General features: G+C 41.9%; 8 protein-coding genes, 1 long non-coding RNA gene and 1 other non-coding gene across 16 annotated transcripts; 3 read left to right on the plus strand and 7 right to left on the minus strand.

The window, feature by feature from the left end:
* Positions 1-16,826: 16,826 nt before the first annotated feature.
* nocta (nocturnin a) lies at positions 16,827-22,109 on the plus strand. 2 transcript variants are annotated; one of them, XM_057043025.1, is made up of 3 exons: positions 16,827-17,446; positions 20,427-20,696; positions 20,806-22,109. In XM_057043025.1, the coding sequence occupies exons 1-3, from the start codon at positions 17,230-17,232 to the stop codon at positions 21,666-21,668; spliced, it is 1,350 nt and encodes a 449-aa protein (XP_056899005.1). In that variant the 5' UTR covers positions 16,827-17,229; the 3' UTR covers positions 21,669-22,109. The 2 variants fall into 2 exon arrangements, with proteins under 2 accessions (XP_056899005.1, XP_056899006.1); XM_057043026.1 differs by lacking the exon at positions 16,827-17,446 and adding an exon at positions 17,472-18,925.
* A 660-nt stretch (positions 22,110-22,769) lies between these two features.
* elf2a (E74-like factor 2a (ets domain transcription factor)) lies at positions 22,770-29,280 on the minus strand. Its single transcript, XM_057043024.1, is given in 10 exon segments — positions 22,770-23,909; positions 24,724-24,827; positions 24,830-24,971; positions 25,415-25,607; positions 25,847-25,930; positions 26,108-26,224; positions 26,450-26,557; positions 27,464-27,731; positions 27,859-27,942; positions 29,030-29,280. Coding segments are annotated over 9 exon segments (1,629 nt in total). The 5' UTR covers positions 27,934-27,942; positions 29,030-29,280; the 3' UTR covers positions 22,770-23,371.
* Positions 29,281-30,825: 1,545 nt separating this feature from the next.
* mgarpa (mitochondria localized glutamic acid rich protein a) lies at positions 30,826-42,954 on the minus strand. 5 transcript variants are annotated; one of them, XR_008952189.1, is made up of 9 exons: positions 42,767-42,954; positions 41,007-41,107; positions 40,787-40,892; positions 39,381-39,403; positions 36,519-36,789; positions 33,369-35,002; positions 33,232-33,276; positions 32,282-32,328; positions 30,826-32,120 (listed from the first exon to the last, which is right to left on the minus strand). XR_008952189.1 is itself a non-coding variant. In XM_057043916.1 (8 exons), exons 1-7 carry the CDS (start codon positions 42,840-42,842, stop codon positions 32,293-32,295), a joined length of 2,244 nt encoding a protein of 747 aa, XP_056899896.1. In that variant the 5' UTR covers positions 42,843-42,954; the 3' UTR covers positions 30,826-32,125; positions 32,282-32,292. The 5 variants fall into 5 exon arrangements, 3 of the variants coding, with proteins under 3 accessions (XP_056899896.1, XP_056899895.1, XP_056899894.1); XR_008952188.1 differs by having other exon boundaries at positions 30,826-32,125; XM_057043916.1 differs by lacking the exon at positions 33,232-33,276 and having other exon boundaries at positions 30,826-32,125; positions 36,519-36,791; positions 39,386-39,403.
* Positions 42,955-43,721: 767 nt separating this feature from the next.
* On the minus strand, positions 43,722-44,811 carry ndufc1 (NADH:ubiquinone oxidoreductase subunit C1). Its single transcript, XM_057043973.1, has 4 exons — positions 44,684-44,811; positions 44,236-44,339; positions 44,000-44,071; positions 43,722-43,810 (listed from the first exon to the last, which is right to left on the minus strand). The coding sequence occupies exons 1-3, from the start codon at positions 44,727-44,729 to the stop codon at positions 44,012-44,014; spliced, it is 210 nt and encodes a 69-aa protein (XP_056899953.1). The 5' UTR covers positions 44,730-44,811; the 3' UTR covers positions 43,722-43,810; positions 44,000-44,011.
* A 329-nt stretch (positions 44,812-45,140) lies between these two features.
* naa15a (N-alpha-acetyltransferase 15, NatA auxiliary subunit a) lies at positions 45,141-55,719 on the plus strand. The gene is made up of 20 exons (XM_057043913.1): positions 45,141-45,365; positions 46,174-46,258; positions 46,690-46,794; positions 47,026-47,183; positions 47,403-47,537; positions 48,372-48,525; positions 49,069-49,188; positions 49,351-49,446; positions 49,957-50,063; positions 50,138-50,210; positions 50,284-50,453; positions 50,561-50,713; positions 51,003-51,131; positions 52,828-53,041; positions 53,572-53,765; positions 53,843-53,951; positions 54,025-54,123; positions 54,230-54,373; positions 54,904-55,001; positions 55,072-55,719. Exons 1-20 carry the CDS (start codon positions 45,312-45,314, stop codon positions 55,279-55,281), a joined length of 2,607 nt encoding a protein of 868 aa, XP_056899893.1. The 5' UTR covers positions 45,141-45,311; the 3' UTR covers positions 55,282-55,719.
* Positions 55,720-56,031: 312 nt separating this feature from the next.
* Positions 56,032-60,471, minus strand: ugl (ureidoglycolate lyase). Its single transcript, XM_057043940.1, has 15 exons — positions 60,416-60,471; positions 59,669-59,812; positions 59,382-59,600; positions 59,153-59,243; positions 58,982-59,058; positions 58,780-58,890; positions 58,638-58,697; positions 58,329-58,485; positions 58,042-58,240; positions 57,813-57,891; positions 57,643-57,735; positions 57,492-57,564; positions 57,341-57,408; positions 56,932-57,056; positions 56,032-56,362 (listed from the first exon to the last, which is right to left on the minus strand). The coding sequence occupies exons 2-15, from the start codon at positions 59,783-59,785 to the stop codon at positions 56,197-56,199; spliced, it is 1,635 nt and encodes a 544-aa protein (XP_056899920.1). The 5' UTR covers positions 59,786-59,812; positions 60,416-60,471; the 3' UTR covers positions 56,032-56,196.
* Positions 60,472-61,068: 597 nt separating this feature from the next.
* LOC130531783 (tectonic-1-like) lies at positions 61,069-65,802 on the plus strand. The gene is made up of 14 exons (XM_057043924.1): positions 61,069-61,388; positions 61,577-61,694; positions 61,849-61,982; positions 62,470-62,621; positions 62,932-63,034; positions 63,350-63,462; positions 63,546-63,566; positions 63,844-63,978; positions 64,122-64,247; positions 64,417-64,502; positions 64,611-64,748; positions 64,817-64,970; positions 65,335-65,466; positions 65,546-65,802. The coding sequence occupies exons 1-14, from the start codon at positions 61,103-61,105 to the stop codon at positions 65,690-65,692; spliced, it is 1,845 nt and encodes a 614-aa protein (XP_056899904.1). The 5' UTR covers positions 61,069-61,102; the 3' UTR covers positions 65,693-65,802.
* On the minus strand, positions 65,129-70,014 carry hvcn1 (hydrogen voltage-gated channel 1). Of its 2 annotated transcripts, none has more exons than XM_057043969.1 (6): positions 69,319-70,014; positions 67,918-68,139; positions 67,426-67,530; positions 67,115-67,346; positions 66,276-66,388; positions 65,129-66,031 (listed from the first exon to the last, which is right to left on the minus strand). In XM_057043969.1, exons 2-6 carry the CDS (start codon positions 68,089-68,091, stop codon positions 65,975-65,977), a joined length of 681 nt encoding a protein of 226 aa, XP_056899949.1. In that variant the 5' UTR covers positions 68,092-68,139; positions 69,319-70,014; the 3' UTR covers positions 65,129-65,974. The 2 variants fall into 2 exon arrangements, with proteins under 2 accessions (XP_056899949.1, XP_056899948.1); XM_057043968.1 differs by lacking the exon at positions 69,319-70,014 and adding an exon at positions 68,726-69,286.
* A 778-nt stretch (positions 70,015-70,792) lies between these two features.
* LOC130531807 (uncharacterized) lies at positions 70,793-72,838 on the minus strand. The gene is made up of 5 exons (XR_008952193.1): positions 72,553-72,838; positions 72,255-72,338; positions 71,762-71,795; positions 71,534-71,588; positions 70,793-71,295 (listed from the first exon to the last, which is right to left on the minus strand). It is a non-coding gene; the product is annotated as an uncharacterized LOC130531807 (long non-coding RNA).
* Positions 71,970-72,168, minus strand: LOC130531935 (small nucleolar RNA SNORA74). Its single transcript, XR_008952236.1, has one exon. It is a non-coding gene; the product is annotated as a small nucleolar RNA SNORA74 (small nucleolar RNA).
* Positions 72,839-113,195: the final 40,357 nt, after the last annotated feature.

Below are 113,195 nucleotides of genomic sequence, written 5' to 3' on the forward strand. Positions count from 1 at the left end.
AATGGACAACGAAGAAAAAAGAAGGGTTCTGGGGATGAAGCTGTTGGTGTTGCATGAATTCCTTTTGTCATTTTGTTTCTAAAACTATAAACTGGGATTTTTCCAATATGTTTATATATCATTTTCCCCAATTGCTAAAACACAGTTTTGCAAACTAGAGAGAGCAATTCACAAAATCACACACCCCAACTGTAAAATACCTCACATATGCTGCAAAATGAAGCATTTTTGCACCAAATGGCTCACTTCATTCAAATTACCAGCTTTTGTCAGCGCACATAAGTTCTGCTGTCTTTAGGAGGCTTTGCCATAAGTTGTAGAAAATGCTCCATCTTGTTCAAATGGACAGAAACATTTGCAGACGTGCTGTTTTGAAACATTATTCTTTTTCATTAAAAACGAGTCAGTGCAACATATGCATAGTAGATCGGTTTGTAGTTTGGAATGAACAGAAAGCAGTTCAGTGAAAAAGAAAACTGCAGGGGAAAATGTACAGAACATTATATAGAGAGAGAAATAGCAAGAAAATGATAAGGCAGCATCTTGCAGCACAGCTGGGTCTGGCAATGACGACTCGTCCATATCAAATGAAGAAATCCAATTATTCATATAGCAAATGTTACAAATTTGTCTCTAAATGCAGAAGATGTCTTTCCTTTTTACAGACATCAAGTGACTTCCACTGTTAGAGAAAAACAAGGTGCTCCCCAGTGACCTTTATGCTCTCTTCCTGATTGAAGTAGCAGCAATTAACCAATGAGGCACATGTGTTGACTCATGTGGGATCATTTTGAATGGCAGTGTTTTGAAACGGCAAACATGTGACTTTCTGTCAGATTGTTAAGCCGGGAACCGGGCTCAAAAAGTGCCATTTTGAGTGTGTTTAGAGCTTTGGAGACTTGAGGAGAGGCTTTTCTTACTGTGCAATTTTAAATATCTGTTAGCAATTGTGAATAAAATAGATTAACTGTAACTGGAGCATTTGGATTTGTTCACGTCTTTAGTGTTCGCGAGCAAACAGTTACAAAGATTTCTTCACTGTATTCTTCATTGTGTTGGGGTTGCTGTCTTGTTATTGTGGTTTGTGTGTGTGTGTGTGTGTGTGTGAGAGAGAGAGAGAGAGAGAGAGAGAGAGAGAGAGAGAGAGAAGAGGTGCTTCTTAGCGACGCTGATGTGTCTTTGTCCGCCTGCTGTTGGTTTGTTACATTTATCATATCACGTCACACACTTTTCATCCAACTCATTAAGGAACTCCAGCATATCAAGCGGCAGCAGTAACGTCCACGCAAACAGCTGCCGCCTCCAAAAAGTCCCAGCAGATCTCTATGCAGAAAATAATTGAAGGCTCTCTGAAGGCGGCCTGGACACCAGAGACGTGTCTGACGCGTGCATGTTTCAGTGATGATAGCAGACGCTTCGATCACTTCCTTTTACTGGCGTTCCACAAATGCTAAGACACATTTCTTGAAACCTTCCACTCTTTCCTCAAAACACTAAGAATCATTTTTAAAAATTCACGAACCCTGACTCGAAATTAAAACAATTCTATATGTTTTGTGTATTTTAAAATACTCAACACATATTTAATCAACACGTACACTAATTCTTTACAAGCATTGTTCATTCTACACAAACGAACCATCAGAACAATTCACAACGCTGTCTTTCGAGAACACCAATCCATTATTTATGAGATCAAAAGTACTTAAGCTTCATGACATTGTTCCACTTCAAACAATGTTTATGTATAAAGCACGGAACAACCTAGGACCACACAACATTCAGAAAAGGTTTCAGGAAAGAGAGGGAGGGTAAATTTAAGGGGAAAATCAAACTTTGAAACCCCAAAAATCCGCACAACTAAGAAACGGTTCTCGATTTTTGTTGCTGCTGCAAAACTCTGGAAGTCTCTCACTACAGAGCTTAAACAATGGCCTGTATCACTTCAAACACAAGTATAAAGAGTTTATCTTCACTAAATATAGTGAGTGAGAGTCTTCACTTGGATCTCTTTTGCTGCAGTTGTCGTTGCTATTGGTTCAATTGCTCTTATTGTCATTCATCAAGGGGTTGGACCCTATAAGGATTTACTTCTCCCTATTCCTTTTGAACATATATATTGCCTTCAAAAATGCATGTGGAACACTTTGTCTGTTCTTAATTATTATCTATCTCACAGTTTTTTAATTGTCTTTATTTGCATTTTCATGTTCAAAATAAAATTCCATCAAACAATTAATCAAACCACAGTAACACAGCTTATGTAGCAGGACTTACCACCAAGAAGGACAAGAACTAAATGTGAATACAGCTGTAAAATCAAAGTAAAGTGATTCATTCGGCCTCAGCATCACTTCTCTGTGTCAGGCCTTTCATCGGTATCTCAGGCAATCATCTCCCTCACCAGGCAACAGGGGGCACCTTCTCCCTGGGGTGCCTCGGCCAGATGCCACGTGTACGCTTGTTACCACAGGCCAGTTCCAGAGCCTGAAAGAGGCTTTTCCCTCATTTAGGATTGTCATTTCGGTTGAGGAAAGGGGAGAATGGGAGTAGGCAAACATTCAAAGATTCCTGGGTGAACCACTGCACTGAACCTTCTCCTCTTCATCAGAATCAACCCTGCTTCATCCACAAAAATGCATTCATGGGCTCTTTCCAAAGAATCCAATTTAAAATGCTCTATATATAAAAATAGCTACAGAAAGACAGACTTTTGCTGTGGAGTGGATGCATCCCTGCATGCATTAGAGGTTCGTAGTGTAGTGTTTCACTATAAACAATCAGCACTAAATGTATCCAAGAGAATGTCCACATACATACTGAAATCAGTCATTGGCCCTTTCTGAATTGCACTAACAAGGTACTCTGTGTACTTGCTTCATGCACACCCTGTTATGTTGGAGGACACAGTCAATGGCAGAAAGGCTCAACCCGTCCATTCCTTCAAAATGGAGATTGACTTCAACAATTGTTTGCTGTATTTTCATGCAGTCTAATGGCATCATTGAGAGCATCTTGCTGTTGGAAGAATAGAGGAGTCCTTCCACCCTTGTATGGCAACTCTACAAAAACAGGAATGTGCAGTTAGAAAAATCTGACATGTCTAAAATGTTCAATGATCAAAGAGAAAACAATTACCTGCTCTCTTCTGTGAATCCTCTTATTATGATGGCCACATCTCTGCTAAGAATGGGTTGTAATCTTTGTCCTGCTTCCCTCATTGTCATTCTGCAAGCAACATTGTCTATCACAGTTGCGCGGATTTGATCTGAAATTACTGTTCTTGTTCTTGCTCTTCCTCACCCTCCTCCTTGTACCCAACCTCTTTCTTGCCCTCTTCTCTCAGGTTGTTTCCACCCATTTTTGATATCAACTTTCAGCTCAGCTGCTGCCTTTGCGCTCTGAACTGGCCCGTGTTGGTTTCATCACATCATTAGCAACAAGTTTGAGCAGTTTTGAGTGGTTGTGTGTTAGCTATGACCTGTGCTCTAATGGTGTTTACCTTCTGCCAGCTGTGGCGACCATTATGCATCATGAGTGTGTGTGTAAATGAGAGCGGCAAATTGTGACTAACTGAAAATGGATTATGGTTTCAGCAAAAGAGTGAGTGATTTAATGTGTTCAGGGGACCGAGCATTTGGTTCAGAGAGTGGAGAGTCAGAAAAACTGTGGCGCTCTACACTGTCTACTCCTTCCTACAGTGCAGCTTTGTTCATTTTGGCGCTGCTGCTGCCACACACCTCGATCTATTGCTGAGACCATGTCTTGCCCCTCCCCTAGTTCCAGTTCCACCTGTTTTCTGTTTTCTGTAGCATTTTGGTGACCTGACAGAGTCAGTGCAGTTGTGGTGGAGCTGTGGTTCATCTCCGTCCACTAGGTCACCATGTGGCGTGTTTGCTGTCAAGGTGCATGTCCTCTCCTCCTGGAGTTCATGCAGGTGCAATCCCTTCTGGCTGTTGTGCCTCCATATGTTCTAAATGGACAGAAGCTGTGGAGCAATTTCTCCTCCCGGCCTGCTGTGATGCTGCCTCGGCTTTGGTTCAATGAATGGTTCAGGCTCATTGGAAGTTCTTAAAATAAAAATAAGCAAGCTTTTAAATGCATGACCTAATCTCCAGTATTTCTAGTGTCCATTATAGCCTCAGCCCCATTACTGAGGGCCTTCTATGCATTTTAGAAAATTCAAAATCCTTTAACTTAAGCTTAACTAAGCAGTGGGACTGCTTTGCCTACAACTGAGGTGCAAACTATAAAGCCACAGGTAACCAAAGTCTCTGACATTGTTAGAGCTGAGAAGGTGAAGCTGCTTGACTCAACACCCACTGACAACACACTCCAGGCCTGATTTTAAACATCCACTGTTCTTATTGTTCTCCTTCTTCAACCTGGTTTGCAGCCCAGAGATGGACAGGCTGCCAGCTGCGTCTCTGCAGGACTGAGCCAGAACTCGCTGTCATACATGACAATAGACGACACTTCAAGAAAATCTTTGGTCTTTGTGAAAATCTTTAGTCTTTGTGATGATCTCCTCACCCAGCACAGAAGGAATACAACTCTTTTCACCCGTTCATCTTTCACATTCCCATCTAGCCTTTTATCTTATTTAACAGCTCACTGCCGACAGACATCACCTACAATATCTCACACCAGTCACAATCAACTTGGGTCACAATTGGAGATTAAAGTCATCATTGCTCCGAGATCAAGACTTTATTACATAAATTTTCCTAGAACAGAATTAACAGAAACAATACAATCAAAATTAAAACACAAAATCATAATACTAATAATAAAAAATCATAATTCCAGGATATAATGAAAATAGATTAATACAATGTTCTGTTTTCATCTGCTGATCTGGGTCCAGAGCAGCTAAGACAATCATCTCACCAGACACGTTCTCCAGGACAATAAGGCCTTCAAGGACCCGTTAGGACATTTGTCAAACCATCATGTCCTGGTTCTACCTCTTGGTCACCTCCTCACTGGGGATGCTCATAACACGTCCACATAAGAGGCGCCTTAATCAAATGTCTGAACCCCCTCAACTATCTAGAATACGGACACAATCTCTAGGTGCAGCCAAATGGTGGAAGGTGTTTGGTGACCCCATGCCTTTTCCAAATGACAAGGTAGGCCCATCAAACAGTGAGCTTCAGCCTTCACAGGAGTGTTTTGCAGACAAATGTGAAGCAGCTTGGATGAAGATCAAGACGTCTGAGACCGTGGTTTTAGTCGGCAAAGGGTGGATCGCTGATTTCACTGCAGAAAAGAGGTTCTTCACAAGCAGAGAGTAGAAAAAGGTTTGCAATGTGATTACAATTTAGACAACAGACTAGAAATTGTGTGTGCGCGCGCGTGTGTGTGTGTGGTGTGTGTGTGTGTGTGTGTGTGTGGGCTTTGTTCACAAAGCCTTTATCCTCACCAGACAGGCCTCTGTGCTCAAGGACAGCCAAATGAATTCCACCTGGGAGGCAGCGACTAAAAAGCCGGGGCAGCATAGGCAGAGAGGGATGAATTAACTCAGGGTTGAAAGCAAACCAGCACACAAAGATCACAACTTTAAGAAAAGTACTCACCGATGAACAGGAACGCTTACAAATATTGGACATAGACAGATGGTAAGTGGAAAGAAGGTGATAGATGTGTGTTAAGTGTAGTTTAAAATGCTTCATTGAAATTTCTGTCCATGGAATTGAAATATTAATAATGGAGCTGGTGCACAGTTGACAATGTTGTGACAGTGGCGTTAAGGCTTTTACAACACTACCTTCCAATTGAAATAAGATTTCTTAAAGATGTGTTTGATTAAAAGATGTCACATTACTCACCAAGACAAGATGAAAAGGAAAACTTTGAGTGATTAAATAATGTTGCTACAGTTCAACTTTTAAGTTATAAATGTGTGTATTATTTTTGTAAATATATGTTTTAGAAAAACCTATGGACACAAGTTATGCCCAGTATTGCAACGGGGCTGTAGGAAAAAAGAAATGTTTGCATTTTCTGTTGCTTTGATCGTCCTTATTATTGGTGAGTGGAGATGGTGAGTGGGCAGATACATCGCTCTCAATCGCTTTATCGAATGCTCAAAAGAAGCCAGTCACTGTGTGGAAACCTATAAAATAATGCCAGGGAGATGAACAAGACGATGAGTAGGTGGAAGAACAGCAACCATGGGTAAAACGCTTTTCTGGCAATGCTTAGAGCTTCTTGTATAAAAGAGAATAAAGATCTTTGGACTGAAGCATCCTGGGTAGTGGTGGAGAATACAATAACTGCTGAAAACTGTTCAACAGAAACAAACAAGAATGAAGTGGGCAAAGAAGTGGTGTATGCTGAATTTTATCGTGTGTGTGTGTGCGTGTGTGCGCGTGTGTGTGTGTGTGTGTGTGTGTGTGTGTGTGTGTGTGTATAAAGTTTGGTGGACAAAGGTAAGAGACACAGGCTGTGTGGGCTGCAGACATCAGAGCACCAGGGGGGCCTTTAACTCCACCCACAGCTGCCTGTTTTCCTCAACGCCACCAGCTGCTAAATTGGTGTTTATTCAGTAAACAACATCCAGTTTTGATCTAAAGGAACAAATAGAACATTTACTTTAGGATGACACTTCTTAAATGTTGTGCTCTGAGTCCATTTTCCATTTTTAGGTTTTTTTATATAAACAGTTTTGCATCTCTAGATTTGAAAACAAAACAGGGATCTTGTGAACAACAGTTTTATTTAGCTACAATGGACGTGCAGGTTTGACCCAGAATCAGTAAGAAAGCAGGGATGAGACTCTCTCTCTCACTCAATTTGTTTGAAATTTGTTTTGCAAATACTCGAAGGTATTCCAAGATCAAATGAGCGCATAAAATAAGAAAATCCTGATTATAAATGTACTGAGGCACCATTATGCATTTTAAAGTGTACAGTGAGATAAATAATAAAAAAATCAGACATAAAAACTGCTGGCCTTGAAGACGTCAGACAGTTTGGGGGTACTAAGGGTTCTTAAATCTGGTTGCTCTAGTATTTTTTGAGGGGGGAGAAAGTTTAGTAAGCAGTTCGCTGGTGCAGAGGGATCCTTAAAATCTGTGGGCCCCTTTTCTGCAGCCTGGCCCTGTAGACTTCTGAGGAACATCTCACCCAGTGATTTTTGATGCGGCGTGCACCACCTTATTTAGCTGCTTCTCCTCCTCTGCAGTCACATTTCCAAACGCTGGGATGCTCTGCACAGCTGTTTCTTTAGGTCATGCAGATGTTGTCACCCAGAGCTACAGGCTGTACTTCTGTGTTCATAATATTCAAGGGTCCACGTGTTTAGTGCAAAAGTCCACAATTACTTCCTTGGTTTTACCAACATTGACTTCCAGAATGGATCCTCTGCACCAGTCTACCAGAGATGGGATTTTTCAGACCCTTGGTTATTGCCAGTGAATCCTCGACTTTATGGAACTTAAACCAATGTTTTATATCCAATAATAAACGTTCTGGCTGGGATCCTGAGCAGAGCACACCGACGGTCCTTTACTCAAGACCAGTGTGAGTTCTACAAGCCAGAAATAGCTCTTATAGCACCAAAAAAGCCTTGTGTCATGATGACATGGTGGCATGGTTTTAGCCCCGGAAGATCTGCGCTGAGGGTGCTGCAGCACTCCCTACTGGCAGGAGATGGTGCTGTTTGTTACATGTCCACATGAGCTTTTTAACCACTGAATAGATTCAAATCAGGTCAAATAAACAGCACATTATGAGTTAATGAAATAAAATCGACATTCAGTCCTGATTCCCATTCATCAAAATCCTTCTGCTTTCTTCCTTCTGCTGCTAAAGGCCTCATTTACAAGCACAGTTTCTGTAGCACGCAGCACACGTCTCACATAAACTTGGATTTTCTATTTTCAGATAGTGTCAGTGTGCGACTGAAGTCCCAGCCCATTGCTTTCCATCCCATTTAGGGTGATCACTTCATTAACAAAATGAAGCGTGGGGCACTAATGAGGCTGTGTTAACGAGGGGGATCAAATTGCCATCATGAGCTCAGTGTTTAATTAGGAAGGCATTGAGAGGAGCTGAAGGAAAAATAAAGAGGGAGAGAACAGTTCAGCAGTTTCACGTAAAACTTGACTTTTCTCAATTAATGCACGTTACCTGAAGAAAATCAAATTAGCATCAAATCCTGAATACTTGGGAATAAAGATGTTTGATCCAGGTAATTGTTATATTTTTGTTTTTATGTGGACGTTAAATTTGATTGATCATGTCAACATTAGAAATTATGGTATGGTTTACAGATTCTACTTTATCTCTGAGGTCGTGGGAGGTTTTTCTGGGGGAAGGTTTTACATGATGACCTTGCACAATGCAAATGTACTGTCTCCTCTCCTTCTCCTCTCCTCTCCTCTCCTCTCCTCTCCTCTCCTCTCCTCTCCTCTCCTCTCCTCTCTCTCCTCTCCTCTCTCTCCTCTCCTCTCCTCTCCTCTCCTCTCCTTCTCCTTCCCACATGAGCCTGGTCCTGCTCAAGGTTTCTTCCTGTTAAAGGGGAGTTTTTCCTTGCCACTGTTGCTTGTCTGGGGTTAGGCCCTGGGTTTCTTGAAAGCGCCTTGAAACAATTTTGATTGTATAAGACCCTATATAAATAAAGATTGAGATTAAAGATTAAAGAATGTTTACACTGTAAAAAGTGTCATCCACTGTAATGCAAGTAATGCTGGCCAATGAAGAGGGTTCCTTGTTCAAAAGCTTTTCTAAAAGATATTTTTAGGGCAATTACTGACTTGGAAGTAAACATCTGTTTGAAGATTTGTTTGTGATCTTAATTATTATTTTGCTTTTTAATATTTTTCACTTTGATTTGTGATGTCATAACTGTAACATAGTACTTCAGTGTAATACTAATTAATGTCTATTCGATACACAATTTTCAAGCAGATCCTATAAACTCCTGCAGAATGATAGAGTTACAAATTGGGGCTGTTTTGGGGCTGTTTTGTAAATACATATTTTGCAGGGACAAAAAAAATGCCCTCATGTAACCGATTGGTAAGAAAAGCTAAGATCAGGATGGTTTTTGCTGTATCCTCACAAATTGCGTCGCGTCGTCATTGATGCCAGCATTTGAATTCAGTTCAGCCTTATTTATATGGCATCTGTTAGGATTCTGTTCAGCTCTGGACACCTGGAAACCCAAAGTCTTATCTTTTTCTTTTTTTATTTATTTATTTATTTATTTATTTATTTATTTATTTATTTATTTATTTATTTATTTATTTATTTAGATCATGTCTTCCAAGGGTTTTCTCCCAACTAAATGTTATTCTTACTAGACAACCATATAATATCACTCCGGTTCCTCCGGGATAACCAATTCTAAATGTATGCATATGTGTCATAATTAATAGTGATTAATAGTGATTCCAGTGATGGCGATCTCCATAAATAATGAACTCTTGGGAGTAAAACTTGTTTCTTTCTGCTCTTGTATCATCCATCTTTCTTTCTTTGTTTTTCTAGCTGATTGGCTTGATAAATAGCATCCCTTGCAGCGTCTGTGGAGTGGGCTGAGATGAACATACAGAGTTCTCATCTTCTGAACACCCAAATTTTAAAGTTCATATTTCATTAAGTCCTCATTAACAGCCCCCGTATTCGTCCTTGTAAACTGCTATAATCAGTAAACCATTACCAGTGCCTAAAAATAACCAAGTTGACGTGCACATCTGCTGAGCCGGCTGGCAAAATTTTAATAAAGGTTGTGTAACTGCTGCAATAATCTGATTTAATGGGCCTCAACCACAGTCGTGTGCTGCCCCACAGCACAGTTTGCAACAAAACAAGACGCAAACCTAATAAAAGCAGAATATTTGTTACTTTTACATATGTAATTCAGAATGTGGCGTTGGCGAACAGTACATTACGTTTGAAACAATATCCATAAAGGCTCCTTTGGGAATAACCAGTCGGTGAGCCACATTTCCAGAGAAGTAACATGAGGTCGTTTTAGTGGAAACTTTTAAAGATAAAAAAAAAGCACATTAGAAGTTCTACTTTTGCCTCTAACTCCTTCAAAGGGTTTTCCAACCAGCACAGCAGCTTGTCCACCAAAGTCTAATCCATAAGTCTATAAGTTAACAAGAAAAGTAATGCAATACTAAATGTTTTTTTTTACCCGGCTCCACACCTCTCCCAAGATGAAGCTATTTTTTATTCCATCTAAGCCTGGGAGAAAATCATCCACTCACCCATCCATGTCCGTCTGGATTACTTCCTGAGCCCTGGTAACATCCAGTCCTCACTGACCTTAGCTGACCTCACCAGGTGGCAACAGCTTTGACAGCTAACGTGCACAATCAATATGTGATGTCATGATCCACCAAAAATAAACCAATATGGTGAGAAGGTCTCTGACTCACCGATCACATGATCTTACATAGCAACCAAAGAAATCTTCGGGTTTATGTTTTTAAATGTTTTCCATCCAAACCCTGGTGAATTTTAAAAACAAGTATAAACAGTTGATTTTAACTTAATGCAGGGATAGTTGCTGTTGCTCTAACTGTTTTGACTGTCTTTGTAGACGTCTTTAGCCAGAACATCACTGCGCCATTTCTATCAATATGATTATTAAAAATGTAGAAATATTGCACATGTACATGTGGCAGCATATGCAGATAGATGATCCCTCATTTGTGGCTCTCCTACACTTTTCTTCTTTTACGCTAAAAAGGTGTTTTAAGCTGACCCGGTCCAAGGGTCTAAGGGTCCAAGGGTTCAAGGGTCTAAGGGTCCAAGGGTCTAAGGGTCCAAGGGTTTAAGGGTCTAAGTGTATAAGGGTCCAAGGGTTCAAGGGTCTAAGTGTTCAAGGGTTCAAGGGTCCAAGGGTCTAAGGGTCCAACAGTCCAAGGGTTCAAGGGTCTAAGGGTCCAAGGGTCCAAGGGTTTAAGGGTCTAAGCGTATAAGGGTCTAAGGGTCCAAGGGTCCAAGGGTTCAAGGGTTCAAGGGTCTAAGGGTCCAACAGTCCAACAGTCCAAGGGTTCAAGGGTCCAAGGGTCCAAGGACGGAGGGAGTCACAAGTGTGCAGAGTGTAGTACTATGAACATGGGGCAGTTATCAAGGTGTGGATTTATCATCATCATCATCATCCCATTATAAACAGCACAAGACACAACCATACCTGTCAGCCTTAGATGCCTCAGTTACAACAATATGTGACTGTCATGGGGACAGAAATGTTCCAGAGAATAATCAGCAATAAGGACTAATAAGTTCCTGGAATACCGAGTCGCTGAACCTTCCACTGGAACTCTTTCCTTCTGTTCTGAATAATTCCACCAAATGAAACCCCTGAAAATAAGTGCTAGTTTTGATACACATTAGCAGTGTCCGACAGACCCGGGTGCTCGCTGCCTCGGAATGACCCCCCTGAGATGACTGAGGAGTACGAAATATTCCTACTTGAGTAATCACCGGTGTCTCAACTACTGTATGGAACTCCAGGAAATCAATTTCACACGTCTCCATCCCAAAAGTGCATCTCAAGGACGTACGAGTGTTCTCTGAAGGTTTCAGAAGAAGAACACGCCACTGGAGGCTCACTGATATAACGCAGAGCCGTAATGTTCAGTGACAGAAATGTTCTCATATTGTTTCTCAGAATTCCTATTAATGTAAAAAGAGAGCTTTGAGTGTATGTTGGGGGATTGGAAGGGGGGGGTCAGGCTTAAAGTGTGGGCTCCTCTCTAAGATCTTCTCTCGTCTCGTTGAAAAAGTGATTATCAACTTCCATTTTCACAAAGGACTCTCATTAAATTCCTGAAAGGGTCTCTTCCTCAATATATCTGACAGGTTGACTGTTTGATAGCTCTGCGTGGGGAAATAGAGAAAGGATGCCCCATGCAGAGATGACCGGGGGCCGTCTTTTTCCTGCAGCAATGGAAAAGCAATATATTTGTTATTTTGTTATCTTGACTTTACCTTCACCTGTGTACTTGCTTTATGACTGTGTGTGCGCTATGAATGTGTGTTCTTGCACTTTGTATTTGCTACATACTGAGTACCTAAGTACACATTCTACAAGCAAAGCGAGGACATTTTTGAAAAGTAAGGGCATTTTTCTTTGTCCTCACGAAGGACGGTTTGAGGATTAAAACAAGGTTTAAAGGTTGAGGTTAGTGTCAAAGGGTAGGTTGTGATGGTTAGTGGTAATACAGTACATTCTGTCTATGAAAGTCCTCACAAAGACGTACAAGGGTGTGTGTGTGTGTGTGTGAGAGAGAGAGAGAGAGAGAGAGAGAGAGAGATCAAACAAACATGCTTTTGACTGTGCTTGTATAATAAAATAAAATTATCAGCCTGCTTTTGAAGGCCAAACAGTACTTGAAACGTGATTCACAGGGGTAATTGAAGTGTTAAATATCATCTTAACCCTGGATGATTGCTTCCACCTTCCTCGGCATAACACACCTCGGTACCCTGACACCTACTGACAGCACGCCGCCCTCCCTGGCAAAAAACCCACGCCGGAAACTTGAGTCGAATCTTCAAAGTCAATCCATTCCGTGCGGCGATGTGCCCAGGTTTCATCCCATGGACGCCGGCAGAACGCGTGGAAGGAGATGCAGGAAATGAACAAAAAGCAGCAAAAGACAAAGAGCAATGAAAAACAAAGAGGTTTGAAGAATGGTGAGGCAAAGGAGTGGACTATTCCAGCGTGAGAGAGGATCCATGGAGGGTTGAAAGGTCACCACACCCTAAAAGGACATCACCTTGAGAGTGTGAAGGCATCATTGAATCTCCCACTGGATGTGTCACACACTCAAAGCTTCAGTGTCAGAACACAACAACCAAAGGATCCAAATCAGTATTAAACATCATGTCTAATTGAATTTGTTGACTGACTGAAGAGGTTTGCACACCGCACCTAAATAAATGACTGACTGCCATCATTTCAAAAGATCACTCAATATTTAATCTCAAAACACAACAAGGAAAGTTAATCATTGAAAAAGTGGTTGTCATTTTATCTCCGACATGTCTGCTTTCCTGTATTTTGCCGTCAGCCTTCAATATGCAATAGTTGCCAGAATTACATTTTAAGCATCTGTTCCAAGAAAGAGACGTTTATAAATATTGACTTGAGAAAAAAGAAAGGATGCGATTAACCTGCTGACAGAAGCCTGGCAGCTTTTCCACAAAACCCCACCTCAGGTCGGATGCAGACCGGCTGTAACCGACACACAACAGGTAATGCGTCGCTGCTCGGATCCATTTCTGAGGAGAACTCTCGTCACCCCCCACCCCCACCCCTGCCTGAAGCCTTTTCACTTCAACTCCATTTCGGGCTCGGCAGTGAAAGGTTAGGCGCAGACCTTCGCGCACCGGAGAAGATGGGGAGAGGCTCTATTTGAGTCGCTCTGCAGGTCAACCGCGTCATGGAGCTTCAGGCAGAGTGGGAGACGCAGGCAAGCCGCCACCTCCAGCTCTACTTTCTGCTGCTGTCTTTCACCCTCCCTGTGGCCTCTGCTTTTCCCCCCTCTCCCTCTATTTCACTTTCCATCCGCTCCCTTCAGCAGCACCTTCAGCCCATCAACACCTCCTCTTCAGAGAGAAACAGAATCGATATCGCTCAGGTCTAAACGGTGGAGGAGGCATTGATTGCTGTGCCCTGCTGACTGCCCTTTCCCTGTCTGTTTGGTAAGCTGGAGGGCAGGAAGTTTTAGTCCTTTTTTCATGTTAGGGCAGTGCTTATCTATTTTTTAACCTTAAGAAATCTACCAAACCAACCGTGCACATTTGAGAACTTGCAATGAACAAATTTAGATCATAAAGGCAAAAAGGTAAATACCAGTTTCCAGCCAGTTGTGCTCCAGATTAGAGGAAAACTTTAGAATGAAGAAGAAATTCATTTGGAGAAATTACTCAGCTGATTTTATTGCTGTTGGGGTTTTTTTTGGGTGGGTGGGGGGGGTTGCATGTTTGACTGTCCTTGATTTCTTACATGGCAACATTATGCTGTTACTTGAGACATAATTGTTCTGTTCAGTAGTTTCTGTATCTCCTTTAATGATAATTCCATTAAAACATACTCAAACATCCATCAAGCCTGTCTGCAGCCTCTCTGATCCCCTTAACATTAGTGTCTTTGTGTTATCAGTATCTGAGGGGGCCGCTGCTGCACCACTGTGCATGTTAATCATGTTGAACTTTTCCTCTTTTAATGATTTTTTTTTTTTTTTTTTTGTGACAAGACCCTAGATTATGACTGTCCCTCAAGATTATCCTTTCATCTAGAGGACACGCTGTCTGTTCCAGATTTGCTCCAGCAAATACAAAGTACCTTTTCATAGGTCATCTGGGTATGGTGTAATACTTTTATTATAGTCCTAATTAATGAACTATGGAATTGACATTTGCTGCTCCATCTCCTACAACATGTGGGAAATTGATTTGTGAAGATGAACTAAGGGGTAGAAAAGACTGTCAAAATATGATTGTGGAAAGATAAAGAAGAGATATCAGGACAGCAGCAGTGAGATAGAGGAATGTCAGCCCAGTTTGGTGGAGCTTTAGTGCCATCTTTTGTTCAGATTTATTCAGACAGCCTGTAGCTCTGTGATGAGCTACACGCTACATTGCAATTATTAATCTAAAAGAAAATAAAACACTTTACTTTGCGATTATATACAAATTAGATTAGAACTTTTCTAATCTATTTCTAAAACTTCAACTAGCCCCAAACTGATTAATGAGACTGCTAAAATAAGCCATATTAGGGAGGAAAAAAGCTTGGTCTGAACGAGAACTGACAACTATTATTGGAGCTGAAACCACGTTTGAGCAGACACACATTCATTATTTTACATTCCATTTTGCTGTTTCAGCAGAGTCGTTTCACAGATGAGGTGAAAATACATTAAATGTCGATGCAGTTCACCTGAATTTACTGTCATATCAGTGTTAGCAGCAGCTTCTAATCATCACCAGTGCAGCTTTCAGTAAAAACTCAGTATGATTATAGGTTTTATGATTGTAAGCCTTCTCTCAGCAGTCCAGTGGCCAGTACCCAGTACCCAGTGGCCAGGGTATTATGCCAGCAGGGGAGGAAGTTGAGGAAGAGGAAGTGGTTGATACCGAGAAAACATACCAGTGGCTGACAAAGACAGCACAGAGGCACTACTCATGGCCGCACAAGAACAGGCCCTGAGCACCAGAGCAACAGAGACCAGGGTCTACCATACCAGTGGGGCATGAAGGCAACAGTGGTCCCAGTAGTGATCAGGACACTAGGGGCAGTAGCACCCAACCTGAGTAGATGGCTCCAACAGATACCAGGAACCACATCAGAGATCTCTGTCCAGAAGAGTGCAGTCCTAGGAACAGCTAAGATCCTGCGCAGAACCCTCAGACTCCCAGGCCTCTGGTAGAGGACCCGAGTCTGAAGGAAGGAGGCACAGGGGGGCGAGGAAGAGATTTTTTTTTCATTGCAATATAGAAAATGTAATTTATAAATGCAAGCTAAAAAATAAATAAAAATAAAAGTAGAAAACATTTTCTCAATATCAAAAAAATATTTGACTTGACAAAACGTGGGAGGGCAATTTAATTATTTTTTTTAATTACATTTTAAAGTACAGTACAGTTTCTAAAAAAATAATTCCTGGTCACCTTTCAGTGCTATTTCCTGAATTCCTTAATTATCACAAGTTCCTTTTCATTCTTTCTTTATTTCCCCGACAAATATGTTCATGGTTTATTTAGTATTGAGGGAAATGGCAACAGTCAGTAAGCTGACTAATGCGTTTTGATAGTATGTCCACTAGATGGTGGTAGAGATATTACAAACTATAAAGCTGGTTAACGGTCCTGAAAGCAACATGTGCCGTGTTCGCCATGCATTACGCGCGCGCGCACGCACACACGCACTCATCATCATCATCACTCTTCATTTTATATTTGCTGTACTCAGACAAGCATTTTGCTAAGTTCATGAACGTGATGAAGTGAATTCATGTTTGATGCAAGAGAAGGATTTGCATCTTCAAATCTGTCAGATCTGATAATTTTGGCTAAATATCAGGCAGTAAAATAGGTGAAGGGTCATTATACCTACGGAATCCTTTAAATATCAGACAGAATTGTCTTTCGGTTTTTTATTTGTTTTCATTGCTTCGCTTGTCAAATTTGCGTGTTCAGAATGTCATTGGAAAATATTTTGTGCAAAGAACAAATTGTGAAAGAAGGGCTGTTTGTGTTGTTAAAATGATGAATAATTTACAGAATGCAAACCGTGAACCCTGACTGTGTAGCTGACAGTTGCATAATGACTTTTTGGCATACGAATGACTGCGGACAACAGAATAACTATGATAGATAAGACACAAATAATTCACAAAAATATGATTTAATGTGTATGATGGTATTTCGCAGTGCTATAAATCTATTCATTGATTGATTTTGTGAATAAATTGTCCTTTACCAGGACCATGACGTGTCTGTCCACCATGAATCACCCCTTGTGTGATTAAACAAGTTGAATGTTTTAATAATACTGGTTTGAAGCTGACCATTTTATTATTTTTAGTTATTTTGGCAATACTAACCAATAGATAATGATCGATAATGTATGTGTATGGCATTTTGTGACCCTTCCGAAAAAGTGGGCGACGTGACGTGGATTGTTTCTTTATTACTCAGGTTCCGAGAACATCCGGGGAGGGAATTGGGGGGTTTTGCGTAACATCTACGTTAAAAGTGCACTGTTATCTGATTGGCTGGTAAATGAAAAGTTACGCCCTCTTCTCGCCCCTATGCCAATAAAAGATGCGGTTTAAACGATTGGTGACGAGGGGGGAGATTCCGATGGTGGTATATTTAAAAAGTTGAAACTTTCCGACTGTTTAAAGCCAACATTGTAATTGATGTCGAGAGCATATAGTTTTTTCTCTTGATCCTTTGGTTTTCTGTAGCATATTTTTATGGTTTCGATGAAACACTACGACTTGTTTATGACAGCCCCCCCCCCCCAACCGCGGGAGTGGTATTCGCCTCTGAAGAATGATGTAATTTTGCCGGTTGCTTGCCGAAATTTAATGAACTTTCTGTCTTCGCTGAATATAAAGTGATCAAAGGATCCCCGTCTTTGATCCCTTGAGAATCAAGGAACGTTTTCGTGGTCGTGTTCACACGAGTGTCCGGATTGACAGACGGGAATATACGACTGATCACTTCTAAAAGACGAAGACGAGGATGAAGACAGCGCGTCGGTGCTCCACATTGCTCAGCCAGCTGAATACGTCTTCGAGGGGGGCACCGACAGCCTGGAAGCCGCTGCCAGTGGCAGAAGAGGCCCCAGCACCCGAAGGAAGACGACTCTGTCACAGCGGTGTTGTTGGAGCTAAAGGGGTCAAAGGGACCAGTCCACAGCCAAAGTGTTCCAGTTCCACCCATCGTGGCGGCCCGCCAGGTACCGTAACCTCCGTACCCGAACACCAGTCGCGGTTATGAGCTGTCACCTTTAGAGTTCTCTTGCTTTATAACTGTTATGTCCTCTAAAAGAATACATTTACGATCGAAACTTGAGTGAGTTAATAAGTGGAGTCATGTGTAAAGATATGCTATATTATTAACACCATATTTACATGCATACATTATGACGCTTTCTTCTGTCAAACATGACAATATAGGGCCCTAAACAAATCTGCCTTCTTCCGGTTGACACATTTTCCAACCACTGTCTAATTCTGATCGATTGCACAACTGCTGGTCATTTTATCTCTTTTCTGATTGTATTTTTGCAGCTTGTTGGTATGTTGCGTGCATGGTGTGCATAGGCGCTTGACATTACTTCTGCTAAGTAATCATGTCTATTTATTCCCTGCTAAAACTGGGGGATGTTCTTCTTCCACTTAGTCAGCAAACCATGACACGGCACACATTATCTCACATCAAGGATTAACTGTACTTACTCCAATCTACTGTTGATCGCATCAGTTTAATGTTCTTTGTGGTTGCTTAAAGTGGAATAAATAATGATTGTATGTATTTGTCAAAGGGATATCCCAAAACAATAGTTTCCTCCAGGCAAAATGGTCCATTTGATTAAAGTCTGCCTTCTGCTTGTTCCACAAGTTGAATGTTTGCATCTGTTTAGCATCAGTGATGCCAAAAGACGAGTAAATCATTTCTGAAGATATAAATTTCCCCGCTGAAGACTGAGTGTTAAGAAGTGAGTCTGATGATTTGTAACATTAGGAACGGTTTGGTGGTTGATCTTTAACTTAAAGGAGTTGGTAAACAGTTGCGTAATCATCACTAACTAACATGTCACTTATCTGGGAAGCCAGTTGGTCTGTGGTAGCCCCAGCAGAAGGGCCTGGAATTCAATCTGTGTCCAAGGAAAACCAGTCCGGCCATTATTGAACTGTAATTTTACTTTGTCCTGGTTCATCAATACTCTCGCTTTACCCCGGAGATAAACAGAAAAAGTACGACAATAGTAGGGCTACTGCATCACCTTATCCTCCCATAGAAAAGTAATTCTGTCATATTATCGGAATAATTAGCCAATCAGCAGCCAATAGAGCTGCAGCATGTGACTGAATGTTAGTAATATGAATATACAGCACTGCTTCTGTGGTTCTATTTGCACTGTAACTTGCAGAAGAGCCAAAAAGTCCCTGAGATTTATAAAGGAATGCAAGAGAAATGCATCTCTGGGCAGATTGGGACTCCATGCACGCATAGTCAATGGGAATTCTTTGTCCTTTCTGACAGTTCATTGTCAATTGTGGTGCCAGGTTAGTGAGCTCAGTGTGTGAAAGAGCATTCCTAAATGGTCAGAAAGTTGCATTTCTCATCATTTCTGCCTCAGCAGAAATCTCTCTGCTGCTATTCCATTCATTCGTGTTGAAGGACAACGGTGGAAGTGGACATTCGGAAAACAGTATGTGTGTCACTTTTTTCCCAATATAGTGCCAATATTCAGTGGTCTTCGTGGAGCCGCTAGAGGAAGTACGGCGTAGTTGGGAGGCAGCGTCGTTTGGTTTGGTTTATTACAACAAAAGAAAAAGTATTGAATTAAATTGAAATACTGGTAGTTAAACATTTGTAGCTTTTTTATACATTGTATATTTTCAGGATTATGGATTCATTATAAAAAGAGAATTAGTACGTGGTGTATACTATATTTTCTCCTTTTTTTTCTATCCTGGGCTGTTTCATTGTCTTAGTCGTCCAAAAACCTAATAGCTAAATAATGAGTTTTTATCTCTCAACCATTTTATTGTGTGTGTGTGTAGGTGTGTGTGTGTGTTTGTATAGCTGTGTAGCTGTGTATCTGCTTTTATGTAATTACCCCGCCATCGCCAGCTGCTGGTCTTATCAAACTACTTACTTAATTCTTAGGAAACATGATTGCGTGTACAGGTGAAACACACCCAGCGCACGCATGCAGGCTGCAGCCCTGCACCCTCAGACATCTACTCCTCATTCTTTGCTTCTTTGTTTTTGTCCTTATAGGGTTTTTGCCTGTGTAAGAATCTTTGGTCTCCGTGACTACAACAGCATTAAAGGGAGCTTATTGGGTGTGTAGTGTCCTTGTCCCACCCTCTTGTCCACTTGTGTTATTGTCCTCGCGTCTGAGGCAGGCTAGCTCCTTCTCCTGTCGTTCTGTTGCCCGGGGGGGGGGGGGGTGATGAGAGGTACTGGAGGATTAGTCACAGCACGAAGAGAAACTGGTTCAGTTGTACAGAAAGCGTTGGAGCAGACATGGAGGCTGTCGATAAGATGCAAATACTGCAGACCGACCTGGACCTTAAGACTGTTCCACGCGGGGATTTCCCAGAAAATGAGTTGATTTTCCATTGAACCACATAGTGCTGTTATACTGTCTGCATGTTCCTTTTTCGGTTTCTCTGTTCCCTAGAAATAATTTTAGAAATAATTTTAAACAGAGACTGTATGTTTTCACTGTGGTTTATTGCTGGATGACTTGTAGCCTGATCTTCTATTCTTGTGCTTTCAAACCACTGTGCAATGCTGATTTAGCTGATCAGCAATGTGTACCGCAGCAAATGTGCATGTGAGGAGCCACGGTGTCATAAACATGCTCGGATGCTAAATTCATGTTAAATTCTCACAATGTTGTTCTACAACATAACATAGCGTGATGGTTACATTTTTTTCCCTTTGCAGGGTGGGTTGAGGTGCAATACAGCTGCCTCCGGATGAGAGGCAGGGAAGCACCTGTACAATATAATCTGTGTGTAGAAAAATCATAGAATCTGCTCGACTTGACTGTGTGTTCAGGCCTCTGACAGCGTCTGTGTCGATGGCGGTTAGGGAAAATGGCAACGTGATATTTCCTTGCTCTTTGTCCATTTTAATGCAAGAAACTCAAGTTCCTCAGTGTGTTTATTCCAAACTTTCTTTTTTCTCCTCCTTAGTTTGTGCAATGGGTGGCACCAGCAGCACCAGCAGGTTGTTTGGAACACTGGCCCAGTCCCTCAACAGTGCCCCCTTGGGTCAAATCGACCTGGACCTGGAGCAGAACCTGACGGAGACAGACCCAGACCAGCTCCTCAGAGAATGCGAGGAGGCCTTACAGAGACGACCGGCTCGACCACACAGGGATCTGGTCTTTCCCAACGGCGCGGCACCTTGCCATAAGCACGACCCGTCTATCCGGATCATGCAGTGGAACATACTGGCACAAGGTAGCGATCAGTGTTTATACCCATCATTTTTTTGAGGACACTGGTGGCACGATTCATTGAGCTTTGGATGAGGACAACCAAAAACTTAATTATCTGAATTCCTTTGCAGCTCTTGGTGAGGGGAAGGATGGATTTATCCGATGTCCACTGGATGCTCTGAACTGGGAGGAGAGGAAGTATCTGATTCTGGAGGAGATCCTCACCTACCGCCCTGACATTCTGTGTCTACAGGAAGTGGACCACTACTATGACACATTCCAGCCAATCATGGCAAGCCTGGGTTACCACGGCACCTTCCTGGCCAAACCATGGTCTCCCTGTCTGGATGTTGAGCGGAACAACGGCCCCGATGGCTGCGCGTTGTTTTTCCGCCGCTCACGCTTTTCCCTCCAGGCCACAGCTCATCTGCGACTGTCAGCCATGATGCTGCCGACCAACCAGGTGGCTATTGTGCAGACGCTGTCCTGCCAAGCGACAGGGCAGCAGCTGTGCGTCGCCGTCACCCACCTGAAGGCCCGTAGTGGCTGGGAGAGGCTGCGGAGTGCACAGGGCGCCGATTTCCTGCAGAAGCTACAGAGCATAACATCCCAAGATGGCAGCCATTGTAAAGCTTCGCCTGGCAGTATCCCACTAATCGTATGTGGGGACTTCAATGCGGAGCCCACAGAGGACGTTTACAGGCGCTTTAGCTCCTCCCCCCTGGGCCTGAACTCGGCATACAAGCTACTGAGCTCTGACAGACAGACAGAGCCAGCCTATACCACATGGAAGATCCGCCCCTCTGGAGAGACCTGCAGCACCCTGGACTACATATGGTACACCAGCGACACTCTGAGTGTGGAGGGTTTATTAGACATTCCCACAGAGGAGCAGGTCGGCCCAGACCGCCTCCCTTCATACCACTACCCCTCTGATCACATATCGCTGCTTTGTGATATAAGTTTTAGAGAAGAGCCCCATAGGCTGATGTAGGACTGCTAGTTGGAAGCCTTTGTCTACAGGGTCTCTTGTTTTGAAACAAATACCCAAAACTAGAATACTGTATATGAGGTGGTGCAGTTAGCAGAGATGGAGCTGATGCATCACAAACCTGATTGGAGAACAAATAATAGATAATAAACATTATTTTTAACTCTGCCGGACAACAGCTTTGCGTGCTTGGTAAGATGTTTGACCCAATGTTGGCAGCTAAAGAAGAAAGTTGTTTATGTTTTCGGTTCGCATGTGAACTTTTATCAGTTAATGCCATTAAATTATTCTTTGTACTCGTATCATTTGGTGATACTCTTGTAACAATGTAGCTAAGGACGAATCCTGCTGAGTCAGTCACTAATCACCATTCGTGGTTGATATGACTACATTGTAAAGGTGGACAGTTATTATATGAAATAAAAATGAATTACTTTTAATCTTCTTTGAATTCCTGACTAATATTTATTTTACGCAGTTGCACATCATCACAGTGAACATCATCAGGCCAAAAACATGCAACAGTCAGCTGCCAGTTTTAAAAAATTTGACTGTGCAAGTATGTCTGCCATTAAAGTATCCTAATGAAAACTACATACTGTAGATTGGTTGGGCTCTCATGTTGTCATAGTTACCACGCGGTTGCAAATACTGTTTCCAGACAATAAAACCAAAAGTTGCAATTAAGATTAGGAGCCGTTACATGTGGGTAAATGTGGTGCGCTTTGTTCGTCCTCCTAAACCTGCAACGTGCAGTTTAGTGACGACACTGAAATGTTCCAACTGCAGGAGGGAAGCTGAATGATGAGTCATTATGTAATCATCATCATCATCATCATCGTGTCATATTTTGAGTCACCAGCCCACAGGAGACTTAAGCACCTCAGCGCTGCTCATCTAAATTACACCGAGATCCAGAACTATTTGGAATATTAGTCTGTTTACCTGGTTTCCTCTCGGTATAAATGTATTTTCATATGGTGTTAAACAAAAATAGCATTTAAATGATTTGAAATATTTATGTTGCCAATAAGACTGTCTAAATATCAGCACATCTGCACTTCTTGAATGTAGAAAAATAAAATAACTTCACACTGATACTGATCATATTTTGGGGTTTTTTATATAATACAGATTTCATTAAAATCTACTTCAATACACTGATAGTACAAGGGAAAAGTATATTATACTTCAGCTGTGGAACACACTATTAGTCATCCTTGACGCAGACGTCCTTTCACTCCCTTTAACAGTAAAAAAAGAAAAGTGTTGAAAATCTATCAGTGCTGTGGAGAAAACAGAAGTCTGTGACACCTTTAGACTGTAACAGACAAGGAGACAGATGAAAAAACCTCCATCTGTACTGAGACATATCAGCCAAGTATCAAAAATTATTTTTTTACATTTTCTGTTTACAACAAAGTATTGTCAGACTTTTTATATTACATTTTATTACAAAATGGGTTTTATGTCACAATCTAAGGCTGCCCATGTCTTCTGAGCTCTGTGTTTGTGTGTGTATGTGTGTGTCTGCGGGGTTGTGTGTGCATGGTTAACAGTCCCTTTAATCCTTTGAGGGTTTCCAACAACAGGCATCTGAGCCAATCACACAGCAGTTCTGTGTTGGGGAGGGATAGTTCTGCACTTCCTCAGCAGTGTCCACAGTCACTTCCTGTACCTGCCCCACAATCGCCCTCACACGGCCCTCAGGACGACGAGGGTTTTGCTGGTGCTGTAGTTGGACTGGAAAGGGGCGGGGCCACAGGCCGTGCCTCGGGCTGTGCGTTTTCAGGCTGGATGCTGGAGGGTTTGGGTTGCTGGGAGGGGGTTTTGGGAGCGGCGGCCTGGGGCTGGCTAACCTGGACAGAAAGCTGGGGCAGATGTTGAGCTACTGCTGCGGGTTTGGCCAGGATGAGTTGTGGTGTGGGGCGGCCACCAGTTAGCTGGACTGTGGGAGTGCTGGTAGCAGGTTTTGTCTGGATGAGCTGTGTAATGTGGCCTGATGAGTTGGCCTGCATGAGCGTGGCGAGCTGACTGGCTGGGATGGTGATGATGGTGATCTTCTCTCCAGCTTTTGAACTGGTCGGCAACATGGTAGGGAGAGCCTGGATGACCAGTTTGGGAGGAGCACTGGCAGACGCATTGGCTACCGTTACTGGGACTCCTGTGGTGAGGATGGAGGAGGAGTTTAACGTCACCTGACCGAGCGAGTTGGTCATCACCACTGGCATTGCCTGGACTGGCCTGGGAGGTAAAAAGAAAACAGTTCCAGTTTAAAGTGCAACTAATGTAAGCGACTTGTGTCTATCAAAATGGACTTCTTCAAACGGTGAGAAAGGACATTTAAAGAAAAGTGACACTCCTGTTGTCAGCATAAGAATTAGAGACGAGCATAAGGACTACCACCGGGAACAGAGCAGGGGGAGATGGAAATCTGCAGTCTACTAAAGACTCCATCAACGTTCTCCCAGCTATTTCCCTAAAACTATAATTAATTTTTTTTTAAAATGAGAATACACTTGCCAAAAAAATTCACCTCTACGCCTGAAATCGGCCTGGTTCCTTTTGTGCAATTTTAGATGCTCTTTCAGAAATATACTATTTTCCTGGATCCAAGGAACGTTAACATGTTTCTGGTACTCAAACAAAGAGTGCTCAAGGTTTTATTTAACATCAGAGTAGAAAACAGAATCTTGAGTCCATCCAAAATGCAGAAATACTGATTTGCTTGAACTCATGACAACAGCTGCCAAAGGTCAACAGAGCACCACTTCAAGGTCACACCTTTACCTATAAAAAGCTTAGACAAATGCCCAAAAATAAAAGAGCCAGTAACGGTATAAATAAATAAACTGTTGTTTAATTGTCAAACCAATGATGCTATTGCAATTATTTGATGTCCATTTCATGACACTCAGATTTGAAAGATCTGAACAGTCTCCTTTTTCAAGGGTCAAACGTTTGCCCTTTGTCTTCTGCGACCCCTCCAATAACTTTGCTTCCTTTCCTCCCTGCTGTAATGAGACTGTAGCGTCAGGGCTAATGCATGAGTACAGACCTGTTGGCCGCGTTGCTGGGGATGACAGTGACGAAGGTCGGCTGGGACTGGCTGACGGTGGGGGAGTTGGTGCCCAGGCCCTGCTGCTGCACCAGGTGCTGCGCGCAGACACAACGCTCTCACTGTCCTCCACCTCCTGTCCATCCTCTTCATCCTCAATAACGCGGATGTTCTTGGGCATCTCTTTGAATTGGTACGCCAGCCGCTGACCCTCGACCTTGGCAAGGATGCCACGCTGGTAGTAATATCTACACCCATGTGACAGGAGACAACCGTGTGAGACTGTGCCTCCTGAGCATCTGAAGGATCCCCTCCCCTCCAAGTCTATGCATAATAAGAAACATTATGTGACTAACTGAACTGCTGATGAATTGAATTTCTTTTTCGTTTTTGCTTGTCTGGGGTCAGGCCCTGGGATTCTGGAAAGTGCCTTGAAACAATTTTGATTGTATAAGACGCTATATAAATAAAGATTGATTTGGTTAGATTTGATTAGCATTAGCTCACATGACAAGGTCACAGTCACTGGTTATATAGAATAAACCTTTGCTGCATATTTCTGCAAACATTATATCGTGTTCTTCCACTGTGGTGCATGTCCAGTAGAGGTGGGAGGGGCGAATACTTCCACGTAGGATAGTCATAAAGGTCATTCATAAATGACTCGTTTTGTGATGTTGTGGAAACTCACCTGAGGGCTCTGCCCATAGTCTCATAGTTCATGTCAGGCTTGTTCTTGTGTTTCCCCCACAGTCTGGACACAGCTTTGGAGTCAACCAGCTTGAAAATGCCCTTGTCCCTCTGCATCCACTTGATGTACCTGGGACAGGTGTTTTTGTCCTGCAGCAGCTCCAGCAGAAACTCCCACAGGTAGGTGGTGTTGCCTGCAAAACAAAGGCAGGAAGTCCGTCAACGTTTGGCTTTGAGTGCTCTGACTTTTTAAATGTGCTGTCGTTTCTCAGCAGCAACATATCCGTATATTCCTGTTATTAGAGCTGATTCGCATTAGCGCCACCCAAAATCCCAGCACAGATTTAAATGAACCCATGATTTGCACTATCATCATATTTTTCTTTTTATATCTATTTTGTTTGCATTGCAGCTGGTATGAACTGGGCCAGACCTTTGCCTTCTCTCTGTCGCTTCTTAATACCCAGGTCCAACGATCCATTGGAAGCAGGCTGGTGCATCTTGGGCTTACGACCACCTGCAAAAATATTAGATTTATTTACACGAGAGGCACAGGTAGGTTAAGAGTTTGACCACTTCATATTTTCAGGGGCTGAGATCTGCTCCAACCAGTCTGTGAAAACGACACCCGATCATTCCCCATCGCTCTACATCAAAGCGTTTAGTGTTACAGAAGTACCACAGTGACATTAACCTCCTCTCCTCTTCTTGCCAGCAGGCTCACACTCAGACGGGATGGGAAAGCTCTCTTCTTCCACTGGTGTGCATTCTGTAGACACCTCCACCACCGTCTCCATCATCACATCCTCTGCTGAGGTACGAAAAAGGCAAATGTTTGGGTTTGGTTTCATAATCGACAATATCTTGGCCAGATAGATCACTGACACGTGGACCAAAGCCATTAAATATAGATATAGATATCTAGATAGATAGATAATGAAATACAGCTATTCCAAGTACATTAGACAGTCTATCTGGTTCAGTTTTAAAAGGAGCCATTACACATATTCCCTCTTCAGGGTACAGAAGAGCCCACCTGTGCTACGTTCATTGTGCATCGCTCCAGGAGACTCCATGTGGAGAAGTGCCTCTGCTGCTTCAAATGTTTTGTCAAAACACACCATGTCATGCTGAGACATTTCTGCTGAGAAGAGAGAAGCAAGAAATCAGCACTCCACGAAGCTGAAGACGATGAACAGCCTAAACATTGTATACGACAACAAAGGTTGACCGTGGGAGAAAAGACTAAAGTCGCATGAAAGCTACGCTACAACCTGAACTCATTTCAAATGTTAACTTCCTTGTTTGGGCTTCACAGATGCCGTCTGTTCCTCCCTTCCTGTTTCCTGTACTTGCTCACACAGCAAGGCGCCATTGCTACCAGCAGAGGGCGCTGCAGCGCGTGTGCGCGATGACAAACGGGCTCTTTTCTTGAATAGACTGCTACATCTAACAACTGGCACGGAAAACATAAATCCATTTAAAAAGAACAAATAACACCGCTAATGTACCAAATGTAAGTCAAAGCGGCAACAGCTGCAACACTGGGGTCAAATCCGTTTTCACATTCTATCACTTCAAAAGCAAAAAGAAAGTGAAACATACATAGATTGTCATTGTAAATGTTGAATAAAGCAAACATTTTAGTTTAGAAGAGAGAAATATATCTGACTGTGACAGGCTGTATCATTGTATCATCCATACTTTTGGAATTTCAGCTGTTCCACTACATTAAATCCTCCTTCTGCCTCCCTGACTGACTTGTCTGTCAGTCAGGGAGGCAGAAGGAGCGTTATTACATTATATTATCAATATTACTACTTTGAAGGAGGAAGACACATATTATACTTCACCAAACTGTCATAGTGTATCAGTTATTGCATCAGAATAAATGCTACTTAACTGATCCCTGTCTTTTAATACATGGAGCTGCATCTTTGTGCCTGAATTATTTTCTTTTTACAAAATGTGGAAAGCAAAAACCAGGATGGTTTTCCAGGTGAATACAATCACAAGCTCAGGGTGCAAAATTCAAAAGACTGCTTCTTACCAGTCTCTACCACTTCGGTCACCACCTCCTGCTCTTCAGCTACATCCTGCATCAGATACGTCTCGTCGTCATAGACCAGCACCTGTGCAGAGTAGCACTCCTCCACCTGGGCACTGGGCACCTCTTCCACAATCACTGCTGGACATCCTTCATCTTGAAGCACCACGGCCTCCTCTTCTTCAACGTCATCCCCCACAATCACTGCCTCGATTTCCTGCTGAACAACTTCTTCCTCCTGTTCCTCCTCCTCAGCAGGCTGATGCTCACACTGGACACGTTTGATAAAGAGGTACCAATCACAGCACTGATCTGAATGATTAGCATTATTGCTATAGCAGTAATGATAAGTCTCCTACACTTGAAATAAATGTCAAGTTGAAAAATGTTGTGCTTACCTGCTGGGACTCCTCAACAACGGTGACATACTCCACAAGGTTCCCTCCACCATCTGACACTACCACAGAGGTCATCACTCATTCCTTTCAAAAGAAAACGCAGCCAGTCAGTGTAGAAACTGATGCAAAAGAGGAAAGAAATGATCAAGCACTGAATTTCTTCAAGTTTGTTGTGTTTGTGTGGAGGAAAAAGGTCATGTGAAATCCCCTTAAGCACCACTCTCCTTATGACTTTATCCCAGTCTAACGCTGAGCTTATTTCTGCAGATAAAGAACACCATACTACAATAAGGGTAGTTAAATACTGGGCATTAACCTTGGGCTTTACAGCTGTGCATTCACTAAAGGGTTGCACAGGTGTGATTTAGTACCACACTCATTGGGTTTTAGATCATTTCCTACTGAAACATATCTAGCCTCTTCACACTGGTCATAAAGGGCTTAATGGTGGTGGATTTAGAACAACCATAACAGGGAAACAACTTAAACTTCCCTGATTTTGGCAAAGGAGATTCCTCCTTGAGGAAGGGCTTTTTTTGTAAAGTAATAAAAGAAACGAAGTCGCCACACTACTGCTAATAAGCACTTTTGTCGCGCCAGGAACCACTAGCACGTGTGAGATGACAAGTGCACAATCTATTCACCATCAAGGCTAATGTTTACATCCTGAGAGCGTTTGCGCATCCATATACTCGCTGCAGACGCTGGAGCTCAAAACTCCATAGCCAGTTAGCTAGCTACCGCTAGTTAGCTAATCACAATGATCATTTCAAACTGCACTTTACATCGGTATATCACCCCTGCTAAGTACTTCGGGGCATTTGTGACAAAATGAGTACAATGAACATGTCACCAGTTTACATTCTTTAAGAGAAAGCCCAGCTAAAAACTAGTCATTTAGTTAGTAGTGTCGTTAGCCTGCTAACTAGTATAGCACGTATTTTAAACGGAATTTTCAAAGTGTGCAGTAATCATGCGCAAATATCAGTACAAAGCATAATTTATCTGGTTACGTGACTAACATTACAAAAAAAGTGTTTTCACTTCTTTGCATACCTTAATATGCTTTTCCAGATGAAAACTATGCTGTGCGGCTAGCTAGGCCCTGTGTTAGCTTGTTAGCCAATTTTTAAAAAAAGGACAAAACGCACGTATAAAAATATTTACAAACCCGTCGTCCAATTTTTTTTTCCAGAGGACTATCCACGTCTTGTGTTGAAATATAAAGAGTGGTATTAAATGAGGGCCCTGACGTTGTTTTGATTACTCGCTACCCCTGTAGCTTTCCGGCGCGCCACCGCTTCGGTAAACGGATACAAGGGGTCAACGCACAGACCGCCGTGACGTCAAGAGGACGGAATGAAGGCGCCTTTCAGACACACGCGGCAACAGCGCTGCCGCCGCGCGCCAGCGCGCGCCACCGCTCCGCAATCCCACAGAGCTTTGTGTTTGAAAATGACGTTGCAAGGAGTAATTAAAACATCCAAAATTGATTGAAACATACTTAATTGTACCCGCTGTGTTATTGAATTTTACGTTTTATAGTCCCGGTATTTAGAGGAACGCTCCTAGTTTCGACGGTTTATTTTAATTTGATGGCTTGAGGGCAGTTTTGCTCCTCGACACTGGCGCGGTGAACTTTTCTCTTTTTTAAAACGGTTTTCTTCAGCTTAGCTAATTTGGGGGAAATATCTTTCTCTAAAATATTTTTTTATTAAATTATGTTTGACTTTGATGCAACATTATTTATTCCCTATCTCCTTCCTTGATATTAAGCTAGTCATTTGGCCTATTTGTGTCCATTTAATGACACCTTTAGAGGGCAGCAGTGTTAAAGTACGTTGATGGAGGCAAAAAGCAACGTTCAAGAAAACAACTGAGCTCTGTATGAAGAACCTTAAAATAAGTCATTTGCTCAAGGCAGAGTCGGACAAAAAAGGTCTGAAAGGGCTTGGATACAAAATCAGGAGGTTAAATGAGTGGGCCTGAAATCAACAACAAACATCTACAAAATATAAAAAGTAACTGAATAGTGAAGCATCGACGTACGCATTTGGCGTAAACCTGTTTACGTGGTCAAGAAAAGGGCTCAACCCGACTTACTCATCAGGAAAGATGAGAAACTTTCTCAAAAGATTATATACTATGTATTGACTCCATCAGACACACTCGATGTCTCCTATACTGACAGACGATGAGACAACACATTTTACAGAGCCTGTATTTAAGCAATCTACATGACTTTATTATATCTACAAGCAAATCCAATCCTTGTTCATCTTCCTTGTCGTCTTAACCACTTAATCTCTTATGGGGTCATGTGGAGGGTCACAATGGGTGAAGGCAGGTCCACCCCTGGGTGAGTCGCCAGTTCATCTCATATGAGGAGTTGTGGGTTCAGTACCTTGGATTATTATATATCCATCCTTTTTTGTATATTCTCTATTCTATCCCAATTTTATTTTTTTCTGCGTGCTTTTGCTGTTGTTGCACTGTAAGTTTCCCCGTGTGGGACAAATAAAGGATCTGAATCTGAATTGCTCGAGGGTACCTTGACATTGCTCTAAAGGTGTTCTGGCACCTTCCCCTATAGAACGCCTTCCATGTTTAGTCTACACTCGACCTGAGAATCTTCCAGTTCCCAACAGACTGAGGTCTTACCGGCCTGGTCCTTGTTGACAGTTTCTTTTAAAATAATCATAATTTATTGTACAATATTGAGTTCCTCCTAATAAAGATATTATGAATGAGACTAGAGGAATCAGTACATTTCTCCTAGTCATGAACATTAAACCTAAATGCACAAACCACTGCTGCTTGAACCAACAGCAGCATGGATGTAACCTGAATTACTTGTTACCGTTTTGTTACTTTGTTTATCTGAGAGAAATAAACACAGGTCATATTTGAATCTAAATTATTATTATTATTATAATTATTATTATTAGAACACAAAGGAGACAAATGTAGTAGTGAAAGTTAGAATCCCTCTTTATTTTGGACAAACAAGGATCACAGATGTATGAAATAGCCACAAGGCATTCAGGTAGAAGAAAGCAGCCTGTGAGCCGTCTCAAAGTCAGAAAGTCAGAGTACAAAGTCAGAAAATCAACAGCAAATATAAGAGAACTCTTTTAATTAGAGCTAAAAGTTTAGTGAAACAGTTCCTCCACCTTTTCCATTAAACATACGGCAGCTTTTCCTTTACCTGCAAACATTTCATGTCACAGCAACACATCAGTTTCCCAGCTGTTGAAACTTTCTGCAAGCTTTTACAGTAAACACCCACACAGAACCCTGGCAGAACAATCCATTTAATAGCATATTGTAAAAGAAAAGCATTGTGTACTCCACTAGAGGCTGTCGCTAATCTACACTGCTCACAGACCTACTTTCCTCAGTTCTTTATCATCTGTAGTCGATATTATTGAAGCGGGAGGAGAATAACCACAAGACAGCGGACAGCATTAAATAAGGTCTGCAGAAAACTGTCTGGTATCACGGACTTAATAGAAAAACAACACTGAATAAACAAAAGTAACAGCTCTGCTGCTTCCTGCAGTTCCAACACTCTGCAATTCCTGATCATATTTTAAGTCATTTTAATAATACTGTCAAAGCTGGAATCAGGAAAGCACAGCGAACGTAACGGGCAACAATTCGTATCGGGTTTATTAAGGAGCTACTGGCTTAGAAATGTTGCTGTAAGGAAGTGAGATTGACAGCAAATGTAAGTTAGTGTAGTAAAACACAAGGAAATTCAGAGGTAGAAAAGAAGGTCCTGGTCTGTTGTATTCCAAGTGTTTTTAAAAAGTAAACTACGAGACTCTCCAGTCATTCAATTCCTCTCCCAAGAAGTAAAGAAATTACAGGTTATGTTCTTAAGAATACTGAAAACATTCCATGGGATTAAGGTAGAATCTGTGGGGTAAATGGTTTGGACAATAAATACATTAATAGTGGAGTGTTTTGGGGGTTCTCGGTAAACATGAGGACATTAGTGGACTCAAAGGCTCACGCTGTCCACAACATTGGAGTGAAGGTAAAAGAGCTGGTATGAAACATTAGTACAAGCTAAGAAAATCAAAGTTCTCAGCTGGGACATCTAGCACGTGTGTCAGAGTGGGGTCACAGTAAAAGGGTTTTGATGGACATCAAAATTATGCTCTAAAATAGGTTTCAAAAAGCAGTCCATGCTTTTTCATGTTAGAGTCAAAGGCACATCCTCGTCTTCTTCGGCTTGTGGTCGTCATTCAGGAGCTCTATACTGCGATAGAGAACAGAAAGACAAAATTTACCAGAGCTGTAGATCAGTGTTTGTGTATTTACACCTTCAGTGCTGGAATACGGACATGAAAAAGAGTGTGTCCTCAGTGTGCCTACATCTAGACTACCAAAATGACAATAATAGAGGACTCAGTACCTTCAGTGGAGCTACTGCATTTGCATCCTAAGAAGACGCCTCTTATCCTGAGGACCAGAGTTTAGAATCCACATTAGACTGAGAAAAAGCACTCTAGACCACACGTGTATGGACAGTCAAATCTGGCCCACAGGACCAATAATAAAAGTGAAGAAATGATGAAAGATGCTGCTTTTCCCCCCCTTTTCTCCACTCGTGCATTGTGAAATTAAGAGTGGTGCACAAGACCCACTCTTGCTGTTAAATTACTCTCTGTAATTTCTATATACCGGTATCTTGACTGGAAAGGTTCTCAGTCATCCAGGTTCTGGTAATTCTGGTAGATGAATCATTGCAACTGGAACGTATGGGTTCCATAGGGTTGTTATGATTCAACTACCAGAATTCTATATCTCTTATATGAAAAATATCAGGGACATTTGGAGTTTAGGTTATTTATGGATTATTATATTATTTTAGTACTGTTCTCTACTTGAGCCCAAACTGTGCTGTCTGTGGCCCCTGTTCTACAGTATATCATAGCAGGGGTAAGGTAGAGAAAACCCTCCATACACACATTCACAGTCAGGTGGGACCCTGTTCATATATTTACACTAATGAACGTGCACGAATGTAGCCAGCCAATCAGGAGCAGCTCAGTCCCTGAGATAAGGTCCGCCCCAGTACAAGATCACAGCACATTTTAAAGCAGATCTGTCTGTGGGCACGTGACAAATAGCATCTGTAAGTTCTGAGTTGGCAAATTGGTCACCCAGCCATGCAGAACAGCATCTCGGCTCCAGTTCAGAATTCTAAACACTGGACTGTTTTTGTCAGCAGTAGGAGGAACAAAGAATCTGGGTTTTAGGTCTAAATGACGCCACTGGCTTGTCTGAGCTCCCTAAATCGGTATTTTCTACAATCACGCAGGTAAAATGAGGAAAAAAGGGAAAAGAGCATTTTTTGATTACTTTTGATGTGTGCTGCTGTCGTCACATTGAGAACATACTTGTTTTCTTAGAAAAGAAAACCGGTCTTATATTTATGTTCACAGAATGTCAATGTAAGATTTCACGAGAAATCAAATCATTAAAAGCAAGTCCGGTACCTCTGAAGCAGGGACATCATCTGGGGCTGGGATGATTCTACCGGTCATGGTTCCCACTCCCAGTACTTTGGGTTTCTTTTCTGTTTTAGGTTTTCCTTCCAGAACCACCACTATGTACTCTTTCTTCGGCTCTCCCGCTGTGGTTTCTACACAAACTGGATCATTCAATGTAGGGTCAACACCTTCTGTGTTGGGGGCTGTTGCATCAGGTGTCACTAGCAACACTTCAGCATTTGATGAAACCTCTGCTGACACCTTGATATCTTCACCCTCTCCTCCAACTAATCCCAGGGATTCTTCAACCAATACACCCGATTCAGATGCATGGGTTTCAACAACCTCTGCAGCACAAACATCTGGGACAAAACATTCTTGAGATTCTTGAACAACTGGCTCAGCTTCTTCAGGGACAAGTGCAGCTTCAGAAACGGATTCAGCTTCAGCTGGAACTGAAGGTGCATCTTCAGCCACTGGCTCAGCTTCAGCTTCTACTGGAGCAGGTGCATCTTCAGCCACTGGCTCAGCTTCTACTGGAGCAGGTGCATCTTCAGCCACTGGCTCAGCTTCAGCTTCTACTGGAGCAGGTACATCTTCAGCCACTGGCTCAGCTTCAGCTTCTACTGGAGCAGGTACATCTTCAGCCACTGGCTCAGCTTCAGCTTCTACTGGAGCAGGTGCATCTTCAGCCACTGGCTCAGCTTCAGCTTCTACTGGAGCAGGTACATCTTCAGCCACTGGCTCAGCTTCAGCTTCTACTGGAGCAGGTACATCTTCAGCCACTGGCTCAGCTTCAGCTTCTACTCGAGCAGGCGCATCTGCAGCCACTGGCTCAGCTTCAGCTTCTACTCGAGCAGGCGCATCTTCAGCCACTGGCTCAGCTTCAGCTTCTACTGGAGCAGGCGCATCTGTAGCCACTGGCTCAGCTTCAGCTTCTACTGGAGCAGGCGCATCTGCAGCCACTGGCTCAGCTTCTACTGGAGCAGGTGCATCTTCAGCCACTGGCTCAGCTTCTACTGGAGCAGGTGCATCTTCAGCCACTGGCTCAGCTTCAGCTTCTACTGGAACAGGTGCATCTTCAGCCACTGGCTCAGCTTCAGCTTCTACTGGACCAGGTGCATCTTCAGCCACTGGCTCAGCTTCAGCTTCTACTGGAGCAGGTACATCTTCAGCCACTGGCTCAGCTTCAGCTTCTACTGGAGCAGGGGCATCTTCAGCCACTGGCTCAGCTTCAGCTTCTACTGGAGCAGGTGCGTCTTCAGCCACTGGCTCAGCTTCTACTCGAGCAGGCGCATCTTCAGCCACTGGCTCAGCTTCAGTTTCTACTGGAGCAGGTACATCTTCAGCCACTGGCTCAGCTTCAGTTTCTACTGGAGCAGGTACATCTTCAGCCACTGGCTCAGCTTCAGCTTCTACTGGAGAAGGTGCATCTTCAGCCACTGGCTCAGCTTCTACAGGGGCAGGCATGTCTTCAACTGCTGCAGATTCTTCCTCTTCTATTGGTTTAGAAGCATCATCACGTGGTGCAATTTCTTCTGGAGGTTTTGCTTCAGGAGATGCAAGGATCTCATGCGCATCATCTTCCTTTTCATCAAGTATCTTTGGAATCTCAAGAGTAGAAGCAGCTGCCAACAGCACTGCAAATACAGCACAACAAAATCTGATGCATGTTATCCACACAAACCTGCACAAGTGTTTGGAGTAACTAAGATATTTCTTAATTGTCCAAAATGTATGTGTTTAAAACATGTTATGGTGGTCCATTCTCAAACCTGCGATTCCACTCTAGCTGACTCTACCTAGAGGCCTGTTACACCTGATGACCTTAAAGGCACCATGAAGACCCTCTTCATTAGCACGGCCGTACTTCTTGAACCTTCATTCCTCATCATCAAATGTATGTAGAGCGTATATGTGTGATGACAAGCAGGTGCAAAAAAGACTTCTATAAAACCAGGAATATTTCCCCAGAAATTAATGAATGTCAGACACTAGTAAAGTCGTGCTGTCTGTGCTCAAGTGCAAAAAAAACCAAAAACGCAGAGCCCTCACTTATAAAAATCAAAGATCCAGAGATGGATCCATAACATACAACGAAAGAAAAGTGACGAAATGTGATACAGAGCCTGGCAGAGTGTGTTCCAGTGTATTGGGATTTAAAGATTGGCTTTTAATACGGAATCAGTGTTGGGCAGTGAAAATATCATTAAGTTTCATTTCAGACAAATTAAAAAGAGATCAGTAAACCTTTTACGATTTGATAAAAAGCTTTATTGTATAACTCTCTTAATTTCCGTTAGCTGTTGACAGTGCTCATTATCGACTTAGAAGCAAAATAATGTTTGCATCCTTTGGTCTGATTAGCTTGTCTGGCCTTTCTGACAGCCTCACAGTAGCATTTACAGCATTAGCAGCAGGTACAGAGGATGCACACGATATTGAGACCATCTAATTTTGCTCTATATAACAGATGTATGACACTTGAAGGAGTAACGCCATCTACAAAGGTTGATATCAATAAATGTGGTTTTTGTCAAATCTAAAAAAAAAAAAAAAAATTGCATTAGGGCTGCATAACAAAAATATTACAACACCAGAGATTTTGTTTGGGGTTTTTTCTGTCTTTCTGAATGATTGTGTTCTCAGCAGTTTGTATCAACTTTTGTGTTCGTATCCTGAGAGCTGGCATTTCATATATTTAAAACTGTAAAAGATGCATTGCATAAATACCTTGCTGCCACTGGAGAATCCTGGTTTGTTCTCAACATCTAGAACCTGCTTAAAAGATAGCGTGGCAGTTTCCCCAACAACTGTTGGCCACATTACAATGTAAACCAGTATAGATGCATATATACACGCACACACAGGGATGTACACTGCACACCAAGTCATTCTAAAGAGAAAAGTGGTTGACCTGCACACAGTGCTGTCGTTCAAACCCACACAAATAAATAATGAGGAACAGAAGAGGTGTAAAAGATGTTACCAAGGTCTTTTAGGTCTTTTTTTGAATCTCACAGGTAAAATTAAAGTGGTTTATGGGGATAGATGTGTCTATCATCGTGTTTGCCTGGACATGTTTTCGCATATGTAAATGTGTGGAACCTCAGGCCTCTGTAGCACCTGCCTCCTCTTCAGATGAAGAGGTCATACCGTTGTGTTCAGGCTCCTCTGCAGCAACGGTCTGGGCAGCCTCTTCCACCGTTTCAGCCACTTCAGCCACTTCTTCTGCCACCGTCTCCACTTCCTGGGCCGCCTCAGCAACCTCCTCGGCCGCCTCGGCAACAACCTCAGCAGCTTCTGCGACTGCCTCAGCAATGGCCTCCACTATAGCCTCTGCCTCACCATCAGAGGCAGCAGGAGCTTCCTCTTCAACAACAGCGACCTCTTCAGTGGCCTCCTCTGCTGCTGCCTCCTCCTCCTCACCTGGACCACAAGGAGAACACATTAGAACACCATGGACCAGGCCTGTTTAATAAAAAGCTTCAATGAACGAACTCAACACTTTGAACAGAAAAAGCTACATACAGCAAACCACATTTTTAGTACCTTTAAGCACAGATAAAACACATAGGTAGCATCTTTACAACACAAAGAGCATGCAAATAAAGACAGGCACAACAAGACAACTTGACAGCTGAGGGGAACAGGGGAGGTACAGGAGTGCAGGAAAGGAGGGGTAAAGTGGAAAGTGGGTTCTTACCATCAAAAAAAACAAGCTATGGTTTATCTGGACCTCTGACAGAGATAGACACTGGAAAACCTGCATGTGTATATTTTTATTAGCACATTCTACAACTATTATTCACACACACACACATGCTGTTTCTGATGTATCAATAGGTTCCAGGAATCCTCTGACTGTGACAGAATAGTGTGACGATTGAAAATGAGATTAAAAAACAAATGATCTCCTGGACTTTCAATTTGAATCAACCAAGGACGAAACATAGTTTATGCATTTATTGGTACTTGACAGTAAAATTAATAGCAGGAATTTTGCTTTCAAAAATATATTAATTCTTATTTGATGCTGTGTTACAGGGCTGAGATCAAATTTATCTTCCAATTTTACTGTAATGTGGCAACCTATAGACCTTAAAACCAGACAAGCAATTTAAAAGGCAGCATTTGCCAGGGAGTCAATTTTTATACCAAAATGTCAGGACTCAAAATGTTTTTACCATCATATTCTCACTGACCATAAATGCAGAACTTGTGAATATTGTTAATAGAATAATGTCCTTATCCAGATACTGTTCAACAGGTTGACCAACTACAACATCTGACCAAAGCAGACCACTGAACATCCAAACAGTAATTTAAAAAGTATATGTATTAACAGAGTAATTTGTTTTGGTAAAATTGTCCATTTATCTGCATACACACAGTTAGCTGCAAGTGGAAAATAAAAGAAGAAACAAAGTCCTTAACAGAAATGTCCAGAGGCTCTGCTTTTCTGATTTAGCAGTAGAGTAGAGGAGGAAAGGAGGAGAGGAGGACAGGGGGGTTTGTTTTCCTGCTCAGATCCAAAGTGTCCAATATCCATGTGGCCACAGAGGACCTTAGCTTTAGCATTATGCTGAAAAGAGTAAAGACAGAGAATTAGAGCAAAAGGAGTTCAGCTTTTTAGATACAGCTACATCTGTAGAACAGTGGTGTAACATAAGCTAAGGCCAAGTTCAGACTTCACACCTTTCATAGCAGAATAAAAGCACAAATGGCCAGAGTTGCTGTCCATTCCAGCCCCAGCAAAACTTGCAAAATTCCGATATTTAGTACGAAACCTTTTTTTTTTTTTTTTTTTTTTTTTAAATCGACAAAATATAGTTTTCTTCTTTACAGCCCCGACATAAATTTGTCACAGTTACATCTGTGTTGTTGCTGATGTCCTCCGATGGTCTCCACTGAAGTGTGGGCAAATGCACTACAGGTGGTGGATTGCTGTGATACACATTTCTATATCAGATGTAACCTTCCCTGCATGTACATATTTATTTCACTTTTTCTCTTAATGTTGCATCTGAGAGTTTGGGGATATTGTATCTCGGTGGCACAGGTGTACTTCTATTCCAAAAACAGCTTAATCTGCTAGCATTTATGAACAATTCCCCAAATTTCACCACTGTTTCCTCATATTTACTGCAACAAAATGTCCTGACACAAATATAAGTGCAATTATACCAAAAAGAAATATATGAAGGACTTAAATTCATCCACTTAACAATGCAACTAAAAGTCGTGTAGTTTGAACCAGGCTTAATATTAATGAGAGCGTACAGCAGATAAAGTAATGCTAATGAGCAGTTAGAGCTCTATGAGTAGCAGCATCATTGGAATTAGAGGGGTCGCTTGTCTGGCCATCTTGCCAGAAGAGGCCTTTTTAAATGTGTTTGAAAAAAAACAATTGCAACACAACAATCTTATTTAAAGCCGAGCCTTTAAATAAGCAAGGGAAGGAGTGATTTAAAGTTTAGACCATAAAGGTGAAATCGGGAGAGATGAGGTTGACATCACAAAGAGCAGATAGTGAAAAGGAATCATCTGTTGATCCTGCAGAACTGAAATGGTACTATTCATTTTTCAGACACACATTTATGTTGACTAAAATATATACTACCGGCATTTTTATACCGGACAGAATGTTTCCTAATACAATACTCACAAAAACCATGTTAGGAAGCCTAATTTTCTCCACACTTTGCATTTTATCCTTGGCAGAAATAAGAGAAACCTATATCTTGATGTATATATTATAACGATGAACGTATCTTTGTGCCGGATCACTATTAGGCAGCTCTAAAATCTAACTTTTGTGTCCTCTGTGAGGTTAATTTTCTTCCAAATTCCTAATATGAGATTGGTTAAAAACGCTCAGTGATTAGTGTCAGCATGCACTCTGACATACAGTGAATTTGCAGAAACACAGTCAAGCTCTGGGTGACAGATTAGTCCAGTTCAACACATTAGTGTTTCAAACAAGTCTGTGATGAATGAATGAATGACAGTAAATCACTCACCCTCTGCATCATCAGGGCCTGCAAACAAACAGAAATAAATCAGAATTGCAACTTGGATTAAGACTGAAACATTATCTTAGCTCCCTGGAATAAACTGGCATATTCAAAATAAAAGGCGTAATTCTCTTTGGTGGATTGGTGACATACACAAGCTAGTTACTGGACCATGGTATCTCATGTCAACCTTAATCTTTGGTAGTAAATCACTTTTACACACTGCTGTCTTGTTCTTTCTCTCCCTGACGTCGACAAACGAGTTGAGACAACATCAAGGGCATGTGTTCTGTTGCTAGGTTGATATTCCTTCAAGAGCGGAGCTGCACATAGATACAAGCCCATTTTTCACCATAGGATATTTTGACCATTTACCCTGGATTTTGAAAAATCCTTGCACGTTTTCACTGACACGATCCAGGGAAAAGAAACTCTCCCTCAACCCAAAACTTGCCTTGTAACAGAGTACCTAAAATGGTGAGTCGCCCTAGGGAGAATGCGTTATGTGCAAACACGCTTGCAACATTCCACACTTCCAATTACCCACCATATTTAAACCAGCGTGCTTAAATCTTAAGTCTTGGTAAATCCAGTTTTACAAGTCTCCGTTCATTGTGATCACTGGAAGATGATGCAGAAGAAGAGAAGATAAGTGTGTGGGTAACACACACACTACCAGGATTTTATCCCCAACATGTTCCCTTCTCATTAGAGTACATCTGGATGTCCAGGAAATAGAGCTCTTTGTTGGTATGCAGAGACACACTGGACTATTCAATAATATATTCCAGTGGTGGCGACAGAAAACTATCCTACTTCAAAATAATTAAGGGAGAAAAGCCCTTACATTTAAGAGTTTCTTATGTATTATAGAACTTCTTGAAAAGAAAGATGAGCTAATCCATTTCTGTCCAACACTTCGTGGCTTAGATTAAAGCTAAATCCTGCTCTTCAGTATGAAACCAGACACGCATAATCAGGGCTGAATTTGAACGGAAGAAACTGTAAATCTATCAGCAAGGTCTGGAAGCAAACCTTGGGATGAATTCAAGAATTAGAGATGTGCACCCATCATGTAATCCAGTGAGTTATTGGCTCCGGAGCTCGTCACTACGCGGTTAGCTGATGAAGAGCCGTTGTGATTGAGCTCATCACTCTCAGCTTCAGGGCTTATAAATACTTCTTCTAAGTAAATTGTTCTCTCCGACTGAAAATGCAAACTTTAACTGATATTCCCAATATATTATTGTGGCATTAACCTCCACTACTTAGATTCATTTCTGTCGAGTCTTAATGTGACATCATTATTGAGCTTTTTCTTTTATTCACGTAAAATATAAAAACAGCTGGTCAGATTCTCACTTGATCACAACTAGCCTCGCCAAGCTGCTGAAACTGTTGACTTACTCTTTGGTGGCCATGGTTTGGGCGTCCACTCCGTCTTGGGTCTAGCTTGAATTTCAGCAATACGCTCATTGAATCGGGCACCGTCTGAAGTCACGGTGCTGTATGCCTGGAAGGAGATGCAGAAAGTATGACTCATCACTGACTACCTGTTCTCCTGCAATAAATGTATTTTGCATTTCTGACACAGCCAAACACTTTGCACCTTAAATGATTCACTTACATATGAAACGGCACCAACAAAGGCTCCACCGCACAGCAAAGCATAGACGATGTTCTCCCCAGACCCACCAGGAACAGATGACATTGGCCGCCGCTGCACAACTACACAGGAAATTTAAAGAAAGTAGAGTATGTCATCAAGTTACAAATGAACCTGCCCAACACAGGTTGGTGGCTATTGGCCTACGAGTCAAGAATATGCACGTGGGGACTATACATTACTGCTGAACATATATGAAAGTATTGGAAATGAAATCAAAAGTGTATTTCCATTTGTACCTTGACCATATAAGTTGCAGTAATAGACCAACATGTGCAGACCAAGAAAAGCAGTTCCAGTTCTGTGTGAAAGGGATTGGACAGGAAGCAGCCTAAGTCTCTCTACTGGATCACGAAGTCTCTCTACTGGACCACGAAGTCTCTCTACTGGATCACGAAGCCCACTGGGTTTATTTGATAGACTTAGATTGTTAAAAATATGCCTGTCAGCACTTGTTAGATTCCTGAGACCTTTTCCTGCTGACAGCTCTCGCTCCACCTTAAATCAGGTTTGCATGACATGCTGTGATAGAGCTGACAGGTGTCATGCTTGCTATAAAAAAAAGAAGATTGAACCGCCATGTCAAAAAGAGTCTCAAGAATTTGTCATCAATATCATATCAATATCAATATAAAACAAAGACGTTACAGGACAAATAAGGTCTGGGAGCTGCTTCAACTGAGGTCAGATCATCTAGTCCTTCGGGTAGATGTTAAGGAGTTAAAGGGTATAATCCTGTAGGCTGTCAGGCAATAATCCAATTCTTTAGCACCCTGTTATTTATACTGGATAATCAGCTCAAGTCAAAGGTATGGCTCAAAGTAAAACTCTTCCGTTTGTGTTTTCTTCCATTTTTGTAAATTACAGGCTGCATTAGGAAATCTTTGAATTTGACATTCATTTATTTTTAGCCACAATCAGATTTGACTCCAATCCACCATTTTTCCACCGTTTTACCTTCACGGCAACAATGTAAAGGATCATGTTTGCTCTCAGGTATGGGAGTTTAAAGGGTAAAGGCCGGGTTATGTAAAGGTATTTGCGCTTTCAGGTAAATATAACTTTTGAAGATAAAAAACCCCTGAAGGTCAACATGAGATTCATAATGTTAAAACCAAGAGATTATCTGGTAACAAAAACCAGTCGTTTCGATTGTCCGGTGTCTCCATCACTCATGAATGCAACCTTGTGAAGGATGAAGACACTTTGACCAAAACCTGGTGGGCCTGGACTGGAATTTGTGGCGTCTCTTTACGTTCCTTCACGGTCACACCACGTGACCACCAGCGGCAACCATGTTGGCAAACCACGTCATGAAGGTCACAGCATGTCTTTAAACCGGCGGCGTCACGCTCGCTTGTGCGGACGGATTACATCATCCCAACAAATGAATAAACAAACAGATCAGAAAAACAATCATCACCGGGAACCTGATAACTGATGCATTCGGAATTACTCTAATTTGGAATTGATATGAATTATTACCGACAGATGCTGGAATTTTAGAAAATATGAATATGTGCAACGAGGATTGTTTAAATGCTTTACCCTTCAAAAACGCCCATCTGACCTTCACACGTGAAGAGATTCGGATTTTGAATATGTTATGCAGGCAGAAACCGATCTGGGGACAGAATGTACTCTTCCACCGGTCACAGCCAAACAAATGGTATAGACGCAAACCAGCCGCGCACACTTCTCTGGGTACACGGGAGACTCACCATCCAGGGGTAACCTATAGGCTGCCCTCCGTGCCAAGGGCCCACACCTCTGCCAGGCTGCTCTGCAGGAAAACATCGCTGCTGTCTGGGCTTTGCGGTGAGGAATGCTGCAGCTTCAGATCGCTGACGGATCTGGTCGAGCCAGAGAAACGTGCGAGGGGGCGGCGCTAACCTGCCCCGCTATTGCGCAATAGAGGTCACGCATGGGGGGGGGCTCTCCAAGATGTCTCCACCTTTTCATCTGCATGGTGAAATAACGCTTGATCGCTATTCTGGAATACTAGTTTAACATATATATTTAGCCCTGAGCACCTAGTTTCTTTATTCAGTTATTTGCCTAATTTGGTGTAAAAATCATGGAATTATTTTTATCCGGCTATACTGCCAAAAAAACCCCACAAATTTGATTATTTACTTGAAAGAGAATTAATATGGAAAAAGTAATGCATTATAAAAACAGACCAGTGTTTTACATTTAACCGCTGGAACATGGAGCAACATTACTTGGACACAATCTCTTTTTGAAATAAGATAAAATACCAACCTGGCAATGTGTTGCATCTTAAATGTTGTAAAATCTAACCACTGTGTTTGTTGAATATGAAGCCATTCATTTTTATTTTGTCCCACAATTATAACAATGGTAGGATGTAAAATACCCAAAGTGAACAATCACACCAAATTCTCCATGCGCTGCAGTAACTCTGCTGCCCTGTTTGGTTTATGAATTATTTACTCATTTATTATACGCTGGCGCAGGAAGAAAAACCTCTGCAATAGAAACATAAATCAGATGCATTTAGAAGTACATGCAGGTTGTAGGTGAATGGCTTTTGAGAGGGCCAAACCTATAGGATGGTGGATGCCTGTTGGCTCATTTAAAACAATGATGTAAAAAAGTGTAAACCACACCAGCACCACTATATTTTCATTTACTAGAACAAAAGACCACAACTGAGCTGACATGATAATTTTATTTTACATTGGAATCAATATTAGAATGAAGAGCAGAAACAAACCGGAGCATCTTGTACACAGGACCTCCTGCAGGGGGCAAGAACAACAAATTCATCTAATTGAACTGAGATGATACCTTTCAGTCACATCTTGCTGTTTTATTTCAAATCCTCTTATACTTTATAGAAGACATTATGTCCTTGTCCATATCAGTGTGGAGCAAATTAATTCAATGTTGTTACTGTAGCTTTGTCTACCCACACTGATTCTACATACCATTGTAGTGGATTATTCTAGGCCATTTCTGATTCTGTATTCATGAACATCTGTGCTGTGCTGCTTGAAAAGCTGCAAAAGACAACCAGAAACACACTCAATTACTAAATGTTGCACAATATCACATCCTGTTGATCTTCATAACCTCATTTCACAATGCAGAAGTGAATCTATTTTGAAAGAAAGAAAGAAAGAACACAGTTGGATTGCTGGATGTATAGATTGGGTTAATGTACCAGGCCCCATATAAAAGCAGCCGATCCAAAGGCAAGGCCCACCCGCAACCAGTTGGGATTAGCAGTGTCGGGTTTGGTCCCGGTGAATAGAGATCTGGATGCAGCTGCAAGATACACAAACCGCTTTCATTTCAGTGGGGGAAATGAGCTCATTGGCATCAACTGCAACACTTGACAGAGTGCACATGCATCGTACACGAGTACTTATAAACGTGGATCATGCTCTGTAATGAACGCAGTACAAACTTATTTGCCTAAGACCATTCACATCCACCGCTGCCCTCATGGATAGTGGCTTGCGTGACCAGCGGCAGACTGTGAAGCTAGGCTAGGCTAGGCTAAGCTAAGCTAAGGTCAGACTTTGAAATAAACATGGCGGTCAAGTCACAATAGCACTACTCCCAAAAGGGGAATATTGTGAACGAACTTCCATCTGTCGTCATCTTACCTCTGTTGTAGACAGAAGCTCTGGATAATAACCGGTTGAATGTCATTTCGCCACACAAACGACCGCCTTGGATGGGTGCGATCGATCACTCTGGTGTTGTCTATACTTCCTGCCAGGAACGGTTTGTTATTGTAGGACCACCGATAAATCGCTCCAAAGAAGAAAAATATACCATATTTATCTTCGAAACGTGATTTTCACAATGTTTTTTATACATATTGTTTGCTATTATTAAGGTTGTTCTTTTACGATATCCAAAGTTTGATATTTTACTGTCTTTCATAGTTATGGTGTACCAAAAAAATTATGTAATTACCAACAAACTTTTGCAAGTAATCAAAATTAATTATATTCGTTTACTGATCAAGTTTGCTAGTTTTGCTAGAAACAAGGTATTGCTACTAAACGGGCCGCTGCGCTATTATTCATGCGGGTTATTTGTCCTATTTGGTCCTGTTTGACAGCGTCTGACCCGGAGGGAGAGCACTTCGGCCATTTTGCTCAGAAGGGGGCCTCGGCGTCAACACGTGAGAGAGGAGCCTGAAGAGACTAGAAACAGTCTAGGATCTCTGACTCCAACGGAATTCTATTCATGTGTGAATTAACGCGGGCGTAGAAACCCAGCAAAATGCCCTCAATTACACTACCGCAGAAGGAGAACGCTCTCTTCAAAAGAATATTGGTAGGCTAAATATCTTTGCTAACGTTAGCGTGCTAGCTAATGCTACTTTGCTAAGTAATTGTTAGCCGTTAGTTGTAGCAGCTAGAGCACGTAGCTATGGAGTTGCTGTGACATTTACACAGAGAAATAAACGGAATAATTCCTACTAAAACTGTTATTTACGTCGTTGCTTAGCTGCACATATAACATTCCGAACGTTATCTTTAGCAGAGCAGCACATGAATTGTCGGAGCCCTGCGTTGGCCTTGCAAGACATTTAAAGAGTGCATGACAAACCAGTTGGAAACATGACAGCTGTACAACTTTGGCGAAACAGTTGCACTTAATATTCGACTGACTGTCATCAATATTAAAACATGTTTGATTCCACTTTCAGTATATTTAGGTGATAACTGCGTTAGGTATGTATGTGCATTAGCTGAGGGCTATTTAGGACTGTGCAGAATAGTCCTCATGCTTGTGTATAAGATATAAAAGATAGAGAAAGAACATTTTTTCATCATTTGACAGCAGATAACTGATAATCATAGCACTGATTATAAAAATAATAATGAAAACATTATTTTTTACTGCTAATACTATAGCCAATCCTTACTAGGTAGGTGTCAAACATTCACACAAGGAGTTGGTTAGTGCAATTTCTTCACCTTATTTGAAATATCCATTAAACTGTACTATGAAAGCCATATATTATTCTTTGTTTTGCTCTTGTCCTTCATAACGTGTGCTGTCTGATTGGTTCATATGCTTGTGCTGCAACGGAGAGCATCTTTTTGATGTTTGAATAAAATCTGCTTGTATTCAACAGAGATGTTATGAGCACAAGCAGTACAGAAATGGACTGAAGTTCTGCAAACAAATCCTGACTAATCCCAAGTTTGCTGAACATGGAGGTGAGACACAAGACTCTTGACCTGCCTAATCACAAATGGGAGGAAATGGAGCCATAATTGGGTGATATTTTTCACATTGCATGCTTCATTTAGATGCTTCCATAAGAGAACGTTGACTGAAGTTACTGTCTGAATATCAACAGAGGGAGATTTAAGGAATGGCTTGGGTTTGAGCATTTGTAGCTATTACAATATTAACACCTTAGCATGCCTGACTGCTTATTTTAGCAGTTTCCTATGAACAGTCACATTATTGGTTTTCACAGTGAATTTAGGTTCTGCCACTGTACTATGAAAGGGAACGTTTACAGAAATTGGATTGATAGTGTCTTTATGTTGATGAATTTATGGCAATCACAAAGGGAAATGTACGTAAACTGTATTTAGATTTCTTCATAGCTCTCTTCTTTCCGCTCTCATTGGTGCTCCAGAGACGTTAGCCATGAAGGGTTTAATCCTCAACTGTTTGGGCAAGAAGGAGGAGGCCTATGAGCTGGTTAGAAGAGGCCTCCGCAACGACCTCAAGAGTCACGTCTGTATCCTCCTATCAAGGCACCCAGTTGTCTCGTAGTTGAAGCGAAGGTCACTTTATATAATTGTCCAGTAGCTCGGAGAGTCTCCCACAATGTTCTTTCTATGGGACCTGAAGAATTTTCTATGAATGTTCATCAGAATGTTTTTAAATGGATCTAGTCTTGAAATAATCTTGTTGGTTTTAATCAAGTTAAGGTATCCTGTTTGCTTCCTTAAGTCCTTCATTCTCCCAGGCTGGCATGTATATGGGTTACTGCAGCGATCAGACAAAAAGTACGACGAGGCTATCAAGTGTTACCGCAATGCTCTGAAATGGGACAAAGACAACCTGCACATCTTACGAGATCTCTCCCTCTTGCAAATCCAAATGAGAGACCTGGAGGGCTACAGGGTAGGTTCACTTATTAAAGCTGCCAGGTCCAAATCTGTCATTTATATGTCATTTATTAAGAGTTTTTCTAAATGAGGGTAAAGTTAAATGTAATGAGCAAGGCCCTATAGTTGCCCACAGCATGTTTGACTGAGGGACAGCTTGCTAACCGTCCCAATCAGTGATAAACGGACCTCACGTACAGGAAGATTTTAGTGTGACAGCCTTCTTCCTCCTCAGGAGACACGGTACCAGCTGCTGCAGCTGCGCCCAGCACAGCGGGCATCATGGATTGGCTACGCTGTGGCCTATCATCTTTTGGAAGACTTCGAGATGGCTGCCAAGATAGTCGAGGAGTTCCGCAAAACACAACAGGTACACCAGGGGCTGCTGGACTCTGTCTGACACATTTTGGGGGGAGGTTGAACGCTTGCTTTGTCGCTGCATCGTTCTTTTCAGAACACAAACGTGGCAAAACACACATTCTCTGATTCAATATACCGGTAATGAGACGGCGTGATTCTTAATATCTTTTTGATTCTGAACATGTTTATTTTAAAGGTAAAAAGAGTGAGGGGCAAACTTTACCCTGATGTTTATAGGAGGAGTCGCCCACGTTAACATTTAGCATGACAGTCAAATGTGTTTTAATTCACTTGCTTGGTAACTATTTATAGAGCAGATTGTAGATATGAACAAGGTTCCACTTTGGGAGCTCTGATTTGGGATTCTGACCCATTATTAACCTGCAGTTTAGTATCATTTTACGTTGCCTTGCTTTGCTTCATTTCATTGACCACCGAATGAACAGAAATCCACAACGAAGAGTTCGTATCATTAGTTAATGTTGCCTTTCGTTAACTATAATCAGGGTGATGGGACTAGAGCAGCGCTCCAAATAATAGACAATTGTGCTGCAATACCTTGAGGCCTGCACTAAAAAAAACTAGGAGGAATGTCGACTTTCAGCGTGACAGTAACCCAGAGCAAACCTCCGAGCCAACACAGGAAGAGCTTCACCATAACCAGTTCTGGGCAGCAAAAGTCCAGAAAAGCTTTATCATCCTAAATTCTGCCATGTTTTGTGTTGACATATTGCAACTGAATAAGCTTGCAGGGTCCTGGGTTGATGTCAGACTATTAATTTCTCTCTCTTTCCTTTGTGTTTAACACCCTTTATCCTTTTCAATTTTATTCATTTCTATTCAGACATCTCCAGATAAGGTGGACTATGAGTACAGTGAACTGCTGCTATATCAAAACCAAGTTCTACGGGAGGCTGGCCTGTATAAAGAGGCCCTGGACCACCTCAATAGCTACGAGAAACAAATCTGTGACAAACTGGCTGTGGAAGAGACAAGAGGTTTGTAGATTCTTGTTGTGAAACTAGATGCAAACCAGCGTCCACTTTTGTCTCTGTAGAAAATGGTTGCCTGCGACCTTTTTGGGCTAGAATAAGAAGAGTGATTCATTTGGGTTTAATACGTTCGTAGTACAACAAAGAAAGCACATGCATAGAATTGCCTATTGCTTTATCATTTAATAGGCTCTCATCTAATTTTCATCAATAAACATCTCAGAGTTTCTCTGGGCTGAACAGGCCCTCGTTGGATGTGTTATTAATCCAGGTTTGGAGTCACGGCCATACTCCTTGTATTAGTGGTTGTGTGTGTTCTCTCTTTTCCAACCCAAAGCTCCCGTGCTTGTCTGGTCTATGATGGCAGCGGCGGCACTGTTGACAAGAGAAGCTGCAGATGACAATCTGCTGTATCAGCACTGGGCCAGACTCTTTGTTGCAAACCAACCGAAAGAAAAACACAGACCCAACCAGAGGGATTGACCTCTGTGCTTGTCTCTTAAAAGTGTTCTGTGCAGAGAGAGTTTCTAAGCTTCTAAATATTTGCAGGAGAGTTATTCCTGAAGCTGGAGAGACCTGAGGAGGCTGCTGTGGTCTACAGGAGACTCCTGGAGAGAAATCCAGAGAACTGGGCCTACTACCACGGCCTGGAAAAAGCTTTGAAACCAAGTAAGTGCTGTGGTCATCTGCATATATACATATATTCTAATTATACTATGGGAACAAAACCATCCCAAAATGTGTTCTTATTTAGTTTTGATCCATAGGTTGACTGGTGTCTAAATGTTCAATGTCTCTCACCGTCTCCTCGATCTTTGTCTTCCATTTCAGATAGTTCAGAGGAGCGGCTAAAGATTTATGAGGACTCCTGGGTGAAGTTTCCTAAAGGTCTGGTTCCCCGGAGACTGCCTCTTAACTTCCTCACAGGTGAGGACGCCAGAGTGGCCTGAGGACAGTCACATCACACGTGCATTAGGCGGTTTTGTTGGTCGGGAAGAGCAACTCTTCATCTGAAAGTGGGGTGAACAAGTGCATCATTTATTCTATGTTAAAGAATACTTCAGGATTAAAGATTCCTGATGAAATCTTGAGGCACAGCAGTAAACGTGTCATCATCTACAGTGACATCACGTCTCAGCAACCAGATGATGTCATTGTTAATCACTATACCGGTAAATACTGATCACAAAAGAGAGGTAAATCATGCAAAAATAATGGCACGTCATTGATTAACAGTGAAAGTAGTTACCATAAAAGCCTACTGCGTTCTAAGGATCTTGTCTTTAGATTATCTCAAAGATTAAATCATATCTGATCATAGCTGAGCTTCAGTGAATTTTCAGCATCGCCACTTAAGCTATATTTTCATATTTTCATAATGCTGTATCACCATTCCAATCTTTTTTGTGTGTCTGCACTGGGGTCTTCGGTGACCAGGGGAGAAATTTCATGAATGCCTGGACAAATACCTGAGGATGAATTTCATTAAAGGTTGCCCACCTGTCTTTACCACTCTTAAATCCCTCTACACTGATAAAGAAAAGGTAGGCAGCAAGTCACCCTTTTAAAGGACGCTAACATAACTCTAATTCTCTTACTGTTTTTTTTTTCCATATAGGTATCAATCATTGAAGAATTAGTTGTTGGTTATGAATCTAATCTGAAAAGCTGTCGAATGTTTAGTGAAAATGGTGAGTATTTCAGCTCGTTGTCCTCGCGTTTGGTCAGAACATTTAACGAGATTTATTTAATGTGTATGTACAGATGATGGGAAGGAAGAGCCCCCCACTACCTTGTTGTGGGTCCAGTATTTCTTAGCGCAGCATTTTGACTTCATCAACCAGCCCAGCCGCGCCTTGGAGTACATTAACTCTGCCATCGACAGCACACCCACACTCATCGAGCTCTTTGCCATAAAGGCTAAGATCTATAAGGTTTAGTATGAGCAGCTTACACTCATGGAAATCATTTAAATGGAAGCGAGCTAATGTCGGATTTTCTTTGTCATGACATTTCCCATATGTGTCTCTCTTCTCGGCAGCACGCAGGGAACATAAAGGAAGCTGCCCGGTGGATGGATGAGGCTCAGGCCCTGGACACTGCTGACCGTTTCATCAACTCTAAGTGTGCCAAGTACATGATGAAAGCCAGCCTTATCAAAGATGCAGAGGAAATGTGCTCCAAGTTCACACGCGTAAGCCAGCTAGAAATATTGATTTCTTATCGCTGAATATTTGAAATGAAACGCAGGACCCCAACCACCAATTACCATTATTGCTTCATAACGTCCATCAAGTCATTATTGAATTATGTTTATGTAATTAATAACTGTTAGATGGATCCAGCAGTTTGCACATCTTCAGGATGTGACTGGTTGTTTTTTAGTGGTCCGTATGAATCACTGTGGGTCGGTCCAGATTTATTCTGTAGACGGTTTATGTATTTTTTTCATTAATATAAATCGTGTTTATGTTTGATTCTAGGAAGGAACGTCTGCAGTGGAGAACCTGAATGAAATGCAGTGTATGTGGTTCCAGACAGAGTGTGCTCTGTCTTACAAGTCCATGAACAAGTTTGGAGAGGCCCTGAAGAAGTGCCATGAAATTGAAAGGGTAGGAGTCATCAGCTTTTAATCGTCTTTTAGTCATAATTACAGCAGCAATCAATGGCACATGCATTTTTAATGCATAAAACTCTGACCTACATGCAAAGTGCAGAAGTAAGTCAGAAGTTTTGGTGTAGATTGGAAGGTTTTGGCAGGTATTTTCAGCAGATTATTCATCTAACCATCAAGTTGTGCTAATTAATGGAGTCATAAATTCATTTTAAATGGAGTGCTGGGCAGTTGGTATGGTTTTAATTTAACTGATGTCTATCTTTGTTGAGGCAAGCAGTTGTTAGACAGCAATATTTAATGCAATAATCCAACACTATTAATCATAAATTATTTCAGATTACACCGGTTGATGGCCTGCTGTGTAAAATTAGCTGGCTAGCCAGCTGGCATAATATCCTGTTGAGTGTTAGCAGAGGCTCTGCCAAGATCACCAGCCAAAAACACAATGAAGGCTAAAGAAATAGACGAGACTGTGACTAGGAAGGGAACGGTGTTTGTAGTTGGCATTTGTCTGTATTCACATGGAGATGAGCAAAAATCCAATAAGACTGTAAATCGCCAATTATCAAGTCTATTATTATGATCTAATCTATTAGTCGACACCAAAACGTGCGTGTCGACATGTTGAATGATAATCACGTTTACTTTATGTCCCATTAGCATCAGGATTATCAACACGCCGACCAGTTCATGTTATTATACTGTGAGTCAGTCAGTCAGTGCGATGTCCATGTTGACCCTACTTTATTCCCAGGCGTTAAACCCTGCAACTTATACAGCAGTGCTTCTTATTTAGGTTTTTCCTTCTCACAAACTTCATGAGACCAAAATCAATAAAATTACAGAACAGTTTACAGTGGGCCAATCAAATGCACTCACAGACGTTGACGATCAATTATTTAGATCATTCATTTGAGGCTTTATACACATAACGCACACCCTCATCGTGGAACACAAAGGAAGAAATTCATTTGATGCAGCTTTTAAGGTAAATGCAATTGATCTGGCAGTAACAGAAGGAAATAGAGCTGGTACATCGTTGGAGACAGCAGCGCCAAAAAGATGAGAAAAGCTTTCAGAGGGGGAAAAAGGCCGATGGCCTGAACTTGAAAACATTCTTGGCGACGGTAAACACACACAGAGCAGAGGACCAAGGGGTTTGCACCAGGCAGATCCGACCGGAAGCCAAAGCAATCGCCACCGAAATGGAAATGAGAGATTTGCTGGTGGATCATCACAGTGTCTCAGATTTAGGAGACAAAATAACCTAACCGTCAGGTCACGGATGGCTTTGTGTCAGCAACTCCTTCCTCAAATTTACTCTAGCAAAGATAGCGGAGAATCTGACTAGATCGGCCAGTTAATTTTATATAATATATGGAAAAAAGGGTTTCCCCTTCATCTCCCTTCAGCACTGTCTGTGGTACTGAGGTAGATGCCTGCTGCTTATTATGTAATATCATTAACTACCTTAATTACAGGTGCAGCTTATATTTAGGTGCACCGTATACACCAGAAATGATGGTAATCCAAACAACAGTTAAAAGAATACCGTAATAGTTAGTTGCAGCCCTAGTTCATAATGATGCACAGCTAAAGTCCTGGTCTTCAGCAGTGCAGATTTAAATCTCTAGTCCACACCTCTTCCTGTATATCTCAGTTGTTTCTCTTTTACTCCTCTTCATCACTAGCACTTTGTGGAGATCACAGATGACCAGTTTGACTTCCACACCTACTGCATGAGAAAGATGACGCTGCGTTCATACGTGGACCTGCTGAAGCTTGAGGATGTCCTACGACAGCATCCCTTTTACTACAAAGCTGCTCGAACCGCCATCCAGATCTATCTGACCTTGTACGACAAGCCTCTGACTGACAACAACAAGCAAAGCCAAGCAGATACGGGTGTGTGTGTGTGTGTGTGTGTGTGTGTGTGTGTGTGTGTGTGTGTGTGTGTGTGTGTGTGTGTGTGTGTGTGGTGTGTGTGTGTGTGTGTGTGTGTGTGTGTGTGTGTGTGGATTTTTTATTTTTAAATGCATTGCAAGTTGCCTTTTGGAGCTCTCACTGATAAGATTGTACTGCTTAGATAAGCCGTGAAATTCCCTTCAAACTGAGAATTTCACATTCAGGTATATCGATTAGGAGACTTCAGAGCATAAACCAAGCAAGTTGTTGAAATGTGCAAGATTGGATATGCTGTTGAATTTAAAAAGGCAGAAAAATAATAGTTTTCCTGGTGGACCCTGTTCACTGGGCCTAAGTGAACTCTAGAAAGAGAGTAGGATGTTTTGGATACATCATGTTGGAATTCAAACGCTGCGTGCATTTCCATTTCCAAATGATTATCAGCTTATCGAAACACAGTAAAGTCAAATTCTAAATGAAGCGCTTAGTTGTATTCAAAGCAAACATTAATGTTCTGTTCTTTTCTGCAGAGAATCTGACTGATAAAGAGCTAAAGAAACTGCGCAACAAGCAACGGCGAGCCCAGAAGAAGGCCCAACTTGAAGAGGAGAAGAAGAATGCAGAGAAGGAAAAACAACTAAAAAACCAGAAGAAGAAGAAGGAGGAAGATGACGAAGAGATTGGTGGGCCCAAAGAAGAGCTAATACCTGACAAATTAGCCAAGGTTAGGCCTTGCCGCCTTCTTTATGTGCAGTGTTTTCTGACAATCATGTGTTAATCATGTGTTAACCTCTATTTAAGCCTGAGAATCCTCTGGAGGAGGCAGTGAAGTTCTTGATCCCCCTGAAGAACCTGGTGCGCAACAAGATTGAGACCCACCTGTTGGCCTTTGAGATTTATTTTAGGAAAGGTTCGAGACTTCCTTCTGTTAAAAAATTCCTCTCTTTATATTTTAAATGCATAATTTTTGGCGTCTTCTGCAGAAAAATACCTGTTGATGCTGCAGTCGATAAAGAGGGCCGTTGCCATAGAGCCTTCCAACCCATGGCTGCACCAGTGTCTGGTGCGTTTCTTCAAGCGAGGTGAGCCACAGCCAGCTCCTCCTACATGATTGATATTCTCTACACGTACATCACAGTTTCTAGATTTCTGTTAGCTGCCGCGCTTTCATGTGTGTTCATCTTTCAGTGAGTGAGAGTGCAGACCTGGCAGATGCAGTGAGGACAGTTTTGAAGCAGGAAATCTCCAGACTTTTTGGGGAGAGTAACCCTCAGAGCTACAACAAGAACTTCCTGAGCCAACACTCCAACTCCATCCCACACCGACTGGCTGGTAAATACACACCCCTGGAAAGTTGTATATTGTTGTTCAGAAGTAACTGAGAATTGTTACAGGTAAACTCCAAAATCCATATCACTTCAACGAAAATCTAATTTATTGCAATTAAATTTTAGTCAACTTGGGAGTAGTCTTTTGACGTAATTAATAAATATTGTTCCTGTCTTTTATGCGTTATTATGCTAAAGCTACATGCATTGCAATAGATTGAGGTTAGTAATATAATAATCTTCATTAGGACTTTCTAGCATTTATTTTATGCTCAGAGGCTGCTGCTGCACGTCTGATATTGTCATCATGGACCTCCATTTCACATTCTGTGGATCTGTATTCAATAGAAGTTCATTTTGAATTGATTGATTTTAAACATATAAGAATTGCCTCTGACCTCTGAATGTAATCTAATTCCATTTTCCCTCTAACATGCGAGGGACTTTCAGACCAACAAAGATGTCACATGAAACTGTCCTTGCTTGTGTTTTGAGTGTTGGAATGACATGAAACTGGCTGCTCTGTCTTTGCAGCTGCTAAGATGATGGTGTACCTGGAGCCTTCCTCTGATAAGATGGCTTTTGAGATAGCTACAGCTCTAGATGAATCCCTGTCTGGGAGAAGCATCCAGGTTTGTGGTCACAGCATCCTCACAGCATCCTCTTTGACTCAGGCTGACTGTCTGTGTGCACACGCTGCAGGTCTGTACCGAGGTGTTGGAGGCTTTGCGGGAAGGGCACCTTGGCGACGATCAGCAGAAGGCTGCCGAGGCTTACCGAGTCACCTGTCATAAGATCTTCCCCTACAGCCTGTCATTCTTGCCCCCTGGTTACCAAGACAACACCTCTGCAGTCAGTGCCAACGGTGACATGTTCACAGGAGAGCACAATGACTTGGCAAATGAAATGTGATCTCTTAGAACATCATCGGGGCCTTAGTTCACCAACCTACCCGCTTCCCCCAGTCCTTGGGCTATGGCTGCTGTGAGTTGCCCCCACATTGCACTGATCTGGATGGATGGATGGAATGAGCACCGGACAGACAGCAAACAGAGCTGGCACAAGGAGAAGGATGCATTTCTTTTTTAAAACGGTGAAAAAGGTCCTGTCCACATCTGTAATTACAAGAACTGATACGTGTGGTGTGACGGAGAAGAGGACTCGGAGAAAAGTGGACGCGACGATTGGCTGGACAGGAGGGCAACGGAAACACGGTGTAGATTTTCTGCAACGCCCGTGTTTTCACAGCCGTCCTCCCTGAACACGCATCCGCTTCTCACCTTTTTAAAAGTAATTTATATATTACAAACTGACAAATGGATTAATAAAAATCATATTTGCAAAACCAAACACTGATTTTGCTGGTGATGTTCCCAATTTTGTGTAGAATATGAGCGCCTGGTTGTCCACGTGATGAGCATATCGGGTGGCGAGCTCTTCTTCCATAGCAGAAGTATCTTTCTTCCGCTTCTGTTTTTATTGTTTTCTTTTTTAACAAGAAATTATGGTTATTTTTTAATGAGAACTTGTGAAGAATCCTTACATCATGTTAAAGTGAAAATACATTTTAAAAGTCAGTTATTCTAAAATGTTAAATTTGAGTTAGCATAAATATCTTGGTGCTGTTTGAACAAATTACCCAAAGAGCAAAGATGCTGAGCATGAAGTTGGACACGTATGTATTTATGAACATCACGTTCTCCAAACATTGATGTTGGTGGGAAATGGCCACTCGCAGTCGTGTTTCCACAACTGTTTCAGCAACGCTGGGATGCTCACCTGAACAACCAGTGTGTTGAAATGACAAACCGATGGTTCTAAAGACCTTCACAGTCTGGCCCGCTTCAGGTCCAGATCTTCCATTTGTCCACAGCGCTGAGAACTGAGGAAGGTGTGATCTTCACTCAAGTAAGTCGTGATGAACTCTGGGAAATCTCTCTTGTAGACCACCTCCAGGAACATGTCTGCGGCTGTGTGGAGCACCTGTTTGGCCCTGGAGCAGAGTGACGCTGGCATGTTCATGGAAGAATTCCAATGCATTTCATTTTGAATTGGAAGGTAAGAATGATTACAACAAAATTTGTTGATTAAAATTTTTTAAAAAAATGTATAGATGCCAATTTACATTTGAAATGAATTTAAATAAAAAGAAAAGCTTTATTATTTCATGGGCTACTATTTTCACACTGGTATCTTGTGTATCTTTGTAAAAATTTGCACACTTTTTGCACGTAAACATACTGTATGTACAAAATAACTAGGCAAAAAATGTTCTCAACAGCAGCTATTTAGATATAAACTTCCAAACTTTCAGAATTGTATTTTTAAAATAAAACCATTAACAAAAATAAACCGAGATGGCTTTTTTTTTAACCAAAATGAATATATGAAATTCAAAAGTTACATATTTAAAGTCATTTAACTGTTAAATATTAGAACTTCTATATTCAATTTTCTTAAATACACATAATGGAAGTCTGTGTGTGTGTGTGTGTGTGGTGTGTGTGTGTGTGTGTGTGTGTGTGTGTGTGTGTGTGTGTGTGTGTGTGTGTGTCTTCTCACCTGGCTGAGTGACAGACCGGCCTCAGCTCCACCATGACCTCCATGGTGAGGTCATTCACCAGCCTCCTGCTGACCACCCGGTGATCCTCCTCCAGCCGAGTCTGATGTCGAACCCACTGCCACACCTGAAATCACCGGGGATGATTCCAGCTGTGTGTTCCAATGATCTTCTCAGTGTGTAACTCCAGGATTAATGCCAATCTTAACTCCACCTCAGTGCATGTTGTATTTCGGGGTTATGTTTTGCATTCAGCAGTTTTCCCATTGAAAACGCAAAATCGGTCGTTAAATCAGGTGGTGAACATGGCACCATGCCTCCAGTGAAGTGTCCAGGCCCAGTCTACACTGATATGGGTTCTAGTCCCATTGTTGTAGCGGTGATCTGTAGTGAATCCAGGTCTTGACCTACCTGAGATCTGGAAATCTCTGCTGTGGCTGAATCTTCCACCTGGCCTTTGTAGAAAAAGTGTCCATGACCTGGGAAACAAAGCCAGGCTTGACTGTTTTTCTTTTCTGCTCTCAAAATTAAGAAGATTAAGTACGCGTGCACAGTTGCACACCTGATAACCAGGCATTGATAAAAAGGACACCGACTGCAATGTTGTGCTTCAGGCCATGAAGAGTTACTCCACCCTAGAGATGAGGGACAAGCAGGAATTTAATATTTAATGTACAAAAATCCACGTTAACGTCCGGTTGACAGTGACCGACCGAAGGCATGGACAGAAGGTCATCGGCTGTTATCGTGACATCACACCGAAGCTGGTTGAGCTGGTTGTCTCCTTGAGAGTGGAGTCTGAAGAGCTACATGTAAAGAGATGACGTGACTGTTTCGGCCGCTCTGTGCTGTAATAATGTGCACAACTCAATCCAGTGCTTACTTTCTGCATGGGCTCAATCAGGTTCAGGTCATACACCATGAAACCGTCCACGCCGGCCTTGATCTCCAGCAGCTTCAGCCTGCCATCAGAAAAAAACGCAATAATAAGAGTCCAACTTTAAAATCTATCAATGAGTCATGAGAGTGATCAGGACTATGATTTATCTGTTTTTACTTCTTCCCAAACATAAAATCAGTCTTTCAGTCTGCTGGGTAAATGCTGCTCTGACCTTGTGACGGTGCTCAACACTCTTCTGTAGGAGTCAGAATGTGTGTTCTGGGGCAGCAGTAGAGCGGCCATGCCTCCCGTGGCCAACGCACCCCTGCGATGACATGTCTGAACCAAGAGGTCCATGTAGCTGCGCAGAAAACGCTTCTCCATGTTGACATATTTGCTGCGGTCAGGCAGCAAGAAGTCTCGTCTGTGACCTGAAAGACAAAAAGCAGGTCATAAATGTTTTCCATTTAGCCCCTATTTTTGTATTCTTTTGCTCAGCTCTTGCGGAGCAGCACTTACCAAACTTGTTCACAAAAGAGGCAGAGTAATCCCAGATGCCACAGTTGAGTCCTGCTGAATGTTCCCGCAGCTCATAGAGAATCTCCTCCATCTCAAAAGCGGCTAAAACATTTTCAATCAGCACTGTTGCTTTGATACATCCCAGCGGCAGGCCCAGCTAACCACGCAAATCCGTCAAGGAGTCAACCGAGAGAAGAGGAAGAGGAACTGCAACTTTTAAACTGGCTTCAGCAAAAGATGGATGTAACACAAATACTGGAGACTATCACAGTTGCTTCATATCAGAGCAGAGCTGTCATGTTTACAGACCTTTTGTTGTGTCCACACAAATATCTTATTCCACAGTCTGGCCTCCAGGATACTCTCAACCTGCTCATTGAGAAAAGAGCATTTTAAATGGATTGTTCGACGGACAGTGAGGGAGGAGAGAGAGCGAGAGAGGAAACGTTACTTTTGACAGGTAGAAAAAAGGACCGCTCTTGTTTTCTAACAAGATCTTCCCACAGTGAAACATGAGAAGTCCAAAGTCAAAAAGAGGACCAGGAACCTTCTTTCCCTCCACCTGAAACATGGAACAAAAGGCTTCAAGGTTAGCTGACACGCTTCTGATAGACCTCATACTACTGTCTGTCTGTCCGTCCGTTTTAGACTACCATCATGTTGTTTTCAACCATGTTCCAGGCACGAGGACGGAGCATCAGCACTGGGCCCTGAGATATATGTGGAACATCTGTTGTGAGACATTCATATTAGTTAATTCAAACATCTAAAGGAAGTCCTTAATGGCACTGCAGCAGGTATGAAGTGCAGAATAAAGTTCTTACTGGGCAGCTGGTTCAGAACTGCCTTCAGCACATTATGAATTCCTTTAATCTGGTTGTGATATGTTGGACAGTTCCCATCATCAAAGTCCACCTGGGAATAAGTCCAGAGGATTTTATCATATATGCACAAAAGCTACTATCTATCAGAATCAGTGTCATGTTAAGTGTTTATGGAACAATCATCATCATCAGAGAGTGAGTCTATACAGTAGTCCAGAAGTGTTGCTACCTGTATGCCTTCTGCTGGGGTCTGAAGAGCTTTAATGAAGCGCTCTGTGTCACAGGGAGCCAGATCCCCGATATCTACATGCCTTCTCTGGAGCCGTGGGGGGACGGGTTTCACCCTCCAGTCGGGGTCGCTCCTGATATGGGCGCTACTCTCCAGAAAATCAGGCAGCTCACCTGACAGGTCGATGTGGGCCTTTCTGGACACTCGTTGCCGCAGGACCTGAGCAGGATATAACAGGATTGTTCATCCAATAAAGGTTTTCTTTATAAATAGATATATTTTCTCACCTGATCAACCTCCTTGTCAAATGTGGAGACCAGTTCATATAGGAATTGGAGAGAGTCAGAGGTGAAAAGTGCCTCATACTCAGCTGTCAGGTCTGATGGAGGAGGAGACAGCTCCATGGCAACCAAGCCTTTATCAAGGTTAACCTGATTAGACAGACAGACAGACAGACAGACAGACAGACAGATAGATAGATAGATGACTTTATTTCAAACATCTAAAAAGCAACATAATCAAACTAATAATACACAATGGTCAGACATAAACAATATTAAATATGAAATTAAAAAACTACATGAAGTTCAGCGTGAACAGGAAATGACACATTCAGCACATCTGTTTCACATCAGCTTGGTGAACAGTGAACTCCTTTACTTGAGTACTTGATTTCAGATGTGCTACTGACACTTTTTTCCCCACATGGTCCACTGCTTAGTCCTGTACTGTTTTCACCACATATATACTTATATATCATGTAGCATTTGCACCCTAACAATTATATTAAGACTAAAAGAATTGTAGGAATTGTCTGCTTTAGATCCATCCCAAATAAGCATAAATAGCTTCTGAGTATTGTTCAAACCAGCTTCCAGAAAGCTGTCGAGGCAAAGAAGTATTTTAAGCACTACAAGTTGTTCAAAGTCATTTGAGCTTTTCCACCTTCTTGTCTTCCTGTCACCTATGACAAACTTTCTTTACAGTTTGTAAGTCAATTCAGCAGAAAGCTAAAGTATAACGATGATACTCACAGAGATGATGACAAGTGCTCATTGGACCATAATGAACTTTGGTTCTAGGTTCTTGCATGTCATGTAGAACAAATGTTTGTGAGTCTAAAGTCCAATTGTTTCTGTTCTGGACACGAGTCATTAGCAATGTCAATGAATACCTTTGTTCCCCAATCAGCAGCCATATTGTCACATTTAGAGTTATTTCATTCTGTGCAGTATATGCTTTTTAGTAGGATACGCATATACTGCACAGAATGAAATAACCCTAAATGTGACAATATGCATGGAGAAGTCTGCTGTAATACCTAACTTTAAGGGTTTATTTTTAAAACTGTCTACCTGTTGCTCTTATTCTTAAACAGAAGAAGCTAAAAGCTGACTGATTTTTCATATGAGTTTGTTTTGAAATTAAAGTCTTTTGCTGAGAACTGAATATAAGGAAATTATAATAAATACTGATATTATTGACTGATTAACAAACAGCGGCAACTAAAACTTGACTGAACTGCAATATGAAAATAGTTAAAAAATAGAGAGGTGAGCTCCAACTAAAGAAAGAATCCTACATAATTTCAGCGATGTATGTATATTCTGTATATTAAAGGACAGGACAGCAGGTGGCAGCGTTGGGCTCTGTCGTTGCTTTTAGCCAGGCTGAATGATAGAAGAAGAAAGGAAGATCACCATAGCAACAGTCCAACAAAGATGGCGGCTAAATTCAGGACCAGGGTACCTTGGTTTTCTTTGAACTGCTTTAGTTCATTCGTTTATATACTCGTATTTACTCTCACAGATTCATTAGAAGATGCACCGTCCCTTATGTCGAACGTGACACTGTTTGGTGATTCGAACGTAACTACTAACGGCACGGATGATTATGCGGAGCCTGCGTCCACAACACCACCACCGGACTACAGCAGCACTCTACAACCCAGTCTGAGCTCCGGACCGCTGCCTCTGTCCGCTCGCCTGCCTGCACCAGCCACTAATGGTAAAACCCCTTAAACACCTAAAGTGTTAAAAAAAAATGGCAACTTTTTTATTCTAAAAAATGGCACATTTAACTGAAGATATCATGACACATTTATTCTGCTCCCTTTCGCCTTTTATCCCCATTTTTAGTACAGAATAGACTATATTTTAGTACTTCTTGAAGCCCAGACTGCGTGTTTCTTTCAGTTGCTGACATCTGTCCTTGTGATGAGCAGAGAGACGTGTGTGACAGCAACTGCTGCTGTGACACAGCCTGTGGCGACCACGTTGCCTTGTTCACCGGCTGCTCGGTCACCTCTGTTGGGTAAGACCATAGATGCAAAGGTGCTGCTTCCTCCAGCATGTCTGATTGCTTTTGTCTCTTCAGTTTATATCTGTAGTCGCCAACTGATTATTTAATCACCCCAAGTTTTTAAAAAAAGCATCCTTTTTGATTTGCACATGTACCTATTTCTTAGTGGCAACAAGCAGTTGTGCAGTCGGGAGGTTGCATCGTACTCTTTAGCCAGCACAATAGATGGATATTCCACACTCCAGTCCTCCGTCCAGAGGGAGAGTCACACTGGTGTCTTCTGCATTCAGTCGCAGAATGGTGAGTTGTTTACAAGTGAAACATCATTTATCACGTGGTTATTTGCAGTTTACCTTTGTGAAGCGATAACTAAGTCCATCCCTTTAGATTGTGTTCTCTGTCGTAATATAGTCCAGCCTGAAGCTCCCTCTGTGGCCAGTTTGCTATGATGTTATACCGTATAGGGTAAAGTGTTTCACATAGAGTTGACATTAATGGTTTTTTTTGTTATTGTAGTCAAGATATTTGATAAGTTAGTATCCACATTTGGTTAAAAATCTTCAGTGTGTTTTGCTTTTAGGTTTTAGAGACTGTGCGTGTGTATATGCAGCATGCGTGCTTATATTTCAGAATCTGATCCATCATTAAGAGGTGAATAAATGTTAACATTAGCTGTTAATACTTTGTGGCTGACTTGAACTTAATGTTCACGTGTTTTATGTGAGAAAACACGTGCTCGTCATCCCTATTCTCGGACTCTGATCGACTGACTCTTCGCTCTGTCCAGGTGTCGATGGCTTATCGCACCCGTCTCCTGCTCTTCCTACTGACGACAACTTTGACTCACTCTTTCAACAGTCTACCAGATTTATTTTCAGCTCAGAAGAAAATGGTGGTCAGGTGTCCACTGCAGAGGACCCAGCCTTTTCTGGATATCGGGTGTGTCTTTATGTTAAAGAAGTAATTATTAGATTTATTATTATTGTGGAGTATTTCAAAATATCCGCTGTACGAGTGCCTTCAGATGGTGTATATTCACATTCTGCTGAGGAGTGTGGCGTTGGACGAACATAGATTATGTTGAATTTTTACAGCCAGGAGAAAACAAAAGAACAATAAATGCCAAATTAGCAATGCCTGTTAGTGTCATTATGGTGTTCATTTAGAATATAATGTCCTCACAATTTGTTTTGGTGTCTGTTTCCTTTAGTAATTGTGTTCAATCTGTGCTCATGGCTTTTCTTTTCAGTATGGGGATGTGCTGGGGACCAGAGAAGAGAGTGGAGAGAGAGGGCGGCTCTGGCTGCCAGCTCCCAGTGTGAGTGCGCGCTGTGTGGATACGAACCCTGCAGGTAACTGGGGTTCATTGTATAACGGAACTGAACAAGGATGTCTTGTATATGTATGCTTTCACTAACTGTAACTGGGTCCTGACAGCAGTCATTTCAGTAGGGAAATCCAGATTTTTATGACCGGCTGTGGAACAAGATGAGCGAGATATACGCGCGCGCGTGTGTGTATGTGATATATTTGGGTGTATGATGTATCTGTCTGTTGCTCTTCTCTTTCTGTCCTTCCCTCTTGCTCCATCTCCCCTTCTCCTCATCTGGCCATCAGCAGGAGGGTCACATATTTGTAGTTACTTTTGCTTGTCATTGTCTCCAAAGCATTCCTAATGGATCAGAGCAGTCGGTGTACCCGGCCTGTGGTCCTGGAGAGCGACTGCAGCACTCTGCCGACCCTCAACATGGACTCCTACACCAGTATTCAAGTGTTAGCTGTGAGTCCTGCATCTGCACTGGAAAAGCTCCAACATTGGCTCCTAATATTCAGTAAATTAATCAAGTCTTTTCCACTCAATAGGGGAAGAATGACAATGCATCAGTAAGTAAGATTTCCCTATCTATGTGTTGAAACTGTCCTTTTGTTTAAACAAACAGTGGCAGACTTGTTGGTTTTGGCAACACAGTAATTAGGACTATTGTCAGGCTCATCGTTTGCAAGGTATGAAAGTATCTGCTGCATTTAGTTTGCCAGCCGTGGTTAATGAATCAATCTGTCTCTTTTAATGTTCCATTTCATACATCTATGCTAGAGGTAGTTTGGGTGTAATAGTAGATGATGTCAACGGTAAATGTCATGTTTTTAATGTTTGCTGGAGGTTGTTCCAATGGAGATAAGCTCAGTCATCCTCCAGTCTGTGGAAGGGACTCAGACCCAACTCATGATGACAGCTGGAAAAGATCTCCGCCCTGTCCTCCTGAATCCGTCACTATGTGCTAATGTGGTGCTCAAGGTGAGAACCTCAATAAAATCCCTCAATATGTGGTATTATTTTAGTTTTCAGGCCAGTGCGCTTTCAGTTTTATTATATCCTCATTAACTGAAACAGACAAGATGACACAAATACAAATTACAATTGTTCTTTTGTCTTTTTAGGTTGCCTACCTGATGAAATACACCCCAGCTGGGGAAATAGTGAGCGTGGCGCTGTCTCTAGTGATCGGATTTGTCCATGAAACAGCTCTGCCTTTGCAACAGGAGTTTCAGATTGCATTTGTCCAGGTAAGTACAAACAGAGCTACACATACACAACTTGGTTTGGTCATGTGACTCTGTGTTGACATGTTTACACAAACTCATAACTTCTCTTTACAAAACCTTTGCATTGTTGAACTCAACATTCTGTTTATGAACTTGACAGGAGTTGTGTATCTCTGTTTGACTCTTTAAGGATGAGGATGAGGCGACTGTTCACTACAGTGGAAATCCAGGATATGTGATTGGACTTCCTCTTGTCTCAGGAACCAGAACCGCCGAATATCCATATGCACATTAATTTTTAGCTCAGATATTAGGAGGAATTGTGATGTAAAGGATTCTTGCTTCTGCCGTGTGTTGATGCTTGTCCTTAACAATCGTCTTCACTGGGATTGTTAGAAGTCTCAATCCCAGAGACACCTTGTCTGTGCTCTCCAGTAGTGAGAACCAGGATTGTCTCCAGGACCCACATCAGCGTTCACCCATCCTGTTCGGTGTTGACTTTGTGTCTGGCTGCTCCTTACGGTGAGACCTGCTCACACTCTCATTTCTCTCTAGATGCTGTTTCCTTTATATCTCTTTTGTCTCTGCAGAATGGAGGAAGTTGCCAACTGCTCCCTGGTCTCACAAACTATGTTAAGTGTTCTGAGAGGTTCAAACTATCCCCAGTATGTAGCTTCCTTTGGAAACTCCCCGTTAGAGAATCCTTTTGACTGGCTTCCTGTCATGAGCAACTTCAATCCCGGGGTAAGAAAGACCTTATGTCCTCAAAATATCTACTTTCTTTCAATTTCGGCATCAGTTTCTTGCAAAAAATATAACCATGACACTTGGATTTTTTTAAATCTAAAAATCAAAGTGCACACACCTTAGTGGGTGTTAATACCAATAATTTGAGACCATAATCAAGCACAATAGAGACATTTATGTGTTTTTGCATGAGCAGAACACAAGAAAGCTTTCCAGACACACCAAAATACTCATTTTACTTTTGTAAAATAAAAATGTTCATTGTATCAACAAAAGTGATAAACATTAAAATATAGTTCAAACATACATTCATTTGAAATAATCAACAGCCATAATTTACCAGTTTGTTCACGATTGACAGGAAACACAGAGCTGCAGCATCCCAGTATCATTTCAATTAGAAATCCAGTGGACCAATTATGGGTCCCTGGTGAACCCCCAGGCTCAGCTTGTAAGCATCAAGGAAGTGATACAAACCAACAAGAGCAGTTTGGTAAGACAGATTCCACAGATTGTAGCAGACAATGTGCAGCTTTGGCGTGATGACTGATGTCCTGTGGCGCGTTTCTTAGGCCTCGTTATCAGGAGGCAGCAACATCCTGCCCATCACCAGCTCGGTGTCTTTTGTAGCCGTCGGCGCTGCCGCTTCTCCTGGTTACAGAGCGATGCCCACCATCAACGCCAAACTGCCTGCTGACTTCTTCTTTCCTTTTGTCTAAACACTGTTCTTGTTACCAGTTACTGTATATAATGTGCATATTGTATATAAGATTTTTGTGTGACTCTTTTTTCATGGAATGTTGAATTAAAAAGACATTATTTTTTCACACCCTGAGCATTTTCACATTATTATACAGATGCAAATTCACTGATGCACAAGTTATCATTCTGTGGAGTTATTATACAAGCACTTATGTGACATGATTATCTAAACGTACAACAAAAATCTCATGATGAAGGTGGTATACTGGAGCTGGGAGGACTCGCTCCCTAGCAAGGAGCTAGAATTCTATGCTATGCTTCTTGAGGAGGGCTTGAAGCCTCTGCTTCTCTTGTTCCTGTAAAAGATGAGGTGTAAAAAATATTAGTCTGCATTCATAGTGGAAATAACTACACGAGTGATGAGGACACCTAAAGGTTAACACATGTTTGAGCACATTCTTTCAACACCCAGTCAGACATTAGCTACATAAAGCACAATCCACGATCGTCAAACAGTTTTTATTTCTTGATTTCATCGTAGCGAGCTTTAGCTTTTGCTAATGTAATGGTAAAGTCTTCATTTTCTGTGCAAGGACTCACCAACTTGTCGGCGAGTTCCTGAAGCTCTGTGACTCTCTGAACCAGGTGGTCGTAACTTTCCTTTAGTTTGTGCAGCTTCTGTTGTTCTCTTGTCTTCACGGACACCAGGATACCTGCAGTGGCCCAAATTAGGATGGTAATTGGAAAAAAGTCCATTAAAAATGTCACAGCTTTCTTTTCTCACTCAAAATGATCATTTACTGAACTAAGTAAATCTTAGGAGTGCCTTATAATGCCCTTTTCAGGCATGGCTCATTTGAGGTGGAATAACAGATGCTGCTGGGCAACATTCCAAGAGGCCATGGCCAGATTCTGGTCAGTCACATTGACTGAAACTTTCGTTTAAATGTTCACCAGATGGGTGCTGCTTTTCCACAAATCTATCACCATTATCATCCTCCTGACAATTCAACAATTCAACTAGTTCTCATGTTCAACACCCCAGTGACAGTGATTAGAAACAAACACCATGGCCTGGGACAGTAGGCAGATGTCCAGATTATATGAATAAAAGCTTTTTAAAACTATTTTTGTATCTCTTCAAAAGGGGATGTTGAACAGTTGAAAACAAATCTTCAAGCTAGCGTCACGTTGCTGAAGAAATAGCTCTGTTTGGATGTAATCATTTCAGTCAAAAGATATTTTAAATCCATGTAATATATGAAATGATGGCGCCAAGTGAATTTGCCTGCTTTATGGGCTCCGCATGCATCCAAGCTGGGTCATTTCATACCTGGGAAAGTGTTATTGGCAGAATGTACAACTGAGCAGCACAAAAAAACAACTAGAATTGTATTTTTTTACGGTTTTAAAGTGGCTCACAGGTGACTGTTACTGACCATTGATGATTCTTGCCACCCTCCACAGTCTGAGCAGGATGAGAAGACCTATCCCATCAAATGCGTCTTCACGGAAGATGAAAGCAACATCCAGCACGAAGGAAACGACCACCACCAAACCATCAAATACCTCGAACTTGTGATCGAAAAACTCCTTGCGGAAAGCAAAAAGCTTTCCAACCAGTTCCACCACGAAAAACGTCACAAGAGCCAAGCTCAGGTAATGAAACACCTGCAACAAAGTGTCGTTAAAGTGGCAGGATGATAAACTCAGAGGGTGTTTGGAGTGAACGGACAAATCTGTGTCTCACCTCAGGAATCACATTGCCATGATCCAGCTTTATAATAGACAGATCAAGGAGCAGCTCCACGAGAACAAAGATGGCATCCAAGATCACCAAACACACCACCAAAACCTGGAAGCAATGTCACACAATCAGGAGGAGGAAACTCTTGGTCTGATTGGTCAATCAAGGAAGCTAGTGTCTGCGCTCTGGTGGAGGATTTTCACACTCACTAATTTACATCAGTCTGTGATGTTGCTGCAGCAGCTTCCTTTTTACATACAAACTTCTCTTTTATTGCTTTTAACCTCTTTCCAAATGATAGAGCTGACACCTCTTCTAGGGTGGTCTATGGTGACTGGATTTTAGGTTATCCTCAACCATCTGTAGCTTCTGCTAACCTGTGTTTTGGTGTTTTGGATTGGATTTTTTTTTAAAAGAAAGAGCTCTTACACTGAGAGACCTCTTACAACTCAAAAGATGTCTGAGCAATATAAGAGGGAGATCATGTTGGTATACCTGGAAGCGATCAGAGCAATAGAGCCGTTTTAGAGATTCCCTGAAGGTTCGTGCCGTTGAGTATTGGCCAGTTGCGGAACTCAGCTCCTCGCTGTTCACATGCAGCTCTTCCTCCTCCAGTTGGGCTGGCTGCTCATCACCCACTGTCGTAAAAAACCTCAGGTATTGGGCCATGATGGAGACCTCTGAGATACGAGTGGCCCCACCACAGCAAGGCAACTCCTGAAAACCATGTTGATATGGATTTCATATTTGTCGTGCTGTATATTTAGTATTTTAAACATTTTTTATAATGAAATGATCCATTAAAATCTATGGCAACATCCTACCACAACAGTTGTGTTGCCAAAGACCCACAACAAAGCTTACAAAGAATCCTGCATGAATAACTTGCACATATATTCATGTTTTGTCATATAAGTAATCGTTGAACTAGATGTGTAATGACACCCCGACATTGCTTTTAAATATCATGTGACTTGATTCAGGCATGACAATAAAACAACCATGATATTTTTTTCACACAGTGAGAAACAAGTGATCAGTGATGCATCTTAAGCAGGAACACTTCCTGATTCTCAGGTACAGCTCGACTTCTATAGAAAGTAAAGCTCCAAAATTGTCGATTATTATTGTTGATAGCAGGAGAAGGAGTCAAGGGTTGAAATTAGAAGAGGATTATTGCCATAAGTGATAAATTAGCAACAACACTGTATTTACTTAAGACCCCAGTAATCTGGCTCAGAATGATGCAAAGGTAAATCATTGGATTTTGAATTTTAACACTTCTTTTTTAAAATGTCTTTACCTTCCAGTCTTTTGGGGTTTTTCAGTGGATACCTCCTTTGGTTAAAGTAGGTCTGTGCAATTTGGATATTTGTACACGACTGTTGTACATCCGAAGAATGAAAAATGTTGGACTGCAGTTAAGATTTCTCTCTCTCTCTCAATCTCGAACATCCGGGGCACCATCAGCTGGCCAGATTTCACCAGCTTCCTTCTTCTTTTTAAAGTTTTGCATAGCAAACTAAAACAAGCAAACTGGGGAGGGGAGCAGGGAGCCCCCATCCCAATATAAGAACAGCAAAACGGCAAAGTAAACCTCAGCAGTAGAGAAAACACACAAAAGTCGAATTATACACATGTTCAACAACAAAAACGATCTCCAAATTAAAAGATAGAAAAGACTGAAAGTCGAGAAATGATCTAAATTAAGATTATGAAAGCATGGCTTCGTTTTCCAGTTAGGAGGGCAGGGTGCTGCAGAACCTCGTGATGAAAACATCCGCCAAGCTTGGTTCGTTTTTGCAAAGCAAGCAATTTTTTTATGGCCGAGTTGAGCTTCACAAGAGAAAATCATTGACTTCTGCAGCCGCTGCGCACCAGCGCGGGGGGACTTACCTCCGCTCTGAGCGATGTCGTGGAGACTTTCTGGAGACCCAAGAAGTTAACACAGCAAAGAAAAATGATAAAATTAAAAAACTCCGCCTTCAAAGCAGCAACCAACCCCCGACCTGCAGCGTGTGCGCGCAGCCTCCTCCTCTGAACACGTCACATAGGTTCTTTAACAGCCATCCGCGTACCCAGTGGTACAGGGCGGAGAGGCTGTCAAACATTAAAACTGTATAAAAGAATGCATTTGTCCATTGTAATACTTCCAATGATGTGGAGATGCTGCTAGTGTGGGAAATGTAACGTCTCAGAAAATGGGAATATTGTCAGAAAGCTCTATATTGAGTAGGGGGAGCAGATCTGAGTTTGGGAAAAAAATGCGTTCGGAAGTCGGAATTTTCATCCGGAACACCCTCCGAGGTCGGATTTCCGATTGGGAAAGTGGGAGATTTCTCACTCCAGCCGAGTTATTTTTAAAGATGGCCCCGAGTGTGGACAGGGGAGCCTTCAGCGAGGGAGGGGCTCCATCATGAGCGACGCAGACAAACGCAACATAACTTTGACCATCCTCTAGTAGAATAAAATCCCGGACGACTTCGAAATTCCTTCAAAAGTGGATGCAAATGATTTCTGGGCCTTTAACTGGTCTCAGTCTGGTTCAGAAGGCTACACAAGAAAGTTGTCCAGAAGATGAGCACAGGATCTGGAGCAAGAGTGGAGATGCCCAAATTCCAAGCTGCTAGAGTTCCAGCGTAAAGTGTCTTTGTCAGTAATGGGGAACCATGTCATCTGCTGATGTTGCTGTGCTGTAGGCACGCTGGTAGCACAAGAGGTGCCGAGACACTTTCAGAGCACTGACGAGGTCTCCATGAACTGCCTGGGGCAGCTTATACAGTCACTTGATTGTGCATGTGTTCATTTTAGGAATCTTGTGAGTAAAAACTCAGTGTAAATAAACAAACACTCATCAGATTGACAAAAATATGCTACTTCATGTAAAGTAGCATATTTGAGCAAATATGGAGTGCTGTACCTATTCGTGGTTTTCAGTCAATTCCACTACTGTGATCAAACATTACTCAATATACACAACACAGTCCTGGATCGTGAATCTTTCAGATATTAAAATTTGGTTTAAGGTTAGGCCCAGGGTCTCCCAACATTGTTTTGCCAGAGGATGAGCTTTTAAGCTTTCATTTTAGGTCAGTTGCCTTGATGTCAGTTTGCTCTTAACTACCAAATAAGACTAAAATCTTCAGTAGATAAATCCAAATAGGCATCTATGAATATCAGAATCATGATTTTAAACATGCCAAGACCAATGATCTATGACCACCCTCTAATCTTGTGCTCAAAGCATGATTGAAACAGTTAACCATGCAATTGAAGCCAGTTTTCACTTCATTTCTGCTAAAGGTTTAGTCATTTACAAATAAAGTGGTCAAAATGAGAAAACCAATAAGCACATTTGCAGTTTCACAACTGTCTTCAAATCTAATTTTATTAGATTCCTTTGCAATAGTTCAGATAAACCCATTTCATTCACGTAATGGCTCAATCGAGTATAAAACATTGATCAGTCCTCTAAAACAATGCATGTGAACTGCCTCCAAGCAACGAGAGTATCCATTCATCATCTTTACACTGCAAATCAGACGCTACATGGAACGTCTGTTACATGACATAAAAATGCAACCCCAATAATCTGATCATTTTAATAGAAATGTGTCAACAAGCATTTCAGAAAAGTCACAACTGGAAACTCTGGTTTACATCTTTCAGTCGTAATACCGATTTCTTTGCATTTAAAACATTTGGTCTCATTTTTGCGTCTCTTCGCTCCAGATGTGGGGCAGCTGTGCACCTCAAACATGCACATCTAGGAGAACTGCCTTCATCTACCAATGTCACATTGTGATATTGATTTCATCATCTGAATAATCTGATGATCCCAGAGCTCCTCAGTCTGATCTGGACTCAGTGCATCTGCAGGTACACAACAGAAAAGTAGCATTAGACAGGTCAGGGAAAGCTAACCTGACGAGACATTGAAGTGTTTCAGGTCTTGAGTCAGGATCTGGTGAGTAGTTTTCACTAAAACCTGTGCCAAAGTCCTGAATTTCTCTTCCAATACCAGATTCCAGAGCAGAGACAAAGCATCTGCCATGGTAGTACACGATTGGTTCGAAACACTGCTGTAAAACGGTTGCTCTTGCACACATACCTCAGCTTCACATCCCTGCATGTGGGTGGTGCTCACGGAAGACAGCTGCTTCCCCCTGCAGATGTGGAGAAATTACATTAGTCAACTACAATAACCAGCGGTTCCATCACCCAACAGTTACTATGCTCAGGGTTTCAATGTCACCACAGTTTGTCTGCATGATGTGTTATATTTTTAGTCATCACTGCATTAAAGATGTTAAGACACAATTAGTCTCGTAATACTCACCATCATTGTGACATGACTGGGAGGGCTGCAAAGGCTTCATAAAAACACAAAAAGATCAGATCAAGAATTTAATGCATGTCTAATATTCAAGTGGTGTCATCTCAAAGAGCAACATAGACAGCAGTTGATAGTAAACATCAGATGCCAAGCTTCATTACCAAATTGTGGCCAAAGACAGATAAGCCCGATTGTTAGCAGATAAAAGCCAATTGTGCAGCCCTGTACTAGGCCTGTCCTGCTGTTGGCTCAGGACAGGCCACTCTCACTGGGCTAAACTCTGCAGCGGCTTAGCAGCAGCACACTCTAGGACAGAGTCTGCACAGCCGAGCTCGGATACAGAGCATTTCTCTACCAGCACTGTAACACTGAGCCAGACACATGACCTGGACAGCTGACTTAGGGCTGGGTACCTCATGGGTGGCCAACTCATCGCCTCCTCGCAAATTGAAATAGCCCAATTTTGAGATCTAAATATATATATATATATTTTTACCTCTAATAGTAAGAGTAAAGCATGATGGCGAAAATCTCATCACAGCTCTTCATCTCTTCACGTTTCTTCTGCAGACCATTGGTTCTATAAAGATAACATTGGTTAGAATCAAGATCTCTTCATTTCTAACACATCGGTAACAACCTTGCATAAACGCGGATCCATTCTTTCCAACTGCATGTTCTGTTTCGTTATAGCCAGTCGTGAGTACTTAATGCAAACAATAAACTTTCTTTCTTCAGCAATCGTAACGCACATTTAGGAGCCATTAACTTCTTGAAAGATACTAGAAACTTACGATCGCTCTTAAGATGCAAGCAATGTCCACGAGCCACATGGTTACCGTAGCACGAGAGAACAAGCGGAAGCCACGCAAACACTTAAGTAGCCTAATGTCGCACTGAATTATGGGAAAGGATGCTTCTTCTTCTTCTTTTCTTCTTGTGGTTCTTCTTCTACTGCAACTTATTTTTCTGTATTCAGTCCGAAAAACACGCACTTGCTTGCTGTGTCCGAAACCACACTCGTTACCTATTCACCACTCACTACATAGGCGAGTTAGCTTGAGTGAACGATATACCGGTAGTGCACTGAATTTGAAGTTCTAGTACTACGGCGCATGTTAATGACATCATAGCATCGCATAATAATTACGAGCCCGGTAGCCAGCAAAAACGCTCAGGTCCATTTAATTATTTTAACCTATCAATAAAACCAACGCATTCAGCGGTCCATTGTTTATTAATACACAATTTCCCCTTTAATTAACTTTATGTTAATAAATAAATATAAAGAGTAAAAAAATAAAATTAAAAATAATTTCTGATTAATAAAATAAATAATATACAGTGACATTTTCGCGCCATGATGTGATGGTACATTCTCAAGTCATATTCCACTGTAGTGCAAACATTTAATAAATACATTTTTGATCAAGAAATGGCTCTGATATTCATCTTTTTAAATATTCTTTTACTGAGATCCCATCATCTGGTGAGGCATAGACGTTTCCCAAGGACAATTTTGTCAGAGGTCAAAATGTAAAATTGTAAGAGGATGGGTGGGGGTGGCGACAGTGATGGTTGATTGATTGATTTACACATTTATGTCATATTTTAGGATGGTCATTTTGCATCCCTACTGAAAACAATTGTAAACTACACAGCGATTTCAGTTTTCACAAAAATGTTGCAATTTATCTAACAGCACAGTGTAATTGACATTTTTAAAAACATTTTTACCTACAGAAAAACCACCTATCACATTATTGTGTGAGGAACAGACATATTCCATTGCTGGTGATGTACATCAATGGCCAACTGACCTCCACCCAGACTTTCTCTCCGTAGACGGTGGCCAAACTTGTTGATGTCCTGCGCTCACCATTTGACCATGGCTAGTGTCTGCGGAGGTTTGTCTTGCTGTTCTGGCTGGCAAGCACAACCTCCTACCATGTGGTGTCGAGAGCACTCTCAAATCCATGCTCCACAGTATATGACATCATTCATAGGGTCTCACACAAAGTTCTGTCCCTAAAAAAACTGGACCATTCAATTTCCAACCCAGGAAGAAGTTCCAAATACTTGTGAGGGATTTCAGTGCCTGGCTGGATCACCAGCATTTGCCACTGTGGTGGGCCACACTGTCGGGTGCCACATCAGATTCGAGCCCCCTTAAGGCTATTTTAACAGAAAGCTATTTTATTGTATTTAACTTCAAGGAGTGTGTGATCAGCAGGGCCTTTTCATGGATATATTTACTGGCTACCCAGGCTCTGCAGTATGTTTATATCACTCCAACAAAATCTTAAACCTCCATTTTTAGTGTGACAACTATAGTAGAGTATAATTAAAACTCGAAATGGGGTAATGATGCTTATATTCACATAAATTCTAACATTTAACAGGAAGCACAAACATGTCACTTAAGTGAAAGAAAAAAAAAAACACTTCAATTAAGTAATACATTAAACACAGCGTAAAATATCTCTCCATGCCCCGGTTCAACGGCTCTTAATAGGTGGTCACGTGTTTCCACAAAAGCTGATGGGTATTACTGGGTCAGGGTGCATACGTTGATTGCATTACAGAGGGTATATGCTCAGGTTCAGGGAGTCACTAAAAGCATCACGTTCAAATATTTGGTTGTAGAAACTTTTGAATTAAGTTCAGTAGAGCAAACATTTGTTTGGCAAAGGTTCAGAATTGGTTTGAGGAGCACAATGACTTTGAAGAACTCCAAATTCCCCAGATCTCAAATAAATTCAATCAGTGGGATGTGCTGAACAGAAAGTCTGATCATTGAAATCCCACCTCATGACTTACAGAAATGAAAGGATCTGTTGCTTCCATCTTGGTGTCAGATATCACAATACTCTTTCACACATGTGCAGGCCTCAGGGCTGTTTTGCCAGCAAAAGCATTTTACTATGATGCAGACTAAGTTTACTTGATTTCATTTTACTTTTTGGAATCATTTTGGTGTTGCAGACACAAAAAAAGCACGGATGCATGCACACAGTTTCTGATGCTGCCCATATTCTGTAATTTATAATGTTTGACACATCTGTGGATATGGGAAAGTGACTCTTTGGACTTGTACAGATAGGCAACTAATGTTGACAGTTTATAATAATTTAAGTTCTACTGTTCAACTTTTTTTTTTAACCTTTCTTCCCTTTTAATTACATGCAGGCTATTCTAATAAGTAATAAAGAAAGATTCTTAAGAAAAAGTATTTTTATGGCCACCAGGGGGCACGACAGTCCAAGACAGAAATGGATGATGACGTTAGAGGATTAGAAAAGGCAAAAGTTGTCATTTGTTAAATGGGCAACAAAACAAAAAACAAATATATACTGAAAATCATCCTGCTACTAACTCTGAACAACAGCATGTTATGGTTCTAGATCAGGTTTTGTTCATATTTGAAAGAAAATGTTCTCCTCTCCTCTCCCCTCCTCTCCTCTCCTCTCCTCTCCTCTCCTCTCCTCTCCTCTCCTCTCCTCTCCTCTCCTCTCCTCTCCTCTCCTCTCCTCTCACACACTGTCTGATGTGGTTGTGTCTCCTGCTGTCTTCTCTAATTACATTTCATCTGCCACTGTTTTAGTTCTTGCTGTCTCAACTGTTATCCATTTTTGTAATATCTTAACCGTTCCTGTCTTCATTTGTAGTATCTCGTGTTACGTTGCCTTCTCAGTGTCATCTCCTGATCTTCTGTTTCTTCTGTTAATGTGTCTTGAGTTGTTGTGTATGTATGTACACACACACACACACACACACACACACACACACCACACACACACACACACACACACACACACACCACACACACACACACATCCACACATATAAAAAAAATCTCTTCTCCAGAGTTCATATTTATGTCCCTGAACAATCTGCATGATGAGGGCCTGGTGGTTGCTAGCTGGGTGCTGGGGTCTTAATTTGTGTAGCCACCACCTAATGGTGGATGATGAAGTAATTTAGGTTTCAGGCCAACGCAACTCTGTTGCTGGTGGGTAAGATGATGTTGTTGCTTTGTTTTGTTAATTGCATTCCTCATCATGCATGGTGTGGGTTTAAGTTCCTTCAGCAGCTCTCAGTCCTCTGATATGCTATCTTGGTGTCTCTGACGCCTCAGTTCAGTTCACACCTGTAAACATTGTATTGTTGTACACAAGATGTGATAGGAATGTTGTGGGCCTTGAGCTGTGGAGGGTCATAAGCATGCAGAGTGGGCACTGTAACTGTAACTTAACAACAGCACCCAGGCTGAGTAACTGTTAGCTTAATAAAGGGGCAATGTAAAGGTGAGTTTGTCCATAATAGGTAGAAGCGGCAACACGGATCAGTCCATCCATGGATGAATGGATGGATGGATTGTTGGTTGGATGGATGGATGATGGATGGATGGATGGATGGATGGATTGTTGGTTGGATGGATGATGGATTGTTGGTTGGATGGATGGATGATGGATGGATGGATGGTTGGTTGGATGGATGATGGATTGTTGGTTGGATGGATGGATGATGGATGATGGATGATGGATGATGGATGATGGATGGATGATGGATGAATGGATGATGGATGGATGGATGGATGGATGGATGATGGATGGATGGATGGATTGTTGGTTGGGTGGATGGATGGATGGATGGATGATGGATGGATGGATGGATGGATGGATGGATGGACGGATCGGAGGATGGGTGAGTGGGTGGGTGAGTGTTCGTCGATGTTGGGATGTGACTGTGTGCGTGGAACCCATGTACGTGGGCTGCCAATACTGGCTCACCTCAGCATCCTGTCTCTACACTGACTTCCTCACCTCCCAGCTAGAACAATAATAGACTCTGTCAGGTTGTCATGGTGATGATCAAAACACAGCCAATATGCATCAAACTGACAGATTTTTGCGCACATTCATGGCACTCACTGACAAATAAATAATAGTATACCTATTATGAGAATGACTTCACACACACACACACACACACACACACACCACACACACACACACACACACAACACACACACACACACACACACACACACACACACACACACAGCATGTTATCCATTAGAGTGTCCGTGCCACAGTTTCCTAATTCCTTTTCTTTACCTATTAATTTTTCTGCCCCATCTCTTCCTAAACAGATGAGAGGAGGCCTCTTTCACTATTCCATCCTTTACATTTCCAATAAATCACTGAAATTAACTCACTTTTTCCTCGGAGGATTAGTATTAAAGCTGAAGCACATGCTTTAGTTTTTTATGGTAGACGCTGAAAGAATGCGTTTCACATTCATGTGTCAGCTTTATTTCAGAGGTCTAGGGCTGCATGGAGTGGAACAAACGCAAACATAATTTGGTATTTTGAACAGATTTGTGTGACCTCGCTACATCCTTATGTAGAACATCCTCATGAGTAATGAAAATTGTTGGCTTCTATTATCAACCTCTTTTCCTTTTGGTTTAATTGCAGCCTAACTAAAAAGTGATGCAAAACTCATGTATCTGTTATGATTAAAGTGCATCTTTAAACATAAAATATTGAACAGACATATATGGCACTACGGTTTAGTTTTATGTTTGCTCAATTACGTTTTTTTAACAAGGAAAACACAATATGTTACAGCCTGCGGTTGTTTGTCTTGCTGTTAGAAAAACTGACTCAAAAGGTTATGAAAGGATTTTGATGAATATCAGGAAATGTTGATACTGATCCAAGGAAGATCCCATTAAGTTTCCAGATCCCGGAGGGAATTTTGACCTTTGACCTCCAGAAGATCATTGGTGATGATCAAAGCCAGGGGGCATACATATATGTATGTGTGTATGAAGACAACAGAGGTCTCCTTTCACAGAAACTAAATCTCAAATACAGGACGAGCGCCTGCCAAAAGCAGACAAACTTATTGAAGGTATTCAATATTGATTGGAGCATTAGCTTTGTCTGTAAGTTGCAATATGTGGAGAAATGAGCTGCCTGGCAGAGGTCTGCTTTGTTTCTGGTTCAAATTGTGGCCAAAGGAGTAAATTTCTAAACGCATCCAATGGTTTAAACCTTAAACAAAGACCATAAACTTGCATTGCACTTGCAAGTTACTTTGTATATTTTATATAGCAGACATTTAGAAGACATTAATCCAGGGAAAAAAATTTGTTCCCATGTCATTTTAATGCCCTCTCTTTAATCCAGCACAAACTGTTTACTCTCTAAAAATCACTTCCTTCCTAGAAGGCAAATTGTACAGAGGAAACTGATCCTTGCTTCCACAAGTGACATGAGGGTGACAAGAGGAGCCCAAACATCAGAGAAGGAAGATCTAAACTGAACTCAACACAGAGATGAAAATTTATGGACATCCTATTCTTACGAGCGTTTCAGGAGCCTATGGGATGGTCTGTCCTGACCTTCACCTTTCCTTTTATAAGCTATCTTTCCCTCCCTCAGGAGAGTATGATGTCATGTTTTAGTTCCAGCCTATCCCACGGGACCATAACCAATCAGGCAAAGTGCTCTCCCCCCACTGAACTTCTTAACACTTGAATCCCCACACAATCAGGCTCCTGACCGGTCACCTTAACTTTATGTCTTCTGTGACGCCTGCCATTAGTGTGTATGGATGAAACTTTACACAGATGACTCAATCTATGTGCTGGAGTCTATTAATCTGTGTTAAACTGTGAGCTATTTTACACGACCAGCTAGCCTCTCTCTCTCTCACTCACTCACACACACACACACACACACACACACACACACACACACACACACACACACACACACACAAAGATACATGCACATGCCCGCACAAACCGCAGGTAATACTTTTTATGAGATAACTCACATAATCACACTTAAAAGCCTTGTAATCATCGAAATTGGGAGGTCTACAGGGAAAATCAGTACACGAGTACATGCATGCTCATAAACAAAGACCTGCACAAGTGCTCGTGTGAAGACATTGCATGATTCTAAGCATTTCAAGTGCTTCAATATATGTAATATCTAACCATAGGTACTACAAAAGCAATGAATATATGTGCAGCCTGATTGCTGGACATGATACTACCATGGCAAATGTTGCAAGGATAAAGACAAGGAGCTTCCGACAATTTAAAAGATTATAAAAATGTAGATTAACGCAGCTCTTTGTTTGTATTGCTTGCAAAGTAAAAAACACTCTCCTCATCGCCCATTCTCACCTGTCACGGATCAAACACATGAGCGCAGGGAGAATTCTGGTTATCAATTGGTGCTCTCAGCCTCTCAGTCACAGACTTGATGCCTACAAGCATCTCTGTGACGTTTTTAGAGTCATTTTTTAAGCTGGAGAATACATCAAACAGTGAGGTAACAGATAAAGCCAACATGGTTGCCTGTGTATATCCATCAGATCTGGACAGCAATCTCAGAGATGAACTTATTCCCATCAGACTTTTCTTTATCAGACCTGACAGATTGAATGCGCCTCCCTCCAAACTCCTGACACAAAAGCCAAAATGGATTGCAGTCAACATTCCCAATGTTTGCATTGTAACAGCAACATATCAGATGCTGCCTGTGACAAACGGAGAGGGAGAGTGGTCATTTTCTCACATATCATGGATTAAAAATGAACTTTATACAATGATGATCCAGAGATGCCTACCAATAACCTGTCACTCATTGCCAAAAAATGAAATTACACTTTTAAAAATTAATGATTACTCCAATCTGACTGTAAATAGACAATTGAAGTGGATGTAAAGACATGAGGAGTGAAAGCTTCTTGGTTCTTGGTGCAGACAAAACATGGAGAGTGTTCTGATAGTCAGGGGAAGTGTCAGAAAAATTTCACAGCACTGCCGAAGTACCCTTGAGCAAGGTACCAAACCTGCAGTTGATCATATGAATGCCATGAATGGTAACTCATCCAGGGGTGGACCTGCTTTCACGCATTGTGTAGCCTTCCCGTGGCTCCAAAACGGATAAAGGAGCTAATTACGTACACATACTGTAATTAACATGAGAGAATCACTAATAACAATGCCAAGATATTGTATGACCTATGCCCTATATTTATATGACAGCCCTTGGGCTTGTAGGCTTATTGCTGGTGATGGTAATGATGTGAAGGATGTGGTAGAAACCATTCACCAGGTAATGGTTTATTTCTGAATAAATGATCCATGACTGTAAAAGTAATTTACAGTTTATAGTGACACCTCAACAACAGAGTTCAAATGTATTGTTGACAAAAATCTGTCTAAAAGCTGTCTAACAAAATGTGAACTAAGTCTCACATTTGTCATCAAATCTATGGGCTGTTATACAGACTTAGATGGATAAAAGATGGAGAGATGTTTGATTTCATTAAGACTAAGGAATAAGGAATAAAAGTAAATCTGCACTCTGATAAATGACCCTTTCCCCCCATTTTAACCATACTTATTTTGCAAAGTATACCAATGAATCTTTCACCTTTAGGGATATTTAATATCATGGACCCAACACAATCTTTCCTGCCTGTAAAGAATATCCTCAAATGAATATAAATGCTTCTCATGCGGCTCATATTTATTTATCTATGAGAATGATGACAAAGGTAAGTATAAGTATAGAATATGTGAGAAAAACCTGTCCTGAGGGATTTATACTAATTTATAACTTTTCTGCAAGGTGCCTTCTGCACCCCTCCCACTGCATCATTGTGTCTGCTTTCTATTCATTTAAAGCCAAACTGCCTCATTAAATCCCCTCTTAGTGAATCAGTCTCTCTCTCTCTCTCTGTCTTTCTAGTCCCTGCTGGCAGTGAGCTCTAATAAGAAAACACAGGGGACTAACATCATAATTAAGTTAATGTAGATTTGCATGTCCCTTTTCTCCTCTGTCTGTTCACCCAGACACAGGAACACATTCTCTCTCTCTCTCTGCAGGGACTAACTGATAGCACCCATTACTGTCAGGCTCATCTGCGTCTAATTGGCTGTGATTGGAGCCTGTTGCCCCCTGAGGGAGGGGCCTCAGATTCAATTAAAGTGTGTGATTGGTCCCTTTAAATATTTAATGTCCAGGACTAAAAACAGCCAGAGCAACACTTCCTGGAATCAAAGTCACGATGACCAATGTCAGAGTCATAGTGTGTGTTGGCTCATTTAGTGTCTTTATACCCAGATCACAGGACAATGTCTTATTTCTGGAGCGTGTGTATCAAACAGGTGTGTTGAGTGTGTCTACATGCATATGTAGGTCGTGCATATATGCATGAAAAGCTGGCAGCTTTATTTCCTTAACTCCTATTCTGTGTGTTTTGTGCTGTATGTGTGAGGATTTTTGCCTGTGTGTGTGAAAGTGTGTGTGTGTTTGTGTGCGTCCATTAATCTGGCAGGCTCAGGATGGGAGCCCATGTGTAGGCTGAAAACTTTAAAGTACACACATTATTTTAACTTTCCAGTTGCCAGTGCGCACACACATGCACACGCACGCACGCACACGCACCGCACACGCACAATTGGCCGTGACGTAAACAGTAAACTAACAGTAAACTCTAAAGAGAATGTGAACAACACGTACAAGGTTCCTGCGAATAAATGCTATTTTGCAGTTCAGTAGATGGTGGTAATCCTCACCTGATGGACACTGACAAAAACATATGGGGAGGAGATTGAGTGGGAGGAAGATGTCAGTGAGTATCAAGGAGTGTGTGAAGAGAGAAAGAGCAGATGAACAAACAGATGGAGAGGTGTCTCCACGGTCATCTAATTAAAGGTGTTTTTTTGCATAGTAAATAACACATGCAACCTCCAGTGTGTAATCTTCTCCTCTAATCACCTGACATGAAAAAAGAGGATCATTTGTGCTTGGTCTCTTCCTGTTATTACAATTAGGCACTGCTGCTGTGATCAACTGGACCCAAAATTTATGCAGTAGGAACCAACTGTGCAGTCCTGTTTTTTCCAGACTTGGCTCACTGAAGATGCATGCCTGCAGTTTTTGGGTGAACCGACTGAAGCAGTTTCCCGATAATTTCACCTGCTGTATCCTAAATGCAACCTTCAGCTGCTCTTAGTTGTGCCAAGATCAAAAGCCGAAAGCTGGGAGTGCTTGAATGTGAAGAAGTAAGACATTTTAAATGTTTCTCACATGGAATGCACACATACACAGGCACGTGCATGTGCACACGCACTAGATTTGCTTTACAGAGCAACTAAACTCACAAGTTTGTGGTCCTTAAGTGGGACGAAGTCATAAAACAATGTGACAGTGAATAACAGTTGTTCAAGTCTATTTTCTTCATTTTATGATGATCAAGTCAGTTGTGAAAGAGTATCTAAGTTACATCACCGTCCATCATTTATTTTAATGACTTTGAGTCTTGAGTGTATAAGTGATGATGTCATTCTGTATCTCTAAAGGCAGTTAGTGTAGGACTGTTAGGACTGTGCAGGGTTATAAAGGCAGCACTTAACCCCCTATTTATGATATCGAACATAATCAAGGGAGAATGTTCCTGTCTGATGCTGCATGCTGTGTATTTGCTAATTTTGCACTTTTCACACAGCTCTCAGACAGAAATTGCCTAGAACTTTTATATGACATACAGTTAAATAGAAAAGAGTTCAGAGATAAACAATTACTTTCCTGGAAAAGACTGAAATGTTTAACAGGGCTGCACTTATAATTACAGTCCTGGTGACAGCACATTTATGCATAACTGTGGGATACTCTGTTTCAGCAGATGTGATATATAACTGAAGAAAAAGAAAAGGCTTTAGCAACACTGATCTCTGTCACTAAAGAAAAGTGCAGTTAAAAGAAAACACAGGCAGAAGTTTGCTGCCTGGACTGAGCTTCGCATCAAGCTGAGAGTAAATGCCTGTGAGCGAGATAGACAGAGATATGGATAAAGGAAAGGAATAAAAAGGGGAGGAATTGCCTGTATGATGGGCTGTTGTGATGGATCACAAGATGGAGAAGGAGAGAATACAGGGAAAATACAGGGAAATACAAAGAGATGTGGCGAGTGAGGTAGAGGCACACAAGAGATAGAGAGAGAGACAGAAAAGGATATCGGACAAATAAAATGCTGAAGTCAGGGTACAGGTAGTCTAAATTTTATTTGCTGAGTGTTGGACTATGATATATGAGCACAGATTAGCCTTATTAAACCACCTTTGTTCACAGAATTTTATTGCCTTTAACCAATTTGAATCGGGCTACATCCTTAACAGTGTGCTGCCTGTCAGTCTGTTGTACGGATGTACGTATCAGCGTTGTGTGGATAGAGCAGAGACACTGATTACACTGTTATCACATCAAAACAACAATCATTATATTAGTATTATCTTCAGTAGACTATAATAATCACATGGATCTTGTATATACAGTCTGTTTACAACATATGTTCACTTTTAGCTGCATTTTTGAAGCGTCTGCTTGTGTGTGTGTGATCGAGAGTGAGTGCATGCGTGCGTGTGTGTACATGCAGTAATGCGCTGCTGCTCGGTCGTTTAGCTTGTTGACACTTTGGGGTCAGAGCCATGCAGGGTGAATGGTGTTGGCTGACAGCGTGGAACCTCTTCATTATCCAGCCATAATGTTCTCATCGCCATTGGCTCCCTCCAGTCTACCTCCTATGTCCCCTCACCACCACCAACGCTATGCAAACTGCCACCACCCTCCATCATTCTCTCTTCTTCTTTTCCCCAATCTCTCCCATCTCCTCCTTTCACCTGACTTGCTGCCCTGCTCTCCAAGCTGCATTTAGCCACTGTTAATTCAGCTCCAGCTTGCTTCATATCTGTTTAATTCTCTCTCCTTCAGACTCCCTCTCACTTTCTTTCTCTTCAGCTGTGACCCCATTCTACTGTAGACATTTCTTTTTCTCAACTTCATGCTCCCCTCATCATTTCTTACCTTAATTTATCACTCCTCTTTGATTTACAGGCTTTGCTGCAGTGACTTTTTGACACAAACTATATTTACAATAAAAAATGAGCTTTTTCAGAAGGTGTCAAACAATATTTTGTGCAACCAAATCCTATTAAAATTGTAAATGGAAGTTTTTGGACATAGGGGAAAAGGGATATTGCTTATAATGCCAAACCAGTCAGCTATTTGTTATATTAGTTCCACATTGGATTAACTTTATGCCATCATGAGTTCTCATGAGTTCTTGTAGGGAGTTGTAACCTTTTTGTATCCTTATCGCAGGTCTTTTTTCAGATTTTCTACACGCAGATTTGCATTTTACATTGGTGTAATTGTTAATTGTGGAAAATGCCTCTATTATCTGATAAAACAAAAGCAGAAGATGGCTGTCTTGAGAGAAAACCCTCACAGAAGAAAGTGAGCTCACATGGTAAGTTGAAAAGTTAAAGATAATGTATGTCAAATGTCCAGCCTGGTTGTAGCTTAATTAACAAACACTGGCTTTATTCTGAGAAGAAGGTCACAGCAACACTGTAAACATTTAAGCTTTAAAGAAGAAAACCTTACAATTCTGACATGACAGTTATTATGTTGATGTTTTGCCACCCCAAAATTAACTTAACATTTTGGTGAGTAACAAGTGTGTTTACATACTCAATGAAATTGGACGACACTTGTTGATCGATTGGCGAGCATAATTTATCCAACCAGGCTGTGTCTACAAAGGCGTTTTCCTCAACCAGATTATGGGCGGAGTCAATCCCCCTCCCCCAATGCTAGTTGGGGGTTTGCTGTTTTACTTTGATGTTGGGCCACACTGGTTGACCTTTAACCCCACCCCACAACAATCCCTAAAGAAGCTAGCCAGGGAGGTACCAGCCACAGCTAAATCAACAGCAGCGATGGACGAGTTCATGCATCAATGCTTGGTTATTGTTTGTATGCTCCACTTTTGGAGCACCAAAGAGCCACCACGACCACGGTGTTAATGGTGGTGCATGCAGTAAATCCCAGCTCTTCGCTTTGAAGTTGTCCTTAGCTGGACGATACCTCACCTTTACCTATCTGTCCTCCATTAATACATTCTCCCCCCAATGCTGAGCCCTATTTTCTCTCTGACTCTTATTTCTCTTTTGACTGCCAACTTACTTCACTCTGCTACTTCTTGCCCCTCCACTGCTCTTCCAGCCACTCAATACATTCAATTTACTTTCCCCTCTAATCTGCCACTCCATTCATCCCACGCTCCCTTCATTATCTGCCCCTATCTCCTTTTGCCTTCTGTCCTCTTCTTCCTGCTGGCTTGTTTGAAGGATACATTCAAGGGTCTTCGTTTTCCTTCCATTCAATAGCTCATACACACTTGCTTCAACAGTTATATGTGTGTGGGTTGTGCACACTTATCTATGGTTGGTTATCCTCATGCAGCAGGACACGCATTCATAAAAATAAAGTACTAAATTAATTTCTTATAACATCTATTAAATACTGTGTTCTGAGTTACAATGTAGTGCTTTTTCTTTGTGAAGCTCATCCAGATGCAGAAAACAGAGCATGCTAGCTTTATAAAGCATCTCCTGTGCTATGCATGCTTAACACCTCATACAAATGGTTCCAGGTTCTGCTCTCAATCTGGCCTAGTCTAAAAGTGTCCCCTTTTTCTATGAATGTGTAAGATGAATGGCTGGTGATTTGCCAAGTTTGTATCTCTCCCAGTGATCATGATGATAGACTGTAGCACTCCCACCATGCTAAGTAGGGAGAAACCGCTGTTAGGACAGAGGGATTAACAGGATGTTTAGATTTTTGAGAATTCTTCAAATTTTAAAGGCAAACAGGTGAGGTTGTGTCAAAAAGATGAGTGAGCTCTGCACAGGTCAGCACATGCTTCACTGGCTGTACTTAGCAGAGCAAGATAGCAACACGTTCAATGTTGTTTATTTTGATATGTTCATATAATTTTGTGTGGGACAGTGTAGTCACCTATGGCAACAGTTTAACTACTGATGGACACTTTAATATTTCCTACCAATCCCAGTCACGATGACACCAGTCACAAGATTTGCTAGCTGGTGTGTTAATTAAGAATGGCTGAGAAAGATTCTCCTTGATTTAAGTCAGCCAGGAGGTGCCGGGTCTATTTTTTTTTTTTTTGCGGTGCTCATCCCTCCAAAACATTGTAGGTGTATTCCTTGGACAAATAGCACAGGTCTAGGGCAGTTGTCTTTAAGGTGGATGCTGTTGTAGACTTAAAAATGTCTTTTTTGATTAGATTTATAATTAAGGTGACCACAGAAATGCCCTCACTTATGCTGCTAAATGCCTAGACTGCTGGGTTCTCTGATAATGCTCTGGCACCCCTCACTCCTTCATCTACCCATAAAACATTATCTATAAATTCATGTCACATAAATGCTTTTAATCTTGCTGGAGCCGGTCTATTTTACCTCTAGTTCTGCTGATTCGGAATGTGGTCACGATCTGAAGGTTGACTGGCCCAGACTTCCATATGGGGCATCTCAAGATGCAACTGGGCTCATGGACTTGTTTTCTATTACCAGTGAGACCTTCTTTCATGTAAAGATTATACACTAACTCCTGTAGCTCTAATTATAATGAACATAGACACATTGCTGATGTCAATGATGATGTTCTTGGTATAGGAGGCATGTCTGTCCATCTCAGTGAGAGGGATTGCTAATGTGTATTTACTTCACAACTCCAGAGTCCTGTACTGGGTGCTCAGAAAGAAGGATGGACATTACCTTGGTCAATGCACACAGTAGCAGACTCTTAGTAGTCAAACCAGCGCTAATACTTCACGTTCATCCCTTTGTCTCTCCTTCTCTATCCCTCCCTGTCGCCGCCCCCTTTCTCCCTGCATCTCTCTCACCTGTTCATTTGTTGCTGTTTGACAGTTTTCATTATTGCCCTGGCACTAGCTCAGCATGTCCTGCCAAAACATGACGCTGAAATGGAATTTAAGAAAAAGAGTGTGTGGGAGATTGTAAATGAAGCAAGGGAGGAAGATGCTGACAGAGAAAAGCAGAGGGCGATCAAATGAAATAAAAGCAAAGAACAAACAAGGAGCAATGTCAGACCTTGAGGGGATGCTGCAGCATCATTGAGAGTAATGAAATTGCCAGAATGACGATCAAGCAGCACCAAGTAGCACTGACGATAGATACTAACAGGATGATGTAAATACCCCAGCGTTTACAACAGGTAGCTGCTGTTAGTATTTGCCTCCATTGTATTTTCAGTTGTCAGACATGTTTGTAATACTCCTCATTAAATCTGCCAAAACAGACATGTTGTTGGCCTGTAAAGGCTGCTCACAGAGTGAGGAGGTAATAGACGTTACCGTATCTTTTTATACAGCTAAAACATTGGGGAAGTTTCACATTACGCATGACTGTTTCATACCATCCATCTATCTTCTGCCACTTATCCAGAGTTGGTTTGCAGGGAGCCTTGGTCACTTCCTCCAGCTCTTCTGGCACAATCTTAAGGCATTAAGATTCCTTTGGTAGGATATTTTGGTCTTTCAGTCACTACCAAAAAACTCATGACCAAGTCTTGGAACCTAAATAGAATAAACTAAGCTTTGTTTCTGGACTTAGCTACTTGTTTTCCATGACCGACCAATGCACTTGCACCCATGGGTCTGTTGATGTCCTGCTCCATTCTTCCCTCACTCATGATCTACCCCCCAAGATACTTATGCCATTTTTTCTCTGGTTCTTAATCGGTGCGACTAAACTGGAGGGTTTGGAGGCTTCAATGATGATTACTGACCAAAAAGGAATGAAGTGGAATAAAGGGAAAGGACTGGAAGGACCGTCCAAATCTGCGCTGTATCTTTTCCTTTACAGTTCCTGTTTTGTTTTGAAAATCTTGTCTTCTGTGATGTTGTAGTTAGTTTTACTTCCCCCTTTTTTCCGCTTTCCTGCCTTAATTGATGACTGATGTTTCCCTTTTGTCTTGTTTTCCTGTGTATACATGCCTGCCCCATCTTGCCATCTTGTCCTTGTATCTTGTAACATTGCTTTACCCGTTTCTATGTCCCTGTATCTGAAAGATATTTTGTGTATTTCTTTATACCCACATTTACCAAGCCTTTATAAGGACTGGAAGTGGTTAAATCAAATGGACACTCTTTATGGGATTGACCAGAGAGCAACAGGGGGAAGAGCTCCCTCGAATCGGCCACAAAGTTGCTGGAAATTACACAGAGGCTCGGAGGGTTTTGTGACTTTCAGCACAGCCAAACAAGCAGCCTGTATTTTGGAAGTAGGCACAAAAGGAGCTGGCGATTTAGCCACAAGTGCTAACTCTGTCTCCATCTTTTGCCATTGCTTCATTACTGAGAAAAACATAAATTCAGGTTGTTGGCGATATTTAATAAACTATTAGTTTTGCTTAAAGTTTTGTTTTTCTGTTCCGATGACACTCACTGTGCGTCCTTATGTCCATTTCTCACATTGTAAAGAGTCTGGACTTTGCCTAGAGAATTTATTTTATCATGATTTTTGTCTTTTGTGTTAAAACTCTAATCATTGATGAACAATGGATGGTAACGGCAGAACAAGAGCTTCAGACTGCCTTGTTATGAAGAAACCCCCCCATTTCCACCAAATGTTAATATGCTATGGTGGAAATTATGACCATTGACATTTCTGAAAAAGCAATAAGCAAAACAGAAATCATAAGTGCCAACACAGCCAACACAGTGTCAGCCAGCTCCTCTCCCAATGAGCTTTAGCCAATCCTCATCTTCTCTTTTCCCCCATATACCTGCATAAAAACAAAACAAATATAGGCAGGTATGTCCAGACATATGAGGTCTATTTAATATGGCGTTAGTGACTTGCAGAGTGCACAGCTCCAATTTGCAGCATACAAAAATAAGCTTTCTAAAGAGCCAGTGAGAGAGAGGAAATAGAGCAGAAAAGTGAAACGGATGAGCTGGTTTCTAAGGAGCAAGACGCAAACATATCTGATGAGTCTGATGAGGTCACCTCTGGTGACGTGGCTCAAAGATTCAAATCCAGAAATGATAAAATGGGTTGGAGCTCAGAACCTCGTGACGTACGAGAGTTGACGAGAGTTTTGAGCTAGATGTATGCCATTGTCAGTAAGATATTATTGCTATGACAAACTTCCAAGGACAAAAAAAAGGTCCATGGCGACATGTTGAAAGACAACTGGTTTCTTAAATTGGTGTTGGCCACTGAGGCCGCTGAGTCCCTGGGATGCATCAACGGGCAGAAATATTTTCCGGGCAACAATGTCACTTCAGATCATAGAAATGATACCAAGAGCCCTCAGATGTGACAACAGCTTGCTGCCATCAGATGCCTGGGAGAGATGGGAGCAGCTTCTTTTTAGGCTTCTTTTTTTTTTTCAAGTAAATATATATTGGGTGAAATTGAGCTGAACACCATATATGTCACTATGGTTAATAATATTACAACTAAAACATAAATAAAACAAATTTATGTAGAAGATGTGTTATAATGCCCCTAATTAAATGAGAGGTAAAACAACCAAATAATTGTTTTTATTATTGTCTTGATGTGCATTCTACCATTTTTTTTCCATTAATCTCTGAAACATCAGCATTTTATTGTCTCTGATGTGCTTAATTAGAGCCCCATTAATGTTCCAGTAACTGATGACACATATATTGCTGTAGTTGGCATCCAAAATACAAATCTTTTCCAAAAAGAATTAAAAAAATTAACAGAAAACTTTTCATGTGCGAGTGTCTACACATTCGCATGTGTATGCGCGTGTGCTAGTTGCCGTATGTTATGTTGGCGTATGATATGTTTCTTGGTGTGTCTTAGAGCATTAAGCTCTTTCTTGTGTGCTTATACTACCCTCCCTGCAGGTGAGTATGCACACGTCCAGAAGGACTTTAGCTTCACACAGCTGGCTCCATACTGGCTTCTACCACTGTGTACTGAAATGAGACTCAGTCCTGGCACTTTAACAGCAGGTTAATATTTCTAACTCCTGTTCAAATGAGAGCGAGGATGAAAAAGAGTCCACACTTTCAATATAGAAATGCAAGGGGAGGATAATTTAGTCACAAGTGCCATTATATTCACTTTCTTTAGGCATCTAACCAAGGCAGTTCAGGTTTAAAGATAGAAGGACCTCGGGCTGTTAGATCAGGAGAGGGACAGGATGGCTACACACTGCTTAATTTGCAGCTTGATGGTCTCTCCTCTCAGGGGATGAAAAACAAATCAAATGTGCAAAGGAAAAAATATCCAGATGGTAAATTTCACTGCACTGGCAATTCTTACAGGTGAAAGAAGGTTTAATTATATGGTCTGCATCATATTTACGCATCTGTTGAATTTTCATATCGCCCTCAGGTCAAATTGTATAAATTATATGACATTACACACACACACACACACACACACACCACACACACACACACACACACACACACACACACACACGCACACTTAAAGTTTAAAATATAAAGCTATGTATGCGGATCCTTTTTAAACCAGGTAGAAATTTAACAATTTAAAAACATTTCCAGGGTCAAACAAAACACTTATATTTATTTTTACAGAATTTATCACTAAAGTTCAGGAAAAGATATAATTAATGGTTCCAAACAAAACAAATATTAGTTCTGATAGATTGATAAAGGTGGAGGATTTGAAAAGCAGGTCTGACACAGAGCAGCAACTGCCGTCACACATAGAGTGTCAGGGTGGTGGCCCTGTGTTCTGGTTCCTGCTCTCTTCTGTCTCCAGGGCTGTGGTGGAGCCTCACAGCTGGCACTGGAGTGGTGTTTGGTCCTGAACCTCTCAGGGATAGATTAGATCACATGATCACTCTAGATGGTATCTCATTAACATCTAGTCTCTCTGTGAGGAATCTAGGGGTAAATTTTGACCAAAATCTCTCCTTCAACTCACACATTAAATTAGTCTCTAGAAGTGCCTTTTTTCACCTGAGGAACATCACAAAGATCAGGAAACTATTGATGCTGAAAAGTTAATTTATGCTTTTGTTACTTCCAGGCTGGACTATTGTAATTCTTTATTATCAGGGTGTCCAAACAACTCTTTAAGAAGCCTCCAGCTGATCCAAAATGCTGCAGCCAGAGTTCTGACAGGTATTGACAAAAGAGATCACATAACTCCTGTAATGGCGTCGCTTCATTGGCTGCCTGTTAAATTTAGAATAATTTTTAAAACCCTTCTTTTGACCTACAAGGTCTTCAGATGCCTAGCTCCATCCTACCCGGAGGAGCTAGTGATACCTTATCAGCCCAATAGACCGCTCCGCTCTCAGAATGCTGGTCTACTTGTGGTTCCCAGAGTTTCTAGGAGTAGAATGGGGGGCCGAGCATTTAGCTACCAGGTCCCCCTGCTATGGAACCAGCTCCCTGTCCAGGTACGGGAGGCTGACTCCATCGCTACTTTTAAGATCAGACTTAAAACCTACCTCTTTGAAAAAGCTTATTGTTACTAATTCAGTAGTTCCAGTTACTATCATAGACAGACAAATTATTATACTTAGGGGGTCGTCTAATCGTTAGGTCACATCTTAGTTATGCTGTTATAGGCCAAGGCTACCGGGGTCCAGAAACATGATCACCTGACAGGCCTCTGTCACCCCGCTGGGTCATGGTTTCCTCTCCTCTCCTCTCCTCCTCTCCTCTCCTCTCCTCTCCTCTCCTCTCCTCTCCTCTCCTCTCCTCTCCTCTCCTCTCCTTCCCTCCCCTCTTCTCTCCTCTCCCCTCCCTCTCCTTCTCCTCTCTCTCTTCTGTTCTGTTCTGTTCTGTTCTGTTCTGTTCTGTTCTGTTCTGTTCTGTTCTCTCCTCTCCTCTCTCTCTACCCAGCCCCCTCATCAGCAGGAGGGTCCCCCTACATGAGCCTGGTCCTGTTCAAGGTTTCTTCCTGTTAAAGGGGAGTTTTTCCTTGCCACTGTTGCTTGTCTGGGGTCAGGCCCTGGGATTCTGGAAAGCGCCTTGAAACAATTGTGATTGTAAAAGATGCTATATAAATAAAGAGTGATAAAGATTGAAATCATCATCCTTATTTTGGGTCACCCGGGGGGCTGGTGCATGTCCGTTTTGTGAAGCACATTTGCAACTTGTTTACCATTTTGCAGCAGATTGATTGATTGATTGGTGACAGCCACACCTGCTGTCCATTACCAATCCACCGGCTCTTTAGGCCCTGGGCTCCTGGTCACCAGTGTCTGATTGTTCTGTCAGTTTTGTGCTTCTCTCTCAGGGTCACCACGCCTGTCTCCTCTTGTGAAGAATTGTGCAGGATCTTTTCCCCGTGCTGAATGTGTTTCCCCCCCCAGCAGCGTTCGAGGCTTCTTTCATTTAAAATAAACCCTTTTGAGACCGACTTGGCTGTTTCCTGTCTGCATTCGGGTCCTGTCCAAACTGAACTGTAACATAAAGTACTTAAAGACAGACTTTAAGATTATTTATGGAAAAAACATGATGACCTGAGTTCATTTGCAACCGATGCACCATATAAATAAACCATGAACATCACATGACACTGATTACTTTCAAAGTTATGATAACCATGTCATTGACAACAAGAACACAAAATGTTACACAGATTTGCAATGCTTAATTTCCTTTTTTTTTAACTTCTAAGTCTTTAGTTTACATTGTAGCTTATATATTAACAATTGTTATAAATACAAGTGGAGGGAGTTGAATAGTGTGTTAATGAATTAAAACTTGACATGATTTGGATTGCCATAGTCATACAGTTTTACAAGTAAGGGTCAGTGTTTAGTGGAAGAAGTGGAAATAGAATCTTGGACTTCTCTACTCAGTGCGCCCGATCTAAGGCCAACCTATAGAATTGTGTAATTTTCTGCAGTTACTTCTGGGTCAGGAAGCTGTTGGAGTCAAAAAGCTAAATTGTGTCAGAAAGTGTATTTTATCTGAGGGCTCCAAGCCTCTAGAAAGTGTTGCAGAATTTGAGCCCCTGTTACGATGTGGTTAAACCGTGTCATCGCAAAATCCTTTGCTGCACATGGGCTCCTTTTTTTTCTCTCATTTTACTTCAAGGCCACGCTGCAAAAGAGGTGGGTATATTTCTTTTTTGAGTACCTCTATTCCTGTGAAATTGGAAATGATCAAAATGTGATCCATGCAACCAGCTTAAAATGCAAAACACACAAGTTTGTGGTGTCTAGTGACAACAAGTGGCTAACCTACATTTCCTGAGGAGCACAGCCGAGCACGCCTGAGGTTAATGAAGTAAACGCCAGTCAATAAAGGCTTGGTTCACCCTCCACACCAACGGCAGATGATTCAGTTGCAAAGCAATGTTCATGTTCGCTGTCCCCCTGTCCCCGCTGTCTCACTGTCCCCGCTGTCTGCAACGCATCCACAGATACAAGGGCTCCACAATCAAAAGTGATCCTTTGAGTTTTGGCTTCTCCCCTGTGAGGAAGCTGAATTAAATCTTTCTTCAAGCTGCCACTAGTCTCTCTCAGGTCACCTCAGTAGTGATTCTTATAAAACCCCACCAATGGGTAATAACACTGAGATAGACTAACAAACATAGTTTTGTATTTTAGAACTTATTTTAGGATTGTTTTTATGTGACATGTATTTTTGGGGCGCCATTTTTCCTTCTATTTTCTTAGTTGTTTTCCTACTTTATTTCTATTCCTGTAACTGATTTATATTTAACAGTCAAAGCAGAGCTCCAGAGGTTTAATGACAGCAAAACTCAAGGACCAATTTACCAGAGATACAAATATTCAGAATATCACCACTCATTTCTAGAGATTTTATAGAGCATGGATTTGATGTTTAAAACTCAAGAAAAAGGGAACTGCAACAACAGCAGCAGGTAGTTTCACAGGCAATAAAAAGTAAATCTCTGATTTTTGGAGCCAATTGCAAGCAGATCTCAGGGGTATTGCTCTGAAAGTAACTTAAAGTCCAGTTGGCTTCACTTTTCAGACCATAAGATGTTTTTTTTCTACACAGTCTATGGATCAGACCCCCCAGCAAAAATCTGTGGCTTAATTTGGCGTTGAACAGTAGGCTTGTGGCTCCGTGTTTACTGTGGATACATGGACGATGAAATAAGCTCTGCAACTGAAACCACAAACTGCTGTCATCACGTATTGTTGGAACATCTCCATGGGCACTGTCATCCGTCTCAGTTACTCAGTTATCTGGTCCATAAATGCTTTTCGTGTGTGTGCGTGCACCCAAGCGTGTGTTGTGAGTATGTGTTTTGTTTTTGTGCAGTTTAATCCTGGAATACAGAAAACAAGCAAATAGATCATGTTTTCATAAACCTGATCTGCTCTCCATTTCTCACCCATCTCTGCCTGTTCTCCCACTGCTGTGACACGAAATGCATGGTTTAACATTGCAAATAGCAAATGATAAGATGAAATACAGGGAGTAGGATGAGGTGGGAGAGGGCGAGAGATAGCGAGGCTCTTTGGTGAATTGTTGTGTTGGATTAATGTTGAGGATGAATAAAGGTGTTGCAGGGTTGTGATGAGCTCCATCACTCCATCGACTTAATGAAATCACCTAGCTCTTCATATTTCACTCAACTCTCCAATCTGATTAAGACTTTCCAAATATGGACACATACACACAGATACACACATGTGCACATCAAGCAGAGACATATGGCACAAGTGAAAGGAAGGGAGGCGGAGGAGGAGGCTCCAAAGAACATAGCTTGATGTCTTAGAAAATCACGGGAAAATCACCACTACTCATTATCTGACACCCTTTCATGTGTGTATGTGTGTGACATGACTCTGGACACTAGGCTCCAGGATGTTCCAGGCAGAGTTGTCATTGGTTGAAAATATTCATACTTTTCTGAGACCGCTTTGCTTTTTATTTAAAAACATAGAAAAGGCAAGAAAGGAAAACGGTCAGTTTTAATCTTATCCTCTTTGGTGTCATGTTACTGAAAACACACAAAAAAATTGCTGCAAAATGAACTTGCATTGTATGTTTTGTACCATTACAATAAAATGTAATCTTATCCTAAACAAAATAAATGTCACAAAATTGTAATGACTGGTGATGCATACGAAGAAAAACCCCCCCAAGATTATTTAATTGATTAAAATGTATAAACTTGATTGGTATAGTGATTGAATGTGTGAACCTAATTTGCAAACATGATTTGATTTGATTTAATGAAATATCACTGTAAAAATGATGTAAGATTACATAGTAGCGTACATGACATAATGGTAACAGAGTAAATCTGCAATGTAATGAAACAGTAGTATTGAATACCCAGGACAGATTACCAGCATCTTTCGCCTCCTTTTTAATGATTATATGGTATTTTTAAGATATCTGCAACCTTAAACACAAAAGCCTGAAATGAAAATTGCCCACGGACCATGAGTATTCAGATCCCTTTGACTTCACGGACCCTGTTTTAGCTTTTCTCTGATTTATATGGAAAAGACAGAACCTTCTCTTAAAATTAGGCTCGCATGAGGCAACTCTGGGATGGAGAGAAGTCCTTTCCTTGTGATATTGTTTATTTGGCTCAGCCGGCCAGAAACTCATTACCTGTTTTCAAGTTTAATCCATCCAGGCCACGCTAGCTGCACAGCAGATACCACAATACCATTAAAACAACAATAAAACTCATCAAAGAGTGGGACAGAAAGAGGGAGAAGAAGTGAAAAACAAAAGATAAAGGACATAAGACAAAAAAGATCTCCTAGTATTGAATTTGAACTAAAAATCAGCAGCTCTTTTACAGTTTCCACCTATTACAGCCATCAAAATGGAGCACTGCAACCAAAACTGCATATTCTGCATATAACTGCATTATCCAAACCAAACTTTTGCACCTAATGGCACACAATTTTAAATGACCAGACTTTTGTTGCATGTTGCCATGCAGTTTGGTCTGGCCACGACAGCGCCTCGTCCACATCACAGACAACATCTTTTCTTGCCAGACATGGAGGAATGAAACACCTTGAGTGCTGTATTATCCCTAAATCACACCTAAATAGATTTCCTCACATGGCTTTTCCATAGCCTGCACAAGATACCTTCCATGCCAAAATAACTCTTCTATGGGGTTCAGAAAGAATCAGTATGGTGGGAGGTATTGCACGAGAAATAGTGGGTGGCCAGGAACCTTTATAATGGCTCTGTGCCCAATGATATTTCTTCCCCCTCTTCTGGTCTTTGCTAGGTTGAACCCACCTTCATCTATAAAGATGAACTTATGTGCGATTGCATGAGAATCCTGCAAACAAAGAACACACATCAGTCAATCGGGTGTTTTCCGGAACACTGGGATACAATGTTGCATGTAGCGGACTGCAGTAAAGATTATACTTACATCCTCATATGCTCATCTGAGCTCTGGTTCTATGAGAGTTTCTCTCAAAAGGCAGCTCATAAAGTTGTTTCATTATGATTTGGTTTCACTCAAGAATGAGCCAATTTGGACAGCTTGATTAGTTGAATGTTGTTGAATATGATGGCTTGAATGATGTGTTTTCAAATTTCTCCTAATTTAGATTCTCTGATTTTATTGTTTTCTGAAACCAAGTTTACAGCAACAGCTTCCTATACCCCGGAGAATGACTGTATCCCTCAGTTCTTTAGGAAAACAAAGAAACAGGCAAATATAGAACTTGGCCAATGCAGCCTAAAGATATTCCCCCCACAGTAAAGTAAACTATACAGAAAACCTGCACAGTTAGTGTATCAACATCAACCATTCATGAAGTCAGTAGGCATCCTCCAAGTGACATGACATCAGTTGCACTATTAAAAATGGTTAGTCCAGTCTAAATGGCACCATCAAATTGAGGAGGCTCACCTGTGGTCTTTTTGCTTACTTCCTGATTAAAATGGTCACAATTAACCATTGAGGTCTTTGGCACTTGTGTTAGTCAAATCAGTTGGGAATTCCGAAGTCATCTGAAGTATATGAAGAAAACAAAAGTTCCGAACCAGGATCCATAGGAGAGCAAGCCCCTGTAATTCCAGCACCAGGATCATATTAACTCTGAGCTGGGGTCATGATTAAGTGGGAAATATCAAAACACTGTTTCCTTTACAAGCATTTTGCAATTCCAGGTGGCACAAATGTGAAAGTGTTTGCCAGGAATGGTTTAATTAATCAGCCCTGTTGGGGCCCATGGGAGTGCACCCGGGGCACTATTCACCAGCAGGTTCACCCAAGAGGGCTGTGTGTGTATATGTGCTCACCTATTGTGCTGGGACATTGAGTATGCTCTTGAGTTTTTAACAACCTCCTGAAAAATGTAAATCAGGAACAGTGGCTCCTTCAGGTCTTATGAGGAGGGAAAACCATTAATCATGCTGGCCTGATCTTGATCTACTGTTGAATGTTGAGTCCTTCTGATGTTGTTGTGTATTAATGTTAGATTTACTGTCATATTTAATGTCATTCTACCGACTTTATGAAAATCATTTATTTGTTATTAACAATTTACAATTTGTGATTGAAACTACTCCTTGATTTTATTGTGAGTTTTATACTTTTAACCTTGTTAATTTAATGTTATTGATACCCAATTATGAGCTGTAATGGATTTTGTGTGCATCAATCAATTCTATCTCATTGCTTTTTTGCAATGTGGCTGAATCAGAAACGGGAAGAGAGATGTATGTAAGTGAGGCTGTACAGTTCCATTAATACTGCAGTTGAAGTCGCGGCTACAGCACAGAGATGAGACAGCTGTGATCAAGTCTTATTAGTCAGCACCACCCCACTCAAGGCTGAGTAGCAGGGCTGAGCCTTCCTTCTGCCAAAACACCAGATTCTGTCTGTGGTTGTGCAGTGACGTCAGGACGGGAACACTGAGAGAGTATCATTTTCACCCAACTGATTCTGGCAACTTCCATTACAGCGAGCAGTGTGAATTAATCTGGGCCCTTGTTACTTGTCTGACAAATTTCCTTGAATGGATTGTGAATTATGAGCAGGTAGACATATTAACTTTTAGCCTCGTAACGGTTTCATTAAATGTCTTGAATGTCTCAAAATAAGCAAGTCATCAACGTTTAATAATAAAAATGCAGAACCAAACCTTAACCTTGTTCCACACCCTAGATTGTGTTAATGATATTGAGCAGTGTTGTGTGTGTGTGTAAGAGAGAGAATGAGAGACATGCACATTGGTGTGTATGTCTTGCGCTATCATTGTCTAATGTCAAGACTTAAGGGCTCAAATGAAGATTCAATTACTGTGGCCTGGTGTTTACAGCCCTTGGCTGCACAGGCGTTAACCCTTGAACACAAACACACCAATCTATATACTGTCACACGATTTCCCTCACACACTTCATATAACACACATACTTCATTGACTCAAATGAAATCTGAATGCCCTCAACACACAGATAAAGGAACACATACACTCACAACACACTCAACAACAAAGTCATTTGAGAACCCTGAAGGAGCAATATCCAAATCTGCCAAAGAGAAAAGAATGATAACTCTACCGAGAGTCCATCTCCAGGCATTTTGTGATTATGGTTATTTATTTGGAGCAGCACAGTACAGTCAGAGTCAGAATGAACGCAAATATTGATCTCTTTTAGGATATGAAAACACCCGCAGGCCCCAAATCATTTCTTGCAATCTGTCTCCTCAAAGTCCATTCTTGGGCTCTATCTCAGCTTCTAGTACGTTCCTTCACCAGCTCTTCAGTTTCACGTCTGTGACAACAGCTGAAGTCTACAAGTTTGTACAAGAGAGGACAAACAAACTTCAGTTTTCAGAGATTTAGCTGTATCAGGTTTTTTTGCAAGCTTTCCCCTAAAAAGAATGAAAGAGTCAAATCAGTCAAACACCTTCAGGATATAATGGTGAGGGAACCACTCCGAGTCCTTCCCCTCACACGATGACAGCTCTCTGAGTTGTTGTACAGTAAACACAACATGGCAGTGATTTTGGGTGGCACTCCATGGTATTTGAGGATGTTCCTATATGGTGGTCCACCTGCTTTGAGATCTATAAAAGCAATGAAGAGATCTTGATGCTTCCAGAACTCTCTGAGCTTCTCAACAACCTTCCTGTGTTGGCCAGTCCTGTTACTTCTGATTGGTTTTAGAACAAAACCAAGTTTCTCCTGAGTGGGTTGTTAGCCCTCTGCAGGAGAGTCAGGTGATGGAGCTGATAAAGGTGACCCAGCTCCAGATGGTAGCACTCTCAGTATCATTGGAACACACAACCTCTTGTTAACAGCAAGGCCAGAAACCATAAGGAGGCACTACTGTTTATTTTATGTTAATTGTCTGACTTAAAAACTTTATACAAATTTAACACCTAGTCCTCCTGAATAGGAAAATGGCATGCATCTACATTCAGTTAAATATAGTTGACTTATATACTTGTGTAATATAAACTTATATTATATAAGTATATAAGATTTTCCAACCTAAAAACCTTTTCGATCTACATTTTACATCTACCTCAAGAGAAACATACAGCGACAATAACGATCATGTCTCATCCACTAATTATTTATGTTGTTTAATCTGAAACCCAATCAAAAACACGTATATTTAAGTGAGAGGCTGCATAGATCAATAACAGGGTGGTTTTATGAAGAGGAAGAGGAGGCTTGATGAACATTAGTGCATTTGTGCTACTCTAAGTCGAAACGCTGACTGTAGTGATCGTCAGAGATAGAATAAAAACCTTCATCAGCATTGACCCTATGAATTATTTACAAGTCAAGGGGAATTACAGTATACACACGCTGACTTAGCTAAGAAAACTCTTCCTGCCTTTGTCATTATTTACTCACCCCAAACTTCATTTTAACCACATCCTGATCAACATGTAACCCGGCTTTCATTGTGTTAGCATCTTTTTGTGTCTTTTTCATGTCCATCCCATTGTTCTTTTCATTCACAAATATTGTTCTTTTAATAATGATGGTAATTATAATGTAATTCTTACAGCCCGCCTTCCTTCACTTGAGGTTGGTTAAGTACATTTTGGCAGGCAGGTGCTCTTCCCTTCTTTTATCTGTGTTTCACCTCTGATTCTTTAGTAGTATAAAGTCCCAAAATGTGCTGGTCTGTTCCATATTTCTCTGTGATAATGCTTGTAATATTTAGTAGAAACTTATAAGAAGCAAAGCAAAAGCTAATGACACACACCCCACCAGGACCTCCATGGCAAGAACCTACTGATGAACCACTGAAAGTTAGTTTTACATCCTGTTCCTAATTACACTAATAGTAATACTGAGGACTTTATTTATATGAATAGTAAACTTGCATTCTGGCAAGCGTAGATAATAGCTTGCCAGATATGTCTGCTGTCAGCACCCCCACCACACTGATCCCTTCACACTGTCTCATGATTTAAGACTGAGAGATAACACACCAGATGCTCTCCTGTGAGGGGAACGTCTGCCATGCTCAAATAATAGCATCAAAGGCTTCAGAAGAGTTTCACTTCGACTTTAAATTCATTCTACATGTAACTTTCAATAACCACAGTATGGCACTCATTTCCATTCAGAATTTAAACCTCAGAACTACCCAAAAGCTACCATTTCTGTCAAAACTGCCTCCCCATTAAATGTGACAACTCCAAGCCTTCTTCAGCAGCAAATTTAACTTAAACTCTCAAATGGCATCACTGTAATTTAATGAATTTAACAGTTTTTTATACTGAGTGTTTTGCAAGGAAAAGTGTCATTGTTTTATGAATACAATTTTTGCCAAACAAATTCAACAAATTCAGCTTGTGAACTTTTAGGCCAGATCCTAGAGATGATGATGGTCTGGATTAGATTAGAATATTGTGATTATATTTATTATGAATTTCTAGAGGTGTGTGGACCTACCAAAAGTTAATATTAATTTATGAGTAAATCCTTACAGCAGCAGCTTGCATACAAAATGTTTGATTAATTTATGTATGGTAGTTAATTGACATGGGTCACTGTCTGCACAGATGATGGTAAGATTTGAGTGCACAAATCATGAGCTTCACCATCACTGAATGGGATCCACCATCATTTCCACTATTGAAATCATACAATGTAACATTGCCATTATTTGCCAGTGTATAGGTCAAGGTTGCTCACGTATATATTGAAGGAGAAGAGTATCGGCGCTTATTCTGCACCTGGCCATCTTTAGCACATGTCTGTCTGTAGTTCATTTTGATACTAACCTTTATTCTGGTGAACACTGCTAGTTGTAATAGCAGCTATGGTAGAATTCATCAATGAATCATCGTTATTCTTTTTTATGACCATTTTTTAACATCTTCTTAACATATTCAGATATTTATAGCTATTGGAATGGCATAAAAAAGTGGAGTTGAACCCAGTTAAAGACTTTAGAAAGTATAAATGCAGTCATGCTAGGACCAACACTGAGATTTGCCTCCTTTATTTTCTGTTGCATCACTTTCATCATCAAATGTGATGATTTTTGGATCGCAGTCTCTCTTTCTTGCTTTCTTTCGTAGATTTTTCTTTTAGTAGGCAGCAGCGTGTACGGATGGTCAGTCTAGCAAAGAGTGTTATCAGATTTTCTTCAGTGCTTCTAGCCTCATAAAACCATTAAACAAGATCTTGTTTATGGATTACTGTCAGGAAGCAAAGCTGTATCCAAATTACAGTTACAACTCAGCTCATTAATTTTGGGTTATTGTGATTGTTGTTGCTGTTGCTGCACTGTGTGTATTTTTGTGGGTGTGTGCGCAATAGAGAGAGAGACGGTTTGTACAGTTTTATCTCTCTGAAATTACTGTATGATAATTTTTATTTCTCTGTATCATCGTGTACTAAGAAACCAGGAGCCACAGCAGTCAGTTTAAGCAGTGTGAGTATAAGCAGACGCGTGCATGTGTGTCAGCGTGTAGTTGTGAGAGTGCGTTTGAGATGGGTTTTTTTATGCATTGTCATTTTACTTATGAGACACACACACAGGCACACAATCAGAAACACAATCTGCCAGGGACAGTTTCCTGTTTATTGGAGCTCTTCTCTCCTTTAATGAGCGCAGTAGTCCGTCCTAACTTTGCTGCTGTCATTACTTTGAATTTCCTTCTCTCCTTTTACTCTTCTGCATTTTCCCACCTGTGCGTTCCTCATCTTCTTTTCTTTTTTCTTCTCTTTTTATATCATCTTTTTGTCCATCTTTTTTTATCCTTATTATAGCTATGTTTTCCTCCTTTTTGTCTTACAACCTATTGATTTTTTTCTGTGGATTCTTTGACTGTACCATAAAAACTGTTAACTCAGCAATCTATATATTTTATCTTTCTGCTTACTGTTTGACCACAGTGCTGTCACCTTAGGAGCAAATGGAAAATGCAGTTTACAACAGGAAGGATAAGCAGTGAATGTCTGTCTTTGACAAGGAGTCATTTAAAGATTTATTTTAAAGTGTTTAAAAATTATACACTGCATCATACCCAGGATTTTTTTTGTTTTGTGCTTGGTCAGCTATCTTTCCCTCAACAGTGACAATAAAATAAATGTCTTGGTTATCCCTGGTGTCAGCTGGCTTAATAACATGAGATTCATATTTCCTGTACTATGCAGCCAGTGCTGCAAATTATCAGTTGGTGCTTTGTGAACAAATCATAAAAAGTCATCATTATTGATTTTAGACTCCCCTCTCCTCTCCTCTCCTCTCCTCTCCTCCTCTCCTCTCCTCTCCTCTCCTCTCCTCTCCTCTCCTCCCCCCTTCCCTCATCTCCTAACCTAACCTCTGACCGTGCTGCCCCGTCATCTGCATCCGTGGGATGAACAAACCATGTTCAATGTTCAATGCTGCTATAATGCAGCAGGAGGGTCCCTGCTCAGGTTTTCCTACCATGAAAAGGTTTTTCCTTGTTTGTTTGTGGGGTCAGGCCCTGGGATTCTGTAAAGTCCCAAAGACAATCTTTACTCTAAGAGCTGCTATCAAATTTAAATTAAACTGATTTATCATAGAGATGTTTATAAATGGGACAATACAGACGTATAAATCACTATGAGTAGATCCATACATCCATCCATCCTCTACCGGTTATCCGGGGTCGGGTCGCGGGGGCAGCAGCCTAAGGAGAGAAGCCCAGACTTCCCTCTCCCCAGCTACTTCCTCTAGCTCATCCGGAGGGATCCCCAGGCGTTCCCAGGCCAGTCGAGAGACATAGTCTCTCCAACGTGTCCTGGGTCTTCCCGGGGGTCTTCTACCGGAGGGACATGCCCTGAACACCTCACCAGGGAGGCGTCCAGGGGGCATCCTAACTAGATGCCCAAGCCACCTCATCTGGCTCCTCTCAACGCAGAGGAGCAGTGGCTCTACTCCGAGCTCCTCCCGGATGGCAGAGCTTCTCACCCTATCTCTAAGGGAGAGCCCAGCCACCCTATGGAGGAAGCTCATTTCAGCCGCTTGTACCCGTGATCTTGTTCTTTCGGTCATTACCCAAAGCTCATGACCATAGGTGAGGGTAGGAACGAAGATCGACCGGTAAATCGAGAGCTTCGCCTTTCGGCTCAGCTCTCTCTTCACCACTACAGACCGGTGCAGAGTCCGCATTACTGCGGACACCGCACCGATCCGCCTGTCGATCTCCCGCTCCATTCTTCCCTCACTCGTGAACAAGACCCCGAGGTACTTGAACTCCTCCACTTGGGGCAGGATCTCCTCCTTGACCCGGAGAAGGCACTCCACCTTTTTCCGGTTGAGAACCATGGCCTCGGATTTGGAGGTGCTGATTTCAACCCAGCCGCTTCACATGCGGCGGCGAACCGATCCAGTGATAGTTGGAGGTCACGGGCCGATGACGCCAACAGGACCACATCATCCGCAAAAAGCCAGAGACCCGATCCTGAGGTCACCAAACCGGATCCCCTCAACACCATGACTGCACCTAGAAATTCTGTCCATAAAAATTATGAACAGAATCGGTGACAAAGGGCAGCCCTGGCGGAGACCAACCCTCACCGGAAACGAGTTCGACTTACTGCCAGCAATTCGGACCAAACTCTGGCACCGATCGTACAGGGAGCGGACGGCCCGTATCAGCGGGCCCGACACCCCATACTCTCGGAGAACCCCCCACAGGACCCCCCGAGGGACACGGTCGAATGCCTTCTCCAAGTCCACAAAACACATGTGGACTGGTTGGGCAAACTCCCATGCACCCTCGAAGACCCTGCTGAGGGTGTAGAGCTGGTCCACTGTTCCACGCCCAGGACGAAAACCACATTGCTCCTCCTGAATCCGAGGTTCGACTGTCCGGTGGACCCTCCTCTCCAGTACCCCTGAATAGACCTTACCAGGGAGGCTGAGGAGTGTGATCCCCCTATAGTTGGAACACACCCTCCGGTCCCCCTTCTTAAAAAGAGGGACTACCACCCCGGTCTGCCAATCCAGCGGCACTGCCCCCGATGTCCACGCGATGTTGCAGAGTCGAGTCCACCATGACAGCCCTACAAAATCCAGAGCCTTAAGGAACTCCGGGCGGATCTCATCCACCCCCGGGGCCTTGCCACCGAGGAGTTTTTTGACTACCTCGGCAACTTCAGCCCCGGAGATATGAGAGCCCATCTCCAGGTCCCCAGGCCCTACTTCCTCACTGGAAGGCGTTTGGGCCTGCCAGGTCTGTCCGGCATCCTTCCCCACCATCGGTGCCAACTCACCACCAGGTGGTGATCAGTTGACAGCTCCGCCCCTCTCTTCACCCGAGTGTCCAGAACATGCGGCCGTAAATCCGATGACACAACCACAAAGTCGATCATCGATCTGCGGCCTAAGGCGTCCTGGTGCCAAGTGCACATGTGGACGCCTTTATGTCTGAACAAGGTGTTTGTTATGGACAATCTGAGACGAGCACAGAAGTCCAGTAACAAAACACCACTCGGGTTCAGATCAGGGGGGCTGTTCTTCCCAATCACCCCTCTCCAGGTCACACTGTCATTGCCAACGTGAGCATTGAAGTCACCCAGGAGGACGAGGGAGCCCCCAGAAGGAGCACTCTCCAGCACTCCCTCTAAGGACTCCAAAAAGGGTGGATACGCTGAACTGCTGTTTGGACCATAGGCACAAACAACAGTCAGGATCCGTCCCCCCACCCGAAGGCAAAGGGAGGCTACCCTCTCATCAACCGGGGTAAACTCCAATATACAGGCACTGAGCTGGGGAGTAACGAGAATTGCCACCCCTGCCCGTCGCCTCTCACCATCGGCAACTCCAGAGTGGTAGAGAGTCCAACCCCTCTCGAGAAGACTGGTTCCAGAGCCCTTGCCGTGCGTCGAGGTGAGGCCAACTACATCTAGTCAGAACTTCTCAACCTCGCGCACCAACTCAGGCTCCTTTCCCACCAGAGAGGTGACATTCCATGTCCCTAGAGCCAGTTTATGCAGCCGGGGATCAGACCGCCAAGGTCCCTGCCTCCGGCCGCTACCCAAAACACAATGCACCCGACCCCCTTGGCCCCTCCTACAGGTGGTGAGCCCACGGGAAGGGGGTCCCACGTTGCCTCTTCGGGCTGTGCCCGGCCGGACTCCATGGGCAGAGGTCCGGCCACCAGGCGCTCGCCAACGTGCCCCACCCCCAGGCCTGGCTCCAGGAGGGGGCCCCGGTGACCCGCATCCGGGCAAGGGAAACGTAGGACCAATGCTGTTCTTCATCATAAGGAGGTCTGGGCTACGCTTCGTCTGATCCCTCACCTAGGACCTGTTTGCCATGGGTGGCCCTACCAGGGGCATAAAGCCCCAGACAACGGAGCTCCTGGGATCATTGGGACACGCAAACCCCTCCACCACGATAAGGTGGTAGCCCAGGGAGGGGGTAAATAAGATCGACTGGTAAATTGAATCTCTTCACCACTACGGACGGGTGCAGAGTCCGCATTACTGCGGATGCCGCACCGATCCACCACTATCCCCAGGTCCCCAGGCCCTGCTTCCTCATTGGAAGGCGTGCTTGTGGGATTGAAGAGGTCCTCGAAGTATTCCTTCCACCGATCCACAACATCCCGAGTTGAGGTCAGCACCACACCATCACCACTATACACAGCGTTGACAGTGCACTGCTTCCCCCTCCTCAGACGCCGGATGGTGGTCCAGAACCTTTTTGAGGCCGTTCAAAAGTCGTTCTCCATGGCCTCACCGAACTCTTCCCATGCCCGGGTCTTTGCCTCGGCAACCGCCGTAGCTGCACTCCGCTTGGCACACCGGTACCTATCTGCTGCCTCAGGAGTCCCACAGGCCAGCCTGACGGCATCCCTCACCACTGGTGTCCACCAGCGGGTTCGGGTATTGCCGCCACGACATGCATCAACCACCTTGCGGCCACAGCACCGGTCAGCCGCCTCTACAATGGAGGCACGGAACATGGTCCACTCAGACTCAATGTCCCCCGCCTCCCCTGGGACATGGTCAAAGCTCTCCCGGAGGTGTGAGTTGAAGCTCCTTCTGACAGGAGACCTTGCCAGGCGTTCCCAGCAGACCCTTACAATACGTTTGGGTCTGCCGGGTCTGTCCGGCATCCCCCCCCACCATCGGAGCCAACTCACCACCAGGTGGTGATCAGTTGACAGCTCCGCCCCTCTCTTCACCCGAGTGTCCAGAACATGCGGCCGCAAATCCGATGACACGACCACTATGAGTAGAATGAAGTGCAAATGATATTTACTGCCTTATTCAGGATTCCAAATATATGCTTATTTTTTCCTCCTAATGTTGTGTTTGGTTTTATCTTCATGTGTGTTTGTCTGCCCCCTCGGCCTCTTCTGTCTGACCTGAGCTCTACTGTCTCCCCTGCCTCCTCCTGTATAAGAGCTCTCCATTAATTCTCTTTTGGGTTTTCGTGTCAGCTCTTGTTTTCCTTTTCATAGGTAGAATGCTTTTTTCCTGCTACCTATAAGTCTAAGACCAATTTCAGGGTTTCTTACAACACTTTTAAAGATGCTTATAATATTTACATTCTCCAATTTCAAGCGTTTCTGTTCCACATTTAGTAAAGTGAATCTTAGTGTCTTTGTATTTTTGCACCTCAACTAAATAATGAGGAAGGTTATCTGCTTCTATTAACTCCAGACTTTGAATCTTGCATTACATTATAGACTTTAGAATTTGTATTTACAATTCTGTGCGAGAGAAATAATAAAAGCTTATTATTCAGAAGTGGTGGAACAACAGAGTTTGAAATAGTAAGTGAGATCAGCACTTTAGTGAGCAAGGGTTAATTGGTTTTAATAAATAAGAATGTCTAAGAGTATTATGCAGTATTTTAATATGAATTACTGATGTAATTACTGAAACATTATTGGTCACACAATTCATGAGGACTTGGCGCTTTTATTCCACTGGAGAGATTGGACAAAACCCTCCTTTGTGGATGTCATCATCCAAAAGGTGAATGATACTGGAAATAATCCTGGTGGCCTTGCTGGGTTCACAAGTTGTTTCAGTGGTTCAGTTTTGCTGTTACAGTCCTCTGATATTACAGACCGAACAGTGTCTCAGAAGACTTTAAATATAAGTATAGGGAGGGGCAAATGAGAAAATAAGAACATAAACTGTTGCTGACTGGACTCATCGATGTCTTTTGCACATTAAAAGCTTACAGTGAATTATTTAGACACTCTGACTGCGCACTCATGCAGCCTTGACTAACTTAGAAACCAAAGGCTTTCTACTTACGTGGGCACTTTGATATTGTTAAAGGTATAGGGAGATTGTTTCATGAACTTGTCACACTTGTGTAGAGTAAACATGTTGTAATTAACTGGTGCAAATAATTCCTCCTACATCTTTATTTAAAATATTATGATCATATAGACAATTTTCACATGAGAAGTAATCTCCAAGGCTATTTAACTGAACATAAAGAATTTTGTCTCCTTATTTCCATACGGAGGCTTTAGAAGGTGTAATATATATTTCCAGTTTTCTATAAAAAGATGTGAAATCAAGAGTTATAATGGCAGTGGAAAAATGCAGGCTCTGATTAGTGGTTGCAGCAGAAACAATCGCGCTGCAGGTGCACCTGTCAACCTTCACAAATTTAGCTGCACCCAAACATGTGCCAGCCACACAGGTACACCAGTTTCACTGAAATGCTGTTTGATAATGAAATGCTGAGAGACTATATCATATAGTGAATGACACTGTCAAACGTGCTGCAAAATGGTAAACAAGTTGCAAATGTGCTTCACAAAACGGACATGCACCAGCCCCCCGGGTGACCCAAAATAAGGATGATGATTTCAATCTTTATTTATATAGCATCTTTTACGATCAAAATTGTTTCAAGGCGCTTTCCAGAATCCCAGGGCCTGACCCCAGACAAGCAACGGTGGCAAGGAAAAACTCACCTTTAACAGGAAGAAACCTTGAGCAGGACCAGGCTCATGTAGGGGGACCCTCCTGCTGATGGCCAGCTGGGTAGAGAGAGAGGAGAGGGGGGAGGACAGGTATAGGATAGAATGGAGAGGAGAGGAGAGGAGAGGAGAGGAGAGAGGAGAGGAGAGGAGAGGAGAGGAGAGGAGAGGAGAGGAGAGGAGAGGAGAGGAGAGGAAACCATGACCCAGTGGGGTGACAGAGGCCTGTCAGGTGATCATGTTTCTGGACCCCGGCAGCCTTGGCCTATAACAGCATAGCTAAGATGTGACCTAACGATTAGACGACCCCCTAGGTATGATAATTTGTCTGTCTATGATAATAACTGGAACTACAGAATTAGTAACAACAAGCTTTTTCAAAGAGGTAGGTTTTAAGTCTGATCTTTAAAGTAAAGATGGAGTCAGCCTCCCGTACCTGGATAGGGAGCTGGTTCCATAGCAGGGGGGCCTGGTAGCTAAATGCTCGGCCCCCCATTCTACTCCTAGAAACTCTGGGAACCACAAGTAGACCAGCATTCTGAGAGTGGATTTATACCAGACATGAGCAAAATGTCACTCTAGTATATCTAACTCTTGGGGAGGCAGACTAAAATGATACTTTGCTCTTTACATGTTTTTTAAGCACTTGTCTGTTTAAAGTCCAAAAAACACAACTGAAAAAAACAAGGAAACAAATCCCTGCAAAACCCAAATCAGTAAAAACTGCACCTATAACGTTGATCAAACCAATCCAAGAGGGTGCTTCCTCTGTGTTATTTCTGTGTGGTTGTGCTGCTTTGCAGCATGAGCATCAGACTGAGAGTGTTTTATCCTGTCTGTTCTGTTTACAGGTGAGATTCTGGATGAATGCTGTTGGAACAACAGGCTCTGACTCTCTAAGTTTGCTACAGTGAAAGATGCCAGACCTTCTTACGATGGAAGTACACACATTTCTGAACATTTCAAACTTTTCTCCTTTCTAACTCATTATGTCAATTTTGGCAGCAACATAAAAACTGTAGTTGCTCAGTAGGGTGGCACATTTGATCGTGTTTGCCATGGATTCATTATTGTTACTGTGAGCATAAACAGTTCCCTTCCACTTGAGTGTGAACTCCAAAAATTAAGGTAGCTACACCAAACACACTACTGTATTTTATTGTGCTCAAGGGAGACAGGCAATTATTTTAAAAAGGTGGCTAGTTGTCAAAGTAATTTTAAAAAAACCCATTTTTTGGCCTAAATCAACTCCTAATTGTGCTTAATTCTTGTAAAATCGCCTAAAGTCTCAGTTTAACAGATCATGTGATTCCACAGCTTTAGTACTACATGCTGTACATAGCTGTAGTAGTATGTATGTAGTAGTATGATGTTCAGAGAGTGATGATAGCAGCCTTAGTTTTTTGTATTTTATGAAAAGGTGATTAGTTAAGAAAGTGATAGTGTCAAACTAGACTGATCTGATTCACCTTACATTTGAAATTGTTGCCTCAGAAAGTCAAATTTCCAGCTTTGATTCCGATTATATTGGGTATAATTCCATACACACATGACTATATCCATGATGGTAATTGGCTAACATGACCTTCATCAAATCTTTCTGACATGTTTGACAGCAAAAATCTGTGTTTACAACTCACCACCCTGCACTCGCTGAAGGTTAAACTGTTATCACAAGGGTTTAGCAATTAGAATAGGTTCTCAAAACCATTTCTGTAACGTGGACCACTGCAGTCAAGATTCAGAATACCAAATGAGTTGGCAGATCATAACGTGCTAGATTCACCTTTACACAACTGTGGGTTAAGGTTTTATCAATACCTTAAAAAATATCATTCCTAGTAATACATCTAGAGGTAAAACAGCAGTTTGAAAAGTATGCAAGTAGTTTTCCATAAAGTTTAAAATATTTTATATTTCTGGAAAAAAGCTATAGATCAACATGCTACCTTCTAAACTATAGGCAGGTCAAACCAGAGTGAGTTTAGAAGAATAAGCAGCAGCACTGAAGCTGAATGGTTCATGGAACTGGAATGTAAACCACCAGTACACATTAAGAAATCTGATGAAGCTAAGATTTTCTGTATAGTTAATGTGAGTTAGTTAAATGTGAGTTTTGTATTTTGTTTTAAGGCACGTACCACACATTCTAAAATCTCTTTTTCCCATCTGATTGGTTCAGGTGAGGAGCATGTTAATTTTCTCATAGCAATAAACAAGATTAATAGTTTTTGGGAAGATGGAGTGTACTTCATCTGCAGTAGGCAGTCATCTAAATGATGCTATTAAGATTTCCCTATTCTGCCTCAGTTTATTGTAAAGCAATAATATAGGTTTGACTTTATAGATTTCATGCCAGATGCCAGCTCATATTTATATTGTATTTGCAGCTCAGTTTCTCGGTTCACTGGTTGGTTGAACGATTGGCTAGTTGGCTGATAGGCTGTAACAATAAGCTGCAGGTCAGCAGTATTGAGGTGGTGTGATCTGGTGGAATCTATTAGGTCCTGGGAATTTCAAGCGAATGTGCAAATAAAGCCGGCACTATCAGTGGGCTGCACTCACCTGGAGAGGGAACAAACTGGAGAGAAAGAACAAAGAGGAGACAGTGGTGAGATGATGCCTAATGTGGTGTGTAATGCTGTTTTTCTGTCTGTGATTGGCTCCATTTAACCCTGCATTAGCCTTCACCCACCACTCTCACCGTCCCCCCTGACACTTCTTTTGGTAGCTGGAGGAGTGAGCTTATGCCAGCCTATAGGATTCGCAGATCATATCCGAGGAGTCTCACATTAACCGCTGCCTTGTCCTGTTCTTGGTGGATAAGCCATTTTGTCTCTCTTTATCTGTCCTGACCCAGTCATTTTCCTGAACTCTGCTGTCTCAGCCACATCTACTCTGATTCAGCACAAACCAAAAACCCATAAGCCATCGTAGAGATGAAGATTCGGATGAGCAAAGCAGGAAAAAATCAGAACTATACTGTCTAAAGACACATATGTTATCACTACACACCTATTCTCATGTGCAGACAATTATAGCCTCAGTTGTTTCATGTATTCATCGAGTTTTGATAAGTGGTTAATTAAACATTTGTCTAATGTTACCAACTATACTTTACATTATTGTTATTATTTGGATTTCCTGAGGGAAAAAATGATTGACACGTATCGCCTAACCAGGCTATCTTAAGCTGTTTAGAGGTATGCTCGCAGATGCAGTAATGCTATGGTACACAGATGTTGTAAAGTTCAAGCCACATTAGAAGCACTGAATGACACCAGACATAAGGTTTTTGGGGGTGCTGGCTTCCCAAGAATAATCGGAGTGGTTGTCCAGGCCAGTCACAGCGCTGACCAGCTGTTTGGTGTGCAATGCAAAGCGTGTGCATGTGCCATTTTGCACCTCCCGTGGAATGGATGACAGCCAGTGATTGAGGGCTATAAACTTTATTGTTTGTTTGCTCTGCCAGCAACTTGTTGAGTTTTTCTTCTATTCTGCGCCCCGGGTCTTCACCTCGGCCAACTTCTTCGTTCACTGTTTTCCTTTTCTTCCGGCGGCCTTAACTTTTAAACATATGTTTACATGGAACATATGTTTATTTCTTTTTGTGATGTTGCGATTTCTCTGTTGGAGGTCGTTGAGCTGTTTATTTCCCTCCTCTCCAAGCACTTCCAACTGCACTTCCTCCACACTCGCCATGGTGGAACAAGTGGGCAGACCCCCAAATGAAATACTCCTCTTTGAAAATGCACGTAAACCAGGTGGGCAATTTAGCTCTGCTTATCAGACGGTGAAACAGCGCTGTGATGTGACACTAGATAACCAATAAACAAGCTTTATTTAGCAGGACTTGACACATAACGGCACATAACAGCATAACAGGCCATCAACTCTTAACTAATAAGATTGACTTTACACTTTGATACATGATGGATACCCATCACAGTTAATTTACACCATTTAAGGTATTTACAGATAAACCTAATTAAATAAGCTAACATTAACACACAGCTTGGCAGAAGAATTTACACTGAAACTCACTGGAACATACACAGTATGTTCTATACACAATCAAACTCTCCATGATGCAAAACCATAAGTGTTTTTACAAACAGGTTCAGACACATATGTCTAATCCAAACTTGGTCTTCAAACATAAGATAGCCAGAAGCTGGTCAGTACACACACTTACTATATTGACAGTGGATTTATTCCACATGTTAGTGCTCCTTTAAGGAAGACACTCATCTTATTCAGTGACAGTAATATATAAATATAGCTGAATGTGTGATTAAAATGTAATTTAACAAGAAAGTTACACTCAAAATGTTCCAATGTCCCACCCTGGTAGAGTGATAAACATATGAGGTTGGTCTGCAAGTATATTAATTCTATCATTTTAGGGCATTATCTGTGGTTTTAGGGCTTATGAGGATTCTCTTTATGGAGCTCTATGCATGTGGCCTCACCATAGTTACTGTTTATTGATTGTATAAGACGCTATATAAATAAAGATTGATTTGATTTGTTTTGATTTGATTGGAATTTTCCCAAATACCAGCTCAGTTTTCATATAGTGCAAGAAGACAATTTCAAAACATACATGTAACATCAGTGTAACTGACAGCAATCGGCTGGCGTGGTCTTAGACAGAAGGGTGAGGGTGAAGTCTCGTGTTAGTGACCTTCATGTTTAAGTGAATTCAAGCAAAAATTGACTACAAGATACAAAAGCATAAGACCACCCCAGGGGCATTATATAACCCAATATCACTATCTGTAATGTAGAGAAGAAAGATTTGAGACCTGAGCTGTCTTGTGACAGCACATTCCAGTTCATTTGATATTTTTAGAGCTAATATAATTTCTTGTGTCTCTATTATTCACACCGTCATCGTGGTGCAGCCTTAACTCTCGGGCTTTTCTTTTTTTCTCCCCTGCCTCTACCCCCCCCCCCCCCCCCCACCCCCCACCCCATAACCAGCAGTGATTTGATTACTCTGCATGGCGACAGTCTTTCTTTGTTATCAGCCTTCATAAATGTTTAAGGAGCATTAAGGAGAGGCAAAGAGAGCAGACGGACAGAAGGGATATCTTAATGCCTAAATGACCATTACCCTTCTCCATTTACAGATTAAAAGCTTTA

Source organism: Takifugu flavidus, chromosome 9 (assembly GCF_003711565.1).
Source record: "Takifugu flavidus isolate HTHZ2018 chromosome 9, ASM371156v2, whole genome shotgun sequence".
NCBI classification, from domain to species: Eukaryota; Metazoa; Chordata; class Actinopteri; order Tetraodontiformes; family Tetraodontidae; genus Takifugu; species Takifugu flavidus.

Bases quoted from the DNA above. Each gene is read 5' to 3' on its own strand.
- nocta (XM_057043025.1), top strand. From the start codon at position 17,230: ATGAAGACAGCGCGTCGGTGCTCCACATTGCTCAGCCAGCTGAATACG. The intron at 17,447-20,426 runs GTACCGTAACCT...TCTCCTCCTTAG, and splicing joins CCATCGTGGCGGCCCGCCAG to TTTGTGCAATGGGTGGCACC. The intron at 20,697-20,805 runs GTAGCGATCAGT...ATTCCTTTGCAG, and splicing joins GTGGAACATACTGGCACAAG to CTCTTGGTGAGGGGAAGGAT.
- mgarpa (XM_057043915.1), bottom strand. From the start codon at position 42,842: ATGTTTTCCTGCAGAGCAGCCTGGCAGAGGTGTGGGCCCTTGGCACGG. The intron at 39,404-40,786 runs GTAAGTCAACAG...GTTTGTTTGCAG, and splicing joins CAAACCATGGCCACCAAAGA to GCCCTGATGATGCAGAGGGT. The intron at 36,790-39,380 runs TGATTTACTGTC...TGTGGTCCAGGT, and splicing joins CTGATGATGCAGAGGGTGAG to GAGGAGGAGGAGGCAGCAGC.
- ndufc1 (XM_057043973.1), bottom strand. From the start codon at position 44,729: ATGACATTCAACCGGTTATTATCCAGAGCTTCTGTCTACAACAGAG. The intron at 44,340-44,683 runs GTAAGATGACGA...TGTATCTTGCAG, and splicing joins AGCTTCTGTCTACAACAGAG to CTGCATCCAGATCTCTATTC. The intron at 44,072-44,235 runs GTACATTAACCC...TGTCTTTTGCAG, and splicing joins CTGCTTTTATATGGGGCCTG to CTTTTCAAGCAGCACAGCAC.
- naa15a (XM_057043913.1), top strand. From the start codon at position 45,312: ATGCCCTCAATTACACTACCGCAGAAGGAGAACGCTCTCTTCAAAAGA. The intron at 46,259-46,689 runs GTGAGACACAAG...TTGGTGCTCCAG, and splicing joins CAAGTTTGCTGAACATGGAG to AGACGTTAGCCATGAAGGGT. The intron at 46,795-47,025 runs GTATCCTCCTAT...TCATTCTCCCAG, and splicing joins CGACCTCAAGAGTCACGTCT to GCTGGCATGTATATGGGTTA.
- ugl (XM_057043940.1), bottom strand. From the start codon at position 59,785: ATGGAGCTGTCTCCTCCTCCATCAGACCTGACAGCTGAGTATGAGGCA. The intron at 58,241-58,328 runs GTAAGTGCTGCT...TTTGTCTTTCAG, and splicing joins CTCTTTTGTGAACAAGTTTG to GTCACAGACGAGACTTCTTG. The intron at 56,363-56,931 runs GTGAGAAGACAC...ACTCTGCTCCAG, and splicing joins CCGGTCTGTCACTCAGCCAG to GGCCAAACAGGTGCTCCACA.
- LOC130531783 (XM_057043924.1), top strand. From the start codon at position 61,103: ATGGCGGCTAAATTCAGGACCAGGGTACCTTGGTTTTCTTTGAACTGC. The intron at 62,622-62,931 runs GTGTGTCTTTAT...TTTTCTTTTCAG, and splicing joins CAGCCTTTTCTGGATATCGG to TATGGGGATGTGCTGGGGAC. The intron at 63,979-64,121 runs GTGAGAACCTCA...TTGTCTTTTTAG, and splicing joins GTGCTAATGTGGTGCTCAAG to GTTGCCTACCTGATGAAATA.
- hvcn1 (XM_057043969.1), bottom strand. From the start codon at position 68,091: ATGGCCCAATACCTGAGGTTTTTTACGACAGTGGGTGATGAGCAGCCA. The intron at 67,347-67,425 runs GTGAGACACAGA...ACTTTGTTGCAG, and splicing joins ATGGCAATGTGATTCCTGAG to GTGTTTCATTACCTGAGCTT. The intron at 66,032-66,275 runs GTGAGTCCTTGC...CATCTTTTACAG, and splicing joins AGGAACTCGCCGACAAGTTG to GAACAAGAGAAGCAGAGGCT.